Below are 121,896 nucleotides of genomic sequence, written 5' to 3' on the forward strand. Positions count from 1 at the left end.
GCAGCCGCGGTACATGATAAAAGTATCCCAAAAATACGCAACCTGCGGCTCTGCAATTTTCCCTGCGACTGCATTTTCAAAATAGCCCAAATGTGCTGGAAAACCGCGACCATGGCAACACTGACTGGCGCTGCTGCTCCCAGTTTCCAGAAAACCCAAACTCCTCCCACTCAAGGTTATGAAACTGGATTCCCTCACGCCGTAATGGCTCCTGCAGGACTTTTGTATTCCGGAACTCCTGCATAACCCAGCACTACGGCTTGAGCCAAAATGACGACCAGGCGTCTCAGAAATTGTCTGCCAAACTGACTTTTTCTAGTCAGTGTGTGTAAATTGATAGATGTGAAACGTTAATCAATTTAAACGGCTTTTGGAAACCTTTTATTTACTAGCTATACGTCAATACAGAAAATGTGAAGTACATGAATGTAATATAATCTTACAAAAGTATCCTAAAAAGTAATTGGGAGAGTGAAATTTTATTTTTATCTAAAATAAATTAATTCGAATTTAAAGTAGGCTAGCCTACTAATAGCTATTAATAATAATAATATTTAGATATTATTATTGGAACCTTAATCCAAATCTAATCATTTAGTTTGTTAGTTAGTAGGCTATTCTGTGTCATTTTATTTTTAATAATGTCCAAATTATATAAAATGAATGGTTCTAATACACAGGTGAATAAATATTACAAATAAAAATTATATTGGCATACCAAGGTGTATTTGTAGTCCAATTTAAGGAAGCTGACTTAAGGTTGGCAAATGCAGCAGGTTGAAATGCATTACTCTGGGTTTTGTCTGCACTTTTTAAACTAGTGCCTTTGAATTATTGCATTGATTTCTGTAGCTGATGATTGGTGGGATACACTTGAGCTAATTGGATTTTGTACATTGAGTCCATTCATTCAGTCTAGAAATCATTCAGTCACTTCTCATTGTAAATTTATAGTCCGAGTCCTTAAAAAAACAGTTGAATCATAGCCTCATTGATGCTGGCATAAAGTCATCTGACTCAGCTGCAGTGATTTTCAAAGATTAAACTACTAGCTCACACACAGTCATACACACACACACAATGACCACATGATTGCATGTATCTAAAATGCTAAATAGAATACTGATTTAAATGTCAAATTGTTACTTTTTTAGTAGTACATTGAGTTTGAAATTAATATACATATACAACACTGAAAAGGCAGCTGATTTTCAAACAATGCGTTTCAGGCACTGAGTGTGATGGACAGAGGAAATTTGGTATCCTCCGGTGCATTTGATATCCTTTCCCTGGCCAATGGTGGCAGGTGAATGGCAGAAATAGCGAAATTGTATGTGTGCACCAGAAGCTGGTTTTGTCTGAGCTCCTGGAGGATTTTGCTCCAGTGGTGCAGGGTCTAAACGACATTGCTGGAGGAGGAGGGGGGGTCTCCCTCGGTAGAATTATATGGTTATTTGGATTTAGCACTAGTTTTTAAAGGTTTGAGATTTACATGATCCTCTTAAGCCTAAAGACTGCATATACCTTATAATTCAACTGTCTCTCTGTTTTTGTCTCGGTGTTTCTCTGTTATTTCTCTCTGACAGCTGAACAGATTCATTCTAGACAATTATCACTTGAAACCACAGTGAATGATCAGCAATTTGTGATGAAAGACATTTTGTGACATGCAAAGATGTCAAAAGAAAAACTGCCTTTTTGTAGCAGTTAACTTAATAACTTTGACATTGCAATTGGCAGTGAAAAACGCAAACTCATCTACGAGTCTTCTGTTTGGCACATTTGAGGCTAATTGTATTCTTGTAATTGGGAACACACAGGCAACACTGAATTCAAATTCAATCCGACTGAAGAGCCTTGAATTGATATGGAGCTGCGCTCTGAGACGGGTGTATTGTCTGGATGGAATTCTCGTACAGGCTGTTTGGACAGAAGGTAAACTTGGCGTTTACTCACTGGTACACACTAAAAAATGTTGGGTTAAAAATAACCCAACCTGTAACCCAACTATGGGTTGGTATAGCACCTTCCCATCTATGGGTTATTTCAACCCAACCCATTGGGTTAAAATCCTGTTGGGTTAAAAGTTACCCTACAGTTGAGTTAATTATTTATATTAATTAACATCAGTATTTTTATTAAAAATGACTTAATACAACCATATTTTGAAACTACTTTGTTGTAAATTACAGATTTTATTTTAATATGCAAATAACACATTTACAAATATATTTTAAAATATTTTATTTAAATGTACAAGAATGTGTAAAAATACAACTGACATTTTCAAGATGTACAAATGTGTCAATTCATATTCATATCAAAACACACAAACGTGCAAATACAGTTCACAGCTGTGGCCTAATGTTTAGAGAGTTGGACCTTTAACCCTAAGGTCGCCGGTTCGAGTCTCTGTGCTGGCAGGAGTTGTAGGTGGAGGGAGTGAATGATCAGCGCTCTCTTACAGCCTCAATACTCATGGCTGAAGTGCCCTTGAGCAAGGCACTGAACCCCCAGTTGCTCCTTGGGCGCTTCATATGGCTGCCCACTGCTCCGGGGGTGTGTTCACTTCTCACTGCTGTGTGTGTGCACTTGGATGAGTTAAATGCAGAGCACCAATTCCGAATATGGGTTACCATACTTGGCAAATATTATGACTTTCAAATAAAATGAACCTAACATATAATAATAAAACAAAAAAATAATCATAAAATCAAGTAATAATAATAAAAATATACCAGCTGCTGGACCTACTGATGATCAATAAAATAAAAAAGTTCTTTACTGATTGCAAAATAAAAAGTTTTAAGGAGGAGACAGCGTGCAGAAGAAACTATTAAAGACTGTGTGGACATGTGGTTTCTGGCTTGTCTAGTGATTCAAGTACAGCACTAATTAGTGCCAACCTTAAAAGAATAATAAAAAAAAGTTCAGTTAACATGCATTGTGATGATATTTCATTGATACACTCACTTTACAAATGAGTGAATTTAAATGAGTTAAAAGCTATAGCGAATTTAAATTGGTTAAAGTGATAATTCACCCATAAATTAAAATTCTGTAATAATTTTTTTTTTTTTTCAAAATATCTTCTTGGAATGATTTGTATTGTACAACGTGTGTCTTATACAAAATAAATAAAGGTGACTTGATTACACAGGGCACTGTAATTTTAAGTTTTGCTTTTACTTACAGGTTGAATGTCAATGAAGGACCGCTTCATTTGCGTGTATGATGTGCACACCAATTTTCCATTTGTGTGGTATGGTGCAGATGGCAGGAAGGGTTTTAAAGACAATTTCTGCACGAAGGCCTTTAAATGACAAAATTACAGAGAAACTTACAGTTTAAATTTTTACCACCTTTTTGGGGATCTATTATAATTTGCAATAAGAGACAGACTAAACCAGTTTTCACTCCCTCCAGAAAATTTGTGGCAATATTTGCGGCTAATGTGAGTAAATTTTTACCACCCTTTAAATGATTTGGACTTGTAGGGAGGAACAAAAGCACACTGTAAATGAAAGGAAGCTTTGTTGGACAGAATGCAACAATAGACTTATTTCACCTCATTTGTCTTTTTTCATAATTTTTGGAAGTCATAGGTCTAAGTAAAATTGAAAACTTATGTATCATTAATTTAAATAGGTTACTTACCTTGAAATGTTTCAATTAACAGGCAGAAATTCTGTTGTTGCAATTTTTCCTTCACGAAAAATGGCATTGTCTAAAACATAAGTATAAACACATTTAGTACAACATATTTTAAAAAACATGTCAATCAATCTAGCTTCATAAGAGAAATTGCTGTAATTATAGGGTATTCTGATAGATGCATAACAATATTTAATATGAATAAACCATAAAAACACTATTACTGTACAATTAATTAGTGCTGGTGCGCTAAGACGAATATGGCTTCTGTTTTACGCTCCCCACTTAAAGGTTGGTTGTAGGAGTAATGTTAATGTTATGTAAATTTAGGGCACTGGTATAAATTTTCGCTGAAAGAGCGGACTGCGCGCTTTTCTTTCGTCTGGGTTTTGAACTTTTATAACAGAAAATTGCAGGTTCATTCAAACGATTCTCGCCGAGTCTGCTGTCTGTCGCATGACTGATGTGTGAGCTTAGCTTGCTCGAGCCACTTCTTTCACTGGTCCGATCCGATAAATGGTCCGTGCGGATCATTAATCCAATTCCAATTCTAATGATAAGTCTTAATTCTAATGATTTCGTCAAACTTTCACATTTCACCAGACATTTTTATCAACTTTAAGTAATACTTGTCTAAAAAGTTTTGCAGCTAATCTTTTAATTTATTAATGATGGCGAACAAACAGGAATAGGATTCCTCTCGGGGGGAAACAAACGGACTAAAGGGAATAGAAACTTTTTTAACGTATAAAAAAAGAATAATTAACGTATCAGACACATTACTTAATGTTATAACAGTTATATACATCATACGATTATATTAACAGTTACTTACCCTTCATAATCACGCAGGCTGCCGCTGATGTCCTGACTGGACCGTTAGAATTTGAACCGGAGTGAAGCGGAAAACATATTTAACCCAACAGTTGGGTTATAACTAAAAATAACCCAACGATGGAAAAAAAATTACCAAAATTTTAACAAATTTTAAGATAACCCAACACATTGACCCAATATGTGTAACCCAACGGTTGGGTTAAAAAAACAACCCAAAGTTTTTTACTATGTATGAGTGGGCTCTGGTGCAGATTCAAGGGTTAGGTTAAAGTGGGCTCTTTACTAAATTCTGGGGTTGGAATGGACTCTGAAATTATTTTGACTGTGGTGGATTCTGGACTGAACTTGATCAAATGAGCGGACTCATGGACTGGAGCCGACACTGTTGCAAATTCACTTCTGGATTCTGGGACTGAAACGAACCCACAGGCTGGACTGGACACTGGAAAGGCACTAGGATGGTAGCCATTTTTAATTCTGACTTGGTACTAGTGGCCTTAACAGGTAATGCTTCCAGAACAGCAACCATAATGTGTGATATCAGAGGCCATGATTGTTCATCACTGAAGTTCAACAAACCTAATGGGTGAGGACTCAGGATCGGCGGCCAAAATGGGTGAGGACTGGCGGTTAGCGGCCCTGATAGGTGATGATGACTGAAGGTGGGCGGCCATGGCGGATAATGACTGAAAAGACCTGTCCACACAAACTGTATCTTCCATTTCAACCTCTCCCACTATAATGGGCAAGACCAAAGAGCGGTCAAAGTATATCAGAGACAAGACTGTAGATCTGCGCAAGGCTGGAATGGGCTACAAGACCATCAGCTAGAAGCTTGGTGAGAAAGAGAAAACTGTTGGTGATTTTAATCGAAAATGGAAGAAATACAAAATAACCATCAATCGGTCTTGGTCTGAAACTCCGTGCAAGATCTTGCTTAACAGGGTAAGGATGATCATGAGAAAGGTGAGGGATTAGACCAGAACTACACAGAAGGAGCTTGTTAATGATCTTAAGGCAGTTGAAACCACAGTCACCAAGCAAATCATTGCTAACACACTACGCTGCAATTGAATTAAATCCAGCAGTGCCCGCAAGGTCCCGCACTGCACAGGCCCGTTTAAAGTTTTCCAGTGAACATCTTAAGGATTCAGAGAAGGCTTGGGAGAAAGAGCTGTGTTCAGATAAGACCAAAATTGAGCTCTTTGGCATTTACTCAACTCGCTGTGTTTGGAGGGTGAGAAATGCTGGCTATGGCCCCAGGAACACCATCCCTACAGTCAAGCACAGAGGTGGAAACATTATGCTTTACAACTGTTTTTCTGCTAAGGCTACAGGACCACTTCACTGAACTGAAGGGCAAATGTACAGACCCATGTACTGTTGTCACGGTTCATGAATCGGCTGTCTCAGGCCTAGTCCACACAGACACGGGTATTTTTATAACCGGAGTTTTTCCTCCTGCGTTTAAAAAAAAAATCCCGTCCACATGAAAACGCAAAAACATGCTATCAAGCGCTGTCAAGAGCATGCCAAACCAGCAGGCGGCGATATAACCCAAATTGTAAAGTCACCTTGGCCAATCAGAAGCAGTCAGCGGCGCACAATCTGACGTCAAACACAGCCGATAACGGCGCACACTCTGACGTCGCAAGGCAAAAACCCCGGTTATACTGTCCACACGACAACACTGCAACCGCCGTTTCTGAAAATGCTCACCCTGGCCGTAGTTTTCAAAAATGTTCGGTTTCGGTGCCCTGAAACTGCGTTTTCGTGTGGACGAAAGGTCGAACCGCGTAAAAAAAGTCACGGTTATAAAAATACCCGTGTCCGTGTGGACAGGGCCTCACACTGATGGGTCTGCGTGAGTGTAATTGTGTGGGTGTGGTTACTCGTTGTGTTGATTAGTGTCACCAGCTGTCGTTAATTCCTGTTCCTTTATATGCCCAGTAATTTCCCTCTCATGTTGTCAGATCGTTGTGGTTGTTCTTCGGTGTGTGTCCTGTTCTCGTGCCTCGTCAGCTTAATTTCTTCATGTCGTCTGGATGTTCCACGGTTCCTGGGTTTCTCTAGCACGCTCTTCACCGCACCACCACCGGATTGTCCCTGCTTCGACTACCACCTGAGTGTTTGTCCCCGACCTGTGTCTTTACTTCTGACTTTCATTTATTAAACTGTGTTTACTTGCATCTTGCATCCTCCTGTTATTTCAGCACAACTGTAAAATCTTGGATGAGAATCTTCTTCCCTCAGCCAGAAAATTTAAGATGGGTCATGGATGGGTCTTTTAGCCTATAGCCATTCTCCAGACCTCAATTCTATAGAAAATCTGTGGAAGGAGCTGAAACTTTGAGTTGCCAAACGACCTTAAGAAACCTTAAAGGTTTACAGAGGATCTGTAAAGAGGAGTGGACCAAAATCCCTCCTGAGGTGTGTGCAAACCTGGTGACCAAATACAAGAAACGTCTTAGCTCTGTGCTTGCCAACAAGAGTTTCTGCACCAAGTACTAAGTCATGTTTTGTTTGGGGATCATATACTTACTTCACTCACTGAAATGCGAATCAATTTCTAACCCTTATGTAATGTGTTTTTTCTGGATTTTTTGGTTGGTATTCTGTCTCTATACATTAAAATAAACCTACCTTAAAAATTACAGACCCTTCATTTATTTGTAACTGGGCAAACTTGAAAAATCAGCAGAGGATCAAATAAATGTATTACCCACTGTAGTTAACAATTACACTTGTGATGTAATGGTTCATCGCTATTTTAAATATTCACTGGGTAACAGAGGAGTGTTTTGAGGCCTAAAAGATTCATCAACAGGGAAAACAGGTCCTCAGTCACTACAGGGAAGATTTACTGACCCCTCTATTGTTGTTACACCTCCCCTGAGAAATGGCCCACAATGGAATCCTCTGAATTAAAACTTAAACCACTCAGACATTCAACATGTTCATCCAACTGTGGCAACAAAAGTGGTCATGTAGCCAGCAATTCTCATTACCTGAACACCTCTTCAAAAGGCATGTCTGGTCAGTCTAGCTAGAATTACCATAGCAGAAAAAATGTGTTGGTGTTTATAACTGTACGTGTCTACACATACAGAAAGCTCAAATTAGTCTCCAGAGGCAGGGATAACCTCTTTTTCGGATGCTTTGTATATCACCGGGCGAGTAGCAAGGCCTTGGTAATGTTTTATTGTCACAAGGGATTGTTTCACACTGTGGAGTGCCCTAGGTGTATGCTTCGTGCTGCTCTCTACTATCACTCAAGGAGATCATTACAATCTGATTAAACCACCTCCAGACTCCAAAGACAGGGGATTGTGGGAAAAAGCACACCTTCTTAATATGCTCAATTTCAGCTGCCCTGAAGAACAACACTGGAATAGCCAATTTATAAGACAGGCGTTTGGGTTTTTTCAGACTTGATTTTGATGGACCACTTCACACGGTTGAAGGGAGAAAATGGAAAACAAACCCTCAAAGCCCATTATGCCCTCTGGCATGTATAATGAAGACACTGCAACAATTATTAGTAAGCAGAGTATTTCTAATTGCATTGCTATGGAAATTCTGTAGCCTCTTGCCTGATGTGCTCAATAATGTTTCATTCTCATTTGGCCAAATGAACTTGGGGAGAAACATTGGTGCTCATCATCATTCTCTAATCTTTTCTACCCTCACAGCCTTAACCCAAGTGTCTAATGTTAGAAAGCATCAGGGAATAAATGTGTCTGAAATCTGTGCCTGCAACATCAGACTTCCTTGAGTTGAATATCAAAAAGACTACCACAAAATATTTAAGTTCAGTTAACGTTACAGGCTATATTATTTATCAGTTTTGATTAAATAGGTTCAGTCTCAAGTATATTACCTCGGTTTTCAACATATCGCTAGGAGAAGACACTCCGGTTGCTTACTTTCATTTGGAACAACCACTCGAGTGATGTCAACTTACAGCAAAAATAGAATTTCAATTGAATTTAAATTTGCCCTTTGTTGGGGAAATCTTTTGCACCAGATACCACCTTGTAAGAGTGCGCTGAAGTGATTTCCAAACACAGCACAAGCCGTGATATCTGATTCAAGCAGAAATGATTCTTAAGACCCAGATCTTTTAGTGTGTCAATCAAACTGATTCACAAATAAGGCATGATTGTTTTTGTTGTTTTTCAATTATGTCCGATTCCAAATGAACGTTCACACCACAGTTCTGTGGCAATGACTTTACTAAAAATAATTGGTAGCCTTCCTAATACATAATAATAAAAACAGACCTACCACAGCATTTGGTTTAGCCTTTAGAGTGTGGATATGGAGGAAGATAAAAAAATTTTTACAGATAAAAATATATGAATAAGACTCATCCTGTGATGTTTTATTGAATAAGAGAGGATAGTTCTTACATCACATTACCTTCCTCTGTGATGTAAAGTAGTCCTGTGGCCTGTAACCTAAAGGGTTAATAATAATAAATTCATTAGACTTGCTGTAATAAGCCTATCACCACTTTTGATGCTCAGTGTCTCAGGGGAGACTGACCTGACATGTGCTAGCGCCCTCTTGCATATACGGTAGATTAAACAACATATACCCCCCTGAAAATGCAATCATTTCACTTTACAGGTTATAATGTGGTTCCTGTGGCTCAGTGTTAGAGCATTGTGTTACCAGCGCAATAGATTGAGGGTTCAATTGCCAGAGAACACACAAACTAGTAAGAAAAAAATGTATAGCCTGAATGCACTTTAAGTTGCTTTGTATAAAAGTGTCTGCTAAATGTAAATAATATTGTTAAAATTCTGCAGCAGTTGAAAGGCTATGCACAATACAAAACTCTGAGGCACAAGAAATTGGCCTGAAAAAGTGGGATTAACTATGAGACCCTAAATCAGTGACCCAAAGGTTGAATTAATGGAGCGTCATATGGGTGCTGCCCCCATGTGGATACTACTAAATTACATATACTATGCTTCCATCACAATATCCTTTACAATTCTTATTCGCATTGAGGAATGCATTGTAATACTTTTTAAAAGTTCCACAAACAGGAGACACTTTTATATAGAATTTTTTTTTAACTAAGCAATGCATTGAATGAACAACCAATATTAGATTTTATTAAAGTGTAGATTTAAAAATTCTCAAAAATGTAATTATAAAAATGTGTGTGTGTTTGTGTAAATATACACAGCAAGTTAAGGTGGGGAAATGGAATTAATATCACTTCCAGTTCTATACATCAAACATGTATTGCATAAATATCACAGATGGTTTGTAAACAATTTGGTGTACAAGACATTAAGAAGATTCTGAACCCCCTTGGCTCTATATATATATATATATATATATATATATATATATATATATATATATATATATATCATAGAAAATGGCTGAAAAATGCTGTGGGAATCATCCAGTGTTTAGACGTTAATCTGTGAGGAAAGACTTTGGTAAATTTACATTGTAGCCTTGATCTACTCCAGTGAGAATTTGTACATTATAAGGTAGTCATTGCTCCCCAGAATATTTGTCAGTAGACTGAAGAGCTCAATCAAATCACATCAATTACAAGAATGTCAGAAAACTACCAGCACATCATTCCTGTTTTAGAAGCATTGGCTGTGGATAATTAAAGTGTAGCATAATCAATGAATCACTGACCTCTATATCAGTGATTTAAGAAATAGAACATTAGTAGAATAGCCATTCATGATCTGCCACATTTTTCTTTCAAATAGGCTGCTCTGATAATAATGGTGATTAATTTGCCATAAGCTCTAAGTGAAGTTACTGAGGGAGTCACACCACAGTCTGAACTCAGACTGAAGGTTTTAACATGAAACTGTTAACAAGTCTTGGTGTCTGGCATGTCTATGTTTGGCCCACAGGTGATACTCCCCCTGCAAGAACATCTGGAGCAGTGCGTAACAGATCTCATCTGTAATGCCTCAGTGAAGCTCCAACTCAACAGAAGACCATCAAGAAAGAATACATTAGAGGCTGGGAGTTCCTTCAGTACTGCAAACTAATTAAAAATATATTTGACCAGTTACTGCATATCCAAAAAACTTTCATTGATATTTAAAAGACAGATCTACCAGAGCTGAGGACCTTATGAAAAGGGCAGTTGAAATAAAGAAGAAGAAGAAAAAGACCTCCTAATTCTACTTCTGGATCAAGAAAAAGAAATGTTCTGGATATGACTGAAAGCGTGTTAGTGTTAGTGCTAAATTTTTGCAATTTTTTCTACTGAATTCTATTATATTCTATTAAAATTACTAGAATAATGTTTACTCATGAGAGAACCTTGCCAGAACATTCCCTGTTAGCGGGGTATATTGCACATTTATTAAAGCAAATTTAAGCTATAGATAAACATTTGTTAAGAGCAACATTTATTATGTGACCCACAGAGAAACATGAGGTCATTTGGGCACCAGTCTGAAAGTAACTGAACGTCCAACAAAAAGACAAGTTTGGATCAAGTCCTTATTTGGTCGCAAATATTAATATTCTTTTCGTCAGTGTGTTTCAAGAACAAATTAGGTACAAATACAAAAGCTTCATCAACAGCTTAATTCACTCAGCATGATCTAAAACCATAGCTGTAAGTTCATGTTTCTTGTTGTTGAGAATTTTATTTTTGTTTTTGGCATTTTCCTTGAGTTTGTGGTTCGGGTAGTTCAGGTACACTATAATCATGCTTATTCCCTCAGGTCTGCCTTTAGAGTCAGAGTTGACTTGCTCGTCAAGATAAACCTATGCTGCCAAACTGGTCTCAGTCCAAATCTCCTGTGGCCTGACTATCACAGCACATTTCAGAGTTGAGTGTTGAGAATCTGTCTATCACAAAACTATAGTGTTTTCAAAACCTGACACTTCCTGCTGAGAAAGGGCAGAAATCAAGATTAGATGAAAAGAGTAATGAAAGACAAGAGGGTGTTTAAATGGATGTCCACTGAACATTTTTTAATTAAATAGAGGGACTGAGCAGTGAGCACACAGACAGGCATAAGAAATGATCTCATGGGAAAGCCGGTGACGTTTTAATGAATTCTACTTGGCATCAGTCCAAGCTGTATTTCATGTGTTGGGACTTTGAACAGGTGAAATCTTTTTGCCTTATACTTACCTCACAGATGCCCTAAAAAACGCTGTGCGCCCCTCAATTCGATTTGGAATATACTCTAAGGGAAATAGTACAAAAGCTGTGCCTGGGCCAGAATTCTTTTAAAAGGTACACCTTTGCTACTTATTTACACCTAAATGGGTAGAATATTAAGCATAACTTAAAGGTACATTTTAGTACCTAAATATTTCAGTTATTTTTATCTTAGGAATTCAACACAGTCACCATCTTTTTAAAATGTCCAATAAAAGAACCGGCTCCTTCATTGACATACAATTGCAAAGTTACTACAGTCAACAGAATGTCTAAAGTGGAATGTCTAAATAAGTGTCATTATTTGTTTGTGAATCGGGTCACAGTGCAAGTTTTTGATTCACTAAATCTACCTCATAACAGTCATTTGTTCATGAACCAGACTATGGTGTCATGCTTCATATTTTTGATTTACTAAAAAGAATGCACTTACAAAGAATCCAGTTACAACAGTCATCTGTTCATGAAGAGAACTTCAGAAAGGGAAACCTTTAAAGGAATAGTTCACCCAAAAATAAAAATTAGCTGTTGATTTACTCACCAGGCCATCCAAGATGTAGGTTACTTTCTTTCTTTGGTAAAACACTAAAATATGATTTTTAGCTGAACCTGTGGTCCTTTGTGATTCATAATGTGAAAGTCAGCAGGTGCTGTGTCTCTGAGGGAAAAAAGCAGGAACAAGAAATCTCGAGGATATCTGTGGATTACAGGTAATAATGTTGTAAATGTCACCTTTATTTATATAGCGCTTTAAACAAAATACATTGCGTCAAAGCAACTGAACAACATTCATTAGGAAAACAGTGTCAATAATGCAAAAATGATAGTTAAAGGCAGTTCATCATTGGATTCAGTTATGTCATCTCTGTTCAGTTAAATAGTGTCTGTGCATTTATTTGCAATCAAGTCAACGATATCGCTGTAGATGAAGTGTCCCCAACTAAGCAAGCCAGAAGCGACAGCGGCAAGGAACCGAAACTCCATCGGTGACAGAATGGAGAAAAAAACCTTGGGAGAAACCAGGCTCAGTTGGGGGGCCAGTTCTCCTCTGACCAGACGAAACCAGTAGTTCAATTCCAGGCTGCAGCAAAGCCAGATTGTGCAGAAGAATCATCTGTTTCCTGTGGTCTTGTCCTGGTGCTCCTCTGAGACAAGGTCTTTACAGGGGATCTGTATCTGGGGCTCTAGTTGTCCTGGTCTCCACTGTCTTTCAGGGATGTAGAGGTCCTTTCTAGGTGCTGATCCAGCAGCTGGTCTGGATACGTACTGGATCCGGGTGACTGCAGTGACCCTCTGATCTGGACACAGACTGGATCTGGTGGCCACGTTGACCTCGGAACAAGAGAGAAACAGACAAATATTAGCGTAGATGCCATTCTTCTAATGATGTAGCAAGTACATAGGGTGTTATGGGAAGTGTTTCCGGTTCCGGTTTACCTAATTAATGCAGCCTAAAAACCCTTTAACGGATTTGGATAATAAAAGCATATTAGTATGTTATGTGTATGCCAGGTTAAAGAGATGGGTCTTTAATCTAGATTTAAACTGCAAGAGTGTGTCTGCCTCCCGAACAATGTTAGGTAGGTTATTCCAGAGTTTGGGCGCCAAATAGGAAAAGGATCTGCCGCCTGCAGTTGATTTTGATATTCTAGGTATTATCAAATTGCCTGAGTTTTGAGAACGTAGCGGACGTAGAGGATTATAATGTAAAAGGAGCTCATTCAAATACTGAGGTGCTAAACCATTCAGGGCTTTATAAGTAATAAGCAATATTTTAAAATCTATGCGATGCTTGATAGGGAGCCAGTGCAGTGTTGACAGGACCGGGCTAATATGGTCATACTTCCTGGTTCTAGTAAGAACTCTTGCTGCTGCATTTTGGACTAGCTGTAGTTTGTTTACTAAGCGTGCAGAACAACCACCCAATAAAGCATTACAATAATCTAACCTTGAGGTCATAAATGCATGGATTAACATTTCTGCATTTGACATTGAGAGCATAGGCCGTAATTTAGATATATTTTTGAGATGGAAAAATGCACTTTTACAAATGCTAGAAACGTGGCTTTCTAAGGAAAGATTGCGATCAAATAGCACACCTAGGTTCCTAACTGATGACGAATAATTGACAGAGCAACCATCAAGTCTTAGACAGTGTTCTAGTTTATTACAAGCAGAGTTTTAGGTCCTATAATTAACACCTCTGTTTTTTCAGAATTTAGCAGTAAGAAATTACTCGTCATCCAGTTTTTTATATCGACTATGCAATCCATCAGTTTTTCAAATTGGTGTTTCACCGGGCTGCGAAGAAATATAGAGCTGAGTATCATCAGCATAACAGTGAAAGCTAACACCATGTTTCTTGATGATATCTCCCAAGGGTAACATATAAAGCGTGAAGAGTAGCGGCCCTAGTACTGAGCCTTGAGGTACTCCATACTGCACTTGTGATCGATATGATACATCTTCATTCACTGCTACGAACTGATGGCGGTCATATAAGTACGATTTAAACCATGCTAATGCACTTCCACTGATGCCAACAAAGTGTTCACGTCTATGCAAAAGAATGTTGTGGTCAATTGTGTCAAACGCAGCACTAAGATCCAATAAAACTAATAGAGAGATACACCCACGATCAGATGATAAGAGCAGATCATTTGTAACTCTAAGGAGAGCAGTCTCAGTACTATGATACGGTCTAAATCCTGACTGGAAATCCTCACATATACCATTTTTCTCTAAGAAGGAATATAATTGTGTGGATACCACCTTTTCTAGTATCTTGGACAGAAAAGGGAGATTCGTGATTGGTCTATAATTAACTAGTTCTTTGGGGTCAAGTTGTGGTTTTTTTATGAGAGGCTTAATAACAGCCAGTTTGAAGGTTTTGGGGACATGTCCTAATGACAATGAGGAATTAATAATAGTCAGAAGAGGATCTATGACTTCTGGAAGCACCTCTTTTAGGAGCTTAGATGGTATAGGGTCTAACATACATGTTGTTGGTTTAGATGATTTAACAAGTTTATACAATTCTTCCTCTCCTATGGTAGAGAATGAGTGGAACTGTTCCTCAGGGGGTCTATAGTGCACTGTCTGATGTGATACTGTAGCTGACGGCTGAATGGTTGCAATTTTATCTCTAATAGTATCGATTTTAGAAGTAAAGTAGTTCATAAAGTCATTACTGCTGTGGTGTTGGGAAATGTCAACACTTGTTGAGGCTTTATTTTTCGTTAATTTAGCCACTGTATTGAATAAATACCTGGGGTTATGTTTGTTTTCTTCTAAAAGAGAAGAAAAGTAATCGGATCTAGCAGTTTTTAATGCTTTTCTGTAGGATATGTTACTTTCCCGCCAAGCAATACGAAATACCTCTAGTTTTGTTTTCCTCCAGCTGCGCTCCATTTTTCTGGCTGCTCTCTTTAGGGTGCGAGTATGCTCATTATACCATGGTGTCAAACTGTTTTCCTTAACCTTCCTTAAGCGTAAAGGAGCAACTTTATTTAAAGTGCTAGAAAAGAGAGAGTCCATAGTTTCTGTTACATCATCAAGTTGTTCTGAGGTTTTGGATAAGGAATTTGGATACATCAGGAAGATAACTTAAAAAGCAGTCTTTTGTGTTAGAAGTGATGGTTCTTCCATACTTGTAACAAGAAGTAGAATTTACAATTTTGGCTATATGAATTTTGCAAAGAACTAAATAATGATCTGAGATATCATCACTTGGCTGAATAATTTCAACACCATCAACATCAATTCCATGTGACAGTATTAAATCTAGAGTATGATTTCGACAATGAGTAGGTCCTGAAACGTGTTGTCTAACACCAATAGAATTCAGAATGTCTATAAATGCTGATCCCAATGCATCGTTTTCATTATCAACATGGATATTAAAATCACCAACTATTAAAACTTTATCTGCAGCCAGAACTAACTCGGATGTAAAATCACCAAACTCTTTAATAAAGTCTGTATGGTGCCCTGGTGGCCTGTATACAGTAGCCAGTACAAACATAACAGGGGATTTATCATTAACATTTGTTTCTTTGGATAATGTTATATGAAGTACCATTACTTCAAACGAGTTATACTTGTAGCCTGCCCTCTGAGAAATCCTGAAAACGTTGTTATAAATTGAAGCAACACCTCCACCTTTGCCTTTTAGACGTGGCTCATGTTTATAACAGTAATCTTGGGGGGTGGACTCATTAAAAAATTATGTGATCATCAGGTTTTAGCCAGGTTTCTGTCAAACAGAGTACATCTATATTATGATCAGTGATCATATTATTTACAAAAAGTGTTTTCGTAGAAAGGGATCTGATATTCAATAAGCCAAGCTTTATCATTTGTTTATCCATATTGCTTCTGTTTTTTATTTGTTGAACCTCAATTAAATTGTTAATCTTAACTTGGTTTGGACGTTTTTTGTATTTTCTAGTTCGGGGAGCAGACACAGTCTCTATAGTGTGATATCTAGGTGAAAGAGTCTCTATGTGCTGAGAATTAACTGACCTCTGTGACGGGAGGCAGCTAGCAAACGGTCGGTTTAGCCAGTCTGTCTGCTTCCTGACCTGGGCCCCAGTTAGTCAAGTATAAACACTAAGACTATTTGCCATATTTCTAGAGAGAAGAGTGGCGCCACCCCAGGAGGGATGAAGACCATCTCTTTTAAACAGGTCAGGTCTGCCCCAAAGGCTCGTCCAATTGTCTATGAAACCTATGTTATTCTGTGGGCACCACTTAGACATCCAGCCATTGAGTGATGACAATCTGCTATGCATCTCATCACCACGGTAAGCAGGGAGGGGACCAGAGCATATTACAGTGTCTGACATCGTGCTTGCAAGTTCACACACCTCTTAAATGTTATTTTTAGTGATCTCCGACTGGCGAAGTCGAACATCATTAGCGCCGGCATGAATAACAATCTTACTGTATTTACGTTTAGCATTAGCCAGCACTTTTAAATTTGCCAAGATGTCAGGCGCTCTGGCTCCCGGTAAACATTTGACTATGGTGGCTGGTGTCTCTATATTCACGTTCCGTACAATAGAATCACCAATAACTAGAGCACTTTCATCAGGTTTCTCAGTGGGTGCATCACTGAGTGGGGAGAACCTGTTTAATGTTTTGATCGGAACAGAAGAGCGGTGTTTTGACCCACGACTACGCTGCCTCACCGTCACCCAGTTGCCCTGCTGCTGGGGCTCTGTTTCCGGAACCGAACAATGTACAGGAATCCCTGAGCTAGACGCATCCAAAGCCGTATCTAGAGCCGTAACATTCTTACTGTCCTCAATTAAAGTTTGGATGCGTGTCTCTAATTCTGAAATCTTCTCTGTCAGCCTAACTATTTCCCTGCATTTATCACATGTGAATCCCTCATCAGCGACAGAGATAGATAAACTGTACATGTGGCAAGAGGTGCAAGTAACAATGACGGGAGAAGCCATTACTCACCGTGCTTGATGAAATATTCTTACTGCGGTTGTTTGATGAACTTGTGAAAAACGAGAAAAGAAAGGAGAAAAGGAGGAGAAAAGAAAACAGCGATAGGTTCGAATGAAAACGCTAATGACAAGCTAACGAGTGCTAACGCTTTGCAGGTGTACTGCACTCACGGATATAAAATAAAAGTGAACGATCAAAGTTAATCTGATAAGATTGATCGATAATATCAGAAATATGGTGTGAATTAAGTTTACCACTTTAAAAAACAGAGAGTGATAGTAAGATAAAGATTCTAGAGAAAAAATAAAATAAAAACAGCTACACAGAGCTACAATTTGCTACAGAAGGCCAACAGGAAGTAGAGAAAACACTGTCCAACAGCGACACCCGCAGGCAGGAATAATGTATGTTCAATATAATAAATAATGTTCAATAATTAATGTTCACTTATTCAATTATTAGATTTGCACACTTTAAAGAAAGTGAAAAAAGTTTGTGATTTTCCACTGATTATGACTACTAAAATCCATCATAAACCACAAAGCAGCAGACTCCTGAGGGAGTAATTCAGGTACTGTCCTTAATTTAGGACAGTACAAAGTGTTTTTTCCCCCACAGCATTGTACATGAACAGTCATTCATCAGATCACTCACAATAAGCTTAAATACATTTGTAAATGTTTTAAGTGTCATTAAAAATCATGCTAAAACAGATTGTTCGAAGATACATGTATGTATTTATCATACACTATGTTTTTGTGTTCGATGGCTGAGGCACACGTAATACATCCTCAGGTACACCGGCGTATGGTGCACGATTCAACTGAGACTCAATTCCCACTGATGCTTCTTATAATAAAACACTTGGTCGTTCTCATCGTTATAGCTTCATTTTCAAGGAGTGCTAATTAACGGAAATTGCCTGTGTCTGCTTGGCAGTGACTACTGTGTACATTAATGGGGCACTTTGACTGCTTTCTTAATGTGTATAATGTCTGACTTGGCAGCTTAACTGATTATAATACAATTAAAACATGAGTCAACAGGCCTGATGTAGTCCTTCAAAGGAATAATTCTCTGTAGTGTTGGATCATGTTCTATTTGCATAATATCATGTATAGAGAATGTCCTAATATACAGTGAGGCACAAAAGTCTGAGATTACCCATACAATCACAGATTCAAACTCAAATTTAAACCCTTGTCCTCTGCTTCAGAAACACTGGAATCAGTGCTTTAAGTGGGCCGGTACGCACCGGTACTCAGTACCGCCACTTCCAAATATAGCTCTTGAGCGTACCGCCACCTCTCCGTGTGCCCAGAACGTGCTTTTGGCGTACCGGTACGCTCATTTGGACATCTGCTTTAATAGGGGTTTTAATCTTTTGCCTGCAATGCCGTTTTTCAGAGCGCCCTTCACAATGCAAGCTTCATAATTCGTCCCACCGAGAGCAGAGAATACATTATCCATACAACCTTGAGTTTTACAAGTGAAAAGCCCATGTGTCGCTTTGGCCGCTGCCAGTATCAACTCAACGTCGGAAAGGGTGAGTGAAATGCACACACTCGTTTCAATAAAATTTCTAATACAGAAAACTACACTTAATATGTTCTCCTGGCTTCAGACTCTGAGTATTAGTATAACCACACGGTCAAATTCAGATGATTCGTTGGCTGACACCCTACCAACCCTGAATGAAATCGCTGCAGGTCAGACGCAAGCTAATGAAGTAATGCAGTAGCTCTTTCAGGAAGGGTGACCAGACGTCCCGAAAAATTCGGGACAGTCCCGAAATCTAAACTGTTGTCCCTAACCCCAAATCTGGCACTAATTGTCCCGAAAATTATACTAAAGCAAAATCGTGAGTAGTTATTGTCTGATAAACATTAAAAACTGTCTGCGGAGGTTGAGTCGTCCTGCACACAGCCCCCGCCGGCTGCTCATTGGCTGCAGCATTTTTTTCTAAGTTCTAAAAAAATACCGTAGTCCGTAGGCGGCTAAACACGAATTTAGATATTCATTTATCTAATTAATCTATATGCACAAAGACAATACGACCTTTTCGTCCCCGTTTTGTTTTAAAGCTTGATGAAGAGAGCGCAAGTTGCTGCAGTTGCGAGGAGGACAGTGATGCACGCGTACAGGAGTGATTGACAGTTCGCGGCTCTGTGTACAAAAAATAAATTTAAGCTCATTAGCGTTAGCGTTACAGAAAGGTCTGATTTACGCACTGTTACAACAGTCATTGTTTTTTTTTCTTTCTTTTTACAATGACATTTGAGTGCATGATTTTAATGTTGTTGTTTCTTGTGGCAGACTAAAGAGTAATGACAGACGGTTGATCTTTGAATAAAAATGTGTTTAGTTAAGGTATGAAATTCATTATCTTTTATTATAGGCTACGAAGTGTAATATCATAAGCCCCCCATCCCGTCACCCAAGACCGCAGACACCCCCCCCCCCCCGAATTTAAACCAATCTCATCTGGTCACCCTATTCTATGGGTATTTTTTCCTAAATCCTTTTGCACATTTTAATTATGTTCAGTAGCTCTTTCTAGCTCAAGCAAATCCACAAACTAATAAAATGATTTATTATTTTTTATAAGGTCGTCTGTTGACTGATGTATATAAAACCCCTTCAATATAGCTGTTGTTACCTCAGGGGATGAGGGGAGTCATCAAAAAAAAAAAAAAAAAAAAAACTATATATATACCGGTATATATAGGCTATAATAGAGTACCGGCACCTCTTTTGGTGAAGGAAAAGCCTTTGTATGAATTAATCAATACGCATGCAGGAAAATCTAAATGCTTGACTCTGTAGCGAGTCCTCTGAGATAAATTCAGCTCACAGCATTCATTTTGCTGTAGGTGTGATACATGAATTAACTTATCGTTCTTTACATTAACCTTAAGCAGAAAACCCTTCCTAAACGCTTCAGTTGAACTCAGGACAGGAAAAATCCAATCATAATACAATAAACACACTTGAATTAGCTAATCAAGCTCAGGATTACTAGAAATTTCAAGGCAAGTGTGTTTTTGGCAGGTTGGCACCAAAATCTGCATCACACAGACTTTATTCACAACAAAATGCAAGGTGACAAAAGACCACTTGTATTCTGACTCTTTTTGTCATTTTAACTCCCATTGAGAACTGCATTGCTGGGTCTTGTTGAACTGACTTTTGATAGATTATGCAGAACGTAAATACAAAATGTCAAGAGCTTTCCATTGTGTGGGTTTGAAGGGACATTTCCAGCACTCGAAATGTCAGAGCTCCCCAAGTGGTTTTCACCTCGTCAGTGACAACAACGGCTTCTGGAGAATGGAGACAAGATCAGCTCAGAACAGCCAGGCCAGTGACGTGGCCTTGGGAACAGGCAGTATAGAGATACATTCCACTCTTCCTGTTCTGTACACAGCCTGTGCAACCAATCCCACCCAGTTTTCTTGGAAGTGGAAGATGTGGGTAAAAAGAAGGTAAGAGGGATAGAAAAGGGGAAAAGAGAGGAGAGCAGTTTCCATAGCAACTCAGAGAGCAGTTGAGTAGGAGAACGGTGCTGGCAGTCAGCCAACAGAAAGTTTCAACTCAAATTTAATTGCTACTCCTGCGATTCAGCATAATTAGAAAAAAAAAGTATAAATTAATCACAAATACAATGTTTTGGCAAACTCACAGTTAATGAACAGCTGGGATGAATTATGTACTCTTTGCTACTTCACACATACAGCACTATAAATTTCCCATAATATCTGCATATCATTTAAGTCAAAAGATGACTAAAAATGCATATGAATAAGTGTATCCATATGCAGTATACATGATGCGGTAAGCAATAATCCCAAATGATGTAATGCTTTTGCTGAGATTCTAAAAGCAGCAGCAGGGATGGCACTTTTCCATCCCATAATGCCAGAGGAGCTAAAGAGCCATCAGATTCTAAAAACACCTTCAAACCTAAAGAAAACAGTTCAACAAATGCTGTGAAGTGAGATTTTCATCACATACACAATTTTGAACTCTTACTTATTCCTTTTTTTTTTCAAACTGCACAAACTCCTTTTTTCCTCAAACAACAATTGCAGGGGGAAAAAAGCTGTCCGTGCTCCAAGCGTTCTCCAACCATACAATAGCTTTGTGTGAGGAACAGACTTTTTTGCTTTCAAATGTTATTTGTAATTCTGGATATTCAAATTTAACAAACTTGTTACAACACATGTGAGAACCAAAAGACATTCAATGTAGTGAAGCATCTTAAGTGCCAGTATGAATGTAAGCAAACTGCTTAATTTGAAAATGATTACATTTATAATCTCACTCAGTTAGTAAAGAAACACTGCATATTTACTTCTCTCTTTATCTGGTTTTAATATTTAGGACATTTAATTAAACATCACTGAGACAGAGTGCTCAGTCAATGACAGTCATCCACTGAACACGGCTAACAGATGAACTGTTCAGCAAGCCATTCCCCTCCAGTCTGGAAAAACAGGTGTATCCCAGTAAAAGACCTTGTCACAGTAAACAGCATCATGAGTTAAAGGTGAGGATTTAAGACTTTAAGAAGCACTCAGGGATGTGTTTAGAGCTCTTAATGGTCTTCACACAGTAGACCAACACTCATGCATTTCACACCTGCTACTGCACAATGGCACCAACAAAAACATTTATACTTATACTCCCCATAATAATCATTCTATACTTAACTGCAAACACTGAAGATCGCTGTATTAGACAGGTGCAGTTTGTCTTCTTCATTTTAATTCGCTGGAGCAGTAATGTGTTATTAGTGAATATATTTAAGTAAAGGGAGATTAAATGTTTTAGGTAGAGATTTTATAGTTCTGTTGTTCACCTATTTGGAAACATAAGTAATTGATTTTCATAATGCAGATACAATTATCAAGGAAGTTTTAGTTTAGGGACTTTTATAACATCTTTTTAAAGAGTCCACCTTGTTGACTTCTAGTTTTTTATCAACTGAGTTTAAGTGGAAGACGTTTTTTAATGTATTTTTCTTTTTATTTAATGTTTTTACTTTTTATTTTATTTTATATTAAACAAGATATGGATTTTCTGTCCAAAATATCCAAGTCAGAGTTCGTTCACAATTGCAGTGCGAGTCCGAGTCCAAGTCCTGAGTTAACAGACACCATAAAGCGTGCCTTGAGTTTGTTGGGGGTGAGTTAGAAGGAATGCCTCCATTGTGATATGACTGAATATGACTAGTTATGATCAGCTGTGATTGGTTCATGCGATAAATTTTGCCTATTTTGTTCATGAGCTTTTGCAAATCAGTCTAAATTAACAATATAATGATTTTAATGGAAATATTAATTTTAAAAATAAGGAAACAACAAATTTTGTTGCGTCAAAATAATACTTGAAATGGCCTGAAGGAACAGCTTAAAAGTTAATAGCTGAACATAAGTTCACAAAAAGAATATATTATTTAAGTTGTTAATGCCTTGAGTTATTATATTGGAATAAATGTAAAATGTTTAAAAACAGTTATTGGACGAGATTCATACTTGGCTTTAATAACAAATGGGTGGAATGAATTTCACTTACTCAATTATTACAAACTTGCTGACAAATCCATGTAACTTACAATAAGAGTCACTCAAAACACAGAGCAAGAAAAAACAATAGCCTATTATGTAATATAAGAATAAAAATAACCCAATGATCCCATGGGCATTCAAAAATAGTGAGGGGGCATATCAATGTTTGTGTGTGTGTGCTCTTGTTTTTGTGACATATCAGGACACAACTCTGTATAATGACATGGGTATGACACAGGTATTACAAGGAGAGGTGACTTATGAGGACATAACCCATGTCCCCATTTTTCAAAACGCTTATAAATCATACAGAATGAGTTTTTTTGAGAAAGTAAAAATGCACAAAGTTTCCTGTGAGGGTTAGGTTTAGGGGTAGGGTTGGTGAAGGGCGATAGAATATACAGTTTCTACAGTCTAAAAACCATTACGCCTATGGCATGTCCCCACTTTTCACAAAAACAAACGTGTGTGTGTCTGTGTCTGCTTCACAAGTACTTGTCTTTTCAGGTTTTCATTTTATTTGCATATCCACTTACAACTATAAACCTCAGATCTTTGACTGCAGAGCAGGAGAACAGTTGGTGAGGCTGCAGAGATTTCCTCTAGTCGCTGAGCTGTGACTGAACTCAAGATTCAGAACCCAGCATGAAGACACCAACTGTTCTGGAACTGTGTGAACTGCAGAGCTGTAGTCGACAATCTTTTGGGTTTATTTCATGACATTATAAAACTGCTCTTCTTGGTCATGGTTTTTCAGTATGACAGATACCTTTACATTATTGACAATTATGTGGGAAGAAAACTAAATTAAGTCTTTAATAATACACTCTCTATAGATCATCCTTTTAAAAGTATGTATGTATATATGTGTGTGTGTGTGTGTGTGTGCGTGTATATATATATATATATATATATATATATATATATATATATATATACATACAGTACAGACCAAAAGTTTGGACACACCTTCTCATTCAAAGAGTTTTCTTTATTTTCATGACTATGAAAATTGTAGATTCACACTGAAGGCATCAAAACTATGAATTAACACGTGGAATTATATATGGAATTATATACATAACAAAAAAGTGTGAAACAACTGAAAATATGTCATATTCTAGGTTCTTCAAAGTAGCCACCTTTTGCTTTGATTACTGCTTTGCACACTCTTGGCATTCTCTTGATGAGATTCAAGAGGTAGTCACCTGAAATGGTCTTCCAACAGTCTTGAAGGAGTTCCCCGAGAGATGCTTAGCACTTGTTGGCCCTTTTGCCTTCTGTCTGCGGTCCAGCTCACCCCTAAACCATCTCGATTGTGTTCAGGTCCGGTTACTGTGGAGGCCAGGTCATCTGGCGCAGCACCCCATCACTCTCCTTCTTGCTCAAATAGCCCTTGATGCCTTCAGTGTAACTCTACGATTTTCATAGTCATGAAAATAAAGAAAACTCTTTGAATGAGAAGGTGTGTCCAAACTTTTGGTCTGTACTGTGTGTGTGTATATATATATATATATATATACTGGCAACTTTATTAGGTACACCTGTTCAATTGCTTGATAACACAAATGGCTAATCAGCCAGTCACATGGCAGCAACTCAATGCATTTAGGCATCTAGATGTGGTGACGATGACTTGCTGAAGTTCAAACCGAGCATCAAAATGGGGCAGTGTTGGGGATAACGCATTACAAGTAACGCAAGTTATGTAATCAGATTACTTTTTTCAAGTAACTAGTAAAGTAACACATTACTTTTTAATTTTCAAGAAAATATCTGAGTTACTTTTTAAAAAAGTAAGGCCAGTTACTTTGTTTTCCCATTTATTGACTGACAAATCTCCTGGCCCCATATTGGGAGACATCGGAAGTACAGAGGTGTTGTGTGCGCTGTGTGAACATAATGTTACTGTAGTTCTAGACTAAATGTGAGTGCATTCATTCATCCCACTCACAAAAAACTGAATTAGTATTCATTACAATTTATTAAAACTGTAAAATGCAAACTCAGAATATGACGCAAACCTGCAATAATGAAATGTTAAATAAAACAAATGTAACTAATCCCATCTTATTAACCAATGTCTTAGCTGTCGATGATTGATGATCCAGTTTAACCATAATAAGCAAAAAATGACTTTAGATGAACTTAATAATTGTGCTTCATTGTTTTTTTTTTTATTGCTGATGAGTGTTGAATCTTCCTCCCTTGCGTTGTATTATACAGACATGAATTTAATTTTCCTTCATGCTGAGGTTTATTCATTACACTTTTTTATGTGAAATGGCTTTTACATTTGCTATAAATAAAACTTCTTATGGAAAGTAATGTAACGCAATACCATAAAAAGTAACCAATAATTAGATACTTTTTTAGGGAGTAACGCAATATTGGAATGCATTATTTTTAAAAGTAACTTTCCCCAAAACTGGAATGGGGAAGAAATGGGATTTAAGTGACTTTGAACATGGAATGGTTGTTGGTGCCAGACGTGCTGGTCTGAGTATATCAAAACTGCTGATCTACTGGAATTTTCACACACAACCATCTCCAGGGTTTACAGAGAATGGTCCAAAAAAGAGAAAATATCCAGTCAGCGACAGTTGTGTGAACAAAAAACGCCTTGTTGATGTCAGAGGTCAGAGGAGAATGGGCAGACTGGTTAGAGATGATAGAAAGGCAATAGTAACTCAAATAACCACTCGTTACAACCAAGGTATGCAGAATACCATCTCTGAATGCACAACACATTGAACCCTGAAGCGAAGAACAGGAAATGGAGGATACACTAGGGCTGTGACGGTGAGGAAATTTTCCCACCGGTTAATCGGCATGTGACAACACCGGTAATACCAATATCACCGTGGGGGCGGTGGTGTTCCCTCTTTTCCTCGCTTTCCTTTGCTTTTAAATAGCTTGTAAAATCAGCCTCAGTCCATTCCTTGTGAAGTTCACTCAAATTCTTGAATCGATTTCGCTTGACAATCCTTATAAGGCTGCGGTTCTCTCGTCTGGTTTTGCATCTTTTTCTTCCACACTTTTTCCTTCCACTCAACATTCTGTTAACATGCTTGGATACAGCACTCTGTGAACAGCCAGCCTCTTTGGCAATGAATGATTGTGGCTTACCTTCCTTGTGAAGGGTGTCAATTTTCTTCTGGACAACTGTCAGATCAGCAGTCTTCCCCATGATTGTGTGGTCTAGTGAACCAAACTGAGAGACCATTTTGTAGGTTCAGAAAACCTTTGCAGGTGTTTTGAGTTGATTAGCTGATTGGCATGTCACATATTCTAATTTGTTGAGATGGTGGTTGGGGGGTTTGTTAAATGTGAGCCAAAATCATCACAATTAAGAGAACCAAAGACTTAAACTACTTCAGTCTGTGTGCACTGAATTTATGTAATACACAAGTTTCACAATTTGAGTTGAATTGCTGAAATAAATGAACTTTTACATTCTAATTTATTGAGATGCACCTGTATATTTCCTTATATGCATTTTATAAATAAATTATATTTATTCTGAAAGGGAAAGGTTCAACTTGCACTTTCTTCATGATCCACTTAAAATAAATGAATAAGCTATCACAAGCTGTTTCAATGCTTATCCCACATATGTTTGAATCACATTTGACAGTTTACACACACTTTTCCTCATAAGCCTGGTTTTCTGTGATAAGCTGATGGGCGAGGGAGGAATAGACATGCTAGGCTGTTCATGTGGGAGAAAGATTTAATAACATGTCCATTTTTACCTTCCTGAGGTAATTATGATATGTGCTGAATCTAAACTTCCATCGGAAGCAGGCTGTGATTAGAGTTACCGCTATAGGTGTCAAACATTTACCCACTTGTCCTACTAAATACAAGACAGCTGTAATCATGTTCTCTGGCACTCCAGAAAATGATTTACAATTATAACATATCAACATGAGATGAAGTGCTGGCCTGGGTAATGCAAAATGATTATTTCTATGTATGTAAATATAGGCCTACATAAATACACAGATAATTCACTAGGATGCAGTACCCATGGACTCATATTGATGTGTTTTCACTGCAGAATGAATATTAAAATAAATGGTTATTGAAACTCTTGATTGTAACCATTAAAGGTCCCAACTACCTGACAGACATCACTGACATAGATAAACTAAGAAATCAGGCCTGTTTCTCTGACAGACGCTTCATCCTAACCAGGTCCGCTACACAACCCATCACAAAGCACAGCCAAACCTCTTATTTTCTTGCCATTTGTGATCCTTTGCCATGTTTATGTTTTGCCTTATGGAACCTGTGAAATTTTTCATTCAACATACTTTTTTTAACGTTTACAATCAGTCCTTTCTCATCCATGTTTGAGGTTTAATCTGCATGAATAGCGCTTTTCAGTCCAGTGGGTTTTCTGTGTGGGCGGGGCTTACAGACAAGGGCCAGAAAGCAAGGGCCAGAGTTGACAAAATGTAGTTGGGAGATAAGCAATTAAGTTTTAGTGAAATTTTATAGTTTTCATGCGAACACTCTACTCTAAACAAAGTTAATAAGAAAAAAATCCCACTTAAAGGGTTACTCCACCCCAAAATGAAAATTTTGTCATTAATCCCTCACCAACCATGTCATTCCAAACCCATAAAAGCTTTGTTCGTCTTTGGAACACAATTTAAGATATTTTGGATGAAATCCAGGAGGCTTGTGACTGTCCCATATACTGCCAAGTAAATTACACTCTCAAGGACCAGAAAAGTATTAAAGACATCGTCAGAATAGTCCATCTGCCATCAGCAGTTCAACCATAATGTTTTGAAGTGACGAGAATACTTTTTGTATGCGAAGAAAACCACATAAATGACTTTATTCAACAATTTGTCTACTCTGTGTCTCTCTGTATCACTGTAGCGCCATTTTGGAGAAAATTTGAAATCACATCATATGACCCAATTAAGAAATCATTATTTTTCCGACAACAGCCAACTCTATATGAGTAAGAAAAACATGATCTTTGTTGCCTTATCTATTGCAGTAAACATTCTTGTCTTTATCTCTCATGTAAATTCAACTAGCTAAACTCAGAATGGAGACTGCAGCTGGAGCTGACATAGAGACATATCCATAAACTTTTGGTTTTGTTTCATGACAAGCTGCCATTGAGAAGAATGCAAATGCTAACAGATGGTGTTCTCCAGGAATTACAAGACCTCCTTGAAAATCAGTTTCATTGGTTATCGTGCACATCTCTTAATATGAAATTAATTCTTTGACTTGAATGAAGTCACTAGGACTGGTCTCTCTGCAGTATTTTAATCCCCACTCTGAACATTTTTAAACAATCAGCTATTGCGCAGCTGGAGGAAAACAAAACTAGAGTTATTTCGTATTGCTTGGCGGGAAAGTAACCTATCCTACAGAAAAGCATTAAAAACTGCTAGATCCGATTACTTTTCTTCTCTTTTAGAAGAAAACAAACATTACCCCAGGTATTTATTCAATACAGTGGCTAAATTAACGAAAAATAAAGCCTCAACAAGTGTTGACATTTCCCAACACCACAGCAGTAATGACTTTATGAACTATTTTACTTCTAAAATCGATACTTTTAGAGATAAAATTGCAACCATTCAGCCGTCAGCTACAGTATCACATCAGACAGTGCACTATAGACCCCCTGAGGAATAGTTCCACTCATTCTTTACTATAGGAGAAGAAGAATTGTATAAACTTGTTAAATCATCTAAACCAACAACATGTATGTTAGACCCTATACCATCTAAGCTCCTAAAAGAGGTGCTTCCAGAAGTCATAGATCCTCTTCTGACTATTATTAATTCCTCATTGTCATAAGGATATGTCCCCAAAACCTTCAAACTGGCTGTTATTAAGCCTCTCATCAAAAAAACACAACTTGACCCCAAAGAACTAGTTAATTATAGACCAATCTCAAATCTCCCTTTTCTGTCCAAGATACTAGAAAACGTGGTATCCTCACAATTATATTCCTTCTTAGAGAAAAATGGTATATGTGAGGATTTCCAGTCAGGATTTAGACCGTATCATAGTACTGAGACTGCTCTCCTTAGAGTTACAAATGATCTGCTCTTATCATCTGATCGTGGGTGTATCTCTCTATTAGTTTTATTGGATCTTAGTGCTGCATTTGACACAATTGACCACAACATTCTTTTGCATAGACTTGAACACTTTGTTGGCATCAATGGAAGTGCATTAGCATGGTTTAAATCGTACTTATATGACCGCCATCAGTTCGTAGCAGTGAATGAAGATGTATCATATCGATCACAAGTGCAGTATGGAGTACCTCAAGGCTCAGTACTAGGGCCGCTACTCTTCACGCTTTATATGTTACCCTTGGGAGATATCATCAGGAAACATGGTGTTAGCTTTCACTGTTATGCTGATGATACTCAGCTCTATATTTCTTTGCGGCCCGGTGAAACACACCAATTTGAAAAACTAATGGAATGCATAGTCGATATAAAAAACTGGATGACGAGTAATTTCTTACTGCTAAATTCTGAAAAAACAGAGGTGTTAATTATAGGACCTAAAAACTCTGCTTGTAATAACCTAGAACACTGTCTAAGACTTGATGGTTGCTCTGTCAATTCTTCATCATCAGTTAGGAACCTAGGTGTGCTATTTGATCGCAATCTTCCCTTAGAAAGCCACGTTTCTAGCATTTGTAAAACTGCATTTTTCCATCTCAAAAATATATCTAAATTACGGCCTATGCTCTCAATGTCAAATGCAGAAATGTTAATCCATGCATTTATGACCTCAAGGTTAGATTATTGTAATGCTTTATTGGGTGGTTGTTCTGCATGCTTAGTAAACAAACTACAGCTAGTCTTGTCACGATCGGCGTTACAAGAAACACAGGAGAGGGAACCAATTGCAGGTAAGTCATTTATTTAAAGGGTAATCCAAAGGGGTAAACAGTCCGGGCAGGGTCAAAACCATAATATCCAAATCCAAACATAAACAAAACACGAAGACAAGGCAAGGCAAGATGACGGACATGAATTAACATTAACATTAAACAAGGACTCCGTAACACAGACTCAGACAGACCGGGTATAAATACACAGAAGGATAATGAGGGAACAGGAGACAGGTGGGGAACAATCAATTACTCAAGGAGGAAGGTGACCAAATAAGGCAACAGGAAGTGATAAGGTGACAGACACCGTGAGAAAGGGGGACATCTAGTGGAAACCCAGAGACACAACCCAGACCCTGTGACAGTACCCCCCCTCTACGGAGCAGCTCCCAGACGCTCCACGACAGACACAAAACAGAGACCAGGAGGGAGGCGGACAGGTGGAGGCTCAGGGGGAGGGACGGAGGGCCAGAAAAGAAAAACATGGGGAACAGACACCGGAAGTGTGAACACCAAACAGGGAGACCAGGAGGGAGGAGGACCGGAGGAGGTTCAGGGGGAGGGACAGAGGGCCAGACTGACAGAGAGGAACAGGGACAGGAGTGAAGACAAAAACAAAAAGCAAAAACAACAACATGAAGCCCCCCAGGGCGGGGCAGAAGACCACCACATCCTTGTGGTCGATGCCAGAGTCCTCCAGGGCGGAGCGGAAGACCACCACAACCGTCTAGTCAGGGCGAGAGCCCCCCAGGGCGGAGCAGAAGACCACCACAACAGTGTGGTCAGGGCGGAAGTCCCCCAGGGCGGAGCAGAAAACCACCACAGCCATGTGGTCAGGACGAGAGGCCCCCAAGGCGGAGCAGAAGACCACCACAACCATGTGGTCAGGACGGAAGCCCCCCAGGGCGGAGCCGAAGACCACCACGTCCTTGTGGACGAAGTCAGAGTCCTCCAGGACGGAGCGGAAGACCCCCACAACCGTGTGGTCAGGGCGGAAGGCCCCCAGGGCGGAGCAGAAGACCACCACAGCCATGTGGTCAGGACCAGAGCCCCCCAAGGCGGAGCAGACCTCCGTGCGTCTGGACCAACGGGACGACGAAACTCTGGTAATCCCCTGGTGTCCTTACTGGATTCCAGAAGATTGGTGCTGGCCTGACACTGCTCATGAAGATCAATGGTGACTTGCCTTTGTTCATGAAGATCACCGGTGACTTGACTCAGTCCTTGAAGATCACCCGTGACTTGACTCAGTCCTTGAAGATCACCCGTGACTTGACTCAGTCCTTGAAGATCACCGGTGACTAGCACTGACTCTGGAGGATCAGCGGTGACTAGCCCTGACTCTGGAGGATCAGTGGTGACTAGCCCTGACTCTGGAGGATCAGCGGTGACTAGCCCTGACTCTGGAGGATCAGCGGTGACTAGCCCTGACTCTGGAGGATCAGCGGTGACTAGCCCTGACTCTGGAGGATCAGCGGTGACTAGCCCTGACTCTGGAGAGTTCACTGGCACCTGACTCGACTCTGGAGAGTTCACTGGCACCTGACTCGGCTCTGGAGAGTTCACTGGCACCTGACTCGGCTCTGGAGAGTTCACTGGCACCTGACTCAGCTCTGGAGAGTTCACTGGCACCTGACTCGGCTCTGGAGAGTTCACTGGCACCTGACTCGGCTCTGGAGAGTTCACTGGCACCTGACTCGGCTCTGGAGGGTCAACTGGAACCTGACTCAACTCTAGAGGGTCAGCTGTGACTCTCATCCTGTGCAGCGGCGCTGGGCAAGTAGCCATCTTGGGCCATAACTCTGGACAGGCGGCCATCTTGTACTGTGGTGCTGGGCTGGCGGCCATCTTGGGCTGTGGCGCTGGACTGGCGGCCATCTTGTACTGTGGTGCTGGACCGGTGGCCAATTTGGGCTGTGGCGCTGAACCGGTGGCCAATTTGGGCATTGGCGCTGGGCTGGCGGCCATCTTGGGCTGTGGCGCTGGAACGGTGGCCAATTTGGGAATTGGCGCTGGGTTAGCGGCCATCTTGTGCTGTGGCGCTTGGCTGTTAGCCATCCTGGGTAGTGGTGCTGGACTGGTGGCCATCTTGGGTTGTGGGGCTTGACTGGTTGCCATCCTGGGCAGTGGTGCTGGGCTGACGACCACCCCGCCGGAAGAGACAGCAGTGGCTGGGGCATCCCACCGAAGCTGATGCTGCAGGTAGCGCACGAATTCCCAGAATTCCAGTGTCTCTAACTGCGCCATCTCCTCATGAGACACTGGATCATCCAGCCCGCCATTGAAATAGTCCTTGAGGGCCACATCGTTGTAGCCCATGCCCTCGGCCAGGGATCAGAACACCTGAGCCAGGGCACCCACTTCATTGCCCTCTTGGCGGAGGGCGGTCAACCGAAGGTACTTGGTTCGCCGCTCCGCCATCTTGGCTGGGGAACAGAAAAATGACATACCGCTGGTTCCTACTGTGACGGAGTCCTTCTGTCACTTTCGGGATCCAATGAGGCACGGAGATAGAACCAAATGCAGGTAAGTCATTTATTACAGGGTAATCCAAAGGGGTAAACAGTCCAGGCAGGGGTCGATATCCAACAAATCCAAACATAAACAAAACACCAAGGCAAGGCAAGGCAAGGCAAGGCAAGGCAAGGCAAGGCAAGGCAAGGCAAGGCAAGGCAAGATGACGGACATGAATTAACATTAACATTAAACAAGGACTCCGTAACACAGACTCAGACAGACCGGGTATAAATACACAGAAGGATAATGAGGGAACAGGAGACAGGTGGGGAACAATCAATTACTCAAGGAGGAAGGTGACCAAATAAGGGAACAGGAAGTGATAAGGTGACAGACACCGTGAGAAAGGGGGACATCTAGTGGAAACCCAGGGACACAACCCAGACCCTGTGACAAGTCCAAAATGCGGCAGCAAGAGTTCTTACTAGAACCAGGAAGTATGACCATATTATCCCGGTCCTGTCAACACTGCACTGGCTCCCTATCAAACATCGTATAGATTTTAAAATATTGCTTATTACTTATAAAGCCCTGAATGGTTTTGCACCTCAGTATTTGAATGAGCTCCTATTACATTATAATCCTCTACGTCCGCTACGTTCTCAAAACTCAGGCAATTTGATAATACCTAGAATATCAAAATCAACTGCGGGCAGCAGATCCTTTTCCTATTTGGCGCCTAAACTCTGGAATAACCTACCTAACATTGTTCGGGAGGCAGACACACTCTTGCAGTTTAAATCTAGATTAAAGACCCATCTCTTTAACCTGGCTTACACATAACATACTAATATGCTTTTAATATCCAAATCCGTTAAAGGATTTTTAGGCTGCATTAATTAGGTAAACCGGAACCGGAAACACTTCCCATAACATCCTTTGGACTTGCTACATCATTAGAAGAATGGCATCTACGCTAATATTTGTCTGTTTCTCTCTTATTCCGAGGTCACCGTAGCCACCAGATCCAGTCTGTATCCAGATCAGAGGGTCACTGCAGTCACCCGGATCCAGTACGTATCCAGACCAGATGGTGGATCAGCACCTAGAAAGGACCTCTACTGCCCTGAAAGACAGCCGAGACCAGGACAACTAGAGCCCCAGATACAGATCCCCTGTAAAGACCTTGTCTCAGAGGACCACCAGGACAAGACCACAGGAAACAGATGATTCTTCTGCACAATCTGACTTTGCTGCAGCCTGGAATTGAACTACTGGTTTCGTCTGGTCAGAGGAGAACTGGCCCCCCAACTGAGCCTGGTTTCTCCCAAGTTTTTTTTCTCCATTCTGTCACCGATGGAGTTTCGGTTCCTTGCAGCTGTTGCCTCTGGCTTGCTTAGTTGGGGTCACTTCTTCTACAGCGATATCGTTGACTTGATTGCAAATAAATGCACAGACACTATTTAACTGAACAGAGATGACATCACTGAATTCAATGATGAACTGCCTTTAACTATCATTTTGCATTATTGACACACTGTTTTCCTAATGAATGTTGTTCAGTTGCTTTGACGCAAAGTATTTTGTTTAAAGCGCTATATAAATAAAGGTGACTTGACTTGACTTGACTATTGATTGCTCTTTAAATATTACTCAAATATTATTCCCCACTCTAAAATCCAAAATGCTGTTAGACTCTGTAATATCATATTGCTCAGACATTGTCAGCATGTTCAGCTGGTGAACTATAGGCAGGCATACTTTTATTCACTCTTGCTCTCTACTGACTTATTTACATTGCTTATCTCTTACAGAGTTCAGAGTCAGAGTTTATAAGCTCAGTGCTCTATTTACCAAAGGAATATTCTTTGGAATATTTCACCTGTCATAAATAGATGCAAACAAACAAGTGTCACAGTTGCTAGAGGGCTTGGAAAAAGTAGGATAAACTGCTATGTCATAGCAAATCATAGCAAATATAAGAAAGAAACCGAATAAGTCAATAACATAACAAATAAGATAAACCTGATAAGATTACCCTGTGAAAACTGTATTTACATGAAATCAATTATCAGGCATTTAAAATTCATTTAAAACCGCTCAAATTATTTTAAAATAGTCAGTCCCCGTATAGTCATTGTATAATTGGTACACTAACTGCACACCTAGAAAATCAGTAACCTGAACTGCTCAATAAAACTGAAAAATGCATTTTCTTGTGGCATGTTGAAAATGAACATCCCTCTGTAATATCAATGAATTGTACACTTCTGTTTGTCCTTTGACATAAAAACCCATCAACAGAAAACCAATTATCAATCCACTGATATGCTGATGCTGATGACTGAGAAATAAATGAGTCTGACATGTAACTTATCCTGATTGATGTTGATCATTTTTCTCTGATGATCAGGAGGGTCTCACCTACTGTTAGATCTAATTCAGGCTAAAAACATCTAACTAATGGAGCGGGACGTAATTGCTTCCAAATGAAAAGCAGTGCAACCACAGGCCATTCACATTATGAGTCAAAAGACTTGAATGTGTTTATTAAGACATCTTTTATGCCTAAAGATATGCATTTATACAATGTTGTATTTGCATGGTTCTTCCATTTGCAGCAGTGGATGTTGTTTTAAGTAGGCTTTTCACTGTGCTGCTCTTTTATTTTCAATGTTTTGGCCTGCATTACACTGCTTTATTGTTTTTTTTTTTAGATTGTCGTTGTCCTCATGAGCATATCTGTTCCTCCAGCTTCTTTTTTTCACTTTGATTACTTCTGTTTCCTTGTGAATCTGCATCGTTCAGACCAATCCAATCCCCAGGGCAATGTCACGCATTGTTAATTTAGATTCACCCACTCTATTTCAGTTATGTTCTTTTTTCAGGAGGCTTTACCTTTGTGAGTATTCTATCTGATGTTACAGCAAACATTTGTTTCAGTTCATCATGTGGATATCCCTAGAATGGTTTTACAGAAAGTACAGATCAATCTTTTTCCTGAGGGTGCACAGCGCATTTACAATGAGATTTGTTCACTGGATGTACTTCGCTCTCTTTTGGGTTACTCTCAAAAAGGCCTCAACCTGCTGATGAAAAACAATCCAATGTTTCTACTGAGAGGAGCATATAGCATGAAATTGCTACTGTTGTCAGAAAGCAGTGGAAAGAAAGTGATGTGCTGGTGCTGTCACTTCTTGTATGAGTCCTGACTGGAGCTTGATGCTTGAAACTAATAATTTTAATGACTGATTAAGAAATAAATGATCAATGTTATGTTTAATGGGATGGTAAAAGGCCAAATATAGGCTAGATATAAATATATATACTGTAGACTAAATATAGTATAGTAAATATAGTATATAGTAATATAGAAATGGTATATTAGAATTATACAGAATAATATATTGTGAAAATATATTAAAATATATAAAATTGCTGCTTTTCATATATTTAAATATATTTGACAAAATATTTACTTATCTATCAAAATATATGTCATTATATATATATATTCCGAATTCCTCAGAAAGGCAACAGGATGTTGTAAATCATTCCTAGTGCCACAAGTCAGAAGCAAGATAACCAACCAACCAACTCTTTCACAGAACAGCTTTCAACATTAACACCACTAGAACAATTATTTAAATTCGGAGAAGAGATGGTCAAATTTGGGGTAATCAAGATTGGTGGTCAAAGAGACGCACATCCGACCATCACATGTGAACCCATGAGAGTAAACAAGGTCCTTGGATTGACTTCCCCCCACCTAGCAGAACCAGACTGAAATTCCTAAGGGGAACTTTTAACCTCTGGTCTCCACAGAACATCCTTATGTTGTCAGAGAATGGCACAGGAACTGTCTTTTATAGATGTAGATGGACCAAAATGAACTCAAAATGACTTATAAATGAATATCAGTCCTTTGCTTAACTCCATATTCATTTATATGTAGCCAACACATTTGACTATCATGTTTATAATCACGTATTGTGTATGTCTTTTAATAACTATTGGATAACTTAAGGATTCATATTCATGTTTAGTATGTATGTGTTTGAATCTGGTTGCTTGAAACGTTTCTGACCATCAGTTATTTGTCAAATCATATTCTTGTTATAGGAATCATGTCCAAAATTATACCCTGCAAGAGCGGTAAAATTCGGACCATGTGCTTGATAAGATAACATATGATTTATGATACCCCGAGCAAAGACAATATCTAATTGGTCAAAACAACATTTGAGGTGTGGCCAAAAGGCCAGTTTAAATACTCAGGACACCATCAAATTGGGCTTTTAGCTTTTAGCATTTGCTTTTCAGCTGCTGCTTTTAGTCATGACTTTTAGCGTTCTCTGAGCGTGGTTCCAGCGTGCTCCACCTGCTACTTAGCCATGATGAAAAGAAACACCACCTGGTCTCGTCAAACTTTACTTCTGTTCTTTTACTTTAGTTTCTTTTCTTTTCCGTTTGAGAGTTTCGTGTTCTAAGTTTTGTTTTAATGCCTTGTCTCAGAGTCTGACGTCGAGTGCCCATTCAACTACAACCAGCCCACAACTCTGCATCTTCAGCCAACGCCCAACCATGGGCTTCCCAAGACGTCACTTCAACAACTACTGAACTTCCAGCCAATCAGCAACCTCAGGAAACCCCCTTTTCAGCGACAACAAAGGGAACCCCCGTTACACAGGCAATGCAAGTACCTCCAGACTCTGATCTATACTGGTGTATCTAATATAATTTTAACCTCATTGAGGAACTCAATGCAAGGGTTAATTAAAGGTACAGGTTGTAGGACCTGCCACTAGAGGGCGCACTACCAAACAATAACAATCGCGTGATTTGATGACGCTAAGAAGGAGCGTGGAATGATGGGATTTGTTGTCTTCTACCTAACCGCTGACACCCATCAATCAGACGGAAAGATAAATCATGGATTTAACGCGAGTTCTACAATTTGCGCCAGTAGATTACATACAAAATCAATGCAAAGACGCGATCAGACTATGGATCAGATGCGTCCTCGCGCGGGTCTAGAGACACGATGCCCCGCGTTTGCCGTGTATGCCCCATAATAATAATCTTGTTGATCGTTATAATAGCATACGTTTCCTGTAAAGATACGAATCAAAACAACTCACCTGTCGAGTAAAACACAAGCGAGATCAGCATCTCTTTCTAGTTGAAGTTTGTCGTGAAGCTACTTCCGCATTTGTCCATGACACTGTTGTCATGTGGTTTCTACGTCAGTAAAGACGGTAACAAAGGGTAACTAATGTCATTGACAGGCGACTGCACTGCCCCATGTCACTGTTTCGAATGGGAATTTCATCATGATTTACAAGTAGTTGAAAACATTAGAGATATTGTCAGTAATCAGCTGGACAAATATACAGTATAACACTAGCCTAGTGGTTTTTGGATATTTTACTTCAAATATCTTACAAATTGTACCTTTAAGTGATTGATGGTTGTTCATGTCTATGCAATTTAACAATTTGCTGTAAACTTGGGATTCTATATTTCCATTCTCTTAAACTCATCTTTCCCTAACTTTCGATCTTCCTGCAACTTGTGTGAATGTGTTAGTGTGTGCGTTTATGTGTTAGATTAGTTTATGTCTTAGATTTATCTAATAAAGGCTTATTCAGGGCCGGCCCGCAGCATATGCGGTATAGGCAAATGCTAAGGGCACCACTCATCCATAGGGGCGTCAGAATGAGTGAACGAGTTTTTTTTTTTTTTTTTTTTTTTTTTTTTTTTACATATTTTTTTTATAATAGGCTACTATTTCAAAACCATTAATTCGAAATACTACCAAATAAAGCAAAAAAAAAAAAAAAAAAAAGTCAGGCTCTTCAATCTTCCCCCGCCCATCGAGTGCTTGAAGTGCGTCAGAAAACAGAGCGCGCGCGATCAGTTATTGTTGTGTAGCGTGCCCGACGCCGCATCCAATGTCTGCTTTTGTTAACACACAGCTCGTAGAAACGGGCCTGGCAGCTTGCGCCAGTTCTAGACACGGTGAAAGTTTCCTGATTGTGACGGAAGGCCGAATTTACATTACACATTATAAATGAGCATAGTCTGCGATAGATACAGTGCCAAAAAGAAGAGAAGAGGATAAAGACAGAGGTAAAGAGATGTAGTGAAAGAACAATTTATTGCATAGGAGTAAGATACTATAATTTCATGGCAGTTATTTTTATCTTAAACTTAATGTTAGCAGTTGTTCTGAGTTCTGAGTCCCCAGACTGTGGGGACTTTTTTATTATTACTTTTTTATTAATGTTTTACTGTACAGTTGTGCAGTTTTGGGGGCATACAGTACAGGCCAAAAGTTTGGAAACATTACTATTTTTAATGTTTTTGAAATAAATTTCTTCTGCTCATCAAGCCTGCATTTATTTGATCAAAAATACAGAAAAAATGTAATATTGTGATATATTATTACAATTTAAAATAATTTGTTTTCAATTTATTATACTTTAAATTGTCATTTATTTCTGTGATGCAAAGCTGAATTTTCAGCATCATTACTCCATTCTTTGGTGTCACATGTGACATCCGGTCTATCACATGATCCTTTAGAAATCATTCTAATATGATGATTTATTATGAGTGTTGGAAACAGTTCTGCTGTAATGTGTGTGTGTGTGTGTGTATATATATATATTGTCACAATGTCTGGGTTGTGTCCCTGGGTTTCCACTAGATGTCCCCCTTTCTCACGGTGTCTGTCACCTTATCACTTCCTGTTCCCTTATTTGGTCACCTTCCTCCTTGTTAGTAATTGATTGTTCCCCACCTGTCTCCTGTTCCCTCATTATCCTTCTGTGTATTTATACCCGGTCTGTCTGAGTCTGTGTTACGGAGTCCTTGTTTAATGTCCTATAGTTATTCATGTCCGTCGCTTCTTGCCTTGCTTTGCCTTGTCTTCGTGTCTTGTTTATGTTCGATATTCTGGTTTTGACCCTGCCTGGACTGTTTACCCCTTTGGTTTACCCTTTAATAAATGACTTACCTGCAATTGGTTCTATCTCCGTGCCTCATTGGATCCCTGCCGTGACAGAAGGACTCCGTCACACTAGGAACCAGCGGTATGTCATTTTTCCGTTCCCCAGCCAAGATGGCGGAGCGACGAACCAAGTACCTTCGGTTGATCGCCCTCCGCCAAGAGGGCAATGAAGTGGGTGCCCTGGCTCAGGTGTTCTGGTCCCTGGCCGAGGGCATGGGCTACAACGATGCGGCCCTCAAGGACTATTTCAATGGCGGGCTGGATGATCCAGTGTCTCATGAGGAGATGGCGCAGTTAGAGACACTGGAATTCTGGGAATTCGTGCGCTACCTGCAGCATCGGCTTCGGTGGGATGACCCAGCCACTTCGGTCTCTTCCGGCGGGGTGGTCGTCAGCCCAGCACCACTGCCCAGGATGGCAACCAGCCAAGCGCCACAACCCAAGATGGCCACCAGTCCAGCACCACTGCCCAGGATGGCTAACAGCCAAGCGCCACAGCATAAGATGGCCGCTAACCCAGCGCCAATGCCCAAATTGGCCACTTTTCCAGCGCCACAGCCCAAGATGGCCGCCAGCCCAGCGCCAATGCCCAAATTGGCCACCGGTTCAGCGCCACAGCCCAAATTGGCCACCGGTCCAGCACCACAGCACAAGGTGGCCGCTAACCCAGCGCCAATGCCCAAATTGGCCACCGTTCCAGCACCACAGCCCAAGATGGCCGCCAGCCCAGCGCCAATGCCCAAATTGGCCACCGGTTCAGCTCCACAACCCAAGATGGCCGTCAGCCTAGCGCCACAGCACCAGATGGCCGTCAGCCTAGCGCCACAGCACAAGATGGCCGTCAGCCAAGCGCCATAGCACAAGATGGCCGCTAACCCAGCGCCAATGCCCAGATTGGCCACCGGTTCAGCGCCACAGTACAAGATGGCCGCCAGCCCAGCACCACAGTACAAGAGGGCCGCCTGTCCAGAGTCATGGCCCAAGATGGCTGCTTGCCCAGCGCCGTTGCACAGGATGAGAGTCTCAGTTGACCCTCCGGAGTCTAGTCAGGTTCCAGTTGACCCTCCGGAGTCGAGTCAGGTTCCAGTTGACCCTCCGGAGTCGAGTCAGGTTCCAGTTGACCCTCCGGAGTCGAGTCAGGTGCCAGTTGACCCTCCGGAGTCGAGTCAGGTGCCAGTTGACCCTCCGGAGTTGAGTCAGGTGCCAGTTGACCCTCAGGAGACGAGTCAGGTGCCAATTGACCCTCCGGAATCGAGTCAGGTGCCAGTGAACTCTCCGGAGTCGAGTCAGGTGCCAGTGAACTCTCCAGAGTCGAGTCAGGTGCCAGTGAACTCTCCAGAGTCAGGGCTAGTCACCGCTGATCCTCCAGAGTCAAGGCTAGTCACCGCTGATCCTCCAGAGTCAAGGCTAGTCACCGCTGATCCTCCAGAGACTAGGCTAGTCACCGCTGATCCTCCAGAGACTAGGCTAGTCACCGCTGATCCTCCAGAGTCAGGGCTAGTCACCGCTGATCCTCCAGAGTCAGGGCTAGTCACCGCTGATCCTCCAGAGTCAGGGCTAGTCACCGCTGATCCTCCAGAGTCAGGGCTAGTCACCGCTGATCCTCCAGAGTCAGGGCTAGTCACCGCTGATCCTCCAGAGTCAGGGCTAGTCACCGCTGATCCTCCAGAGTCAGGGCTAGTCACCGCTGATCCTCCAGAGTCAGGGCTAGTCACCGCTGATCCTCCAGAGTCAGGGCTAGTCACCGCTGATCCTCCAGAGTCAGGGCTAGTCACCGCTGATCCTCCAGAGTCAGGGCTAGTCACCGCTGATCCTCCTGAGTCAGGGCTAGTCACCGCTGACCCTCCAGAGACTAGGCTGGTCACCGTTGACCTTTCAGAGTCAAGTCAAGTCACCGGTGATCTTCAAGGACTGAGTCAAGTCACCGGTGATCTTCAAGGACTGAGTCAAGTCACCGGTGATCTTCAAGGACTGAGTCAAGTCACCGGTGGTCTTCAAGGACTGAGTCAAGTCACCGGTGGTCTTCAAGGACTGAGTCAAGTCACCGGTGGTCTTCAAGGACTGAGTCAAGTCACCGGTGGTCTTCAAGGACTGAGTCAAGTCACCTCTGATCTTCATGAACAAAGGCAAGTCACCTCTGATCTTCATGAACAAAGGCAAGTCACCATTGATCTTCATGAGCAAATGCAAGTCACCAATGATCTTCATGAGCAGTGTCAGGCCAGCACCAATCTTCTGGAGTCCAGTAAGGACACCAGGGGATTACCAGAGTTTTGTTGTCCCATTGATCCAGCCGCACGGAGGTCTGCTCCGCCTTGGGGGGCTCTGGTCCTGACCACATGGCTGTGGTGGTCTTCTGCTCCGCCCTGGGGGCCTTCCGCCCTGACCACACGGTTGTGGGGGTCTTCCGCTCCGCCCTGGAGGACTCTGGCTTCGTCCACAAGGACGTGGTGGTCTTCTGCTCCACCCTGGGGGGCTTCCGTCCTGACCACACGGTTGAGGTGGTCTTCTGCTCCGCCCTGGGAGGCTTCCGCCCTGACCACACGGTTGTGGTGGTCCTCTGCTCCGCCCTGGGGGACTCCAGTCTCCACCACACGGACGGTGTGGTCTTCTGCCCCGCCCTGGAGGGGCTTCATGTTGTTTTTTGTTTTTGTGTTCACTCCTGTCCCTGTTCCTCTCTGTGAGCCTGGCCCTCCGTCCCTCCCCCTGAACCTCCTCCGGTCCTCCTCCCTCCTGGTCTCTCTGTTTTGTGTCTACACTTCTGGTATCTGTTCCCCATGATTTTTTTTTTCTGGCCCTCCGTCCCTCCCCCTGAGCCTCCACCTGTCCGCCTCCCTCCTGGTCTCTGTTTTGTGTCTGTCGTGGAGCGTCTGGGAGCCGCTCCGTAGAGGGGGGGTACTGTCACAATGTCTGGGTTGTGTCCCTGGGTTTCCACTAGATGTCCCCCTTTCTCACGGTGTCTGTCACCTTATCACTTCCTGTTCCCTTATTTGGTCACCTTCCTCCTTGTTAGTAATTGATTGTTCCCCACCTGTCTCCTGTTCCCTCATTATCCTTCTGTGTATTTATACCCGGTCTGTCTGAGTCTGTGTTACGGAGTCCTTGTTTAATGTTTAATGCCTCATTGGATCCCTGCCGTGACATATATATGCTAAATCATGAACACAATGACAGGGTGAAATGGGCTGCGATGCATGGGGCGCCAGGTAAAATCTTGCCTAGGGCAGCAAATTGGTCAGGGCCGGCCCTGGCCTTATTCATATTGAAAAGAGAAGTATCTTGTGTTTTGTGCTTACAAGTTAATGTCTTAAACTGCCGATCTTGTTACTGTGCTAATTGATAGTGTTTTCACTATAGTTTGGATATAAATATCCAGCGTAGATTTGATGTTAAACGGCTCGTTCAGTGAATCGCAGGGTGTCTCAGTGATCAGCCGTGAAACAGTGATTCTGTTCAAATTCCCTTTAAAATCTTAAATGATTCCCTTTGAGCTAAATTGACCTGTTTCCCTGACACTGGGAACTAGAAATTTGTTACTCATTCCGTGAATGTGTGTATATATGTGTACATACATTCACATTTATATGGGAAAGTATATGTGCTATAGTCAATGAAGGATCAAACAATGAATATTTATTTTTGTTTTCATTTCTAAATATATTTGTATGTGTCAATATATAGCTATATAATATATTATATATTAATGTATATTGAAAAATATAAGCACTAGTTTCCAATATATGGAAATGTATTATGTAATATATTGCATTTTGCATGTTTTTCGCAAGGGTGTTTCCATTGTGTTGCGACTTGTTTCTTTGTGTTGTGCACTACTGAGCCACCTTACCAAACACTAAAATCAAATCAACTTACTGTGCATGAGTAAAAACTGAAATACAATTTTTCTACTTGCCAGCTCTAAGCTTTACTCACTAACTCTGCATCAAAAAAATTATTGCAGATGGCAGACAGGTGCATATGTGACACATTAGCAACCCCAAGAGTTCTGATGCATTTGAGAAAGTTTAAACTGTGGGGACACATGTTTCAATGAAATGCATTCCAATAATGAAAGCTAATCAGAGCCTATTGTGCAGTATGTCACGCATAGATGATTACTACTAAATATGAGAATTCACAGATGATACTTTTTTCTATTCTGAGCACAAATGCAGAATGGTTGAAACAGCATTAAGTAGCTACGGTATGTTTATCCATTTGAAAAAAAAAATTCATGCTGAAAAAAAAACTTTTGCTCTTTCTTACCATGAAAATCATTTTTAAAGAACATTATATGTATATATTACATATACATTATATTACTTTCTTCATTCAGACAAATCCAAAATTAATTTTAAGGGAAAAAAGTTGATTTTAAATTTCATGGCATCAACACATCTCAGAAAAGCCTGGGGCAGAAGAGGGAAGGGGGGACAAGTTCGGGAGGGCTTTGCGGGTGAGACGGATTCCATAAATCTCCTGGAGGGAGGGGAGAGAGACACCAATGATCTTCTCAGTTTCTCTCACTATGCGTTGCAGAATCTTCCCGCAGGACGCGTTGCAGGCGCCATACCACACAGTGATGCAGCTAGTCAGGATGTTCTCGATGGTGCCTCTGTAGAAGGTGCACATGATGGGGGCGGGGCTCTGACTCTTCTCAGTTTGCGGAGGAAGTAGAGCAATGCTGTGATTTCTTGGCCAGTGCTGCAGTGTTGTCGGTCCAGGAGAGGTCCTCTGTGATGTGCACATCCAGGAACTTGGTGCTGCTCACTCTCTCAGCACTATTGATGGTCAGAGGAGCATGCTGAGTGTGCGCACTCCTGAAGTCAACAACAATCTCCTACGTCTTCTCCACGTTCAGAGAGAGATTGTTGTCACTGCACCACACGACCAGGCGGCTCACCTTGCTCCTGTAGTTTGTCTCACCTTTGTTGCTAATGAGACCCACCACAGTTGTGTAATCCACAAACTTAATAAAGAGGTTGGAGATGTGTTACAGTGTGCAGTTGTGGGTCAGCAGAGTGAAAAGTAGGGGGCTCAGCACACATCCTTGGGGGGCCCCAGTATTCAATGTGACAGTGCTGGATGTGTTGCTGCCAACCCGTACTGCCTGAGGTCTTCCAGTCAGAAAGTCCAACAACCAGTTGCACAGTGAAGTATTGAGCCCCAGCTGGACCAGGTTGTGAATGAGCTGGGATGATACTGTTGAATGCTGAACTGAAGTCTATGAACAGCATTCTGACGTATCAGTCCTTTTTGTCCAGTGTGTGAGTGCTGAGTGGAGAGCAGTTGCGATGGCATCATCGGCTTGTAGTCCGTAATGGTCTGTATCCCCTGCCACAGGCTCATAGTGTCTCTGCTGTTGCTGAATTGATGGGCTATCTTCCTGGAGTGCTGTCTCTTAGCCTCTCTGATGCCGCGGGATAGGCTGGACCTGGTTGTCCTCAGGCCCACCACATCTCCAGCTCTGAAGGAAGCGTTCCGTGTCTTCAGGGGTCTGTAGATCTCCCCTGTCATCCACGGCTTCTGGTTGGCCTGGACAGTTATGGTGTTTGTGACTGTTACATCATCAATACAATTGTTGATGTAGGCAGTGACAGTCTCAAAGTACTCTTGGAGGTCTGTGGTGTTATTGTATGTAGCAGCCTTCTTAAACATATTCCAGTCAGTGCTGTCAAAGCAGTCTTGAAGAGCCTCTGATGACCCTTCCAGCCACACTTGTATCTGTTTTGAACTGGTTTGGCGACTTAAATGAGCGGTCTGTATGCAGGCATTAGCATGATAGTGATGTGGTCTGAGGCACCGAGGTGGGGGAGGGGGAGGTCTATGTAAGCTCCTCTCTGTGTGGTGTAAACAAAGTCTAAAATGTTATTACCTTGTGTTGGAAAGTTAATGTGTTGGTGTATTTTTAGAAAGTTTGCATGGTTGAAATCCCCAGCTATGATGAGAAAAGTATCAGGGTGGGCGGTCTGCTGCTCACTGATGTGCTGGTACAGTTCATTTAGAAACTCACGGCTGTATGCGCACTTAAATACAAGTAGAAGCAACTCACAAGACAAAAAACATGAAAACACCGTTCTGTCAGGAGCGAGAGAATCTGCCATCGTTTGTAACTGGGGACTGAGGAGACAAGTTGCTCAAGTTTAGGAATAGGAATGTTGTCCCATTCTTGTCTTGGGTTGTCCTTGTCCTCTTTAGTCCGGATGACATGGCATCCCAGTTTTCCAAAAAGAACTTCATTTTGATCCGTCTGACCACAGAACAGTTTTCCACTTTGCCACAGTCCATTTTAAATGAGCCTTGGCCCAGAGAAAATGCCTGCGCTTCTGGATCATGTTTAGATATGGCTTCTTTTTTGACCTATAGAGTTTTAGCCAGTAACGGCGAATGGCATGGTGGATTGTGTTCACCGATAATGTTTTCTGGAAGTATCCCTGAGCCCATGTTGTGATTTCCATTACAGTAGAATTCATGTATGTGATGCAGTGCCGTCTATGGGGCCGAAGATCACAGGCATCCAGTATGGTTTTCTGGCCTTGACCCTTACACACAGAGATTGTTCCAGGATGATATTATGCACTGTAGATGATAACTTCAAACTCTTTGAAATTTTTCTCTGAGAAACTCCTTTCTGATATTGCTCCACTATTTTTCGCCGCAGCATTGTGGGAATTTGTGATCCTCTGCCCATCTTGACTTCTGAGAGACACTGCCACTCTAAGAGGCTTTTTTATACCCAATCATGTTGCCAATTGACCTAATAAGTTGCAAATTGGTCCTCCAGCTGTTCCTTATATGTACATTTAACTTTTCCTGCCTCTTATTGCTACCTGTCCCAACTTTTTTGGAATGTGTAGCTCTCATAAAATCCAAAAGGAGCAAATATTTGGCATGACATTTCAAAATGTCTCACTTTCAACATTTAATATGTTATCTATATTCTATTGTGAATAAAATATAAGTTTATGAGATTTGTAAATTATTCCATTCCTTTTTTACTTACAATTTGTACAGTGTCCCAACTTTTTTGGAATCGGGTTTGTATTATAAAGTATCCTTGCTCTTCCAAGCGTTAGAATAGGAGTAAGCAGGTGTTTTTGGTTCAACAGTCCAAAAGTAGTCATGTAAGTGCCTTACATGGCACTTTGATGCTTTGAGTAAAACATGCTAATTTTCTTTTTTTGGAACTAACCCTTTAATTGTTTTCTCATGTAGATTATACATATTATTTGATTTGTGTCTTTGCATTCAGTGTTTGTATGTGAACATGATTTCTTGTGTCTATGGTCATGTTGCTATGGCCTGCTGTTCTGACAGATTCTGGCAACATCTCTGCTATATAGATGCAGACTCATGATAGCAAGTCCAGGGAAGAAGTGTGGATCCCCCCTGCAGCCGCTGGCCAATGTTCAGCTGTCTGAACTCACACTGTGCTTGTGATTAACTCCTCACTGGTGCTGCCTTCACACATCTCTATCTGTCTTGTCACTTCTAAACTCCCACTCACGGCTCTCATCTGTCAGTGAGCCGCTTAAGACTTGCTCAAACATATGTGTAACGGATACACAATGAATTGCTGCCCCAGTTTTAACTTGTGGACACATTCAAATCAAGAAACTATAGCACATTTAATTTGTAAATGACCCAGAACAATAATTTAAAATAAAACTAGAAAACAGTGGGGGAAAAAATGACAGAACATTATGAATTAATGTTGTCTATAAGAGTCTTCTGGTTAATATGATAACATATAAGTCATATATATATAAATGAATGAGCAGGTACCTTCCTAGTGCTAGCTTCTTTTGACACACTTTATTCTAAAGCAGCACCTCAGTTTGTCTGTGGCACTGCTGACCCTTTATCCAGTGGGTTCGTACAGTGCCTGAGCTTCTGTTTTCTTTATTATAGAACTCACATTTTCATTATGGGCCAAATTATTTGCACGTCACATTCAACCTCCTTTGTTTGCCTCTTTGATTCAGAATCACTCTGGAGACACCAAATATGAAAGACTTAATTAGCCCAGCAATAATGTGACTTAAAGCATGCCTTCAGTGTATCTCCAGCAGAATGGACTGTACAGTATCCAACCATGAACTGTGTTTTCCAAACCAGGGATTTTTCAATGAAATATCTATTTGCCATACGATTTATTTAGTTATTTAATTATTGAATTAATTAATTATGGCAAAATGATGTTTCGTTGAAAAATCCCTATTGATTTATTTATTATAGTATGACAAACAGGTGGTTTGATTTTTTTTTTTTGTATATACAGCATGTACGTACATGATTCTGCATTTTACTGTAAAGATTAAATGAAATCCAAATTTCCGTCAATTTCTAAATGTTGTGGCTTTTACTCCATATCTATGGGTTAAAACCACTGATTGACTAATACTAAGCCCTGTTCCTCAAAAAGTTCTAAAATACTCTTGTAACATTTCAGAACAAAAGTTGTACAAGCATAGATCAAGAAGAAAATGGAGCTGAAAGAGAATTTGAAGTCTAACAAATGCCTCTTTGAGACTTTTTAGTTTAAAAAATATGTTTTAATCCAAAATTGCTATAAAATTAAAGCCATATGTCTAAATAAGTTGTGTTCCAAATTTGAAGTTGATATAAAAAAAATGTAGGTTCATATGCAATTTTGTTTAGGCGTTATACCACAAAAAGCCACCGGGTGCCATTGAAACTCCATTGAATTTTTTGGATGAATTTTTCTGTCACAAATGTATCAATTTCTCTCTCAATATTATGTCTATGACGAAATAACCACCAAATATGGGATCTTGAGACTCAGACCTTTCCAACAATATGTATTTTGTCAAGATTATGAAAAGTTTTGATTCTAAAAGCCCGTAATATATTTGGAATATGACCCCTCCCATTAAGGGGGAGGAGCACGCTAAAAGATTTTAAAGTACGATTTCCATGGTAACGCAGTGTCTGATTTCAAAATGGTTTTCATAGGATGAATTTGGAGTATTTAAGCTTTCAAATGATATATAATTTATGATGATTACAAAACATGTGATAGGGAAAAAGGAAGAGTAGATTTTTTGTGACAAAGGTCAGAACTCCTGTTATGATGTATATGTTTTGAGGTGCACTCTTTTTATAAATTAATCTTTTACTGTTCCTTCATAATTTTTAACAACAAAAAGGGGTCAAATATCTATTAAGGAGTCTTAGACCTTTCCAACGATATATAGTTTGTCATGATTAGATCAGGTTAAGTATAGTATATAATTGTTTTAAACATGCAATGACAAATGGGCCCACCGGTGGGCCAGTGACAGTTAATAGGTTAAAGTTGGATTGGATTTACGACACAAGTTTGATCATATCGCTTGAACGAATGAAAACAGTGTCAGGCTGTGTGAAGGAAAGGCACAGGAAATTATACTACTGTATATATTTATAGATGACATTTACGGGTCTCTTTCACTCCATACTTGATGAAAATAATTCATACTGAGATGGCGTCATATACAGTATGTTGTGGGGCATGGATAATCTAGGAGCCATTGAAATGATGAACTGAAACACAACATTTAGATGTGATATCATCCATTTATCTCGGCAACCAGCACACAATTTGATCCAACAGCAGATGGTAAATGTCCTAACCTTCAGCAGTGGGACATTTAGACAGCACTCTTAAGGCTCTGAATATTCATATGTGCCTAACCCACACATGCATACATACGCACAAAAAAAACAACAACAGAGGATTCATCCTCAAAGAGGCTCACCTAGCTGGGAGATCTTTTTCCCGCACAAAAGATTAGTACATCATTTGAATGCTAGAGGCAAGTTTTTCATTCTCCGGTCAATCAGGACATGAGATGCATTAAAAATGAACAGTCTCAATTCAATCAGACGCTGGTTTGTGGTCTCTCACGGTCCTAAATTAAATTCACTGTCTAAATAAAATTAATCCACTGAACATACAATTGAACTTTAATAGACCTTGAATGGCCGACATTTGCCTACTTATTCAGCAAATAAATAATGCATGACTAAATTGTGAATGCTGTTAAAAAGATGGTGGAAGAATTCAGAGCATTTCCACTGATATGAACTCTCGAAGATCACTCTAATTCTAAGGTTTTCAAACTTTAGAAGCCCTCCAAGACATCAAGAGAACAAATCAGCATCAGTTCATTTCATTAATATTTTATGACCGACTCTCAAGAATAATTAGTTTTATTTCAGAAAATAATATTTATCAAAATATTCAAGCATTCACTTTACAATATGAGCTCTTCAGTGAAATTAACAATTCAATTTAATATGAAACATGAGAAGAAAAATTAACATTGTGCAATTAATAGTGATTAACCCAGAACAGGGGTAAAATCATAAGAAAAAAAGACTGTCCATGTCCAGAAAGGTAAGAAAAAGAACTTCAAGGTAGTCTGTGTTCAGAAGATTAACGGAGGTCTTACGGGTTTGGAACGACATGAGGGTGAGTCATTAATGACATAATTTTAATATTTAAGATGTCTTTGTCTGGTCATTTTTTAATGCATATTGCTTATAATTTCCCACAATTCCGAATAGACACACAATAGTCACAGCTGAAGGAGTTTCAGGCTTTTCTCTGAGGAAATTATACAGTGCCTCGTACCTTATTCCTTAATACAGTGGCACAGAACAGTTTAGCATGAAGGCTAAATTCTTATAAGGACCCCAGGTCATCTCTAAATTGTGTCTTCCGGGAAATTTTCTTACTCCTTTTATGTGGGATTTGCTCTCCCCCGTTTGATGATGTTTGGTGTTGCAGCTCCTGTTTTTCTCTCTCCTCGCCACTCTGGAGGAGAGTCTTATCCAGTGCTTTATCGCACAAATATATTCAAGACCCCCCCCCCCAACCCCACCCCCACTCTCTGCACTTCAGCACATTTTCAGCATTCACAACTTCAAAGTATCATTAGGCGATATGATATCGCAGCAGCATCCCTTATCGCTATACAACACTGATGCTTCGCTCCTTTTGAACTTTTTTAGCTGTGAGGGTGAGAGACATTGTAGGGAGTGACGACGAAGCGATAACATTTGGCAGATTGACGAGGCGAATATCTCGTTTGCTAATTTCTCGCTTATCAGTGTTTTCATAGAGCAAATATTATTAGATTTTCTATTCATATGGCCATTGATAATCTGCATTTCCTTGCCGAAGCGAGACAAAGGACACACTCGAATGAAGGCAATTTTTAACAATAGTCATAATATTAAAGAAAGACAGAAACGCACAGATTGGGGGGTGAGTACTATTATAGTTATGACTGTGAGACATTGGCACCCTCTAAGGGTCAAAATAAGTGGTGAACATCTTAAAAGATTGTATCTATCTATCTATAGTATCTATTTATCGCAAACGTTGTAACAGTTTGTTAGATGTTAAAAAAGGAAGTGCATTGCCTATTAACTTGTATTTCCATGTAACCCAAGGAACTTAAATCAGTGGATAAGTTCATGTCCTGCTGTGGTGGAAATGAGCTCATCTCTGCTGGAAGAGCCTCATCTGCTTTTTTCCCTGAAGGAGGACATCACACTAATCAAGAAGCTTGTGACTTTAAAGGGGAGTAATTCAGATGAGAACATAGCAATTATCCCGATAACAAAAGAACGGCATATGCATGGTCTTGTGGTAAATAACACACTTTTATTATCAGCTTAGTCGTGGAATTTTGTACAAAGAGATCAAATAATGCAATTACAAGACTAGACCATTGGACATTGTGATACTCACACAGACAAAAGGGGCCTGATCGTAGCAGGGCAGCTATGCAAACTGAAGCAGGCGACGACATATTTTAGGTAAACAGGGCCATGTTATGTGGTTTTGGAAAAGCATTATCAGCACACACATAAGAGGCACAATTCACTAACACACCAGGTGTAAGAGTTACAGAAAATACAACATGTCAGGACAAAAGTGTAACCACATCATTAGAAGTTCACAGTGGACCAGATTCTAACCAAAGATGTAGGTCACAGATAGAAAGCTTTCTTATCAAACATTACAGTCAACAGTCAGGAGCCTCTGATTCTGTCAGTCCTGGATCGTCTGTGGCTTCTTCAGGAAGCAGTTGTGAAAGCTTTCCATTGTATGCTGATGACTGTGGGTTTTTGAATGGTGTTTCAATGCAGATTTATCAGTCAAAGAGCTTTACAAAGCTTTGACCAAAAATTCTGTTTCTAACTCTTGTGAAAGGAGCTCGTTTTTAGAAAGCATCACCTAAAGCAGCCAGTGACTGACCCAGAGACAATGTTCAAGACTGGAGAAGCTCATCAGCACAGAGGCACTTGAGAAATGAGGAATACTACATCAGATTAAGGCACCACAAACAACAGTTACAATGCATCTTTGGAACAACAAAATATACACACTTCAGGTTTACACACATAATACATTTTATTTTCTAATCTGTATGGGGCTGCATGACCTTTTCAATTAATTGCAATTTTATATTATATATATATAATTAGCTAATTATGATTGAGTGATGAGTGTAAGAATGTCATATACTTTAATAAATCACCATACATAATGGTATAATTACTCTGTAAATAATATTGCACACGTTACTGCTATGTTAGGTGAAGGACACTTCTCTATCTATCTATCTATCTATCTATCTATCTATCTATCTATCTATCTATCTATCTATCTATCTATCTATCTATCTATCTATCTATCTATCTCAAGATTAATAGATGAGGGGAAAAAAAAGAAAAAGACAAACCATTGAGATAAACAGGTTTTACATTTCTCTGCAAATTAACATTTAATTACATTTTATCATTTTTATTTTACTATTAATAATATACTATGGAATTGGAGAACTGTTAAACAATGGATGGTTGAAAACAAATTTATATTTCAAGTATACATGAAAAACATTGACGATGTAAAAGTACATTCAAATGCTTTCATATAATTCAATCACACAGCAGCTTTTAGAAATTATATAAAACACTGGGACAACCTTCAAATCAGGGCTCTACGACTGATAGACTTCACTTCGTTATACTACCAGACACATAAAGCCAGTATGTACTAATTGTTGTGTAACACTGTATGTTGAGAATCGATAATGAATGTGATATGAACAGCCTCTGCTTCTCTTACGAATGATATAGTGAATTGTGCTAAAGCTAATACAGCTTCTGTGTTGTGTTGTGTAGTGATCTAGAGAAGATATTCTCAAAGTCTCTGTTATAGAGTACCATAAAATGCATTGCTAAATGCTAATCTAATCTCTGTAATGTTAACTTCAATATTTCGGAAGGTTAATTAACGAGTTCCTGAGAACAGCACCTGAAATTAGCAGAGGTAATCAATAAGACTGGTGAAAAACACACACGCTCTCACACATAATAAATGGTTGTGGAATGTCACATGCTCGGTTCCTTTAATGTGGCTAGTGAACTCTTTGATAGGGCAAAAACTCCCACATTATCAATTAGTAGCTACTCATTATTCCATAATAATCACTTGGTTAATTTTTAACTATGACTGAGCAATTGTGTGTCAATTCTCCTCTAAGTAACCATGCCACACACCCAGGCAGCGTTATGACCGTGATCAGGTGAGTGAACGCCACAATCACAAGGCCAGCTCAGAGAACAGGTGGAGAAAGTGGGAGGAGCCCCTTCTTGTAGGCAACCAATCCTGCTGCTGTGGCCAGACCCAGGAAGGAGGACACGCCCATGAATTTAAAGAATCCCCCAACCGATGGCAAGTTCCTTTCCCAGAATGTGGTGACAAATGGCCGGGCCGGGACATCCTGAGGAAAAGTGTCCAGTGTAGAATTTGTTTTGAGATCCAAAACGGAATGATATTTATGGATTTAATGAAAACATGTTTCTTAAGTGCATTCAAAAGTGCAATTTTTTACCAATGATTCAGGCTCTGACTGCCAGATCTGACTCGCATGGAGTTTTCCCATTGCACACAAAATCTGGAAAAGAAAAGCATACGGCATTTTGAGTTTTTCCTGTAAGTAACAGATGGCAATATTTAAAATCAGAAATGAACATTTACAAGAAAAGCATTTAGAGCAAATGACAAAAAGTGACACTAAACCTTTGTACAAACAAGAGCTAAATTAGGACAAGCTAATACAGATACAAAAAACCCTTGTGGTAATAAAACAATCCAACACAATTACGCATAAGAATCCAATGTGTTGAAAATAGAAAATGACAGATGTGTTGAAAATAGAAAATGAAGCATGAATATATGCAAAAAATGAAGTAGAACTAAACAGATTGCGACACGTTGTTAAATAGATGGATTCCTACTGAAAATGCTAATAATGGAATTCAGTGACAGCTGAGCTTTTTGTTTCCTGCATTGATATATTTCCTGTTGAAACAGCAAGTTTGGGCAGAACAATTCTTTTCTTGGATCTTAGTATCACCTCTCTACTGGCTCTCTCTCCAGCTTGCACGGCCCCCTCCATGTAACCGCTCCACTCTGTGGCCGTTTCAGTTCCTGCAAAGTACAGCCTGCCCACCGGCTCCCTCAGAACCCTGAAACAGAGAGAAACAGTCACTTCTCGTGTCAATCCATCAGGCTAGCATACTGTCCAACCATCTGGAGGTGCACTAACCTGCCATACTGTGTCATGATACCAGGGGGGAAGTAGGCAGTGTAGCAGCCACCAGAGTACTCTTCCTCACACCAATTTTTCTCCTCGTAGTGCACAGGCTAAAGAAGACACCACCACAAAAACAAAGCGTGAAAAGTTATTAAAAATGATAAGACTAAAGGATGACAGAGATCTGTGACTGGTCATGAAGACTCACATTTAACGCTTCTTCTGAGCCAAGCACACGACCATAAATCTCACAGATCCTTCTCTTTCTGAAATGATTGACAACATTCTGGTAAGAATAATAATTTCAGCACAAAGTGTGCACAGGTGCAGTGACAGTTTACCAAGACGAAATCAAAGAAATATCTACCTCTCCTCTTTCGTCAGGCCTGCTAATTTCCTGGATTTTCGTGCCAGGATGAAACTGTAAAGAGAAGGATCTCAATTATTTTTTTAGTCATTTATGTTCATCCTATGATAGAAAGCTCAGTGCTTTATTTACCCCATTATAGCAGGCACAGACCCATCAGGCTTAGTGTCGTCAAGAGTGAGACCAATAGGTGCTTCCTCCTCCTCAATCACCATGGTGCCACAGTATCCTGAAAAAACAAAATAGCCTGGGTTAGCAAACACACGTCATAGCCAGTGTTTGCAGTGTTTACATACATAGTTTTTAATAATATTTTGAATGAGCTTTTATTTCTATATCTTCAGTTTTCATTTTATTCTTTTCATTTGTATGAATCATTGAATGTGCTTTTATATAATTTTTATATCATATTTGATATCATATTTATCTATTAAGCTTGTTTCAGATTTATTTCAATAGTCAATGGCACTTCAGTCCCAAGATTATTTTGTAATTGGCTTTCAAGTGATTTATGTAATGGAAAGTGGACAAGTGGTACAGACCCTTCTTCCTCCAGAAGTTCTCTTTGTAGTACACCATGCATTTGATGACTGAGCCCATGGGGACTCTGTGAATGAGCTGGTTCCTCAGAGGCGGTAGTTCAGGGTTGAAATGGATTTTTAAGTTCAGGCTTGGTGGTATGGCAAGTATAACATATTTGGCCTACAAGAAGAGAGAAAAAGAAAATCCATAGACTATTTTGCTAATTCATCAGTAAGTTATAGGAGGCATGATCAAACCATAGAAACCAAAAGCACTGTGCCCATTATATAGGACGTATAGTTGAATATAGTGGTTCCAGTGTCATCCCCACTGTTCCTCCCCAGAGGTTTAAGCAGCTCTACAGCAGCCTTTAATAAGCTTTCAGCACAGGAAAGAGGATGTGGCCAGGACAGAGGGATGAAGAGTGGCTTACTGATAACAATCCACCAAAGCTTATACACATACATGGTGATACATACTCCAAAGTGGGACATTTGTTTTAGCATGAAATAATGTAAAATGCTATTTACTCAGAAGGAGCTCCATCACTGGTTACTACATTCAAAGGCTAGCACACTACCATATTACCATTTATGTGGTATGTATATTGTGTGCATATTATGAATAATTCTGTACTTGCACATAATATGGGGTATGATTTGCTACTTACAGAATGGAAAAACTTGCAATGTGCCTGTCTGACAAAATTTGTTTTTTAGCTTTGCATTCTTTTGCATGCTATGTTTTGATTATTAGTATGCATTATAAACTTTGTAATATGCTGGAAGCAGTATGTTAATAGTCCATGCCTAATAGGACATAGCCATGGAGAGATCTGTGCACATTCTCACCTTGTATATCTCCTCATTAACGGTCCTGACCTCCACCAGGTCTCCAGTCTGGTCAATGCTGTAGACAGCTCTGCCCAGCTTCACACGGTCACCCAGCTCTCTCGCCATTGCCTCGCTGATCTGATTGGCACCTCCGGCAAACTTGCGCTCCTGTCATATTGGACAATTTTTTACAGACTTTGTATGTAACAGAAATGATCAGTTAAACACACATGAACACTCACATTTCAACAAGGACTGCAATTCTTAAATTCACCAATAGGGGTCTCTGTCTCTCAGAGATAGAGTTGTATAATACTGCCCACCATGCACATATCTTACCAGATGCATTAAGAATATAAAACAGGCAGTAACAGGCAGATCAGAACATTTTATTGACAATGTCATTCCATAGGAAATTAAAGATAAAAGACGTAACATTTTGTTATCAATTTAATAAAACAAAACTCGTATTTGCTTTATTTGTGTACCATCAGAGGACACATTTGCTAGAAATATCCTGCTATAAATGTGACCCAGTGAATCAGTTCAGTGACACAGGAATGAATGGGTATGACACAAGGCAGCCTCTCTTGAGATGTGTATACTATAATTATATACTACAATCAACTAAATTGAAAAAAAAAAGTACCATGGATTAATAAACAAACTAAATATACTCCCCTATAAGGAGTATTGCAGTGGCTTAACTGAAAAATTATAATAAATAGTAATATTAATATACTAAAATGTTAAATAAAATCTTGTGTAATGATCTAGTTATTGTGTCAAAAAGCAAAAAAATTAAACAATGAAAAATGTAAACAAAAAATATAATAAACAAAACACACACAAAAAAACCTACACTGTGTTGTATCTGTCATAAAGTATTGGTTGAGAACAAAAAGCTATCACAGACATCAAGCCTGGCATGACATGTCTGACATGAATATATTTAAATATGCAGTTTGAATATTTTCTAAGTGAACTCTTCCTTTAATCCTATGTAAACCTTCCTCTCTACCCGTAACAGCAAAACATTTCTCTTTCTTCCACAGAAAGTCAATTATTTGCCTTTCAACATTTTGAGAGCTGTGGTTAACTAAATTAGGAGTACAGACTGAACAGTGACAATGACTGTTGGACATGGCAGGCCCATTAGATTGAACATCTACAGCTTGATTTATATTACTATTTCTAACACCTGATTTCCTGGCCAGCCAATGTTTAAAAAAAGACGCTGTTGTGTGAGGACACTAACCCCCCCCCCATCTCTAACTCCCTCGGCCTGCCAATCTCTCATTCTCCCACAGATGTTAATTATACTGTAAACACAAGCACTGGTGCAGTAAAAAAGCCATAGAGATATGCACAAACATGCTGCGAAAACATTAATGTCATGGAGTTGGCATATAATTAACTCTGGTCTTCGACAGAGAAATAACCAACCGAGATAACAGTATACAAACATTACACAACAGGCCTACAGTTTCTTGAAGCTAATCTGTTGTTTAAAGACTTACCTGGCCCCCATTTGTGGTAGAGAAGATTCTCATGGTGCCTCCACACTGCTTGACGTACCAAAGGAACCACAGAGCAGACACCTCATGGGGCTCGGAGGTCACGTTCACATTGACGAACAGAGTGGCAAAGCGACGAGCAGAGCTGCAAGTAACCCGTGTGTGAAGGGATCAACAGCCAATATGCCACAACAACACTTGATATTAATTGGTCCATTCTCTGTACCTGGTCCAACAAATTTTGTCAAAGAGTTGCTGCATGGTCATCTTGTCCCACTCTTCCGCGTGAGGGGCCCTCCATGGAGCTTCTTTAGGAATCTAAAGTGCACATTTGTGATCAGGGACTCAGTCTGTTTATTCACTTGTATTAATTCTGATTCCAGTTCCTTAATAGTTCCAATAACGATTATTTTTAAGAAACGAGTAAATTATGTTGCCAAAATTAGATAATTTAATAAAAAAAAATATAAAACAATTCTGGTAAAAGGTGTTCAGTTTTAAATTTTTTCAGTCATAGTGGAGAAAGTTCCTTTAAAGTGCCCCTATTGTGGATTTTTTACCTCGGGTAAAAAATGCAGTGTGTGTAACAGAGCTTAAAGTAAATGAAAACATCCTGCAAAGTTTTGCGCCAATATTGCGTCTCATCAGCTGCGTGACAGCGCCAGACTTTAGACCAGGTTTGAGTTGATCAATTGCTTAGTATATTTTTAGTTCCTCAAAATAGCAACGTGCCAACACACCTCTTTTTTAGACCAGCACGCCCATGGGCACACAAATGCATTTGCTATTTAAACAGTGCAGTGCAGGATGGGAAAATGGGAACTGTGAAACTAGCAAAAACACTTGCGCCGTGTATGATAGGACCCATTGTCTCTCAAAAGAACGAGTCCACTCTGAATCATTGAAATTATTTGTTTTTAAAACTAATCCCAAGCCGTTTCATGCTGATGTCAACATGAGACATTAGCATACTTGCCTTCTCACTTGTTGTTTTTTTCTGTTGATATGAATGAAAATGCAAATTTATTCTTTGCCACTAGTTGCTGCTTTTGGAGCAGTAAAAATAGCTGTTTCCCTGGTAACACTGTACACAAAGCAGCACTGCACTCACAAACGCAGCTTTATCAGGCATTACAGGCATGATGAAATTAAAATGAGACCAATCGGACAAATCACCGCAGATTAGTGTCACGCAAAGTAGGGCTGTCAACGAATATTCTAAATTCGAATATGTATTCGAATAGTTTTAAAAAAACGAATTTCGAAGGTGAAAATTAATATTCGAATAAAAAAAAAAAGTGGAAAAAAAGGCCCGGGGTAGTAGAGGCGTGGTTGTCTGCTTTGCGAGTGGGCGCGCTAGCGTGCCTGAGGGTTCAGGGACAGGTCACAGCCGCACAGGAGTCGCACTGTCTGGCACAGCATCACTGCTGAAAGTTGACGCGTCTTCATGGAAGATGCCAGCAAGTGCAGAGCCCAACTCGACCGCAGCAGAGAAAAGGAGGTAAAACTGTTGACCCGCGAGATAAAGTTGTATGCAAGCTATTTAAGACACAGTTAGCAGTTAGCATACCATTCGACCACTAGCAACATGGTCACATCTCAAAAATGTGCACCCAAATGAGCATGGCATAATGTGTGGAACTCCATCTAAACAGTCACGTCTTGACACTTAACGTTACTTTGCATCGCTCACCGCAAGCACTTTGTCTGCAACACGACAAGAGGCCATAACGGATAAAATAATTTCGTTCATTTGTAAGGACATGAGACCGATCAGTATCGTGGATGGGGCACGCTTCGGGGAGTTCTGTCAAGCAATGGATCCGAGGTTTGATTATTTATCGTTTCATGTCAAGGAAAAGTTCCATGTTTACCACAGCACAGCTTACTCGGAACATTCAATGTCAGTTCTATATGCTGTAAAACTTCAATTAATATTAATAATATTTGTTTCAATCACTGAATGCAGCCTGCTATATTTGGGACAACAGTCGCGACCTTAAATTGCTTGCACAAAAATTTGTTTGTTCATTTAAACCATTATGCGCAGAGAACGTGAGGGTGAGAGAGCGTGAGGTCTGCAGTCTTGGCCATTAGTTGATTTCCTTTTTTTTTGTTTAGGTAATACGTTGTCATATATGTTTAAACTTAAATAGACTATCTATACAAGTAGTTATGTCTCTTTGTATTATTTTTGCCTGTTATTGACGTAATGCGCATCATTGACAACATGCGCAACCAGATGTTCGAATAGTTCGAATATTCGTGTATTTTTTAGAGGGAATATTCAAACGTCAGTTTTGAGCAATTTTGACAGCCCTAACGCAAAGGAGGATTTTGGAAAAATGAGTCGTTGAAGATGTATGGTAAAAATAAATGCATATTATAAGACAATGAAGGGTTTTTTTGACCTTGCATGCATGTCACCCTGTTGTTTAGGGACTCAAAAAAACAAAATATGAACATTTCATTTCCCATAATAGGGGCACTTTAACCATTTATTAAACAATATAGAACTCAATGTAGTAACATATTTCATTCATAATTTATAAAAAACTGCTGACAAAGTGCATACTTGTATTAACAACTTCCCAGATTTACAGTACAGACCAAAAGTTTGGACACACCTTCTCATTCAAAGAGTTTTCTTTATTTTCATGACTATGAAAATCGTAGAGTCACACTGAAGGCATCAAGGACTATCTCAATCGAGATGGTTTAGGGGTGAGCTGGACCGCAGACAGAAGGCAAAAGGGCCAACAAGTGCTAAGCATCTCTCGGGGAACTCCTTCAAGACTGTTGGAAGACCATTTCAGGTGACTACCTCTTGAAGCTCATCAAGAGAATGCCAAGAGTGTGCAAAGCAGTAATCAAAGCAAAAGGTGGCTACTTTGAAGAACCTAGAATATGACATATTTTCAGTTGTTTCACACTTTTTTGTTATGTATATAATTCCATATATAATTCCACATGTGTTAATTCATAGTTTTGATGCCTTCAGTGTGAATCTACAATTTTCATAGTCATGAAAATAAAGAAAACTCTTTGAATGAGAAGGTGTGTCCAAACTTTTGGTCTGTACTGTAGTTCTCAGTTACTTCTAAGCTTTATATATTTTATTTACTAGGATGCATTAGAATAATTTGTTCATAAATTGGACTACATTGTTTGAATTCAATTAACTAAAGAGCTAACTAACCACAGTAATTCATTCAGAAATCTTGTCGCACTGTATGCATTTGATTCAATAAAAAGAACTGTTGTATTAGGGTATTTCTTTCAGAAATAAAACTACACTGGTTAAGGCGGGCGTACACGGTGCGATTTTTGCTGTATTACGAGTTTGCATGCGATTTTTTTCAATCGTGTGGAAATCGCGTATGCTCGTATGATCGCGGCTCGTATCATTTGCGATGAATTACGAGCCGAGCAGAGTGGCTTACGAGCACTTCCCGACCTCCCGATTATTTTTAAACATGTCTAAAAATGTTCTTGAGCTATCGGTTTGAATTTGTGACATGTATGCGGTTGAACGAGCCAATTTGTTGATTTATCTGAAGTTGACCAATCACGAACTAGGAAAACCACAGAAGAAGAAAGACAAAGACGGCAGCGCCACAGCGAATGTGGACTATTGACGAGGAGGATAAACTCGCTGAAGTCTGACAGGAACAGCGAGTGCTGTATGATGTTTCTAGCAACGTGTACCATGCTTTTTAGTTCTCTCTCTCTCTCTCTCTCTCTCACACACGCATATGTAGTTTACTCTCCATAGACGTAACGGTATTCTATACTGTATATCCCCATACACTACCTCTATCCATCACGGAAAATGCATGTTTAAAAATTCTATTAAACACTGTATAGTATTTTTTAAAGCCATTTGGTTTACGTCCTCACCTATTGCTGAAAAACAACCTGTACTTGTAGGAAACAGTCATGGCTTGTATCAATATTTTATATGCAGTTATGAGAGGGAGAGCAGTTATATTAGGCGCGTTCGACTTGAAGCAGCGCTGCACAGAATGATCACCTGTATGACATCAAAGTACCCCGAGAGCGATTCGAATGCATTGGATATATGTGCTCTCTTATCGCTCTCGCGGTACTTTAATGTCATACAGTGATCCTTCTGTGCGTGCAGCGGTGCTTCAAGTTGAACGCGTCTATCAACTTCGTGCGATTGCTTCTGGAATTCGCAGGTTGTAAAATCGTGTCGTATATCATCTCGTCCGTACGATTTTCAGATAAACTGACTCGTGCCGTGTGCGTGGACATACAATCTTCCGACCATCTGAATTCGCACAGTGAATTACACAGTATGTTTTTGATTTACTTTAAAAAAAATTGTGGGAAGTCGTGGCCTAACCCACCCTTTGGATGGGTTAAATGCAGAGCAAGAATTCTGAGTATGGGTCACCATACTTGGCTAAATGTCACTTTCAAATAACCAGCTCATTAGAATCATTCATCAGGAAATCACTCTACACCGGTTGTGTTGTATGTTAGATCACATTACACGTTACACTATATGTGTTTGATTCACTTAAAGAACAGACTAATTAGACTTATTGATTAGGAAATTGGTCCACACTGGTTGCATTGGGTGTTTGATTCACGAAAAAGATCAAACTTATTCATACAAGTATCAGATTACAGATGTTGCACTGTATGCATTTGATTTACAAAAAATACAGACTTAAGAGTTTTTTTGTGCACTTGTTGTGTTGTCTGTGTTCAATTCTCTAAAATAACTAACTAGAGAGTCATTTATTCAGGAAATCAGACTATTCTGGTAACACTGTATGCGTTTGATTCACTACAATGAATCGACTCACGAATCATTCATTTGGGAATCAGATTACATGTGTTGCATTGTATGGTTGAGTGTTTGTTTTTGTGATGTGCTGTATATTTAACAGCAGTGTTATGGCTGCATTCAATAAGTACTGCAGGTAAGTATCGTGTATACAGGAGAACAGTAAAAGGACTTTTTTAGATTGAGTCTGAATTAAAATGGCCTTTACCTCCATTCCCATCTTGTCCATTGTCCTCCAGAGGTTGTTGTAGTCCAGGTAGGCAAGAGGGTTCCACATTGGAGGGAAAGACCCTTTGAATGGATATGATTTGCCCTTGGAAACAAGAAACAGTGTCCGTAAGAAATCGACTACCTTAGCGCCAAATAATGCAAATTGTCATTATTATTTTGTCATTGTTGACGTAATGTCTTTATCATAGCCATCATGACCTCATTATCATTAGAAGTGTAACCAGTCTGGAATGGAAAATGGTTTTTGCTGCCTAAAATGTACGTAACTGCATTTCGCCTGGCTTGGTAACAAATCAGTTAATGGAGGGCCTCTGTTCACAGCCTTTATGGTTTACGTTAATACAACCAGAAGATCAGAAACAACTTGACCTTATCAAATCTCAGTAAGATTTTATGAATTTCACATAAAAATGTGACAATCTTCTTCATTAGGACCAGGAAAAATATATATATGCTCATTAGGGGGTTGAAATGGAATATACAGTAATGATAAAGCATCTATAAATAGACATTAATGATAATGCTAATTCAGTGAAATTCATAATCACAGATAATGACAATATTAGCCTTTGGCAAACAGCAGCTATATGACACAAGCTGTTCACACATCGCTTGCTTCCCACAGTAGTGGAAACGCTTAGTCAGTATGATCATTCTCTGCGGCTGGCCAATGGGGTAACTATATGCAGACATTACTTCATACCTGGATTGCTCTGTTGCTGTGGGGCTCTTAAATAAGCACCACTGGGCTGATTGATTAATGTTTAACTACACATCAAAGATGAAGCACTGCGATTCAATATGTTGTTCTTCAACATAAAGCCACTAAAGATTGCTAAACCCATAATGATAATAAAAATGAAATCTCTGATAAAGAAGGCTTGAGATGGACAGTTGAAAATGTGCTAAAGGTTATTACTTTAGCACTGAATCAGGCAACCAAGTCAAAAACTGCTGACAAAATCAAAAACCTGTCACCTAGAAGGGTTCACACGCAACCCTGGGTTTGATGTCCAGCGTTCACTTCCGAGCAATTTGTCATGTCATAGTGATTTGTGCATTTTCAACACAACGTTTCGGAAAACCCTGTCATTTTATTGCTCGCAGAAATTGATTTGAGGGGAACCAAAGTGGCTTCTGAGTAGGACTAGAATGCACTTAGTAGGACAGATAAATGATTGTTGACTTTAAATGGCAGACCACCGCACAACAACGGAGGGACATCATGCTCCTTTTTGATTGGGCACTAAGGCGGTTCTGGCTCTCCTGGTGCTCTAAACAAGATGAAACATGATCAAAATCAAGGAAAGACATCACAACTTAGTAGTCCGGTATTACAAAGTTAAAATCTAGCCTATTATATTAATAATAACAAAAGGAAACTGAACTTGACATATTTATAACCTATAATAACCATGCTTTATTATACATTTACATTTATCCATTAGCTTGCGCTTTTATGCAACGTGCCATCCATTGCATTCAAGGTTTACATTCATACAGTTCATGCGTTCCCTGGCAATCAAACCCATGAACCCATGACCTTTTCAGTTGCACCATGCTCTTGAGCTACAGGAATTTACATTACACTTTTGATGGGAAACATGCATGAGATTTATCCAGAAATGTCAGTTGAACCGGTATATCTTAAAAAAATGGTCTCCCTGGCCTAAGTTGGGTTTTCAAAGAAGCATATGTATAATTCATGTGACTTGGTCATCTGCATCTGCAAGCCAACTAACACCAGGAAAACATGTTCAGCTAAATAAGGGACTGTGACATTTCCATATCATTTGCCAGCCTGCCCGACCAATGCAGGAGAGGACACTGGATCGCTCAGCATCTAGCAACAGGTCTGTTCCCATGGCAACAGAATTGAGGTGGAGATGGGAGTGCATCTCTTATGATATCTTTTCACCCAGAGTAGACCCTAAGCCTCTCTATCACTAACCTCATACTGCTCTATATACACACTGCTGCCCTCCTCGTTTACAAAGCAATGAAATGAAACCACATCCTGTCTAACGCAAATGTATCATCCTCCAAAGTAACATTTTATTTGCCTGTTTTTATTTGCCTGTTTATTTGACATTTTACAGAATGAACATATATTCTTTTGAAGAAATAGAAGTCATTATAAGCAGTTGTGCACAATGTTTTGCTTTTTTTTTGCACCGATATTGACCGATACACATACAGCTTGCAATTGTTTTTATGTTTGGTGATAATTTTTGCTGATTTAAAAATACTACACTACTTTGTCTAAATAACTAAAATAATATATAAATAATATAAAGTGCCTTTATATAAGGTATATAAGGCAAAATTTAAGCTAAATCTACCGATAAAATATCTAATACCAACATCCAAAACATTTCCCATATATTGTTCATTCCTAGAAAAAGTTTGTTTATTAGTAGTATTGTTTAGTATTTTTACATTTGAAAATACCAACCCTCAGGTATTAACAGTAAAACTACACACATATTACATATCATTATAATTAATTGCAATAGTACCAACAACAATGTAATTCCAAGTAGTTCCACAACAATAAGTATATGTGGTTTATTAGTATTGCTCAGAAACCACTACTGTAAACGCACAGTAATGCAAACACTGTACAATAGGCTGTATTAATTTTTAACAACACTGCCTTTGCACACCGTTCAATCATAATCATACTGATATGCTAAGACTGCCAGAAAGAGCAGAGCAGAGGAAACTGGGTCTGGCCTTTAGGATTACAGCTATAGAAAAGCTGATTACACGGGTGCCTTGGCTGCACGCTCACCTTAATTATAAAATGGTCTGCTCATTGTAAGGCCCTTATTGGCTAATACTGGCTCAAGGCCAATACGTGATTGCGGAGTAACAGGTGATACTATAAAAGCGGTTGTAAAACTTTCAACAAAGCGTGCAGGAGCAGATTGGACTGACTACGTGAGGGGCTGATAAAACTACAGTACCATATGAGCATCTTTCATAAAACTATGCAGAAAAATGGACAAAGTTCAGCGAAACAATGATAATATCAAGCACAAACTCAAAAGGTGGATTGCACCTCTGTTGTTAAGTCAACAGACTAGCTCAATAGAGATTCATTCATTCATTCCTCAGTGACAAAGCATAATTGTATTAGTGACCTATAACAATTAAAGTGCAGTCACATTAGCAAAATTTCACAAACAAAAAAGGTTTGCCAAATGTCAGTAGGGTAGCAATGTATAAAGCACAACTCCCACAAAAATCTATTTCAAACCAAGCAGCTTTCTGTTGCTCACCACCTTTGCGAAAATCTTTCGCACTGACACTTAATTACAGACTGCATGGCTTCCTATTTAAAATGACTGGATTTCTCCTCTCAAAATTTGCAGAACAGTGGTAAATGTGACCACAGTTTTGATTGGAAATTGTACACTGGCTTTATTAATTAGTGGGTTGTCACCAGACATCTGCATGGGTGCCTCTGTGGACTGAAACGATTTGGTTATGAAGGAAACGCCCTTGATAAAAAAAACGAGCCAGACATCATGGTGTGAGAAAACGTGTGAGAGAGAGAGAGACAGAGAGTGTGTCCCCTCAATCCCGATAGCAACTGTCTTTTGATGAGGAGTGCTGCCATGGTAACCCACAGGGATGCTCCGATCAGGAGATAATGGCGAGGAGAGAGGGGACCGCTCCTTCAGAACACACACTAACACAAACACACACATCATTAATCATTAGGACAGACACATTCGCATTCATTCCATTTAAACCACAACAAGTACCAAAAAGCAGCCTTTAGCAAGACAGACCATTACAGTCTCGGTTGACATGAAGAAGCCAAATGAAAATGTGATGTAGCACAACACTCTCCTTTATTTTCAAGCAGTATCATTGAGCCTCTGAACAGCATCTTTCTTACAGATGTCTGAAACCATGTTGATGCATTCTTCCACAAATAAAGCCTTGAAATCAATGAGATATGCCTACATGTGTTCATAGCCTCCTCCTGGTGTCTACCTCATTCTGCATTACTGCCTTTGTGTTTATTCTGACAAAACCTGAAAAAAAGGAAGTGCTGGTTTGATGTTGACTTTGACAATGACCCTTGTTGAAAAATTAGATATGTTTTGAAGAATGGCTGCTGGTTTGAGCAGATTTAAGCTGGTCCTTAGCTGGTCATGAGCTGGTTTAAGCTGGTCAAGTGCTGGTCTTGTGCTAATCCTGAACAGGAGCTAGTTGCTTAGGACCAGTTTAGGACCAGCACTTGACCAGGTTAAACCATCTTAGAGCAGCAGCTATGATTCAAAACATACCTAACCAACATATGCTGTTTTTTTTTTCAACAGGGGATTGTGCTGTCAAACTGCACAAACCAAGGAAAGGGAACCAAGGATTGTTTTTTAAAGGGTTTGCATTTTTACAGAAATGACTCCGGCAGGAATATGAGGCACTGAATTGTAACTCAAAAGATCAAAAACATGCTGGCAAACAAAAATATATAGCCTATATATACTAGAGCCCGACCGATATATCGGCCGATATAAGGTAATTGCATTAAAATCGGCATCGGCATTTATAACGGCCGATGAAACATGAGAAACAGAGTCTCATGCTTCACTCATGTTATGAGTGTTGCATAGTGTGCCCACCAGAGGGAGCTCTGCAGCTCCAGAGTTAACAGCAGCGCCAGAAGTCCACTACAGAAGAAAGCGATTAGCCAAGCCACGGAGATGTAACTTACTGTTTTGACGGTGAGTCTGTCGTTCGTCATGTGAAATGATTGTAGATTTAGTTCATACCCTGTATATAAAAACTGTGTGGTAGTTCTAGCTAACGGTCCTATCATTATCACTTCTAAATATTCTGTAACATCACTTACAGCCGCTAATGCATTGCTATATTAGATTAGCCACAAAGCTAATACCATGTTTATCAGTGGAAGAGCGCGAACGTTAATAGGAGGTCAAACTATAACGTTAGCGTTTAACTTATTCTTATTCTATTGCGGTGTGTTTCCCACATAATGACCGCGTAATTGGGCCTTTCACACAGGACGCGGTATGCACGGCGCTTGCCGCTGGGCTCAGCGTTGCCGTTCAGATACAACGCGATTTGTGCTGCGCTACGCTATGGCGTAGGCGGAGTTTTAAAAACGTTTAGCGGGAGCTCTTTCATATTCTGTTGTTCCTCCTTTCGGTCAGCAGCAAAGATTTGGTGAATTCAGGCTGGTTACGTTACTCTAACGCTAATAGCTTCCTTTTTAGCAGGCCCCTTAAATGCTTGCTATTAACTTGTTTGAAGGTGGTTCTTCTCAAAATTGACAGCGGTGTGTTCATGACACTAACGTTAACCATTCAACTTCGAATTGATTCCGTAATCTTCCGGTAATAGTAGGCAAGACGATGTTTTGATTCAGACTGCACAAAGAGAAGAGGAGAAGATATACGGGTCTGTTGTGAATGTGTCTGTGAGAGCAAATATAGTGTAGTTACAGTAACTACAGTAGGTGCGTCAGAAATGATTAAACCAGAGGGGACATGTAAATAAATGTGAGCTGAACAAGCGCTTTTTTTTTTTACATATTTTTTCAAAGCAGCTTTACAGACATAACAGAAAAATGTTGAAATAATATTGTTAAATATAAGTAGGTAATACCTATTGCTTGACAAATAAAAAAAAAAAATATATTTCTCATTTTTGCCTATGTAGGAGATCCCAGTTTATTATTATTATAATTCTAATTATGACATGAGTAATGATACATGGTGATATTATTAATACACATGCTTATTCTTTCTCTGTCTCTCTGAGGTGACTGCTGTAGCAGCAAAGTGTGGGACTACTTCTGCAAATACTTTAACTTTAGTATTATAATTTATTTACAGTAAACACACAGACTGTTAAAACCAGCTTCAACTGGAAGAAAGTAAAAGTGTTAAATGTTTACAACCAGACTGTTTTTTTGATCATTAAAAAATATATACTTTTGATGTGCAATTGTTTAGTCATTGAGATTGTAATCTAAGGCTTTTTTTTTTAACATAATCCATTCTGGAAAATGGTTTATACAGCCCACATACATAGAACAGGCAGATATTTTGCTATTGAATGTTGTGTAAGTGCAGTTTATAGGAAATGGGTCTAATATCCAGTTTATTTTCAAAATCAAAATATCGGCTTATAAATCGGCTCTTTTCGAGTTAATATCGGCATCGGCCCCCAAAAATCCATATCGGTCGGGCTCTAATATATACGGTACAATAACATTAGACGATTAATTAAAATAAAAATTGCTCATCCTTATGTTGTTTTTTGGAATACAAAAAGTGAATCTCTGAAACATACACTACAGTTCAATTTGGGGTCTGTAAGATTTTTAAAAAGATATTCATACTTTTATTCAAGAAGCATGCATTAATCTGATCAAAACTGACAGTAAAGGCACTTATAATCTGAAGTGTTCTGTTTATGAGTTATAATAACAGTTCTGTGTCAAAGTTATTAGCTGGAAATATTAAGAAAAAACCTATGTCTGATTCATAATTGAATGGTTTACTCATTAGGTTCAGATACACAAAATCGGTTCAGAAAGTCTATATAACTTATTCACTGATCTCAAATTCAACTCACTGACTCAGTGAGGTCACCTAATTTAAAAGACCACTGAAACAACAAGCTATCATGTTTCATTACGGAACAGTCATTTGGACCACTTTTATAATATGTTTTTGCAGCTTTTTAAAGCTAGAAAGCACTATTCATTGTAACTGCATAGAAAAGCACAACCAGCACATTCTGCAAAATTTTGTGTTCAATGGACAAAATAAAGTCATATAGGTTTGGAACAACTATTTTTTTATTTTTTGGGTGAACTTTCTCATTACCAAGATTCTAGTACTTTCACATTCCTGATTTTTAATATTGAGACGATTTATGATATTGATCCGGAAAGCAAAGTTAAAGTTTCATATCTTATAAATATTTAGCATCAAGCAACTATTTACATAGATAATGTCTAGATTTGATGGTATGGTGTAACACAGTTGACTATTCTGCTGGGAAAAATCGAAAGATCATGGGAAACATGCCAAAGGGTCTTTTCCACGGCAACTGAAATCCAGTTTCATCCTGACATAATCTACAATGAACACTCCAATGAATCTCCACCATGACCTTTCCCTTCGTGCACACCGCCTTCTGGAGTATGAGTGAGCTAGTTGTTTTCCTGGTCTCCATCTCAAGAACCCCTTTGATTTACCATGATAACTTCAAAACAACCTGTATTTTTCTTATGAAATATGACCACAGAAAGCAGTAAAGCCCACATGATAAGGAGCAGTACTAAGAATCCAGTGATTTATCCCTGTAATAGCAGGGCCAGAGCGAAGAAGACACTGAATATACACCAAAATCTAATAAGGTCATGCAGCGTGCATGTGCTAAGGGCAGCAATGTGTCTACTCAAAGGCAGAATGAAGAGAAGGCTGGTTTCTTGAGTTCTACCCTTCTTACCCACTCCTAGCATCTGAAACCATATTACAGACTTCCTTCAGAAAGCGATTAGCATCTCCTGGCTTGAACACAGCACACTAATGTGAAGGAGGGACTCTGTATTCAGCCCTGTTCAGCTGAGCAAACCGGGGCTAGCTCTGACTTCAAACAAAAGTGTGCTACAAAAGGCCGTATTATTAGCCGAAGCTCTGGCTTGAGGCTGTGAAGAGAGCTGGATTTTAAGGCAGGGGAAAAATCTTGTTTGAATTTTGCAGGTGTTTTGCTTTTGATTCGGTAAGAAGTCTAAGCTGGTACATGTGTAGGCCTTCACTGAGGTTTACCTTCACATAGTGAACCAGAGACTCCTCCTCGTTGACTTTGTATGTTTTCACGCCGTACTGTTTGGCTATCCTCAGGATGCGGTTTTGAGTGGGCCCAATGTACGCTCCTCCCAGATCCACCCATTTGGCCTCCTTATTCTGAAAGCACACAGATTCACAATGAAATAGTAACAAAAATTTCTACAAGCCACGATGAGACCAAAAAATAAAAAGGAAAAACAAAAAGGAAGTGTTAGAATATGTGTGCAAAGACAGCAGATTCCCTTCCATGTGAAGACAGCCTCCCACTTGGCAACTTTGAAACTCAGTTTTGACTTTCCCCCTTCTTTCGACATACTCGCTGTGGTTGTGAACAACTGACTTGAGCCAAATTACTTTAAAAACAGTGTATATAACTTTAGGGGCATTTTTCCCCCTAATTTTATTAGATGTATACATCACATTTTGTCAGAAATTATTTCATTTAATCAATAAATATGTTACAATCCAATATTCCAGATAAACTACTATTAACAATATACATTTTTGCAGTGCAGAAGTAGCACAGAAACTGCATCTTAAGTGGCATTTACATGTATTTACATAGATAGTTGAATGCAGACGTTGCATAAATGCATTTACACTGCAATTACAATCACTTAAAGGTCCACTGTGTAATTTTTAGCGGCAACCAGCGGTGAGGTTGTGAACACGGGTAAAGATGTCATCGGTAAAGACAGCAGAGAGCATTGAGATTTCTTTACAAAGGTAAATCAAGGAATTATATTTACCTAATTATTAAATACATTGATGGTATTGTGAATGTTAACGTACTTGTCCATCATTGTGTCAGTGTATTATTCGCAAAAACAACAAAGTGACGAAACTCGCTGTGCAGAGCATATTATCTGTTTAGGGCTACTGTAGAAACATGGTGGCGACTTCCAAAACCTTGTTTGGCCTGCACTTCTCACTTGCCCTGCAAAATTTTCACAGGAACTGCCACAAAACAGTTAAGAAAACAAAACATTGGTGGTGACTCTTGGTAATGTTAAAAAAAAAACATTACAAAGTGACGAAACTCGCTGTGCAGAGCATATTGTCTGTTTAGGGCTACTGTAGAAACATGGTGGCGACTTCCATGTAAGGGGACCCGCGGTGTATGTAGATAGAAATAGCTCAATCTAAAATAATAAAAACATAACGGTTCATTAAGAAAAGTCTTTATACACCTCTGAAAACATAGTTATATATATTATATTGCATTTCTGTAAATAGATCGTTGTAAATATTACACATTGCACCTTTAAACAATTTTTCAAAGTAAAATTCTGAATCCTGAAATGTGAAGCATTGATTCTTCGAACAGGCAACATCACAATAAATGTGTGGACTCAAGGAGTGCTAAGGAGTTTATGTTTTGTGAGTGACATACTCAATGTTAAGTTGCACTTTGTTAAAACAACTATGATATTATCATATCGCACACCCCTAGTTGTGATGTTATAGTCCATGACTCATGTTCCTCTCACACATGTAAAAGCAGAACGTGTGTCATGCAATGAAATAAATTCATTTGCTTCAGATGTTTTCAGATATCTGACCTGAACAGTGTAGGTTCTTCCACCAACACGGTTTCTGGCTTCCAGGAGCACAGGATTCAGGCCACTCTCCACCAACAGCTTGGCGGCACTCAGACCTGTGAATTGGGAATATAAAAATGCAGACTGTAATATTCAGTAGACATAGCATAGCATATATGCAAAAAATATCTGCTAGACTGGTCTTTGTCAAAACATGTTTATTCAGAAGATGACAGGAAATGATGAAGAGAGAGAGGGAAAAGAATTTGAACTTGTGTCAAAAGCAGCACAGCTCGGTACTTTGGATAACTGCTAAGACAGAGATTTAGAGTACATATGAGATGCCAGCAGTCTGTGGTCTCAAATACTTTATTTTTCTTTCAAACTGTTCCTGTCCTTATAATATTAAAGGTTGTTCCTGTCTTGACAACTTACTTTCTGTCTGAATGTGTAGAGTAGTTACCAATGACAGTGTTGTTGTAGGCTTTCTATTGTGTGCGATATCATGACTGACCAGCTAAAAATAACATCAACATATTTAAACCTCTTTTATGTAAACAATTTGTAATATATGTCTTCCATTCACCTTAACTTATAAATTAAAGATGCAGATTTCTGGCTTGGTAAAATTAGTCAAACTGTGTATTCATATTAGGATCTGAAAATATAATCAAATTAGCCAAAACATGTAATGAACATGCAAGGAGTAGATGACGTATATAACTTTTTGAATAGTGGGCGTTTCCAATTCTGTGGAAATCTGCAGAGTTAACCAACAAGTTTTTTTTTATTTTTTTAATACAAAACCTTGTTTGGCCTGCACTTCTCACTTGCCCTGCAAAATTTTCACAGGAACTGCCACAAAACAGTTAAGAAAACAAAACATTGGTGGTGACTCTTGGTAATGTTAAAAAAAAACACTTAAATTAAAAAAAAAAAAATACAAAATAAAAATAATTATAAAAAATGTGTGCATGTATATACTAGAGCCCGACTGCTATGGTTTTTTTTGGGGCCGTTACTGATATCAATTTCTGATAATCACTTTCCCATTTGTGTGTCCAAACATTTGACTGGTACTATATATAGAATACAGTATATACATAAACAGAATATATATAACACAGTTTTTGCAATGATCAAACACCTATAATGATGTAACAGTTATGGAGGCAGGGCATTTAAAAATTTTACAATAAAATGTATTATCCAAAATGGGTCTGACATCAGTGCACTGAACTGTAAAGTTGACGTTTATTCAACTTTAAAATCATTCAATTCAATTCCGTTCAACTTTATTCCGTTGAAGTTTATTTCACTTCAGAACATTCATTCACAGATTAGTGCTACTGTCTTCACACACAGACAAAACTTACTAGAGAAGTGTGAAGTGTGACAATATAGGCTACCTCTGAAAATAAATACAATAAAAATTCACGTCTAGAGCACTTTAATGCTCTTTGAATATCATGTGTATGTTCCCCTGAAACTTGAATCATGGCAGAATTTCATGTGAAGTCCATGTCGCAGGGCATTACGGTCAAATAAGACAACACTTAAATGCTACCTGAACATAGTGTTGACTGGCGTCACTATCTCGCAAATGCGCTGTGCGGATCTCCACCAAATTCTGGGGATCCCTTCAGCTCGAGAAGCCCTCCTGAATGCCACCCTCCGTGCGTCGGTAACCCCCTGGGATCACTAGATCGGTTGGTGCCGGACCCTGAATTTAACCACCCGTAACTCTTGAACACTGGGGGCTATCGCCGCAGTGGTGGTCTCATTTGTAACATACATTGATTGCATTCGAGAGGGGTCCTCAAGCTGAAGGGATTCCCTGAATTTTGTGCGGATTCGCCATGCAGTTACAGAGATATGGCCGTTCAAAGTTTTAATGGTTTTCCATAGATTTAAGCTTTGAAAGGTTTCATCCAGGTCGCCAGTAGTAAACAATGGAGCGTGCTCAGCTGGACAAACTAAATAATTATATGATTTCAAGTATTTTATCTGCATTATATGCTCTGTAAAAAAATATTGTATTCGCGGAAACCGATATATCGTACACAGGCTCTTTTTATTTAATCTAAAATACAGCTAAAATAGTAATATTGTGAAATGTTTTTTACAACTTAAGACAGCTTTTTTGTATTTGAATGTATTTAAAAATGTCACTTATTGCCGTGATGGGAAAGCTACAGTTTCATCAGCTATTACTTCAGTCTCATATGATGTTTCCTAAGCCATAGTATCACAAGTCGTTCTTGAAATTCAACAACACCTTATCTGACAGCCTACTAGATAAATACATAATTAGTCCAATATTACAACAGCAAGGTTTAGTCTATCATAGAAAGCCAAATGCTAAAGTTTCAAGACATAAAAACTAGGGGTGTAACGATTCACTCGTTTTCGCGATGCATCGATTACAAACCCTGACGATTCATATGCATCGATCTTGAAACATGATTTTTGAATCATGAATCACCGATCTTGTACAGTAATCGATTCAAAATGCTAAGAATCGAATGAATCGCGATTTCTATAGCGATTCAATGCTTTCAAAATGTATACACATTAAATTACTACACGCACGAATTAATGGAGACCTTGAAGAGTGTTCGTGAATCGTGCCTCTTATCTGTCCTTCACGCGCTCCACTGTTTACCGCCTGTGAGACTGTCACAGGATTGCGCTCGCGCTCCGTTCGTCTCTGACGCAGCTGACGTGTGATCTATAGGACTCGTGGCCAGTAATGCTAACGTGAAGTAGTTTTACTTTTCTGTAGTTTGTCAATGGCTCTCTGCATCTTACCGACGGAGTAACCGGAGCCGTCGACAGCTGTATTTATTGCATGGACGGAGCAGAAATGTAAGTGTCTAAATCATACTTACAGATCCATTGAATGATAAATGTTTTTAAACAATGCGGATGAACCGAATATACGAAGGAAACTTGTAAAATTAACCACAGCATTTACAACGACCTTAAAATAAGAGCGCGAGATTTATCTGATAATCAGATGCATGAAAGTAGCGTTTGTTTCATTAGCAAACGTTTTCTCTCAGAATCATTCGCTGATGGAGAGGAAAAGTTTGATAGAGATGAAGACGTTTTCACACTGAAAGAGAAGCGATCTCGCTCTCATAGACGTGCCAGGCTATATCTGCAGCTAAACTGAATAAAAGCAGAATGAACTGATGAAACTAAAAAAAAAACACAAACAATTTATGAATGATGCAGTGCTAATTGACATTTATTACAGTACAGAAACTATAAAGTATATTTTCTACCTTATTCTGTGCAGAAAATTTAAATAATTGCTAATTAAATGTAGCCTAGTATATAAAACAATCATAAAATTGCCATTAGGAAAAAAATATCGATTACAAATGATTGATTATTGTCCAGCAGTGTATTTGATTTATTACAGCTAATTAAAAGTAATTAAAAAAGAAGATAATTCCTTGTAAAAAAAAAAAAATAATAATAATAATAATTATTATTATTATTATATAGGCTACATATATAAAAATTATTGTATTTGACATTTCTGTCACTTCTGAAATTATGGCTACGCCCCTGGTGTGGCAAAATGTTAGCTTATACATAATACTCTTTAAGCTCTTTTTTAAAAACTTGGCTTACATACATTTTTACGTATGCCATGTCGCATCATTAAACTAGCATTTAACAATCGACAAAAGTTTTTTTTTTTTTTCTAACCTATGGTTCTCTAACCATAAATGCTACTGTAATTTGCCCCCTGACTAAGCATTTAAAGAATTTAGTAGAAGCATTTAAATAATTCCGTGAATGCACTTAAAGAATGCAGAATCGAATCGTTATAATCGAATCGAATCGAATTTAATTGTGAATCGAATCGAATTGAATCGTTCTAAATTTGCAAAAATCGTTCTTGAATCGAATCGAAAACCTATGAATCGTAATCGAATCGAATTGCTGCCTTGCCAAAGATTCACAGCCCTAATAAAAACCCATGTACCTGATCAACAAATGTAAAATATTTTTGTGACTACACGAAACTGAACCAATAATACAATGACATCTCCATTAATCAGCCTGAAAGTCTCTCAGAGTATTGTTGAAGCCTTGTGTCATTCGTAAAGAAAAAAAAAATCTTCACAGTCACAGCATATAAGATGTCCCATGGGCAACACTATCAGTATAAAACCAGTTATATTTTTCAACAAATCTTTGCATCTTTACAGTAATCAGTGAGATTACACTAAACCCTTGAGGCTGCACAGTGATTATGGTGTCAGAGCAATAAATCAACAGTTTTCTCCAATGCATTGCTCAAAACTAGAAGCCACAAGTGAGAACTAGGTTCCCTACAAGAAGAAATCGCAAGTCAAACACCAATTCTTAGGAGTTTCCTGTCTGAACACACACACATAATCACTTCCTCTCCTTACAGAGGAAGCAAAACTGCTCCTGTGAAGTTTATATGGCATAATGACTTTTCACCATGCTGGAAATATAAACCATATATATATACACATCTAATAAAAAAAAATAATAATTTGCCTTTTGCCCTTATGGCAATTAATGTGATTAAAATTTGATCTGAAAAGTTGGATAGTACTGACACTGCTGAAAATGGCCTGTCAAACAAAAAATAAATAAAAAGATAAACCTGTATTCTGTTACAGCCACAGTGTAGGGACAATGCAGCAAAGAACATCTGAGGTCAAAGCATGACCTTTGAAGCTTATATAATATAGTGTTGCACGGTGCACCAATACTTCAAAAGTATCGCGATTCTCGGAAATTAAAAACGTCACGATTCCTAAATGTATTAGTATCGATACTTCAAAGTATCTGCGTTCCAGATTTGTAATAGACGTATTTCATGTTGGTGTGTGCAACGCACGCTTCCAGTGCCTCCCTATGGACGTCTGTTTTTTCTCCTCACGCAAGCAACAAAAAAGCTGCAGCTGTCATGTGACAAACACTACAGCAAGATGGCTGCATTAGTGGCTTTACTAAACTGATTTGGCTTTACTAAAATGTGTGCATAATCGCATTAAATAGTTTAAATAAGTTGTTCAGATGAACAAAGCACAAGGTTTTCTTGCATAATTAAGATTTTAATTGTTTGGTCAGACAGTTCAACGAGCGTATCTGCACAGCACCTATAACTGCGCTTTGTATCTGCTGATTGCTGATCGAGATTTACATGCTTGGCTCACTGACCCTGTATACTCATTCATTTCGTTCATAAACGAGATGTATCAGTTCATTCAGTTCACTACATTCAACAAATCACATGCTCCATCAGATCTTGAGTAACTCTTTGACAGGATGAAACAGTTCACAGAGCTGTTCACGAGCTGCGCATGTGCTGCTAATAGCGCCGCGCTCGCGCGCTGCTGTGGAGGGAGGAACTTCAGTGAACAAAAAACATTGAGAAATATAGAAGTATTTTAAGGTTACAATACGAAGGTCTAAGTAGCAACGTATCTTCCGTGATGTCCCCGATGCGCGGGTCGGGGTGGGTAAAGAAATTTGACTTTATTTGCGGGCTGGGCTGGGCCAAATAATTTCATAAAAGCGGGACCCGCGGGTTGGACAGAAACCCAACCCACCCATCATGTGCGAGCACAAGTGATACTGTGGCCTCCGGTCCACGACTGGTAGAAAAAGATGACGCTCAATAAAGCTCACTGGCTGAGTTTTCTCCTCTGAAAGAAAAGGTTGCACAACTGACAGAATAAGTTACAATATCTGAGATATTGCTGCTAAATTTTATTTGCTTTTTTTTTTTTACTTGAATGCCATTGCTTAAATTTATATTATTTATCTTTTGACATTTAATCTTCTGAGTTCAGAAACATTGTTTAATATAATCGCTGTTCATATTTTTATTCAAAGTTCAGAATCAAGATAAATTTATTACTCTTATGTTTCTTATGATAACAGATAATGCTGCTAAATGTATTCTTTCTTTACCTTGAATGTCATTGCTGTAATAAATTTTTTATATTTTCATATTTCATATTTTGTTCAAATGTTTAATATATCTGCTGTTCATAGGTACATTTATTAGTGTGTTATATGATTAGAATGTTGTCCCGGTTTTAAAATAAAGCACAGCAATGATATTTGAGAGTGTATTTTCCCTTTTCAGGAAAAGTATCGAAAAAGTATCGAAATCGGAATTCTTGACTAGGTATCGGTATCGAAACAATAATTTTGGTATCGTGACAACACTAATATAATACTATAAACTGTCTTTGATAAGCGGAGAAAGTGGCAGACTCCCAGACAAACAGCTTACCCAAACACACAGGCCAAATATCTGAAATGCTCTCCATTATTTGGGTTCTGTGGCCAACAGTGATCTACACCACACACATGCACACACTTTATGCTCTCAGCAACAGCACAGATACAAAAGAAACTGCAGAGGCTTGCAAACCATGGCCACAGCTATGAAGTCTGATATCTGACGGGTCTGAAGTGATTGCTTTACTAAATGATGTTTTGGCTGAGCCAGAGCTAGAAAGAAATCCAATGTAAACCGCTAAGGATTTGTACACACTACGCACAAAGGCAATTTGATTTTCATATCCAATATTTAGGACTGACTGTCCATTTAGCAAGTGATGAAATCTGATCTGTTTGTTCAGACAGCATAGCCAATATTACATGTATAAATCAGTTATTATAGAAATGTGTCAGCACAATGTGGTTGTTAGTGTGGAAAAAGAAGATGAAACGTGGCCATTTGGTTTACCCATGTCCATCATGGCATTTCACCATAACGTTTTACACCTTCATGCATACAGTGTTTAAAAACACTTACCACACAAGGACAAGGTGTGCAAAATGCAAATATTTGGAAAAACACACAAATTTCCACCATTCAGACAGAGACGCATTTCGAAGAATGTACTTTGCATCAGGTTTTGTAAACATTGGAATTTAATGTGTTTTTGGGGCTCAGACTAAAAAAATAACAAAAACTGATGCCTGTCTGAACAAGTCGTAAACGCTGCAGTGAAACCTGATTATTTAACCAGGTGGCATGAGTAGGAGGTATTCAATCTCACCCCAAAGAGATAAAGAATAGAAATACACCAAGAAACAATTCAGTACAACCTCATATTTCACATATTCATGCAATTACCGGCTAATCTGATGCTACCATGTTAAGGACAGTGCAAAGTCATACTCACTAACACACAAATTTGAGGGTTCTCTATATGATGCCTATAAAATATTATATGATCTATATGATATGTTTGTCACTGCTCAGTTGAATTGAAAATATTTCTTTAACATAAAAAGCTCTCATGAGAGAAAGTTTGGTCTTGCATGTTTGGCTGGCTCAGAAGTATATTTTCTTCTTTCCGAGACATTAAATGGTCAGGAAAGGAAGAAAAAAATCTTGAAGTAGGCAGAAACGTAGCTGTGGTCTTTGTCACTCAAGTGCAGCACTTAAGGGACCGCACTGACTGAACTCTGCCAAGTAAACACGCACAAACACATATGGAACCGAATACAAAAAGCTTGCAGTTTGCTAAAAACAACTTTTACAACAAACCCTTGTGACACAGTAACAGTAAAAGCACAGTAAACATCCCAAAGTGTGGTCAAGCTTAAGAAACATTTGTGCTTGACTCTTATAAGATCACAGTTATAGACTTGGTGCCGTTCACACAGGTCACACTCTTGTGTTGAGACTGCAAAATATTTTGATTGTTGGTCTAAGTACACATGCATTCGGTTACATTCATGTTTTTCTAAGTAGGGACCCACATCTGTGCATCAGTTATTCAACTGTGTCTCTTAGTTGGACATCCTGCCAGTTTATATATTGATTCAAGTATTTTGCAATTCTAGTACTATTAAACTTGCTCTGTTTTCAGCCTTTTTGTGCAGAAGATTTCTAAGAACAGCATGAAATAAATTCACCTTATATATTTTGTAAATGTACTTTATTGATCTTAGTGTGAACAATTCATCCATACATAAGATTTATAAAATAAAAAACTGATGACCTCATAATTTTTCACTTAAATATTATCTCGAACTTCAAGTGAAATGACATACTTCTCCTATCATTTAGTCTGCTTTATGCCTACTTTTTCTTATTTTGTTACTTGGATATAGGTCATAATACAGAAAGCTGTTACTGCTGTTCTGCTGCTGATCTGCTGTTACTTTAATTTTATTGCAACTTTAACCAAAATCAAACACACTGCAAACCTTTTAGATAACACAAATAATTGTTCTATAGTTTTTACAAACACCAGGAAATAAAAGACAAGTTTGATGCAAAGACATAAATGGGAGTAAAAAAAAGGCAAAAATGCTTTCAGACTAAGTAACAAAGTGGCAGTTACTCATGCTCATTCAAGCAAAAAACTTAAGTTTGGTCAAAAATTCTGTGGAGACATCAAAGATGACATATCAAGAAAATCAGAAGTTTTTAATGTTTAAGGTTTAAGTACATCTACCACCCCAGAAAACGTGAAAAAGAACAAACCAGTAAATTTTCTTTTGGCATGCCTTTCTCTACAAGCTTCTGAAAAATGAGCCACTCAGATTTCACTCCCACCATGATGTAGAAAGTTATTTTAATATTACCACCCTTTAATCTGCACGTTTCTACCCACGGCCACTGTGTTTTTCCGCAAATGACAATGGTGTACCAGTTCTAATGCCATAGGCAAAGTTCAAGCAAAGCATGCTAACGGTTCTGTCTTTGGCTGCACAGATGAGAACAGAATGCTATTTAGAGTCCCAGCCTCAGAGGAGAAAAGAGAGCAGTGGATTTATTGATTTATTTACTGTATATTAGTGTTCTCACACAGATCGAATATAAATTCTTTCCCAGCTGTTTACCTTCACAGACATAAACAACTGTTTTTGTAACTCGCGTGTGTTTTTAACATAACCTCGTGTGTATCTAACAGTTTATCTGCACTGTTTGTTTACTTTGGTTTGCACTCTATCTGCCATGTGCCTTGTGTGCTGCTTAATTTAACTGTATTAATTTTTTTTTAACACGCCCTTATTTGTATAGTTGTATTTTACATTTAATCTGTATCTATCTGTATTTTATCTTCTGTTAGTGTTATCTGTATGCACCAAGGGTCTGAGAGTAACGCAATTTCAATTATCTGTGTGTATGTGCTGTAGATGTGGAAGAACTGACAATAAAGCAGACTTGACTTGATAAGATATGAAAAAGAACTTAGTTCTTTACTATTCACATGCTCGTGCTTTGGATGTATGCGTTTAGAAAAATGTATAGGCCTAACTAATATGGTTTACACTAATATGGTTACACTAGAGGTTTACACTAATATGGTTTAAAACGCATGACTTCAGCATGATAGACATGATAATCGGAACCAAACTTGCTTTTAGCAGATTATCTGAGGTATGAGCAGCTGCTCATTTGTATTTAAAGATACATGCACAAAAACGGCATGTTTTTGCTTCCACTCAATATAGGCATTATCAAAATGATATAATAGATGATCTGAGGGGTATTTTGAGCTGAAACTTAATAGACACATTCTGGGGACACCTGAGACTTATTTCACATAAGCTCCTTTCACACTGCACGTCGGACCCGGCATATTGCCGGAACATTGTCGGGTCGCCTTCTGTGTGAAAGCAACCACGTCCCGGGATTGATTCCGGCATTGAACCCGGGTCGGGGACCTAGTAACATTGCCGGGTTCAACCCGGGACGAGCGCTGTGTGAACAAAAGCCAGATCTAATGCCGTGTCGAAGTGATGACGCTTTTACCAGCTGTTTTGAAGGAAGATCAACGTTCGCGACGAAAAACTATGTGCAAACTGTAATGAAGCAGAGATCACTTTCTCATCGGCGCTGACGCCGAGATCGTTCGCTTGCTTCAGTGAAAGTATAACGTGCCTAGCGTTTTCGACTCGTACATTACACGTCACGCCCTTATGTCACGTGTCGTTACGGGATCTTTACGGGTTCTGTGTGAAAGCGCGCACATATCCCGGGTAATCACTGGCAGTGTGAAAGTGCAAAATCTAGCGACCCGGGAACAATTGCCGGAACACTTTACCCGTGTATTTGCCGGAATGGCAGTGTGAAAGGGGCTATAGTGTAAAAATGGGCATAATGAGTCTCCTTTAAAACCGTAGCTTACAATTTAGCAGACAATTATTTTTAAGCAGTCAGTCTGGTTTAATTCTACCATCCAAATGGTGGAAAATCAAAGAAAAAAGGTCAAACTTTTCTTTCTTTTTGATCTCCCAGAATCAAAGAGAAAGTAAAGTTTGACCTTTTTTCTTTGATTTTCCACCAAATTTATTTCTCATTCCACATCCACTCTATTTCTTCATTTAAGGTGTTGCATATGAACTAAAAAACATATTAAGCAGCATGAAACTAAAATAAGAGTGGTATTTGTGAATAAAAACAAACAAAATACATCTTTTCTAATGATTATATTTCACAAGCAGTGCTTTATTATTATTCTATATCTGAGGAGGTAAGGAATAACATGCAACTGTGTTGTGCTTTGGTCTAAAAACTTCCTCTGATCACGTACAATTTTATAGAGACTTAGCTGATCATGATAAAACAACATATTTAGGATTCACTCCTTTTGTTGGTGCCGGTTCAGAGGGCCATTTACTGGGAAACACGAGTCTGAGGGTGGATGGGGTTTCCGTAGCAACAGTACATATAAAGATGCAGTCGCTTGGCATGGTAAATCTATACCAATTACCTCTCTGGGAACAAGAATCGGCTGTGCACTCTTGCTCTAATTGACATGACATAACAAGATTAGGCTTTTCAATAAGACATCAAACTAAAGGTAAAGACGGTAAATCAGACAACATACTAGCATATAGGCCTGATCTGGATCTTATGCAGCATCAGTTTGTCCTGTAAGAACAGGGTTATGCACTTTTCTCTTGTTGCACAAATACTTTATGCTGAAGCTGACCACCAAACCTTCTACATTTAACTAAAATGAGCATTAAAAGTAGTTTTTATAAAGAAAAGTCTACCTTTTGCTACCATGCTGAAATCTACAACTAATTCTGCATGCATATTTTACAAATTAACCCATGCAATTGTTGGAAATGCAAACAAGTAATATATAAAAAACTGATTTACATTTTTGTTCTCAAGGCACCGGCCAAAGCATTGTCATATTATAACAACTTACCTCAAATCAGGAATATTGATTTATACCAATGCATACACCTTTGCTCTGCATCAGTATGTCTTTCCAAAATAGGCCCGGATTAGTTTACAACTCTGTACCTGTGAAAGGTCAGGTCTAGAACTCTATCAAATTACAATTTGCCATTTGTATTAATACTACAATCTAAACTTAATTGCTTTGTTTGCACTCTTACGGACCCTGATAAAACCTACAATTACAGGCCAAGAAGAATCACATTTAAGAGGCTATGTCTGTCATCTGTAGTGGTAATTGCACAATCACATTATCACAACAGATTATCAGTCAATAAGCCATAGATTACAGGTGACACAGGCCACCTTTAAGTCTGTGGTTCATCCCTCAAGGAATTTCTCAATTAAAATACTAATGTCAGCTTTAACAAGCAGGTCATTCATCGTTTAATTGCACAAGACAAAAGTATACAGAACTTTGAGAGAGTATTGTTGACTAGATAAAATGGACAGACATAATAATTTACATCAAAGCCGAAAAAATGATCTAAAATATATTGTTTTAAATGTTACACATGAATTTAGGTATTATAATGCACAGTATAAAAATGATAGATATTACGCTAGATTAAACAGAATTATTACAATTATTAGTGTTTTTAAAGATTCACTTTAACATTGGATAACATAAGAAATCTTATCTATGTAAGAAAAATCGTTAACAATTAAAAATACAATATCAGCCAATATATAAATTATTAATAAAAAATACATTATTAAAAAATAAATACCAATGGTATTAATGTTTAGTGCATTCCTATTTAAAAGCATGAAATATAATGAAAGAATGTACATCTCCATACTTTAGATATTATACACTACATAGTCACATGTTGACTACACATGGTTGTAACAATATCTAAGTTTTCATAAATCAGGGGAAATAAACTAGAGAAGCAATATTTGTGGTTAGTTTTTTTTAGCAGTATTATAATAAAGTTTGCTCTCTAACCTCAGCTGTGCAGCTGCAACATGCTTGGGCCTATGACCTGAAAACACAGCAAACAAGAACTTTAATCCATTTTCCTGTTAACATTAAAGCATGTTTAATTCCTTTACATGGTTTAAATATGCACCAAGTCAATCTAACACAAAGGAAAGGAAAGCCATTCTTAAATTGAATTCAGAAAATAATCTCTTGGAAAAACATGTGTGACAGAGTGCACAGTTCCTAATGCTTCATGCTCATCTAGAAGCAATTACTTTCTCCAACAGGCTGCAACATCGATGTTTAGATGCATTATTGAAAAGCAATTACAGAGAGATCAGTGAAATGGCATGTTCTCCTGGCAACCCCAAGGACAGTTGTTCGTCTAAGAGAGGAACAGAGCAGTATTATCTTAAGTTGCATAACGAAGCCAGTCTCTGCATGGCTCGGAGAGGGAAAAAAAACAGGCCAATGACATTTGTTTACACAAGCTTAGAGGACACTGCAAAAAGGCATTTAGGCATTTTTGTATTTCCCTAGCTCTCTAGGACTATGCAGACATGTTTACACAAGTTCAGATGTTTGGTTTATCACTATGTATTAAAAAAAGGACCATAAAGAAAGTGACTGGAGATATAAAAAAATGATTCCAAATTCCTCAAAATGTGCCGAGCTCTAAAAATCAATGTTTGTAATGTCTGTTTACACCGACTTTCAGAGATCCACAGCTGTATTTATTACTGGAATAAACATTGTTTCCTTTATTTTGAAAAGGTGTTGACATTTTTGAACTGACAAAGCAACCCGAAGTCTTGTCTAACAGAAATGGCAGGTTCCAGTTTCATTTTGTACACTACGATTCAAAGGTTTGGGTTTGGTTAGGTTTTAATGTTTTCTAAAGAAGTCTCTTCTGCTTAGAAAGGCTGCATTTATTTGATCAAAAATGCATTCAAAACTGTATATACTTTATAACAACTGTATATAACTTATAACATTGCTGTATAATATTGTGCAATGTTGTTGACAACTGTTTTCTATCTTAAGATATTGTAAAATGTTATTCATTCCTGTGATGGTCTGAAGACATCCTGAAAATATCCTGAAACATTTCTTACATTATCAGTGTGTAAAAGAGGTCGCTGCTTAATATTTTTTGTGGAAACTGTGATAAAAAATTTTTTATATTCTTTGATGATGAATAGATTACCAAAAAAATTATTAGACACTTTTGTAACCTCATGTCCTTACTGTCACTTTTAATCAATGCAATGCATCCTTGCTAAATAAAAGCATTTTTTCTTTCTTTTTTTTCTAAATAAACAAATGAAAACAAGCTGACCCTAAATATTTGAATGGTAGTATACAGTATGTGACCCTGGACCACAAAACCAGTCTTAAGTGTCTTTTTCGAAATTGAATACATAAGCTTTCCATTGATGTATGGTTTATTAGGATCGGACAATATTTGGCCGAGATACAACTATTTGAAAATCTGAGGGTGCAAAAAAAATCAAAATACTGAGAAAATCGCCTTTAAAGTTGTCCAAATGAATTCTAAGCAATGCATATTACTAAACAAAAATTAAGTTTTCATTTATTTACGGTATGAAATTTACAAAATATCTTCATGGAACATGATCTTTACTTAATATCCTTATGATTTTTGGCATAAAAGAAAAATCAATAATTTTGACCCATACAATGTTTTTTTGGCTATTGCTAAAAATATACCCCAGTGACTTAAGACTGGTTTAGTGGACTAGGGTCACATATATCTTTGTAAAGCCATCATTGCACAAACACACAATGCACAATAAGCACAAAACCCCAATGTAAAGTAACGCATTCTAACACTCCACAGAAATGGCCTGTGACTATCCATGCTTCCGGCCTTTCCTGGCTGTCTTCCAAAACAGGAATGCCAAAGTTCTTTAGCAAGGGCAGGACACTCACCAGTAAGTGTCAGCGTCAACAGCCTCCACAATTAGATGTGGAATTCCTGCCCTCCACTTGCACAACCCACGAGAGCTGAACTCCTTCTAGAGTTCTGAGCAAAACAACTTCCCATTGCTTATGTTTCTGACAGCTATTTCTACATGTAAGCACAAAGAGACATAAATAAACTTTGTGAAAAATAATACTTTCCCCATTCCTAGCTTGATATGCACATTCAACTATCATTAAGGTTTATTTTTACATAGTGTTTGTTTTAAAAGAACCAAACCCAGTTTACCTAAAATGTACCAGAAAGGGAACCAGCTGAAAGTGACCTCAGTCCTTTTTGTGTTCACAATATAGTGGACTCCAAATAGAACCAGGTTTTTTCTTTGTTTGTTTGTTTGTAATCTTCAGCAGGGAAGTGATCATTTCAGACCCTTCCTTGTTCACACCACAACTTAATAAGAACTCAGACCCCAGCTTATATGCAGCAGAGGAATACAAAGTGGACTTGAAGGAGGAAAGCTGGCAATCCCTGATCATGTCCCCGGTAAAGACATTTGCAGAGCTTTAACAATGTCTTTCAGTCAAGTTTAAAATACGTACATTCTGAATTAGGTTAATTCAACTTCCTTTATTTCTCAGACAAGTTTGAAGATAAGTTGTACATTTTGTTGCTTCTTAACTAAAAAAAACAAAACAAAACAAAAAACAAGCTGTATGTCATTGTAGTGTTTTAGTGATTTTCAAAAGAATTATATAATATTATAATATGGTCTATCTGAAAACTTGATTCTAATTGGCTGGCAGGTGTGCATTAAAATTGTCCAAGTCAGTTTAATCATCGTTCTATATTAATGTGCCGCTTTTATTGATGCATGCAAACACACACACACACACACAGACAGTGAGCAAGAGAAATTGCAGATCACATTACACACACACAGTAACATACAGGATCAAGGACACTTATTGTCAGCGATGCCTGCAACTTTAAAAATAATAGCTTTGATACTGAATTGTTACATTATTTCTTTCATCAATGGGGAGCTAATTGCTGTTTTTGAAGTAACTAAACTCACAGCTTTATTGTTTGCAGAGAGAGACGCACAGATGCAGGGAATTCATAAACACAACATACATCTCTCTCTCTCTGTCTGGATAATTAATTCAAAGCAAGGCTAGAATTTATGCATTCAAATGATGATCAAATGATCTTAACACACTATTTTATCTGTGTCTGATTTAAAGCGTCTGATCTCCACTGTGCATTAGCTGGTTCTTTTGTCATTTAATGCTAGACGTAGTTTACATAAATGACAACAGAATTGTTTTATATTGTTAGAGTTAAGAGTTGATCGATTTATTTATTTATTTTTTATCTTTAAATATGTTTTAATCTATGAAAATGAAAATTACCTCCATAAAAACCAAAAGCGTATTTGGTCTTCATTGCACCTCCGGAGGTGGACTGAGTATGGTTACACCCCTAGGTGTAAACAATCATCTTTGCCAAGCAATTTGCGCTATGGACCTTGGATGGTAACTCAAACTGCCTGGCTTACTGAAAATAGGTGTGCTCATTTTTATTTTAAGATGAGCAAAAAAAAACAAAAAAGAATCACATTATATATAGCTTGAGACTCCTTTAGAAACCAACTGCAAAACAGACTTGGGCTCTTTTGTTTTGGGCAAGTAAGGAACAACCAACCATTGCCCTTGCAACCAGAACATCCAAAAAACGACATTGTAACATGCTTACAACTATATAAAACATCTTAGGATCTTGACAGCAACGTTTGCACAGGAAAGAGCAACTAATATTTCAGAAAATATAGTTAATTTTCCCATTTTGTTTGGTAACACTAGTGGTGCAGAAATGGCTTAAATGTATGACATTTATGTATTTAGCAAACCCTTCTATCCAAAGCAACTAAAACATTGTATTCAAGTTCTTCATTTTATCCGTTCCTAGGAAATAGAACCCATGACCTTGGTGCTGCTAGCACTCTACTGTTTGAATGGCACACTTCGACTCTAAACATGGGAATAAAATGTAAACTGCAACAATTTAATTGTCAATGACATGAAACAATAAGGTCACAAGAGTAAAGATGTCATTTCCATTGTTTAGCTGAAAGGCTTCGGTTGTCTCTCTTCTATGTCAAGCACAACCCCTGTGGCGCTTGACAACAGACACAAATACACATTTGCTGTCAGGTGTTCTTGGATCCCAGGGAGCATAAAAATGAGTTGTCAGTTTTGTTTACCACCTCTGCCAACATGCTGTCTCTCTGAGCACCTCCAGTGGCTTTGCAAATAGTAAATGGATTTGGAGGGAGTGCCTGGTCTTTATAAAAAGGTCCCTGAAGCAATGTTGCATTTCTTTTCAAGCCACTTTATGAGGTTTGGTTAGAAAAAGAAACTCTGATTTTCTTCAAAAGGCCAACAGGTAAAAAACATCCACGTATTCAATGGGTGTATGATGACAGCCAATTTGTGAAAAAACAAAGTCCAAGTCCTGGATCTTTAAGTGGAGGATATTTACATAAACTGAATTTTTTTTAATGCATTACTGCACAAATCAGATCATAAAACATAACTTGCATGTCATTGCATGAATTAAACTGCACCTCTGACCAGAGAGTGAATGTGTAACTAGTTTCACACTACCGATGACGTACAATATTGCACACATACATTAACGACAAATGTTTTACAGACTCAAAAGTGCAATCTGTTAAGCAATGACTCCTAGAAACTTGGCATGGAATCAAAGTTCTGATGTTGAAAAGGTTCTACATCAATGGATTGGGTCCATGGTGCACCATGTGTGGCCTTGTTACATAACAGTGACAGATTACATTCATTAGCTTTTTTTCAAGCAGTGTAGTATGATTGGTTCAGTGCACAGCACACTCCTTTATTTTCTGAAACAAAGTCTGAGTTTGATTAACCAGTAGCTTATTAAGATCAAGAGTTAATAAACTGTGAGCTTAATACATACAGCATATAGTCTAAAATATCTGACTTGATTGTGGTCTTCTTGCATATCATATAAAATCAAAACCATCAATTCGGTCTGTATGCATAGAAATAAAGTTTCCATCGGTTATCGGTAGGACATCTTGATACAGTTTTGCTCAGTTCTGTTTCCAAGAATGCTGTTCTTACACAAGCAATATTTCATCCGGTGTGCACTTCCTCTGTGCTGGGTTTAAATTGTCATGACTGTATATAATAATGCATATTCACTGTGGGAAAAAGTCAGTTTGCACAGAGTAAACGCAATTTCCTGTCAGGTCATTACCGTAAGCATGTAATGCTGCACTTTTATGCTACTCTACACAAAATTGGTCACATTCTAGGACTGACTGAAACAGAATGAATGAATTCTAATGAATACTTCTTCCTATTGTAGTGCAATATTTTCATAAATCTCTCTGCAATCTATGTAAAATAAACTTCCTAGGGATAACACCAAAATTTCCACCAGGGACAAAGCACACTACTTTTCTCACTAACTTTCTCACACTACACTTATTTCATCTTATTTAACTCTGAGTTGCATACACATTCTTCAAAGCAATGTTTCACACTGATTTTGTATGGGTTGAGGTTATGAAGAGCACCAGAGCATTGCAAGTATGTGCATGCAAGGACTGCAGCATATGTGTGTAGCTGATGCATGTTCAAGAATTTTCTTTACGTTAACATTTATATAAATATATAAAGAAAAATTTATATTCTGGGTTAACCACATTCTTAATTTTTAAACATTATTTGGGCATTTTCTAGTTCCTTTTAAACAGTCTTGTTCTTCATTTTTTAAAGAAATATCTGAATATGAGGTGATTAAAACTATATGTATAACGATTATTAAATAATAAAGGATAAAAAATAGTTGAGAAAAAAAAAATTGAGTATACAACGTCACACATGAGATAACCTTAAATATAATTTTAGGTGTGAAATGCCCATGTCTTCAGAAAAAGTTGTATATAACAAGATTTTCTATAGATTTTTTTCAAATAAATAAATGGACATGAAATATTTGTTGAGCTCAAACGTACAGTTAAAATGATTAGAGACATAAAACAAGATCAAAAGGATAAATGATCAGTTATGCAAGATTGCTGGTCATTATTATGTAATATTTGATGAATGCAGTGATTGACCAATCAGAATCAAGTATTGCAGAGAAAGTGTAGTAAGGATGGGTAGTTTACATTAAAAAATTGGCAAATGATATCTAGATTAAACTATTATAAATAAAAATACATATTTTTATAATTTTTATACATGCAGAGTATGCTAGATGCTAGCCTAACAGTAGAAATTATGAAATAATAGTTCTTTCAAAAAATTATTTGTCATATTGCAAGACTTTTCTAAATGAGCTAGTGAAGGTAAACAAGTGATTTATACAAATATACACTTGTTCTTACATACGTGCATGTTATGGATAACTACAAGCTTAGCTTACACTGTTGCATGCCACTTAACTGCCTCTGCCTCTGGCGTTATGAATATGAAATAATCATGTCACGGAAGTGGAAGAGCAAGCTCAGGTGACACCGCGAACTAACCCTGTCCTTTTGACAAACTAACACAGTCCTATTTAAAACGTAAATATACATAATTATTTTAAACGTAGCCATGGTACAGTTTTGTTATAAGGTGTCTAAGCTTAAGTGGTTCTGCACGGGTCTGTCGCGCGCCTCGTTTTACTCAATAATCATGATCATAACTCAGCATGACTACCATGAGCCTGTAATATTCAGTGATATAAAGTTACTTGAACAGTGCGTTAATTGCAATGAGATTATCTTAAGTTTTATGCGCTATTTTGATGACACTAACCTGAGATGCCTCCGCCAATCACAATCACGTCGTATGCGTTCGCAGTCATGGTTCTGTTCGTCTCACTGGCGCTCCGCTCACAGCAGAAGAGCCGCTCCGCATCTGTGTTCAAAGCATTCTCAGCCCCGCCCCCGCCTCCTATCATGATTGACACTGGGGTAAATGCACCGAGGCTCCCATCTGCGTGCTATATAAAGAGTGCCAGCAGGAGGAGCTCATATTTCTAATTTAAAAGTACAACATTACTGTACAAATAGATATTTAAAAATATATTAACATTCGATTACACAATTTTAATAAAATATAATTTTTATAATAATAATAATAATTATATATATATGTTACAGGTCCCGGGCAGTCGGGAAGACTGTAAGCAGTAATCAACTTGACATTAAATGAGAGAGAGAGACAAGAATTAGTTGTTTCCTTAATGGTCCTATTTGTTGTCTTTTAATACGCATACACATTTGTATTTCAGAGTCAGTAAGACACTTTGAATCACAAAATTATTCATAAACATGTTGGTAAAAAATAATACACACTGTATAGATCAAATAAACAATAAATAACAACCTTAGCCGAATGTACAGAATTGTCCTAATTCTTACAACTGGCCTGAATTCAGGTAAGTAAAGTTATCTTAAGAAAACAATTTAAGTATTTCAGGTAACTTTAAGTGATACATGAGTAAACTTTTCTATGACATACTGTAAGTGTCTTAAAATTATTAATAAAAGAAATAATAACAAATTGTTTGAACATTAAAACATGTAAATTACAGTTTGGTATGACAATTAATTAATTTAACTAACCTTGACATTAAATGAGAGAGAGAGAGAGAGACAAGAATTAGTTGTTTCCTTAACGGTCCTCTTTGTTGTCTGAGGATGCGCTGCAATCGTCATGGTAACTCTACTCTCTCAACTGTCACCCAGAGTTCAGAAAATGCAGCTGAACTACACAGTGCAAACTCATCATATATTTAAGTAATTAAAATAAAACTTATATACATACATGTAAATAGAAAGTAATGTGTAAAAATACAAATTAAATATATATAAATAATTTAATTTGTGACCCAAACTATATGTAGGGTGGTCACTCTCCCCAACAAAGAAGCTAATGCCTCCAAATATTCTTTAAATAACCATATTAACTTGTTGGTTCCTTTTATCTCTCAATAGACGTATAATGGTGTAATTGTCTGGTATGGTATGAAAGGAGCAGATATGTAGAATAATGGTATGTATGTTGGTGTTGGAGAAGTGTAGTATTGGGAATAACTGCTTGCTGGCATGGCTGGTGTCCCATAAAACCCTAAAGTGTTAACTGCTGCGTGTGTTTGTAATGATGGCTGACCTAAGTGTGAGTAGGTGAGTCTCTGTGCTGGTCTTTGATGTCTTGTAGATCTTCTGGGTTGTATTGAAGGGGGATTTTCATTAGTTGTATGTGAGTTAGTTTGGACAACAGGAATGCCTCCATTTTCATGGATGCTCTCTGGTATGAGTACATCCTCATTTACAGGCAAGTATTCTTCATCCGCTTGTGTTTCTGCAGGTAGATGTTCCTCATCTTTTTGTGTTACTGTAAGTTTCTCTTTTTGTTTGCTTTGTCTATTTCCATTTATAGGTCTTCTCGGACTGGGAAATGTAAGTTCTTCAGACGATCGTTGGTAAGTTGAATCACTCTCCTTTGACAACATAGGTTGTACATTTTTTTTCTCTTTTCTGTGTACTCTCTGGTATCCTTAACCAGTAGTATGTATTTTCTTCTTCAGAATCAGTCACATCACTGTTTGATGAAGTATCTCTCTTTGTTTTAGACCTTGTCTTTATGTTGTTCCCCTTTCTTGCTGCAGGTGGCATCTCGGATACAGGTGATGGAACAGGTAGGTCAACAGGTAAGTCATTTACAAGGTGTAGCAGATTTCTATGTAGAGTACGAATTTTTGACGTATCATTTTCTGGACTGACTCTATATACTGGCCTGTCATTTAGTTGTTCTTTAATGATGTAGATTTGTTTCTCCCAGTAAGACTTAAGTTTTTCTGGTCCACCTTTTCTCATAATATTCTGGACAAGTACTCTATCTCCAGGATGCAGAGTGATTCCCCTTGACTGACGGTCATAATATTTTTTCCCCTTTTCACTAGACAGTTTACTGTTTCCACTTGCAATTCTGTATGCTTCCTTCATTCGTGCAGCCCATTTATCAGTATATCTTGTTGGAGAGTCATCTGTTTCTTCTGAATTCAATCCAAACAGTAGATCAACTGGCAGACGAGGAGATCGGCCAAACATTAAGTAGAAGGGTGAAAATCCAGTTGCCTCATGTCTTGTGCAGTTATAAGCATGGACAACACATGCTAGATGTTCTTTCCAGTTCTCCTTTTCCTTCTCTTGGAGTGTTCTCATCATTTGTAAGAGAGTCCTATTGAATCGCTCACCTGGGTTACCTTGGGGATGATAGGGTGTGGTCCTTGAGTTTCCAACTCCAGACAGTCTATTTAAGGTCTTGAACAGTTCATTCTCAAACTCTCTTCCTTGGTCATGATGTAATTTATTTGGATATCCAAAGCGTGGAATAAAATCATTGAATATCTTTTCTGCCGCAGTTCTTCTTGGTTGCATAGGCTTGAGCATACCTGGTAAAGTGATCAATTACAACCAGTATGTACTCAAAACCACCTTTACGTCTCTCCAGGTGTAGATAATCTATGGAAACGAGTTCAAGAGGAAAAGTAGTTGTAATGCTTCACATTGGAGCTCTCTCATGGGTAACAGGCTTCTTTTGCTTAATGCATGAATATCTTCTGGTAACATAATTTTCGATATCCATTTTCATATGTGGCCAATAAAATCTCACTCTTGCCAGATGTATCACCCTTTCTGTGCCCACATGACCCATTTCATCATGAAGATGCTTCAGGACATTTTTCTTAAATTCAGCAGGTAAGACCAGTTGTTTCTGGTGAGTGGTCCTTCGATACAGCAATCCATTTTCAACGTGCAGTTTTTTCCACTCACGTAATAATTTCTTGACTGGGCCATGTAACCCTCTTCTGACTTCACTGGTGAGAGTTTGGTTGTTTTCTTTAAAGTTTTAATGTGTCCCCAATTGCAGGATCTTCTTTCTGTGCTCTCTGTAACTCACTTTGATGTATTGTTGACAGAAAACTATGGTGAGACAATTCTGGGCATGTGTTGGTAATATCAGAGTTCTGAGCTGTAATGAGAGTAGCTATCCAGGCTACATCCTTTTTCTTTGCTACCTGGCTCCCTTCCCAAATTGCGCAGACTGCATCAACTGACATTTCTCCTGAACATGAGGCCACATACCATTCTATGTCCAGAGGACAACGAGAGTGTCAGCATCTATATTTTCCTTTCCTGGTCTATACTTGATGTCAAAATGGAAATCGGACAATTCTCCCACCCAACGGTGGCCCACAGCATTGAGCTTGGCAGTGCTCATCACATAGGTTAGGGGGTTATTATCAGTGTACACAGTGAAGTGAGGCGCATATAACAGATAATCCCGGAATTTCTCACATATAGCCCACTTTAAAGCTAGGAATTCAAGCTTGCCAGAGTGAAGATTGTAAGTTTTCTCTGCTGGGGAAAGAGTTCTGGATCCATAAGCAATGACCCTTAACTTTCCGTTTTGCCATTGATAGAGAACTGCCCCCAAACCCTTATGAGCTGCATCAGTATGGAGAGTGAAGGGCAAGTTGAAATCAGGATAAGCCAGCACAGGTGGATGGGTAAGAATGTCAATCAGTGTTCCCAGGGTGTTCTTGTGTTCTTCAGTCCAGACCACTGGTGTTTTAGAAGGAAGCTGGTTACCTTTCCCTTTGGCTTTGTTGTTTCTTTCCAGTAGTCTGTCTTATTCCATTAGGCTGTATTATTGTTCTTTACTTGCAGAAGATCATAGAGGGGTTTGGCAATTCTAGAGAAGTCCTGGATGTATGTTCTGTAATAGCTTAAGAATCCCAGCAATCTTCGCACTTCTCCAATGGTGCTTGGTGACTTTTCTCCAAGTGACAAAATGGCGTTGATGTCTTTGGCGTCAATGCGGACACCTTCAGCAGAAATGAGTCGTCCCACATAGTGAACCTCTTCTTTAAAGAACTCACATTTTTTTGGTCTAAGTTTCACCCCATGCTGTTTTAGTGCTTTTAAGAACCTTCTAAGTCTTTCAAGGTGGTCTTCAAAATTCTTTGCATAACAGAGTATGTCATCCAGGTAAGGTATGCAACAATCATCTCGAAGGGAGTCCAGCATCTCTTCCATGCTTCTCTGGAATGCAGCAGGTGCGTTGGTCAGCCCAAAAGGAATCCTTAACCACTCATATAACCCCCATGGTGTAACGAAAGACGTCAGATGTCGGGATCCCTCAGCCATCAAACCTTGGTGGTATGCCTTCCCTTGGTCAAGGATGGAAAACCAGCTATAACCCCCTAAAGTATCTGTAATATCTTGTATACGAGGCAAAGGATGTCTGTCTGGTACTGTCTTTTTATTAAGCGAACGGTAGTCAATGCAAAGTCTAAGTGAACCATCTTTCTTTCTTACGCATACAACAGGAGCAGAGTATGGTGACTTGGACTTAACAATCCAACCTCTAGCCAACAAGTCTTGAATGTACTCCTTGACTTCCTGATAGAGTGGTTTAGGCACAGAGGCATACGTTCTTTGCACAGGTATGTCATCCTTCAATGTAATAGCCATCTGCAGACTAGGAATGCATCCTATGTCGTCATCGTCACGTGCAAAAGCTGCTGACTCTTCATAAAGCAGTTCTTTCACCTGTTTTTGCTGTTCTTTACTGAGGTGGCTTAGATCAACTGGAGGATGCCAAAGTGTTGGAGGATTTCTTCCTTCATCCTTGGTACCAGCCCGGGAGTCCAAGCTGTTTACTTCCACATACAAAGGTTGAAAATCTGCTTGATCAGTTTCAATTACTTTTCTGACTGTTTGAATGCTCCCAAGTGTGGTCTTCCGGGGCAGTGTGATGCTATGCATAGTTTGATTGCCAATAGGTATTTGAACGTATGGATTCTGTGGATTTTGAATTTTCAAAAGTAATAATTAACTGGTCAAACTGTGAACACTCCATGACAGGTTCAAACAGCACCACTGGGCTGGTGAGATTGAAGATGCTTGGAACATGACATTTAACATGAGTATCGCAACCTGATTTATTGACATTTATTGAGACCTCGAAATCCAAATCTTGCTCATTTGAAGTTTTCTGGTATTGAATGATATTGACAAGAGCATTGGCCTTATCGTTTTCAATTTCCATTGCTTTGCCAAGGAGGTTGACAAGGGTGAACAAGCCTTGTGATTGTTCTCTTATAATCTCTTGGACGACATTAAAGCCCAGAATGGGTCTTTCTAACCCAATTCTGCTTACCAGAAAAGGAACCTGTATAGCCAGGAGGTTAAGAGAAATCTCCACCCAACCATGGAAGGATATTAGATCCTTTTTTACATCTCTGACCTCCAGTTCCTGTGGGTCAATAATCTCTGTGAGTGGGCGAAGCTTTACGTGAGGTAAGTACATTTCTTTCCAATTATAATCCATAATGCTCACCTGAGCTCCTGTATCTAATAAAACAGTGACAGTAAAACCATTCATAGTACATTTCATTAGACACTTTTCCCCTACAAGCTGAGCAACTCTCATTTGATTGGACTGGTGTGGTAAGTATGAAGATGTGATCTTATGGATTTGTTTTGATGGAGTCAAAGTGGTTGTAGGAGCTTGTAACATTTCATACTGGGACGAACACTTTACTTCGATCACTGGTTGTCCCTCTGCAGTGATCGTTCCCCATTTCCCTGCTCTCTTGGCTTCCTAAGGCAACCTACAGCTCTGTGGCCCATCTGCACCGCATAAAAAACAATGGCTGCAAGTATTCACATTTTTATTGATGCATTCGGGGCATCTTGACTGTTGTTGTCTTTGAAGAGGACGTCTACTTGAAAAGAATTGGGTTTTGGGTCTTGACACGTATTGACGTTGTGTTTGATACTGGGTCTGAGACTGCACCTTTGTATCCGGGTTGTACAATGGCATGGCAGATGGTGGAAACAGTGTCGGATGCTGAAAGTTGAAAACGGACAGTGGAGGTGGTTGCTGTAGTTGCTGATGTCTTTGAGGTTGTGTTTCGCTGTATTCATACCACGAATTAGAAGGGTTTGGCATTCCAGACTGTTTCAGGGAATTCACTGCAGTAGTTAAATTTTCTATTTGTACCCTCAGCTGCTGAATGGTCTTATCTTTTGCCACCTCAGCCACACCCAACATTTCTTTAGCCCCATTGTAAGACTCCAATTGTGCGCTGTGTGCATGCACCACCTTATGGCGAGTAGACTGACCGAGCCGGCGTTGCCTCTCACTTTCATCACTTGTAATTCTTATTACATGCCTCAGCAGGGTTTCATCAGAAACACTGTGGTCTGAGAGGAAAGGTCTCAACTCTCGTCGAATGTCACCGATGCCTTGTGAAACAGTATGGAGAAACACACTCTGAACTGTATGATCATCATATTTGATGTCTGAATTCACCTGTCTAGAGCAGAACAATATCTTCTGCTTTAGGCTGATCATGCGGTACAGGAACTGCTGTGGCATCTCATGTTCCTGCTGCTTGGCAGTCATAAGTTCCTGGAAAAGTTCAGTACTGCTGCTTTCACCTAGAGGAGACTGGAGAAAACTCTTCAATTCCGCAACTGTCATGTCATCCTTGGTTATTAACATATCTTTAAAATTTCCAGGTTTAATCATGTAAAACACCCCTCGGATTATATCGCTTTCAGTGCAGCCTTCCTTAATGCCTTCGTCTATTTGCTTGCACAGGTTGCTGAAACTTATGTCAGAGACACTATCTCCTATTTGTCCCCCATGGATCCTGAATTCTCGACATTGCAACATTGCAATGTCTCAGGTGCAGAATGAAGTGTACTGTGATTATTGAATTCCTTGTTTGGAAGATGTGTGTGTAATGTGTCTTTGGATGTAGGTAGTGTGGAAGGTATAGTTCTACAGGCTAAAATTTTTCTACCTAAATCCTCATAGTTTGATAACATTCTCTGCTATTCATCCTCTGATGTGTCTGTGTTATGAGGTGCAATAGATGGCTGAGTAACTATTTCACTCCTAGTAGCACGTTGCTCTACGATTTCATCAATACAATCATTTAAATTCAATAACACAGTCATCCCTTTATCAGGTAGCCTAGACATTTCACAGCTGTTCATGTAAGTGACAATATAATTAATGTAGCTTTCTTCATCACCATTCTTTAATTGTGTGACATCTGCGTCTGATGCAGGGTGAATGTCTTTTGCCAACTGGAAGAGTTCACCTGTGTTCAAAGTGTAGACTTTCTTCTTGATGTTCCAGATAAGTCTCTTTCTTTCTTCGTCGGACATGATGCACTTTCAGGTAGATCTGGTTATGTGGTGATGCTCCTGGTCAGGATGATGCTGGTCACCTGCTCCCTGTAGCCTCTCACACACACGTTGCTCCCTTCCTGAAGAATGTGCTCTGCAGCCCCTAGATTCAAAATCACTGGACCAGGCGTCTTCAGAGTAACGCTGATCCCGGACGAGCCCCCAAAAATCTGTTACAGGTCCCGGGCAGTCGGGAAGACTGTAAACAGTAATCAACTTGACATTAAATGAGAGAGCGAGACAGGAATTAGTTGTTTCCTTAACAGTCCTCTTTGTTGTCTTTTAATACGCATACACATTTGTATTTCAGAGTCAGTAAGACACTTTGAATCACAAAATTATTCATAAACATGTTGGTAAAAAATAATACACACTGTATAGATCAAATAAACAATAAATAAATGATAGCAACCTTAACCGAATGTACAGAAATGCCCTAATTCTTACAACTGGCCTGAATTCAGGTAACAACTTAAGTATTTCAGGTAAGTGATACATGAGTAAACTTTTCTATGACATACTGTAAGTGTCTTAAAATTATTAATAAAATAAATAATAACAAATTGTTTGAACATTAAAACAGTTAAATTACAGTTTGGTATGACAATTAATTAATTTAACTAACCTTGACATTAAATGAGAGAGAGAGAGAGAGACAAGAATTAGTTGTTTCCTTAACGGTCCTCTTTGTTGTCTGAGGATGCGCTGCAATCGTCATGGTAACTCTACTCTCTCAACTGTCACCCAGAGTTCAGAAAATGCAGCTGAACTACACAGTGCAAACTCATCATATATTTAAGTAATTAAAATAAAACTTATATACATACATGTAAATAGACAGTAATGTGTAAAAATGAAAATGAAATATATATAAATAATTTAATTTGTGCCCCAAACTATATGTAGGGTGGTCATATATATATATATATATATATATATATATATATATATATATATATATATATATATATATATATATATATATATATATATATATATATATATATATATATTTATAATAGTGTTATTTCATGGTCCTCGGATTTGATTGGTCAGCCAGAGTTCCAGAACTCAACATTAGTTTTGCAGCGTCTGAAATTGCTCACTAGTTTAGACATACTCATTGTAGCCCCGCCCCGTTTTAGCAGATAATTTATGAATTATCCACTCGTTTTAAAGGGGTCCTACTATGCTCTTTAAAAAGTCTTGATTTTGTTTTGGACATGTACTAGAACATGCTCTCATGCTTGGTGGTTCGAAAAACGCATTATTTTTCACATAATTTACATTATTACAATACCTGTCTCCCCAACCTGGCTCAAATGGCTCGACGGTGTTTCAGTACTGCCACGCCCCATGCCAAAGTAGAAAGTTCCCTTATGGCTTCACTATTGCTATAGGATATGACGTCAGATTTTGTGAATTTTCGCGCCAATTCGGGCCCGACTCCTCCACACACAATTGAGCCTACAGGCTGATAGAGGCAACCGTAACCTGAAAAATCTGACGGGCAAAATGTGGAAATGTGTGGAAAAAACACAGAAAATTACATTGATTCAGCAGTGAAAATGCCGCCGAAGAAGTTAAGTGATGTGGCTGAGGAAATCGATGACATTAAAGTCACGTTGGACTTCCTCAAAACACAGCTCACGGAGGTAAAGGAGCAACAGATCCGTATTTTGGATTTGGTGAAGGAGGTCCAGTCTCTTCGCATCCAGAACGCGGAGAAAGACATGAAAATAGTGCAGCTGGAGAATCGGGTTGCAGACCTCGAACAAAATTCGAGGATGAACGACATCATAATAACCGGGTTCACGGTGAAACCCCGATCGTATGCTCGCGCGGTGGACGTAAACATCAGAGATCCAGCAGCTGAGATTGATACCAGCTCGACAGAGCAACAAGTGGCGAGCTTTTTACAATCAAAAGGAATTGATCTGGATTGCAATAATGTTGAGGCTTGCCATGTGTTGCCGAGGAGGAAAGCCAGCGATAAATCTACTGTCATCATGAGATTTGCAAACAGAAAACACAAGATTGCGATTTTGAAGGAAGGAAAAAAGCTCAAAGGAACAAACGTTTATATCAATGAGCACCTCACAAAGCACAATGCAGATATCGCAAAGAAAGCCAGGTACCTGAGAAAAATGAAGAAAATACAACATACATGGACTGCCAACTGTAAAGTGTTTATAAAACTAAATGGAAGCCCAGAAGATGCGAAGGTATTGGTGGTGAGGGGTTTGGAAGAGCTGACTGAGTATGAGTAAACAAGGTTGTCAGGCTACTGGAATACGAGGTAAGCTGACTGACATACATACTCAAATAAGACACTCATCTGAAGCAGAAGATACAACCAGTCTGGAGTTGCAAATATTTGAACATACTGATTACATAAGTTTTGATATGGAATATGATATTGATCCGGACAAGAACTTTTTTACTTGTGCCAATAAAAACTGTGGCTACTATACAGATGAAATGCACAATCAAATTAATAAAGATGGCAGACTCTCCGTTATACATATAAACAGTAGAAGTCTCTATGCAAACTTTGAAAATATTAAGAACTATTTGCATGGTTTGGCACAACCATTTAGTATAATTGCTTTATCTGAAACATGGATGCATAAGGAGAAAAAAGAAAATTTTGAGTTGGATGGATATGATTTTGTACACATGGACCGAAAACATGGAGCAGGAGGAGGTGTTGCATTATTTGTGGACACTAACTTGAGATTTAGTGTTGTGGAGGATATGAGTCTCATTGTTGAAAATATATTTGAATGTTTAACAATTGAGTTACATAGAGAACATAGGAAGAATGTGATTCTAAGTTGTATTTATAGAAAACCAGGCTCATGTGTTGAAAAATTTAGTGAATATATGGAGGAAATGTATATCAAAAAAGCTAGTAAAACAATCATTGTTTGTGGAGACTTCAACATAGATATGCTCAATCCAAATAAGCATAAATTGATAGAAAATTTCATTAGCACAATCTATAGCTTGAATTTGTACCCTAAAATCACTAGACCTACGAGGATAACGACCCATAGCGCTACACTAATTGATAATATTCTAACAAATGAAATCTTTAATGATGCAATAAGTGGAATATTAATAAGTGACATCAGTGATCATTTGCCCGTATTTACAGTGTTTGATAGCGATTGTAAGCCTCATCAGGAACCACTAAGTAAATTCAAAAGATTAAGATCAGAAGAGTCCTTGAATGTTTTTAAGAATGATTTATTTGTACAAAATTGGGACGGTGTATATGACAAGAGCAATGTACATGATGCCTATGATGAGTTTATGAGAATATTTAAACAACTATATGACAAAAATTGTCCATTGAAGAAAATATGTACAATTTCAAATAAAAAAGGTCATCCCTGGATTACAAAGGGATTGAAAAATGCAATCAAAAAGAAGAACTTGCTTTATAAGGAGTTTTTTAAACAAAGAACCAAAGAGGCGGAAAATAAGTACAAGAAATATAAAAATAAATTGACTAATATCTTGAGGAAAACTAAGAAAGATTATTACAATAAATTAATAGAAACTAAGAAATCTGATGTGAGGGAAATGTGGAAAATATTGAATAAAGTAATAAAAAAATCTTCTGGCCAGTTAAGTTATCCTAAATATTTTAATATGGGAGACAAAGACAATTATAATATGATAGAGGTGGCAAATACTTTCAATACATTTTTTGTCAATATTGGGAAAGAGCTGGCAGAGAATATTCCTGACTCTATCTTAAAGATTTTTTTTAAGTAAAAACCTCCACATAGCTCCTTTAATTCTAACATGAATTGCCTTGAAACTGTTATACAGTTGAATTTATTTATAAGTGACCATAGTTCAGTGGTGGCATGTACTGTAAGTATATATGCAGATTCATTCTCTGCCAGCAGGAGGTGCTGTTGGAGTGGAAGAGATCGAGGTTTTCGCTGCTCACAAACACTGCTTTATATTTTGTTGCAAGATGCAAGATGAATTTACGCAAGAAATAATGCAAGATGAAATTAAAATGACATCCAACATTTTCTGACAGCCAGTTTCCTTTAGAAAAACAGTGAAATAAAAACACCTTCACAGATTTTGATTTTGAAATGTGCAGTGCTCATGTTTATTCAACGAAGTAAAAGCCTTTTAGAAAATCTATTTGTGGCGGTCAGTTTTGATATTGTGGCTGGCGCCACAAATAAATTAATGTATGGGAAAGACTGTAGTCTCATAATTGAAGTGTAAATTCTGCATATTACATCATTGTCCAGTATTGTACTGTCAGCAATTTATAAAAACGTTTTCATAATTGTGGTGTTTGTTTCACTCACTGCTGCACATGAAACAGAAAATGGAAAATCCGGAGTGGATCTAAAGCTGACTGACTAGAGCAGGCTTTGAGCGGGAAACTCCACTAACGGAGATCCAGACCTGCTTTTATTCTGTTCAATGTTTGCTATCAAGCAAAGTCAACTTTGCGAATAAACTGGCCTTTTTTCACTGAAATGTAAGTTACTCAATATTATTTAATTTGAAAGAACTGTTGTCTGTAATACAAAATAAACAAAATAAATTTTTTGTCGGATACTCTAATACAGTACAGTGCAGCATGTGCAAGTATTCCAGATTTTGAGACACTCCATATTTACTCTTTATGGCATTCTAGGCACCTTTCAAGTGTTCAAGAAGTTCCCCATAGGGTCTTGTTAGTTGCAAGTCTGTTACTTTGTTGTGTACCCTAACTGGATTTTTAGCGTTTTTTGCATCCACTGTTTCTTATAGAATTTGCTGCCATCTGGTGGATGTAGTCATGTAGGATGTGTCTGTAGATTCACACACATTGCTTCAGACTGAGACATATCATAGAATATATATTTAAACCTCACTTACTTCTGGATGGGGCTGTCAGGCCATACATCATAATGTCCATGATAAGTATAGATAATCTAAATCCATTGTTGATCTTATTTGAGTAAGCATGTTACCCACACCTCAACACAAGAACATCTCTTTGCCCTTAGAAAGATTTAAAGATATTCATTTTCATTTAGCTAACGCCTTTTTTAGTGGTGCCCTATATCGAATTTCTGTTGGCAGATTAATATACCTTTACTAAAAAAAATTTTATCAGAAAATCATTAAAACATGAGATAGTCATTTATGGTGCAGGAAAGCTGGCCTTCAGTAAGATGACTCTTTTAACAACTTTTTTTTTTTTTACCAAGCAAGCAACAAATGTTATACAAAACAAACTTTATACAAACATATATATGCAATATTATGATTGATAAATCTTTATAATGTAAGAATTTCATATGAAATATTACAATATACAATATCACAATATGCAATAATACCCACATTTAGAGATTAAGTAGCTGTGCATCAGTGAATGTCTACATTTTCAGTTATTTTGCTTGAGAGTGAGATATACTGATGAAATTTTCATTTGGCTATGACTGGAATGCTGGAATCTGACTCGGCTCTGTGTTCATCTTCAGTTCTCTCTTCACAGCAGTTCAGTCAGTGTACTGTTTGAGTGCATGCATTAATCCGGGATATTGGTTTGTTTTAACTCAGAGGGAGTGTCAGCCACATTAAAAAAGTTAACAGCTTAAGTCATTTGTGGATTAATGCGTATTAGAGATGCGAACCGTTTAAAACGATTCAGTTCGATTTGGTGAACTGAATGATTCGTTCGCGAACCGGATATCCAGACTGCTTTGTTTTGAACTCTCTCACACAACGGACACAGAAGAGAAGACAATGCTGAATAAAATCGTAGTTTTTGCTATTTTTGGACCAAAATGTATTTTCGATGCTTCAAAATATTCCTAACTGACCCTCTGATGTAACATGGACTACTTTGATGATGTTTTTTTTTACCTTTCTGGACATGGACAGTATATTGTACACACAGCTTCAATGGAGGTACTGAGAGCTCTCGGACTAAATCTAAAATATCTTAAACTGTGTTCCAAAGATAAACGGAGGTCTTACGGGTTTGGAACAACATGATGGTAAGTTATTAATTACATAATTTTGATATCTGGATGAACTAACCCTTTAAGGCTGTAGGGAACAGTTCACTTTTGCAGATGTAGGCCTATAATTACATCATTTAAATAAGCCTATAGTCAGTCGTGAACTAAAGTGGGCCAGTCTAAGGCATGAAACTCCAGGGATGCAAATGAGACCCAGTCCGGCCCTGCTCACCTTCCAGTAGTCTGACTGTAAACTGTAGTATCTCTGGTATGCAGATAATGCTGAAAAGAAAACAAAAGAAACTTATTAAGACCGATTGTTATATTTTCAATGACAATAACAGAAGTATTCCTTTAGTCAGAACTCACCTTTAGGATAATCTTCCAGTAAAAGGTTGAAGTGACCTAACTGGCAAAAAACCTCTGGCTCCACTTTCCCTTCAGCTTTTAAGATGTAGACGTCATAGCAGCGAACAGCCTGAGAAGCAAATAGTAAATGTGAACAAAAGTCAGAAAGACCACCTGGTGAAATCAACCAGTTTGTCTCTTGTAGTGCTCCCCATAAGAAGGAATAATATATTTCTATAGAATGTAAAAAAAAAGAGATCAAGACCAGAACAGTCAAGCAACTATCTCGGCCACAAGAGGGCGTGATTGCTACGTAAGTGTTCCAACATGAAAACTCGAACAGTAATAGCACCTAATATATCAAGACTTTAGCACATCTCTTCATTCTCCTTGTTCTATCATTGATTAAATGTAAAACCATATTTTTAGCGGAATGATGTACGTCCTTTTACAATGTGTAAAACATACAATGTTTTCGTTTTTTCTGACAACATATTTTATTGCAAGTAGCTGTGTGTGCAAGCTCAGTAAAGGAGGATTGTTTCAAAGAAGAGCGTGAGTAATAAAATTGCACGAGCGAATCATTTCAATTTAAGTAATGGAAAATTGCAGCTTATATTGGTTTCAGTTTAATAACGTGAAAGGACAGAATACAACACTACCTCATGTTGGTATCTTGTGAGAGATTAAAAGGATATTGCAGGCATGTGTCGATTCAATGATCACGATTCCCTTGTCTTTTATACCAGAATCATGGGATCTCTGTACGATTTCTGAGAGAAAATTACTTACCTTTTTTTTGTTTTAGATGGTGAAACATCATCTTCACTCAAGTGGACATAACAGAAAAATAAAAATTCACACTTCTGGGCCAAAATCAGGACTGGCTTCAATTAACAGTAATCAGGTGAAATACTTAACCCCATTCTGTTTAAAACACTTGTCGGTTTTGCTTGAATTATCACTTGTTAGAAAGGGAATAAAGAAGCACACGTGTACAACACCTGGAACGTTCTGTTAGAATTAACGGAAGGTCAGAGAACAATATGGTATGACATTTAACCGGGTGCCTTGGTTCTGCAGTTGACCGTGTGGAGAGCTGTCTTAGGGCAGCCATAAAAATTACAGAGAACTCAACTGACAGCTATTATGTGGACTGTCTGTCATGCTGTCAAATTAGCCATTAAGTTAATTATAGCCCCACTGAAAGTCACATTGTATTGAGGAGCCAAAGTATGTGTAACAAGACAGTTAGCACAAGGCAGCCAGTCAGTCTTTAAAAACAAAAGGGCACTGTTTATTAGATTCATGTGCAGAGCCCAAAAAGCTGTCAGGTTTGTAGTGGAGTACAAACCTGTCCAGCAAGCAAACTGTCTTCATTTCAGCAATTTGTACAGGTTCAGCAATTTGTAGAGGGTGAATTTATTTCCACAGACAACAGAAATTTGAGGAACAACACATTTTCTCTCATTTTTATAGGTATATATGGTAATCATCTTTTACTGTACAATACCACATTGCAAACATCATAGTTATCATAACTGTACGTGATTAGCTTGACAACCCACTGCTATTATGTGTCATGAGCCATTGCGAGACTTTGATGATGAAATAAACAGACTTAACACTGACATTTTCCACATACAGTCTGGCATGGTAGATTGCTCTGAACTCCACAGTAAAAAAGCTGTAGGAGGTTTACAAAGTCTAAAATTGGCAATATGATCGTTACAAGAGTATTTTTCATTGTTTATATATTAAGCCAGAATAATGAAGCAAAAATGTGTGCTGGAACGTCCAGATCCAGAGACCATAAACTGTCAATTCACCCCAACATTTTGTCATGTGATTCTAAACCAGGCTTTAGGGGGTGAACTATCAATTTCTATTCTAGACACAACTCAAACTTTTATAGTTCATCACCACTTGCATTGTCTATGCAAACGTTTCTGTCCTGGTCTGTGTATCAAGTCACATAGTCCGCCAAAATGACCCCCCTTCAGCTTCATCTGATTTCCTTCACGATTTACGATTTTGTTGTCAGCATCCGCTATTTTACACACACAGTGATCAAAACAATGGAATGCAATAAAAGTAAATTGACTGGCTGAGCGCATGCGCAGGTGCGACTGGTGGGGTGACATCTGGAAATCCGAGTGCATGCGCTGCTTTACATGTGACGTGATTCTTCTTGAAGTCTTGATGGGTTGTTGGCAACATTGCGGCAGTGCTAATGAATCGTAAAATGCTTGCTCTGAATCATCTACAATAAAGTGTACCTTCAACTTTTTTTATGTGTTTCAGCCAGAGGGTCTTTCTCCATGACAAATTTATTCAGCTGCACTCCTCGCAGCTGCACGCGAGGATGTAACGGTAAGTAGCGGTTATCCGTGTTCCACCCGAGCATCGCAGACGCACCGCCTTCAGTTTGGAGGTATGTGGACGACAGCAGAAACACGTGCTTTTAAAAGGTTGCTTCAAGACAGAGCTGAAAGAGATCAGCGGGTCCGAGCGGGACGTGTGGCTGCAGTGACCCTCACATCGAGCCAGGAGAACCATCTGTAGAGCAAAAAAGGTTAATTAGTCCCATGTTTGAGTAAACTGTCCATCTATCTGTCTGTCTATGTATCAATCAAACTATCTACAAAATCTGAATCTGAGCCCAATTTGTTTAAAGGAATAGTTCAATGAATAGCTCTTATGTTGTTCCAAACCCATAAGACCTTCATCTGTCTTCAGATCACAAATTAAGTTATTAACATTACTTTCGTTTTTGATCTTCCTAAATGCGTCTATGTTCGAGGGAATCATTTGTGATCCAGCTTCATTTACAGGAGTATAAGGGTTTTTTGAATCTTTGCAAATTGCCTTTCCTAATAATGTGCTAGTTAATCAGTCTGCTCATCACCCCATGGAAGAGAGGGGCGGGGTCAGCAGAGCTCATTATCATTTAAAGCGACATGGACTAAAAACAGCTTGCTGATTTTGACAGGGTAAAAAGGGTGTTTTTTACACTACCACTGAGAAATTTGAACCAAAGTATGTTATAGAATTTTCATTAAGACCCTAAAGAATCATATCAACTTGGGCATGCAATGAACCCTTTAATGATGTCTTTTCTACGTTTCTGGGCCTTGAACATGGTAGTTGCATTGCTCTCTATTCAGGGTCAGAAAGCTCTGGGATATCATCAAAAATATCTTAATTTGTGTTCCAAAGATGAACAAAGGTCTTAAAGGTTTGGACCAACACAAGGGTGAGTAATTAATGCCAGAATTTTCTAGTTTGGGTGAACTACCCCTTTAATTAAGTAATTTTTTAAAGAAATTAAGTAAAAAAAAAGAAAGAAAGAAGGAAATGAAGCCATTTTCATTCTTCATTTTTGTAGTCCTAAATTGGCTATACCACTTTTTAAATACATAAATTGTGGAATGTGTGTTAAAGACATTATTTTCTTTAGTAGTTTCACCAGTGTAACTTGTACACAAACATGTTTAGCTATTATAAAGCAAGAGTCCCGTGCCATCTCTAATTTTAACCCTGTGTCAGGACTAATATATGCTTCCTGTGAAGTTTTGAAGTGCTGAACAATGAAAGTTTGTGTACTTTCTCACCTTGACCTTGCACCTGCATGTTGATGGGAGTGTGGTTGATCTCTCCCAGACCTGGATGTTCAAGTTACTTGACTCCCCCAAATACCTCAATCTAATAATTTGCCTCATTTGCTTTGTGAGGATTGTTGTTTGACAGATGAATGGCTTTGCACTTTGTGGGACCGATTTATGGGGTTCAGTGATCCACCTGGCAACATCGCTGAGTTACTGGCTGATAAAGAGGGATTCGCTCATCAAAAAAATGCTCTGTCCTATATAAGAGTGCTCTGGTAATTAAAGGTTAATGAGTGATGCGCATCTGCAATGATAGACACGAACGTGACCCAGTTCAATGGTCTACTGGTTCGGAATATGAGGTGCTGGCCAGACCACGGGCCGCCACATTCCTGAACACTCCGTAAATGGACTCCTGTGTCATGTTGTCTTTCAGCTGCATAGTGTTAGCGGAGTGTCACCCCCATTATAAGGAACACTAGCCTGACTGAAGCCAAAAAGCACCCGATATGCATCACTCATGGTCCGACGTCCATGAATGAAGCTGCATTTGCTTGCTGCTTTTAGCTGATGTCATTATTTAATGTTACCTGACACTGTAGGCATACAGCCATGTTCGTAAAACAAACGGTGGAGAGATGTGGGGTATTTCAGAGGGAGGTGCAGTGGAGGTGTGTGGCCAACGGAAGATGGATATCCAAGGTGACAAATGCTGGGCAGCAGATGTAAGCCCTCTTCCCCTCTATATATATCTCAGAGTGACTGCGCAGGTGGATCCTATTGTGTCGCACTGCTGAAATTTGCATGGAAGCAACAGCCATCCTCATAACTAATGCAATGTGTAACAAGCTTCTTTAAAGGTGACTGAGTTGAGCTTAATCCATTGTGCTGCTTTTAGACAATGGGCCTGTGTACTTGCCTGTCAATCAGAAACTGTTTTTGAGACAGGAAATTTTAACTGTTAGTTCATTGCATAATTCAAATTGTTTTCCGATTTATTACCAGAGTGGAAAAGTATTTCAGATTGTCTATAGTGTCCATTTTGCTTACATATCCAAGAAATGATTTGTTAATTATACAGGGAATCTTCTTGGTACATTATAATATGAATGATAAAAATGAAACTGTTAAGTATTTTGTGGATGAAGTAAACTTAAAATGTATTTTCTTCTTTAAATCTGTTAAGATTTCTGGGACTTTTCACTGCTTGTATCACTTCACTTGTACGTGCTTACCATTCCAGACATACTCAGGCTTCAGTCTGTGCATTAGTTTGTGAGGATTCTTTCAGAAGATTACATTAAGCCAATTGGTGACGAGTGATTGTCTTTACGAGTGCGTCACTGAATAATATTTTTTTTAACAATTTTGAATCATTCAGGAACCCTACCACTATTTGATGGCTGGAACTTAACATTATTCCTTTGGGGTTTTGTTTAGAAATATTAACTTCTTGGTTATTGAACTGTTGTGTAAAATCAATATCACACTTGCAGTTGCACCGTCGATTGACTAAAAAAGCACCGATTCAAAAGAGTCATTTGTTTGTCAGTGGTACTACACCAGTTGCACTGAATGTTTTTTATTCACTAAAATGAACCGGTTCATAAGAGTAATTTTTATTTGAATCTGACTACAATGGTTGCATTGAATGTTTGTGATCATTTGTTTGTTAATCATACTCATCATATGTATGCATTGCCTGCAGTCCGGAATAACAATTTGATAAAAATGTGGGGTAACACTTTAGTATAGGGTCCAATTCACACTAATAACTAGTTGCTTATTAGCATTTCTATTATTAACATATTGGCTGTTTATTAGTGCTTATAAAGTACATATAATGCATGACATCCATAATCCTACCCAATACCCTAAACTTAACAACTACCTTATAAACCATCAATAAGCAGCAAATAAGCAGTTAATTGAGGCAAAAGTCATAGTTAATGATTAGTTAATAGTGAGAATTGGACCCTAAAATAAAGTGTGACCAAATGTGGTACTATGCATATGTTATATCTTAACTGCAGCTCACATAACATGTTGCGTCCTTCTTAAAAATCTGTTAATTGTCAAATGACAAATGAATGAAATACTCAGGACTCTGAAGGTTATTTGTATTGTAATGTATCTTTGGCTGCATTATAATAATCTTCCTAATTCAAAATCAAAAAATTACATATATGACTGCTTGTTCTGCAAAGTTGCCTGATGAAAATGTTAAAGGGGTCATCGGATGGCCATTTTCACAATTGATATGATTCTTTAGGGTCTTAATGAAAAGTCTGTAACAGTTTGCTTAAAATGTCTCAATGGTAGTGTAAAAAACACCTTGTTACCCTGTTAAAAACAGCTCTTTTCAGAGCAAGCCGTTTTGTAGCATTTTCCTTTAAATGTTAATGAGCTCTCCTGACCCCGCCCATATCTTCTGAGCCGCTCTCTGAGGGAGTGTTATCTTTAGCCGCATTCATTTTAAAGCATTACTAGGAAAGGCGATTTGCAAAGATTGATTTAAACACCTTATACTCACTTTTTCTGTTGGTGAAGTTAGACCAAGAATGAGTCGCGTGAAGATAGATGCATTTAGGTAGATCGGGGCGCATTCCCTTCAGAAACAAACGTAATCCACTGGAGTAAACAATGACTGTTGGGTTCATTATTACATCCAACAACAAAACACCTCAATGGTGGGCTGATGACAGCTCACTCGGGGTGGGTCTAAGGTAAGACACAAGTCCAGTCTGTCCTGAAACGCTACTGTCAATCAAACTATTGTGGGAGGTTGCATGACTGTGTAACGTCACAAAGACAGGCATTTGAGATCGGCTCGATTTGAAAAAGGGGTAAATATTTTAATAGATATAGTAGATTTTATCATTATAGGGTTGTTGTGTACACACACTGCCAACACTCATTTCAGTACAACAACTTGTAAAAGTGCATGTAGCATCTGATGACCCCTTTTAAATTTTATCATAAAATTGAACCTTTTAGCAATTAAATAAATGATTTGAATAAAGATTAGCACTTTTTGCTGAATGAGACTCAAAGATCAAGATCCAGATCAAGGAGTAGAGATCTTTAAAATGAAAATTATGATTAATTGTAATATCAGTATTTTTTCCCAACCCTATTCACTAATCACTTTCTGGAAGCAACAGTAAAAAAAATCTCAGCTGCCGTAGATCCTTGAATGGATGTTAAACCAACTACGTTTTCCTTTTTTTACCCAATGCTTTTGGATTATCGAGGTTGTCTGTCTCATAATTAGAAAATGCAGTGTGTAATGCTTGCAAAATTAATATTTTCAGCTCAAGCACAGGTGGCTGACTAGCTCATCTTTAGTTCATTGGAAGTTGGATATTTGTTGACACAGCCAAGCTGGGTTTGTAAGAACAAGAGCCTAAGAATCTTAATTCACAATATACAGATCATGAGAGGCTGCCCTTCTGAGGGGTACAGGTGAATCAGAGCATCTGGAACTCATCCCAGAGTGTTTATTATCGATGGCTTTATTTTGAGGGGATGTTTTTGAGGCACTCTATTGTTTCGATAACCAAAAAATGAGTCAGGCACAGCACTGCGTGGAGCCCTGGAACTGTGCCATCTCCCAGACATTTTATGCACCCCCTGAGAGCTTATTTCTGGCGAGGCTTTGGGCCGCACAGGCAGGCTATTTGCAGTGTTCCTTGCCAAGGTGTCAAAGTACCTAAAGGTAGAGGTCATTAGACAAGCCAGCCATGCTATCTGATTCAATGAATGAAAACAAGGTTTCTTCTCAGCCTTGGGGTTCTAATTATGAGCGACATCCCTGGGCTCAGTATTTAAATGTAAAACCTTTTAAACACCAGGAGACTTGATTTGTTTTTAAGCAGCTTGTTAGCAGGAAAGTTGTGGGTGTATAGAGTGTATTGTCTTACAAAAGGATCTGACCTCCAAGACCATTTTTGTAATGATCTTGGAGGTTATAATCATGGGAGCTTGATTTTGTGTGACTTTGACTTGGATGCTAATAAGAATTTCTTTGTTTTCTTTTTTAAACAAGACTACAAAAATTTCTCGACACTGACAGGCGACAAAAATTAAAATGTTACAATAATTTTATATCAAGTTGGCATCGGTGAGATGCAAGAAATTTCTTTGCAAGAATTGTATTTTTTATTTTATTTTTTTATTTCTAGTGCAAGTAATAATTCTTGTACTTCAATTTCAGTTATTTGCCAAGAAAAAAAAGAAAAAAAAGTTTCTGTTTAGTTTATCTAATATTTAGATTCTACTTCGTTTTAAAATTTATTTCAATTACAAAAATGTTTTAGGTTTGTTACTATGGGATACTACTATGATAGTAGTTTATGTCTTAATTGTTATGATTCTGATTCTTTTTAAGGAGTCAGTCATTCATTTTAATTATTCAGTCAAAAAGATTAACATCCTGTAACTCGTTTGTGTGTTAGCTCAGTCAATTAGTTGTTCAGATGCATTTCAGAGTTCTGAATGACTCCCTCGCTGAACTGTAAATCATTGTTCAATTAAGTTCATCAACATTTTGGCATCTTACCTTTGAATTGCACTTGTAGATAGGATGTGTGATGGTCTCAACAAAATGATGTCTCATACACCTGTCAGGATCATTGTCCCCTAAGTGTCCACTCTCTGCCTTACAGGTTACACCATGCAGGATTGTCAGCAGGGGACATGTGACCAGAAGAAGAAGAATCCCAGGCTGGCTCAGAGCGACTGAGTTCCTCATATTGTCCACAACTTCCACAGGCAAAAGAAAAGAAAACTTGACCGTCTCCTACAGAAGACAACAAAGAGCTCTCCACTGTGATGTTGATGCCGCACATGTGAACCGAAACATATAGTGAGTGTTCTCTTTAAACTCAGCCATCCTCTTTAGTGGTCTGGATGTGTCTGTGAAAGGTAAAGAAAGGAACCATGGTTAGTCCAGGACGCAAGCTGCAGTAAAGACACCCACCTGAGAGTGCGATATCAGGTAATGTTTCGCACGTTACGTCCAGTTTGCAGAGCTGTTTATTTTGTTAGTGGAGTGACTGGGCAGGTAAGGTAAGGTGCAGAGTAAGGGAGAGTGGGAGTTTGTCTTCATGAGAACCCAGCAGTGACAGATGACCCGAGACCATGTATCCAGCCAGGAAAAAGTGGGCTGTGATGTATGAGGAGTGCTGGCAGACGGCTGTAGTGTTATTCTAACAATCCCAACACTGAACAAAAACATGGTGTTTTTATTACACAGCGAAGAAACCTTATATATTAATAAACAGCCTGCAGTGAATTTCCCCAGAAATGAATTTTTCATAAAAAGAAATAAGTCTCCACGCAAGTTCTCTCATGACAGTGAAACAACTGCCAACATAGGTACATATTTATTTATACATACTTATTTTTTCATGAGCTTTGTGCTTTACAGTCCTCATGACAATGCGCGGCAGTTAAATTCACTGAGCCACAACTGCTAAAAGGTTTGGTGTAATGAGTGGGAGAATGAGTAGCAGAGCCCTGAGGGTAACCGACTCTGCAAACCTGGATCAGACAGAGAGGAAATTATCATTCACTAAAACAATGCCTTGCATTATGTCTAAACCTCTTTCCAATTTTATTTCGAAACCCACAATTGCTCCAAAATCACAAGCACATCAGACTAATTTAAAGCTTTCTCCTTGTGTTTTTCTTACCGGAGCGACTCATTTAACTTTAGCATTCCTCGCATAAGGATTTTAGGTATCAATTTGCCTGTTTAAATAAATACTCCCTGAAATGTTTAACTGCACTGGAGAGCATGTGTTGAGGGGTTTACAAAAGCACATATCACAGTCTGTTCTGAACTCAGATGCTTTAAATATAGGACGCTCTTGCTTCGTCATTTATTTAATATTGGGCATACCAGCCGCCATCTTCATCATCATCATTGTGCCCAGACAAGACTGTTGACATTCAAACCTGGTTGAGGGCGTCTGCTGCAGTGATCTGTAGGCACCGTAATGGGCATTTACAATGCAGTGTAGACACCCCAGCTCAAAAGATAACTACAGATCCAATTTAGTTCATAAACAATGAGACGGTGACCTCATGCCGCAATCATCTATGGCAGCTTCATCAGTCAAAAGCTTCTAGTGCTGTTAGGACAGTTGTGGGTGTGTTGCTTCTTGCCCAAAGTCAATGTAAGGTAATGTTGACCACCATAGCATCCACACCTGCTTCAGCCTGTAGATTTATAAAGCCCAGTGTGTCTACAAATGGCAGAAGGACTTACAATCACCTCCATCTTAGACGGAATCCACCACATCTGTCCACCTCTGAGCAGAGGAATTGTTTCCCTCTCTCGTTTCGTATCGATTCACTTTGTACACTTACAATTTGGAGTTTATAGACTAGGAAAATTAGCTTTGACGTGCTGGAATCTTAGCATAACAACTGTCTGATGCAAGATGTAATCAAATTAGTGCTTTAATTAGCTCTCACAGTACAATCAGAGACAGAGACAAGAACTTGTTTTTCTCAGCATGGACATTTTCGGGGGTGTCTAAAACAAAGTGTTTAACCAGAATATTTTTGCCACAGTGTGATACATTGTAAAGCTTCTAAAATTTTTTATTCTATCATCATTTACCAAAGTCAGTTCACTCTGTGGCCATATTTGCAACGCCTCTGGGAAGGTATTTCTGGCATGCAAGACCAATTCCTATTTACTTGAATTGAGGAAATACAGACATCTCAAAAACTCATAATTTAATAACATATTTCAAATCAGCAGCAAATTCTGACATGATGTTGGTTTCAATATGGTGTCTCATTAGTTTTTTGTTTGTTTGTTTGTTTTTACACTCAAATGGTTTATATGGTGTATACTTGAGGTTGGTCCAGTAAGTGTGCATATACAGTCATCCCAAGGGCAAACCTATGACTGTTTCTATGGCAACTGAAGCTTCTAACAGTGGTTGCAGTGACACAATTGCTTTACAAATTGGCAATTGACCTTTAGAAGGTGGGACTAATTCTGACACATCTATCTATCTATCTATCTATCTATCTATCTATCTATCTATCTATCTATCTATCTATCTATCTATCTATCTATCTATCTATCTATCTATATATATATATATATATATATATATTATTGTAACACTTTAGAATAGGGAACACATGTTCACTAATAACTAGGCATTTTCCCTAAATAAACTCCTAATTTGCTGCTTATTTATGGTTAGTAATAGTTGATAAAAAGGTTTTGAATAGGGTTATGCAGAATAAAGCATTAATATGTGCTTTATTAGTACTAATTAAACAGCTAATAAGATGCATGCTAATAAGCAACTAGTTGATAGTGATAACTGATCCTTAAAATAAAGTGTTCCCTATATTATATTATTACTTTAGTATTTTGTGGAGAAAAAATAAAATAAAAAAATTGTCCATGCAGTGAAGTCAGTGTTGTTTGACATTTTTATTGGTTGCATAAAAAGTTGAAACATTCTTGAACATATCATCTTTTGTGTCCCTCAGAAGAAACAAAGTCATTGGAGCGACATGAGGGTGAGTAAAAGTGAGCTATCCCTATAATATTTCCAAGTTGCAAGATGCAAAACAATGTATCTTTTACCTTCACTAACTGCCAAATTAATTTAAGAGGAAGGCAGGAGCCAGGGCCGGGTGAGACAGGCCAAAACCCCGCTGCACTGAACTCTCAGGACAGACTGCTCTCTTAGGGACCACGTCTTAACCTGGAGTCCCGTCAGTAGCTATAACACGACTTAGGGAACAGTTCCCTGGAATGAACTGTCCCTAGGCGTGGCACTAGTGGTTGTGGAAATAGAGTATGGATCTTTTGAACATGGCTGATCCTCTCAGGCTGTGGCAAGCCTGAGAGGGGCCTTGCCGTCTGCACCATTAGAACTGTGAAATTCCTGACATTCAAAAGCAGCCACAGTTTAAAGGCCGTATGGCAGAAGTTGTTGCACACAATTCAGTGCTGCTTCTCACCTCACTCAGGCCTCTGTGTTGTGATATCATTAAAAACCATAGTGTCTATTTGATTAAGAGGGTATAAAATGTGGGAACAACAAGCTTTTCATGTCAGGGCATCTTCACATGGTGGTTTTTCAAGAACTCAAGGGGATCATGAGTTGGTTCTTGATATCTCAATTCTGTCTCCTGTTCTAACCCTTGCTGCTTTTTCTGCTTAAGATAAAGCACAGACTGTCATTTTAAGGAGGATTTTCTACTCAAAACCACCTAAGGGGTTGGATTATGTGGATTGAGTCAATTGAATCCACATTATTAGTTATAGTTTCCTCAACATTGCTGTGAGGAAATGGGCTTATTTTAAGATAGAGCTCAATTTCTGAGGTAATCCATCTCAAAGTCTCTTAATGCCTTCAAACCAAACTATGCTGAGAAAATAATCAGATTGGAAGAACATTTAATCTGGATCATAATGATTGCACAATGTTGTATAAAAGGAATCATGATACTGGAATAAACACTAGGTTAGGAATATTGAGTAACTTAAATTTTAGACACAATATCGGATGTTAGTTTGTGTATTTTTGCAGTCAACAAAAATGGTTCTGCATATTCTGTTGTGAAATTTGTTGTGAAACTTAGAGCAATAAACAGTAGTCTTTTTCCTGAATGATTCAGTTTTTTGAATGAATCATTGGAGAAAAAGATGATCTGTCCTATTTTTAAAGACATTAGCTGGGTTTGCATATTAAGTACTAACCAGAAGTCATATCACCCAGTAGCCCAGGACTGGTTGCCCACTGAAGCTAAGCAGGGTTGAGCCTGGTCAGTACCTGGATGGAAGAGCAGACCAGCAGGGGGTGCTCTCCATTTGGTCTGTGTGGTGTCCTAACGCCCCAGTATAGGGATAAGGACACTATGCTGTCAACAAGCACCGTCCTTCAGATGAGATTTTAAACCGAGGTCCTGACTCTCTGTGGTCATTAAAAATCCCAGGATGTCTTTTGAAAAGAGTAGAAGTGTGACCCCATCATCCTGGCCAAACTTGCCTGTTGGCCTCTGACCATCATGGTCCAGCTGCACACTGGTGGTGGACAAGGAGATTCCCCCTTTTATGTAAAGCACTTTGAGTGCTCAGACAAGTGCTATATAAATGTAATGAATTATTAAACAGGAACTACATTTGAATTAAAACATACTTTGTAACCATTAAAAAATTACATTCTATATAGATCGAACGTAGTTTGAATGAAATGCAGACATACTAAATCTGCCATGTTGTCAATGTCATATGACTTAGTGTTAATTGCATGGCTTCAATACCATTTGCAACTGCCATGGCCTCATGGGATAGTAAAGTGTTCATCAGATGCGCACATCCGAATGTTTGCGGAAGTAGTAGGTTATCTGGGTACTTTTTGCCTATTGTTTTACGAATACTTAATTGACACCTTGTTGCCACCTACTGGCTTAAGGAAAGAGTCACTAAAAATCCCCAAAACTGAACTGTTGTATAATATAAAATATATTTGTTGATTATACAAGAAAATAGAAATGAATCATGTTTCCAATGAATCCTTCAGATTTCATTTCATCGTTTGAGTACTCTAACAAGGTTATCATCAAAACTTCAAAAGGGCGCTCTTGATGGGTCTGCCAGCAGCTGAGTCCACAGTTGTTGAGTGAGCCGTGTGGTCGCCTAGTATTTGCCAATAAGCAGAATTGTCTTCTCAGTCACATTGACATGCCCAAAACCCCTCCTCCGGTGAAGGGGTTACGTCACTGTTTTCTACTTGTTTAGCACCCTATTGTTTGACCGGCTTTTAATAAACCAAAGGGCAGATTCCTGCCGGGATCACCCCGCAGCCCTCCTCCCATGCCCATCTGCAACCTAAGCAGCATGCCAGGGGCACTGCCACCACACGCTGACGCCAGGAACCCGCGTCTCCACAAAGCCCACACTAAATATATCTCCTGTGATAAAGATAAGACAAACACAGTGGATTGGAAAGTAGCTGGTTGCCAATAGCCAGGGCACCATGTGAGCCAGTGCTAAACTAATGTTAGCTTTACATTTAGCTTCTCAGAAAAGTGCTGGTCTGATTGGAATGCTAAAGGATGAAAGGGTCTGCGCACAGTAAATCCGTGGCAGGGTTTACCCTGTTATGTTGTCCCATTAACCTTCCCGCTTTAATGTGATGTGCAAATTGACGGCTGTCGTCATCTTCTGAAAATACCTCAGGCTTTAATATCTTTGTAAATAGCTTGAAGAGTCATCAAAGGACTGTTATGTAGTACTGATTATGAATGAGTTGCGCACTGGTTGACACTGTCAGCTTTTAAATCTAACATCCTGAGGGAAGTGTGTTCTAGTTCACCTCTTCCTCAAGCTCCATAAACAATCCTCAGAATATCTATGATTTCTCATCTGGTGCGCTCGGCTAACGACCTCTGGCTTAGCATTAAATTGTGTATTCAGTCCCTGTCTGTGCTAGACAAGCAGCTGATGGCTTACCTTAGCAACCGATCTCCCACAGCACATATTATGTGAAGCTCGTCATTTATAACATAGCCATTTTCCTTCGGTTAGGAGTCATTTCGGAGCAAAATCATTACGTGTCTGATCTTAATGTTATTAATATGCAGTCTCTCTTAAAATTGGATTCTTAAATTGTGAAGTCAATCGATGACCATAATTAGCATGTTACTTTGGGCAATGCATTATATTATGAAAAAATTTAAGATTGAAGAAATGTAATAATAACACACACACATATATATATATATATATATATATATATATATATATATATATATATATATATATATATATATATATATATATATATATATATATACATATATATAAATATATATATATGTGTGTGTGTATATATATGTGTGTGTGTATATATATGTGTGTGTATATATATACACACAAACACACATTCATAAAAAATATCTAATTAATATATTTATATTTAGTATTTGTAAAGAAAGGTATGTGCTGCCGTAATAAGGAAACAATAAAACATAGATATATAGCGATAACCTTGCAGCCAATGAACAGTAACTATGATGACCTGATCACCTTTACAACACTGGTGGTCTTACCTTCTGCCTGGTGCCGTTTAACCTGCAGTATTCAATCCCAGCTGGCTCCTCTAGGACAGAAATGAATTTTTTAAGCAACAATTGCCTTTAGATCTCTCCTTCTCCCTCATCCACTTGCTCTCTCTCCTCTCTCTGTTTCTCTTTTACTCTCTCTCACGCATGCCGATTGTGTGTGAGCTCTGACTCCTTCCCCTCCCTCTCGGCTCGGCTCCCCTCCCCTCCGCTTTGACGTTCACACCCCCTCTTTTATTGAGGAATCACATGGAAAAGGGAAAAGGATGGATGATGTACATCTTGGGATGGTTGTCAGATGTGAAACGTGACACAGCAGTCGTATATCACCTTAGGGACACACACATACTCGCCCCCAGCTGCCACACTGACAAGCAAATGGGGATTCCAGCCAAATCAAGAGGACTGACCAAAAGTCTGGCCCTCTTTTACGAGGTCCAGGTTATAAAACTGTTAGCAGAGTTTACTTAAAAACAATTGGTCTGCTGGGTTTCGTTGCTGTCTTGAATGAGACTTGGGAGGGGTAACTCAATCCAGCTGCAAGCTATTTTGAAGTATGTATGTAGTTATATGTTGTAGAATAATGGGGGAAAAAAAGATTTTTTTCTACCTCAAGAAAAACTACAAAGGGGAATGACAATAGCTGTATTAAATTCACATCTTCATACGCTAGCATGTGTGATGAAATTCTTACAAAATATGAAGAAATTGCAATCAAATGCAAAGCACATAACTGCATTCTTGGAATATAAAATAAAAAACAGATGTGCAATTATAAGTTCCCAATGAACGGATAATTACTATTTCACATCTCCGACATGGAGAGAATCCAGCAAGCATTTGTGTTTTTCTCAAAGTTTGTCCTTCTGTGGCCAAAAATGTCCTTTAAACGTCATGGTCGAAGAGGCATTTGAAATTAAATTACTGCAAATATTGGCACTAGAGGGAGAAAAATTTGAGATATGGACTTCATCTGTAAGCAGACTGAAGGTTTGTGGCTTGAAAATATCTGATTGTCAGATCTTACCAACTTTATCCAACAGTTTCCATGATGCGAAGTCTGCCAAGAAATTTAAAATGACTTAGTTTGAAGCTTCTCTAAGAAAAGACAGCCCAAGGTGGACTAACTTAACTGCGTATATTGACTAATGTACAGTTTTACAAAAAAAATGCAGCACAAAACGTAATCAGATGACACACATAAACCATCATGCCAAGTCAGAAGCCCCTTGAGAAATAAAGTCTGTGCTAAAAGCGCAGGAGGTCAAATGTTTACTCAGCATAAATTACCTGCAAGGCTTGGTGGGTGTGACTTCACAGATGTTCTCACCTTCTATCTCTCAACCCCTTGACCCAACTCCTGTTCACACTTCAAATCTGAATTGAAGTAGATTAGTGCAATGCTAATTCAAAGTGGGCTGATAATGACAACTGGGTTATGTTACATGGCCGCTAGCTAGGTATTTTATAAGAATAAAAATAAATAATTTATCTGAATCTTTTCTACAACTGCAAGACAAATGAAGACTGGCGGTGACCTGGTATAACAGCGAGACCAAAATAGCCTTAGCAGAGATTTCCTCCAAAAGCTTCCCATTCTGGAAAAGAGCCCTTCTCATGCCTGTCCATTATATTTTTATTATATCCAGGAGCATCTGCAGTCTTTCAACACTCGACTATTCTTTCAACTTCCGTTTTGCAATCTGATGTGGCACGAGTATTATATCAAGTGATTTACAGTCTGCATTTGTCCATCCATCTATTATTTGCTTCAGTGCATTAAAACCTTTTTATGAAAGAACCTACATTTTCAAAAAGGATAAAGGGGTGAGAATTGTCAAAAGACATTGCATTTGCCTTGATGTCTTCTTACATGACAGTACTCATCCATGCATTTTATCCACAGATTCAAATCTGTCTCCCCTTCAACTGAATTTGGCTTTTATTTTTTAGCCACAACAGACTGACTGAGGGTTTGCAAAGCAGCTTGTCAAGCAAAGAACATGAAGTGAGCCAAAGTTTTCAAACTTGGGATTTGATCATGAAGTCTCATTTCAAGCTACATGACAAAAAAGCCTCATAATTTCGGGTGATTTATATTAAAACAATGCATGCTGTCTCCCAGAAATGAGCTCCTCTGGGAACACTGACCTGGATGAAAATAGTCCATAGTCCAAATTTACAGCCGGTGTAGAAAAACATTTCTTCCTCTAGCCATTTAAAATAATACCTGCCAAAGACAACTTTGCATTGATCACTGTACCAGGTCTAGCAGGCAAAAACACATACCTACTAAAATAGGTTCTTAGCAAGGAAATAACAGAAAATACATATATATTATAGAATTTCTGTGTGAGTTAGTTGGAAGAGTGGAGTCAATTATGACAGCGCTGTAAAAAATAAAATAAAAAACAAGACCATCTAAAGGCAAAACTGAGGGGAATGTAACTGTTTCCCCATATGTACCTGAGGCTGTGACTTGCCTCCTAAAATGACTTAATTCTGCATGTTTACTATCAGTGTGCCAACTGCTGTAAGCATTGTCAAGTCTGTAGCTATGAAAAGGACAAGGCAAAATGAACGGCATCCGTTAAATTCTAGCAGCTTTTCCTATTAAATTAAAACTTATAAAATGAGTACATCTTGTTTAATTGTGTTGTATTTAGGCAGTTTCTGTTAGTGGTGTTTTCTATTAGATAAAACAACTCTGAATATATGTATTAGATGCTGTTTAAAAGAATATATCTGCTTCCATTCACTGTCAGACTATTTCAAAGTACTGACATCTAGGGTTGCAGTTTTGTACTAGGGGATAGTTAAAAATGTATCATTTATCATGAATGTTAACATGATTTGAATATGAAATGGCAAGCCATTGTGATGTAAAACTGAAAAAAAGAAAAGGCAGAATTTTATATTTGTTGAAATCCTTTGAAATTTTATATCGCTCCTAAAGCTGAAGTGTGGAGTTTGTGGATCACTGGTCACCAAATGCTAAATTTATGACTGTTTCAAACAGATTTCTCTCCTGTCTGCCATTGGTTAGC

General features: G+C 38.6%; 2 protein-coding genes across 2 annotated transcripts; both read right to left on the reverse strand.

Moving 5' to 3' along the window:
* Positions 1 to 51,828: 51,828 nt before the first annotated feature.
* Positions 51,829 to 90,461, reverse strand: mao (monoamine oxidase). The gene is made up of 15 exons (XM_059500249.1): positions 90,320 to 90,461; positions 71,382 to 71,476; positions 69,799 to 69,936; positions 61,953 to 62,057; positions 57,152 to 57,243; positions 56,929 to 57,070; positions 55,427 to 55,576; positions 54,596 to 54,755; positions 54,186 to 54,282; positions 54,054 to 54,107; positions 53,895 to 53,952; positions 53,699 to 53,796; positions 53,507 to 53,618; positions 52,982 to 53,044; positions 51,829 to 52,870 (listed from the first exon to the last, which is right to left on the reverse strand). The coding sequence occupies exons 1-15, from the start codon at positions 90,366 to 90,368 to the stop codon at positions 52,703 to 52,705; spliced, it is 1,581 nt and encodes a 526-aa protein (XP_059356232.1). The 5' UTR covers positions 90,369 to 90,461; the 3' UTR covers positions 51,829 to 52,702.
* Positions 90,462 to 105,535: 15,074 nt separating this feature from the next.
* On the reverse strand, positions 105,536 to 118,991 carry ndp (norrin cystine knot growth factor NDP). Its single transcript, XM_059500241.1, has 3 exons — positions 118,838 to 118,991; positions 112,299 to 112,654; positions 105,536 to 106,688 (listed from the first exon to the last, which is right to left on the reverse strand). Exons 2-3 carry the CDS (start codon positions 112,488 to 112,490, stop codon positions 106,464 to 106,466), a joined length of 417 nt encoding a protein of 138 aa, XP_059356224.1. The 5' UTR covers positions 112,491 to 112,654; positions 118,838 to 118,991; the 3' UTR covers positions 105,536 to 106,463.
* Between the last annotated feature and the right edge of the window lie 2,905 nt (positions 118,992 to 121,896).

This window comes from Carassius carassius, chromosome 19 (genome assembly GCF_963082965.1).
Source record: "Carassius carassius chromosome 19, fCarCar2.1, whole genome shotgun sequence".
NCBI lineage: Eukaryota > Metazoa > Chordata > Actinopteri > Cypriniformes > Cyprinidae > Carassius > Carassius carassius.

Coding starts and splice junctions, on each gene's coding strand:
- mao (XM_059500249.1), bottom strand. CDS start 90,368: ATGACTGCGAACGCATACGACGTGATTGTGATTGGCGGAGGCATCTCA. Junction 62,058..69,798: donor CTCTGGTTCACTATGTGAAG/GTAAACCTCAGT, acceptor CTTGTTTCCAAG/GGCAAATCATATCCATTCAA. Junction 54,108..54,185: donor TCTGTGCCTGCTATAATGGG/GTAAATAAAGCA, acceptor TTCTCTTTACAG/TTTCATCCTGGCACGAAAAT.
- ndp (XM_059500241.1), bottom strand. CDS start 112,490: ATGAGGAACTCAGTCGCTCTGAGCCAGCCTGGGATTCTTCTTCTTCTG. Junction 106,689..112,298: donor TCTACAAGTGCAATTCAAAG/GTAAGATGCCAA, acceptor TTTGCTCTACAG/ATGGTTCTCCTGGCTCGATG.